The 144,179-nt window shown below is 49.1% G+C and overlaps 2 protein-coding genes across 3 annotated transcripts in view; both read right to left on the reverse strand.

The window, feature by feature from the left end:
* CRCP (CGRP receptor component) overlaps positions 1-4,159 on the reverse strand; it is a 14,992-nt gene extending 10,833 nt beyond the window's left edge. The window contains exon 1 of the mRNA XM_068111910.2: positions 3,969-4,159. Coding sequence (XP_067968011.1) covers positions 3,969-3,976 — 8 coding nt within the window. The 5' untranslated portion in view covers positions 3,977-4,159. The remainder of the gene's footprint in view (positions 1-3,968) is intronic.
* Positions 4,160-52,123: 47,964 nt separating this feature from the next.
* LOC137424447 (heterogeneous nuclear ribonucleoprotein A/B) lies at positions 52,124-119,922 on the reverse strand. Of its 2 annotated transcripts, XR_010983928.2 has the most exons (9): positions 119,382-119,917; positions 100,937-101,105; positions 100,452-100,610; positions 79,310-79,441; positions 75,238-75,370; positions 74,905-75,063; positions 67,569-67,673; positions 54,415-54,489; positions 52,124-53,621 (listed from the first exon to the last, which is right to left on the reverse strand). XR_010983928.2 is itself a non-coding variant. In XM_068111915.2 (8 exons), exons 1-7 carry the CDS (start codon positions 119,675-119,677, stop codon positions 67,600-67,602), a joined length of 1,122 nt encoding a protein of 373 aa, XP_067968016.1. In that variant the 5' UTR covers positions 119,678-119,922; the 3' UTR covers positions 52,124-53,621; positions 67,569-67,599. The 2 variants fall into 2 exon arrangements, 1 of the variants encoding a protein (XP_067968016.1); XM_068111915.2 differs by lacking the exon at positions 54,415-54,489 and having other exon boundaries at positions 119,382-119,922.
* Between the last annotated feature and the right edge of the window lie 24,257 nt (positions 119,923-144,179).

Consider the following 144,179-nt stretch of genomic DNA (forward strand, 5'->3'; position numbering starts at 1 on the left):
TGCCCAGATGGGACAGGCCGTGGATGGCGTCAAAAACCGGGCGCTGCCAACCAGCGGGCACGATGGGGCGAGGCCGGCCGAGGGAGACATCGCACAAGAGGGCAGTGCCCGCGATGTCGAACGGCACCTCGGTGACTCGGAGGCCCGTGACGGTGGTCCGCAAGGCCTGGACGTCGGGGTCGGCGGTCTGGTCCTCCGCCATCCGGGCATTGTCGATCCCGAGGTGGACCGCGTGTGCGACGGACCGGGAAAGGCAATCCGCCACCGGGTTTTCCTTACCCGCGACGTGACGGATGTCCGTCGTGTACTCGGACACGGCAGAGAGGTGACGTTGCTGCCGGGCCGACCATGGCTCGGCGACCTTGGCCATCGCGAAAACAAGGGGCTTGTGATCGACTAAAGCCGTGAACGGGCGGCCCTCGAGCAGATGGCGGAAGTGTCGGACCGCCAAGTGGAGCCCGAGCAGCTCGCGGTCGAAGGTGCTGTAGCTGCGTTCGTGCGGGCGAAGCTGCCGGCTAAAAAACGCCAGCGGCTGCCAAGCACCACTCACCCACTGCTCGTGCACCGCGCCCACCACGTAGTCCGACGCGTCGGTGGTGAGGGCGACTGGTGCATCGGGCGCCGGGTGCGCCAGCATGGTGGCGTTGGCCAAGGCCAGCTATGCGCCCACAAACGCCGCGGCCATCGGCTCCGTCCAGGCGATGTCACCTTTGCCCGGCTTCCCCCGGAGGGCCTCGTGCAGGGGGCGCAGGAGCTGGGCGACGCGGGGCATGAAGCGGTGATAAAAATTCACCATGCCCAGGAATTCCTGGAGCCCCTTGATCGTGCGGGGGCGCGGGAAACTCCTGACCGCCTCCACCTTGGCCGGTAAAGGGATGGCCCCGTGCCTGGTGATGCGGTGCCCCAAGAAGTCGATGGCGGTGACGCTGAAACGGCACTTCGCGGGGTTGATTATCAGGCCATGCTGGCCCAGGCGTTCGAAGAGAGTGCGGAGGTGGAGCAGGTGCTGCTCCCGGGATGCGCTCGCGACTAGGATGTCGTCCAGGTAGACGTAGATGAAAGGTAAGTCACGCAAGACGCTGTCCATGAGCCGCTGGAATGCCTGGGCCGCATTTTTCAACCCAAAAGGCATCCGCAGGAACTCAAAGAGGCCGAAAGGGGTGATGACGGCCGTCTTTGGTACGTCGTCCGGTTGTACGGGGCCCTGGTGGTAGCCCCGGATGAGGTCCACCTTGGAGAAAACGGTAGTGTTTGCCATCCGGGCGGAAAAGTCCTGAATATGCGGGACCGGGTAGCGGTCAGGGGTGGTGGCGTCGTTGAGCCGGCGGTAGTCACCGCACGGCCGCCATCCGCCGCCGGGCTTGGGCACAATGTGCAGAGGAGAGGCCCATGCGCTGTTGGAGCGCCATACGATGCCCAGCCGCTCCAGCGTGGCGAACTCCGTTTTCGCCACGGCGAGCTTCGTGGGGTCGAGGCGGCGCGTCCGGGCGTAGACCGGTGGTCCGACGGTGGGGATATGGTGCTCCACCCCGTGTTTGACGGCCACCGCTGAAAAGGTGGGCCGCGTGAGTGCCGGGAAACTGGCGAGGAGTCGGGTAAACTCGTCCGCTGCCGGAAGTGTACAGACTAACCTCGCCGAGACGGAACATGATAGTAGCACCAGGTTTGCGGTGGTGGCGGCCGCGTCGGCCGTGCCGGCGGTGGTGGCGGTAGTTGGCGGGGCGTAGCAGCGGCCACGAGGGAAGCAGGGGGCGCTGTAGCCTCTGCACCGGGATCCACTACGGCAGCACCGTACACCGACCGCGTGTCGCAGGCCGCGAAAAATTTGTCGGCCTCTCCGGCCAGGGCGCGGGGTTCCGTTAATTGCGAACTGGCCAGCGCGAGCCGCACCTGCACAGGTAGCTGGCGGAGGAAAAGCGCTCGGAACAGGAAATCCGGGCGCTGGTCTCCAAGAAGGGACAGCATAAAATCCATCCGAACGGACGGTCGTGTGTCGCCGAGGGCGGGAAGGTCCACGAGGCGGTCGGCGCGTTCGACCTCCGTGAGCCCGAATGTGGGGAGGAGACGTTTGAGCGCCGCGTACTTGTGGTCGCCCGGCGGGCACCGAAGGATGGACACGACGCGGGCGGCAGTGCCGGGCCCGAGGGCGGCGGCCACGTGGTAGTACATGGTCTCGTCCGCCGTGATGCCCCGGAGCTGGAATTGAGCTTCGGCCTGCAGAAACCAAACGTCGGCTTGCGCTTCCCAGAACTCCGGGAGTTTGACGGCGACAGCGTTGGTAGCCATGGCGCGTTCAGGGGTCAGCTACGGCTGAACCAGTCGGGGTCACCAGTGTGGTGCTGTGCACACACGATTCGTTTGCCAAGAAGGTAGGCCACAACGCGTTGTACAAACTGAAACGCTTTATTAACAGCTCGCACGTAAGCACTGGGTAGGCCTGCGTTGAGGCAGGTAAGTAAGGGTAGGCCTCATTGGGCCGGGAATGCCATGTGGTGGGCCTAGGACAAGTCGAGGAGGCCCGAGGGAGGAGTCGGAGGGAATAGCTGGTAAGCAGCAAACAGCCAATGGGAGCTAAAGGGGAGTGGCCAGCAACGGCGGCCAATGAGAACTAAGGGGAGTAACTGATGAGGGGCGATCACGACATGTGACCCCCGGCGGCCAGTGGAGGCCCGTGGAACATTCAAGTGGGGGCTCCGGGGGGATATAAGATCCGGCCCGGACCCCCGAACTCTCTCTCTGCTGCCCCCCGTTCTCCCTGGCTCTGGTCTCTCTTTTGCCCTCGCTCTCTTGGGATTCAGGCTCTCGCAGGACGATCTCTCTCTCATTGGCCCTGTACTCCGACGATCTCCCTGCCTGGACTCCCTGCACGTGCGCTTTTGCCTCGCTGACTTCGGGACATGCTGCGTGGATTCCCGTTCGTGCACGACTGAGGTCGACGTCCCTGCCGCGAACATCCTCGAGGGGAAACGCCCAACGAGCCGTCCGGGGCGAACTGCACTAAGCGGCCGCGCTTCGTGCGCGTCTTTTTCTTCCTCCCCTTCCCCGAGCAAGTCAGAGGGCCCTTGTCTGGGAAACGTAAGTACGGACTGTTAAGTTTCTCTTCTGTGTCCCTTTTCTCTCACCAGTGTACATTTGTGAATAAACCTGTGCTTGTTTCCAACTTGGCCGTTTTCGTCCCTTCACCATTGGCCTCGCATTGCACGAGATAAAACCGCTCGATCGGGTTCATAGTAATTAACGGCACGAGTTACGCGACACGCAAACCGCTCGGGCGTATCAGACCAGCGTGACTCGTGTGAGGTCCAGCCCCCGTCCTCGCGGCGGCGTGTGTATCGAAGGTACCGGGTTGTGACCGGAAACCCTTCCACGCGCTCGCTGCGGGTTTGGCGGCTGGAATTGCTCAGCAATCCGCCCCCACGAGTGTAGAGTGGGTAGCGGCCTCGTGGACTCGAAGCTCGAGGGGGAGCAGGGCTTAATCCCCCCTCAGTACGTCGACGAGCTCGAGATCCGCAACAATGTGTGTGTGTGTGTGTGTGTGTGTGTGTGTGTGTGTGTGTGTGTGTGTGTGTGTGTGTGTGTGTGTGTGTGTGTGTGAAGTGTGTGTGAAGTGTGTGTGAAGTGTGTGTGAAGTGTTGGGGATGTAGCACAGGCATGACGGGCCAAATGACCTCCTCCTGTGTTCAAGTTCCTCATGTTTGATACATCACAGACGGGCCAAGCGACGACTTGGACATGGTGTCACTTACCTGTTACCAACACTAATCAGTGTTCGCTCATTCCACGGCCGCTTACTCTTAGGAATCGACACCAACGCAGTCAAAGAACGACGGACTTCGGTATTTAAAAGAACATGGGACTCGCATGATGCTCCGTCATTAATTCGACGGACATCGGCACTACTATGTTTACCATATGAAGCAAAAGCAAAATGCGAGAGAATGTCGGAACGGAGAGGAATAAAAACTTACACCTCCATAATCACCGAACGACTTTCGTTTCAGCAGGTACAGGCGAACAGCAGGTAAGTGATTCCGAAACACTGAAACTAAAGCAACTGTACCGGTCGCTCCGTTTCACATCTATCAAAAGTTCTGTCATAATGAATCCATTCCGTATCCGGTAAAACACCTGCACACCCGTTGTGGGGAAAAAGAAAATCAGCTTTGTGGAAATGGCGAATCACTGCCGCTAATTACACCACCGTGGCCAACAAATGCAGTCTAAAATGTGGTCGATCAAAAGCTACGTCATTCCGACAAACCTCAGGGTGTTTGTCCATATTCCGTGAATGTTATATTATTACTGAATGAGGAGCACGTGACTTAAACTATCCAATGGGTAGGTGATCCGATGTTTTTCCCATCCGAGCGATCCGACGTTTTCCCATCCGAGCGATCCGATGTTTTCCCATCCGAGAGATCCGATGTTTTTCCCATCCGAGAGATCCGATGTTTTTCCCATCCGAGAGATCCGACGTTTTCCCATCCGAGAGATCCGACGTTTTCCCATCCGAGCGATCCGACGTTTTCCCATCCGAGAGATCCGATGTTTTCCCATCCGAGAGATCCGATGTTTTCCCATCCGAGAGATCCGATGTTTTTCCCATCCGAGAGATCCTGTGGTGCTATGCACACAGAACTCGTTTGTCAAGAGGGTCGGCCACCACGCATTGAACAAAACCAAACACTTTATTCAATGCTCACACGTCAGCACTGGGCGGGCTCGACTTTCAGGCCCGCGTATATGTCCCTAGGCCACGCCTTGCCCTCGGGCGTGGCCGGTCGGCCGAAAGGCGGGGCATGTATTACAGTTCAACCCTGAGCCTCATGACTCCTTTGCTCCGGGCGTGGCCCGAGCCTTGCTTCCACATCCGGTCGCTCGCGTCACCCACTGGTGCGCGGAATTATGACCCGCTGGCATTGTGTCCGCCACACGCGCCCCCCCAGAATTCCCGCGCACCTGAAGGGTGAGCTTGCGGGGAGGCCGGATGACCCGGCCGAAACGCCCTCTGGCGATGCGTGCAGGTCTGGGGGGTGGCGGGACGGCAGGGGTGGGGGGTGCCGGGGGTCTGCCCGCCGGGGGGCGGCCTCGACACGGAGGCAGAGCTGCTTGCGGGGGGTGGTCCAGATCGAGGTGGGCCGGCATGAGGCGGTCCACGGAGATACAATCCGGAGTACCGCCGATGTCCACGGTGAAATGTTTGTCCCCGGTCTCCAGCACGCGGAAGGGCCCGTCGTACGGGGGCCGTAGCGGTGCCCGGTGGGCGTCGTGCCGGACGAAGATGTACTCCGCCGTACGAAGCTCCGGGGCGACGTGTGAGGACGGGCAACCGTGGTGTGCCATCGGCACCGGGGCGAACCTCCTGGCGGTCTCCTGAAGGGTGGAGCGCTGTTGCGTCGTGGACCAAGGTGCCGTGGATTCGGGGATGAATTCGCCCGGTACCCGCAGCGGTTGTCCGAAGACCAGCTCCGCCGAGGACGCGCGCAGGTCGTCCTTGGGCGCCGTCCTGAGGCCCAGCAGGACCCAGGGGAGCCTGTCGGCCCAGCTGCCGTCGCGGAGGCTGGCCCGGAGCGCGGCCTGCATTGAGTGATGGAAGCGCTCGCACAGGCCGTTGGCCTGGGGGTGGTAGGCAGTGGTGCGGTGCAGCTTGACGCCGAGCCCTTGCGCCACCGCTCCCCAGAGCTCCGAGGTGAACTGGGGGCCGTGGTCGGACGAGATGTCTGAGGGGGCGCCAAACCGGGCAACCCAAGTGGCGATGAAAGCTTGCGCAACGTCAGCCGCAGCCATCGCCGCCAATGGCACGGCCTCCGGCCACCGAGTGGTGCAGTCCACCATGATGAGGAGGTGGGTGAAACACCGCGAGGGGGGCAGAGGTCCCACCAAGTCGACGTGTACATGGTCGAACCGACTTTCGGGTACCATAAATGGGGCCAACGGGGCCTGGTTGTGGCGGTGGACCTTCGCGCGCTGGCACGCGAGGCACGTTCTGGCCCAGTCGCGGACGTTCTTCCGGAGGCAATGCCAGACGAACTTTGCCGCGACAAGCTTCTGGGAGGCCTTCGTGCCCGGGTGGGACAGGCCGTGGATGGCGTCAAAAACCTGGCGCTGCCAGCCAGCGGGCACGATGGGGCGAGGCCGGCCGAGGGAGACGTCGCACAAGAGGGCAGTGCCCGCGACGTCAAACGGTACCTCGGTGACGCGGAGGCCGGTGACGGCGGTCCGAAAGGCCTGGACGTCGGGGTCGGCAGTCTGATCCGCCGCCATCCGGGCATAGTCGATCCCGAGGTGGACCGCGTGTGCGATGGACCGGAAAAGGCAATCCGCCACCGGGTTGTCCTTACCCGCGACGTGTCGGATGTCCGTCGTGTATTCGGACACGGCAGAGAGGTGACGCTGCTGCCGGGCCGACCACGGCTCGGCGACCTTGGCCATCGCTAAAATAAGGGGCTTGTGATCGACGAAGGCCGTGAACAGGCGGCCCTCGAGAAGATGGCGGAAGTGTCGGACCGCCAGGTGGGGCCCGAGAAGCTCGCGGTCGAAGGTGCTGGACCGGCGTTCATGCGGGCGGAGCTGCCGGCTAAAAAAACGCCAGCGGCTGCCAAGCACCATTCACCCACTGTTCGTGCACCGCGCCCACCACGTAGTCCGATGCGTCGGTGGTGAGGGCGATCGGTGCATCGGGCGCTGGGTGCGCCAGCATGGTGCCGTTGGCCAAGGCCAGCTTCGCGCCCGCAAACGCCGCGTGCATCTGCTCCGTCCAGGCGATATCACCTTTGCCCGGCTTCCCCCGGAGGGCCTCGTGCAGGGGGCGCAGGAGCTGGGCGACGCGGGGCACGAAGCGGTGATAAAAATTCACCATGCCCAGGAATTCCTGGAGCCCCTTGATCGTGCGGGGGCGCGGGAAACTCGCGCCCCCGCACGATTTCCTGACCGCCTCCACCTTGGCCGGTAAAGGGATGGCCCCGTGCCTGGTGATGCAGTGCCCCAGGAAGTCAATGGCGGTGACGCCGAACCGGCACTTCGCGGGGTTGATTATCAGGCCATGCTGGCCCAGGCGTTCGAAGAGCGTGCGGAGATGGAGCAGGTGCTCCTCCCGGGACGCGCTCGCGACTAGTATGTCGTCCAGGTAGACGTAGACTAAGGACAAGTCACGCAGGACGCTGTCCATGAGCCGCTGGAACGCCTGGGCGGCATTTTTCAACCCAAAAGGCATCCGCAAGAACTTGAAGAGGCCGAAAGTTGTTATAACGGCCATCTTCGGTACGTCGTCCAGCTTTAAGGGGACCTGGTGGTAGCCCCGGATGAGGTCCACCTTGGAAAAAATGGTCGTTTTCGCCAACCGGGCGGAAAAGTCCTGAATGTGCGGAATCAGGTAGCGGTCGGGGGTGGTGGCGTCGTTGAGCCGGCTGTAGTCACCGCACGGCCGCCATCCGCTGCCGGGCTTGGGCACAATGTGCAGAGGTGAGGCCCATGCGCTGTTGGAGCGCCGGACGATGCCCAGCCGCTCCAGCGTGGCGAACTCCGCTTTCGCAACGGCGAGCTTCGTTGGGTCGAGGCGGCGCGCTCGGGCGTAGACCGGTGGTCCGATGGTGGGAATATGGTGTTCCACCCCGTGTTTGACCACCACCGCTGAAAAGGTGGGCCGCGTGAGTGCCGGGAAACTGGCGAGGAGGCGGGTAAACTTGTCCGCTGCCGGAAGCGTACAGACCAACCTCGCCGGGACGGAACCGCCCAGCAAGCCGCTTGGTAAGCCGCTCGGTGAGCCGCTTAGCGAGCTGCTCAACGAGCCGCTCAGCGAGCAAGCGAGCGAGCTGAAGGTTTCGGCCTGGACGAGGCATCTGCGCTTAACGTCCAGCAACAGCCCATGCGCACAAAGGAAATCCGCCCCGAGCAGGGCCATTGGCACGCTGGCTGTGACGAAAGACCATTGGAAGCGCTGTCCCCCGAACAGCAGCGAGAGACAACGCTTCCCGAATGTGCGGATGGGAGTTCCGTTGGCGGCGAGCAAGGCGGGGCCCCGGCCCGCGGCTTGCTTTTCGGACGCGGAGGCAGGGAGGACGCTTACCTACGCTCCAGTGTCGCACAGAAATCGACGACCAGACGAGGTGTCTGTGATGAAAAGGAGGCTGCCGGCATGGCCGACGCTCATGGCCACAAGTGAGCGCCGGCGTGCTCGTTTCCCGACCCGTCGAAAGAGCACGGCGGGCGGCACGCCCTGGCCTTGCGGCCGAACCTGGCATGATAATAGCACAAGGTTTGCCCCGGTGGTGGCTGCTGCGTCGGTCGTAACGGCGGTGGTGGACGGGGTGTAGCAGCGGCCACGAGGGGATCAGGGGGCGCCGAACCCTCTGCACCGGATTTCATTACGGCAGCGCTATACGTCGGCCGCGTGTCGCAGGCCGCGAAAAATTTGTCCGCCTCTCTGGCCAGGGGGCGGGTTCCGTTATGGCCGAACCGGCCAGCACGAGCCGCACCTGCGCAGGGAGCTGGTGGAGGAAAAGCGCTCGGAAAAGGAAATCCGGGTATTTGTCTCCAAGAAGGGACAACATATAGTCCATCCGAATGGACGGTCGTGTGTCGCCGAGGGCGGGAAGGTCAAGGAGGCAGTCGGTGCGGTCGGCCTCCGTGAGTCCGAACGTGGTGAGGAGAAGTCGTTTGAGCGACGCGTACTTGTGGGCGCCCGGCGGGTGCCGAAGGAAGGACACGACTCGGGCGGCAGTGCCGAGCCCAAGGGCGGCGACCACGTGAAAGTACATGGTGTCGTCCGCTGTGATGCCCCGGAGCTGGAATTGGGCCTCGGCCTGCACAAACCAAATGTCGGCCTGTGCTTCCCAGAACTCCGGGAGTTTGACAGCGACAGCGTTGGTAGCCATGGCGCGTTCAGGGGTCAGCTACGGCTGAACCAGTCGGGGTCACCAGTGTGGTGCTATGCACAAACAAGTCGTTTGTCAAGAAGGTAGGCCACCACGCGTTAAACAAGCCCGCGTATATGTCCCTAGGCCACGCCTTGCCCTAGGGCGTGGCCGGTCGGCCGAAAGGCGGGGCATGTATTACAGTTCAACCCTGAGCCTCACGACTCCTTTGCTCCGGGCATGGCCCGAGCCTTGCTTCCACGTCCGGTCGCTCGCATCACCCACTGGTGCGCCGAATTATGACCCGCTGGCATTGTGTCCGCCACAATCCGATGGTTTTCCCATCCGAGCGATCCGATGTTTTCCCATCCGAGCGATACGACAACCCGTCCGAGCGATCCGACGTTTTCCCGTCCGAGCGATCCGACGTTTTCCCGTTTGAGCGATCCGACGTTTTCCCGTTTGAGCGATCCGACGTTTTCCCGTCCGAGCGATCCGACGTTTTCCCATCCGAGCGATCCGACGTTTTCCCATCCGAGCGATCCTACGTTTTCCCGTCCGAGCGATCCGACGTTTTCCCTGTCCTAGGGATCTGACGTTTTCCCATCTGAGCGATCCGACGTTTTCCCGTCCGAGCGATACAACAACCCGTCCGAGCGATCCGACGTTTTCCCGTCCGAGCGATCCGATGTTTTCCCGTCCGAGCGATCCGACGTTTTCCCGTCCGGGTGATCCGACGTTTTCCCGTCCGAGCGATCCGACGTTTTCCCGTCCGGGCGATCCGACGTTTTCCCGTCCGAGCGATCCGACGTTTTCCCGTCCGAGCGATCCGACGTTTTCCCGTCCGAGCGATCCGACGTTTTCCCGTCTGAGCGATCCGACGTTTTCCCGTCCGAGCGAAACCAAGACGTTTTCCCGTCCGAGCGATCCGACGTTTTCCCGTCCGAGCAATCCGACGTTTTCCCTTCCGAGCGATCCGACGTTTTCCCGTCCGAGCGATCCGACGTTTTCCCGTCCAAGCGATCTTACGTTTTCCCGTCTGAGCGATCCGACGTTTTCCCGTCCGAGCAATCCGACGTTTTCCCGTCCGAGCGATCCGACGTTTTCCCGTCCGAGCGATCCGACGTTTTCCTGTCCGAGCGATCCGACGTTTTCCCCTCCGAGCGATCCGTCGTTTTCCCGTCCGAGCGATCCGACGTTTTCCCGTCCGAGCGATCCGACGTTTTCCCGTCCGAGCGATCCGACGTTTTCCCATCCGACGTTTTCCCGTCCGAGCGATCCGACGTTTTCCCGTCCGAGCGATCAGACATTCTCCCGTCCGAGCGATCCGACGTTCTCCCATCCGAGCGATCCGACGTTTTCCCATCCGAGCGATCCGACGTTTTACCGTCCGAGCGATACGACAACCCGTCCGAGCGATCCGACGTTTTCCCGTCCGAGCGATCCGACGTTTTCCCGTTTGAGCGATCCGACGTTTTCCCGTTTGAGCGATCCGACGTTTTCCCGTCCGAGCGATCCGACGTTTTCCCATCCGAGCGATCCGACGTTTTCCCATCCGAGCGATCCTACGTTTTCCCGTCCGAGCGATCCGACGTTTTCCCTGTCCTAGGGATCTGACGTTTTCCCATCTGAGCGATCCGACGTTTTCCCGTCCGAGCGATACAACAACCCGTCCGAGCGATCCGACGTTTTCCCGTCCGAGCGATCCGACGTTTTCCCGTCCGAGCGATCCGACGTTTTCCCGTCCGGGCGATCCGACGTTTTCCCGTCCGAGCGATCCGACGTTTTCCCGTCCGGGCGATCCGACGTTTTGCCGTCCGAGCGATCCGACGTTTTCCCTTCCGAGCGATCCGACGTTTTCCCGTCCGAGCGATCCGACGTTTTCCCGTCCGAGCGATCCGACGTTTTCCCGTCCGAGCGAAACCAAGACGTTTTCCCGTCCGAGCGATCCGCCGTTTTCCCGTCCGAGCAATCCGACGTTTTCCCTTCCGAGCGATCCGACGTTTTCCCGTCCGAGCGATCCGACATTTTCCCGTCCAAGCGATCTTACGTTTTCCCGTCTGAGCGATCCGACGTTTTCCCATCCGAGCAATCCGACGTTTTCCCGTCCGAGCGATCCGACGTTTTCCCGTCCGAGCGATCCGACGTTTTCCTGTCCGAGCAATCCGACGTTTTCCCCTCCGAGCGATCCGACGTTTTCCCGTCCGAGCGATCCGACGTTTTCCCATCCGACGTTTTCCCGTCCGAGCGATCCGACGTTTTCCCATCCGAGCGATCAGACATTCTCCCGTCCGAGCGATCCGACGTTCTCCCATCCGAGCGATCCGACGTTTTCCCATCCGAGCGATCCGACGTTTTACCGTCCGAGCGATCCGACATTTTCCCGTCCGAGCGATCCGACGTTTTCCCTTCCGAGCGATCCGACGTTTTCCCGTCCGAGCGATCCGACGTTTTCCCGTCCGAGCGATCCCACGTTTTCCCGTCCGAGCGATCCGACGTTTTCCCGTCCGAGAGATCCGACGTTTTCCCGTCCGAGCGATCCGACGTTTTCCCTTCCGAGCGATCCGACGTTTTCCCGTCCGAGCGATCCGACGTTTTCCCGTCCGAGCGATCCGACGTTTTCCCATCCTAGCGATCCGACGTTTTCCCGTCCGAGCGATCCGACGTTTTCCCGTCCGAGCGATCCGACGTTTTCCCATCCGAGCGATCCGACGTTTTCCCCTCCGAGCGATCCGACGTTTTCCCCTCCGAGCGATCCGACGTTTTCCCATCCGAGCGATCCGACGTTTTCCCATCGGAGCGATCCGACGTTTTCCCGTCCGAGCGATCCGACGTTTTCCCGTCCGAAGGATCCGACGTTTTCCCATCTGAGCGATCCGACGTTTTCCCGTCCGAGCGATACGACAACCCGTCCGAGCGATCCGACGTTTTCCCGTCCGAGCGATCCGACGTTTTCCCGTCCGAGCGATCCGACGTTTTCCCGTCCGGGCGATCCGACGTTTTCCCGTCCGAGCGATCCGACGTTTTCCCGTCTGAGCGATCCGACGTTTTCCCGTCCGAGCGATCCGACGTTTTCCCGTCCGAGCGATCCGACGTTTTCCCGTCCGAGCGATCCGACGTTTTCCCGTCCGAGCGATCCGACGTTTTCCTGTCCGAGCGATCCGACGTTTTCCCCTCCGAGCGATCTGACGTTTTCCCGTCCGAGCGATCCGACGTTTTCCCGTCCGAGCGATCCGACGTTTTCCCATCCGACGTTTTCCCGTCCGAGCGATCCGACGTTTTCCCGTCCGAGCGATCCGACATTCTCCCGTCCGAGCGATCCGACGTTCTCCCATCCGAGCGATCCGACGTTCTCCCATCCGAGCGATCCGACGTTTTCCCATCCGAGCGATCCGACGTTTTACCGTCCGAGCGATCCGACGTTTTCCCATCCGAGCGATCCGACGTTTTCCCATCCGAGCGATCCGACGTTTTCCCATCCGAGCGATCCGACGTTTTCCCGTCTGAGCGATCCGACGTTTTCCCGTCCGAGCGATCCGACGTTTTCCCGTCCGAGCGATTCGACGTTTTCCCGTCCGAGCGATCCGACGTTTTCCCGTCCGAGCGATCCGACGTTTTCCCGTCCGAGCGATCCGACGTTCTCCCATCCGAGCGATCCGACGTTCTCCCATCCGAGCGATCCGACGTTCTCCCATCCGAGCGATCCGACGTTTTCCCATCCGAGCGATCCGACGTTTTACCGTCCGAGCGATCCGACGTTTTCCCATCCGAGCGATCCGACGTTTTCCCATCCGAGCGATCCGACGTTTTCCCGTCTGAGCGATCCGACGTTTTCCCGTCCGAGCGATCCGACGTTTTCCCGTCCGAGCGATTCGACGTTTTCCCGTCCGAGCGATCCGACGTTTTCCCGTCCGAGCGATCCGACGTTTTCCCGTCCGAGCGATCCGACGTTTTCCCGTCCGAGCGATCCGACGTTTTCCCGTCCGAGCGATCCGACGTTTTCCCGTCCGAGCGATCCGACGTTTTCCCGTCCGAGCGATCCGACGTTTTCCCGTCCGAGCGATCCGACATTCTCCCGTCCGAGCGATCCGACGTTCTCCCACCCGAGCGATCCGACGTTTTACCGTCCGAGTGATCCGACGTTTTCCCGTCCGAGCGATCCGACGTTTTCCCTTCCGAGCGATCCGACGTTTTCCCGTCCGAGCGATCCGACGTTTTCCCGTCCGAGCGATCCGACGTTTTCCCTTCCGAGCGATCCGACGTTTTCCCGTCCGAGCGATCCGACGTTTTCCCATCCGAGCGATCCGACGTTTTCCCTTCCGAGCGATCCGACGTTTTCCCGTCCGAGCGATCCGACGTTTTCCCATCCGAGCGATCCGACGTTCACAGTTTCGCGTCAATCGCTCAAGCGATCGTGGAAAAAACGAATTAAAAGCGGAATATAGAACGGCACTTGGTGGAGAGCATACCTGCGCCAGGTGAGCAGTTTACGTTTTGTTATCCCACTGATAGGTCGGATCTGGGTTCGAACCTGAACCAATATCGAATCGGCTTGTTGTTGACACCTCACCAACTCCTCCACCAAAGACAGACAGGTGAGAACATTACCTGCATCCACCTTCGAAGGTAAATATTTCGGATGCAAACACGACACAGACAGGATGAGCGAAACGGCCGATTCCTGTTTCCGTCACGGGATCCTTTCTCCGTGTTTGTCGTTACCTGGTTTACACATGTGTACAAGACAGTCGTGATGAAAAACTACAAACCGGCAGGTGTTGGGTCAGGTGGACCACGAAACAACATCGACCCCGTCCTTACAGCCCACAGGTGATCGATCACCAGGGTTCACAGGTTGGCCTGGACTGCATGTGCGCACACTGGACTCTAAACCGTCTAGACCAGGGTTCGAATCCCAACCCAGGTATAAACTACCTTCCTGGTGTTTCACATGCCAAGTGATTCATCAATGTGTACGCCGTCCGTCGGATGGACGTTAAGCCGGGCGTCCCGTCTGCCTGCATTACTTGGTGGACATTAAAGACCCCACGGTGTTCTTCGCGAAGAGTAGGCGAGTTATCACCAGCATCATGAACAAATTACAAATTCTGCCCGAACTACGACCCCAAACCCTCACACCTCCTCAACCCCCCTCAATTCTCCTCCCCCACCCACCTCACACCTCCTCCCCCACCCTCCTGCCCCACCTCCCCCACCCCTCACACCTCATCCGCTTCACACCTTCTCTCCTCACACCTCTTCCCCCACCGCCCCCACCCCTCATCCCGCTTCACACCTTCTCCCCTCACACCTCCTCACACCACCTCCCACCTCACACATTCTCTGCTCACACCTCCTCCCCCAAACTCCTCACACCTCCTCCCCCACCCCTCACACCTCCTCCCCCACTCCTCACACCTCCTCCCCCATCTTCTCACACCTCCTCACACCACCTCCTCCACACGTGGAACATGTCTTTAAATCCTTACAATTCTCACACTCTCACTATCTCTCTCCAAAAGAACCATCGGACATGACATAGAGACCGTAGGGTTGAAGGAAAGGCCAATGGAGTGAAGGAGGGAGGGGTTGTTAAATTGAGGTTTGGTGAAGCGGATTATTCGTTGATTGAGGAGATTAAAAGTGGTAAGTGGGAAAAGATCACACAGGGAATACAAAAACCTACCTCACAATGCATTTCCCTCCCACTCCCCAAACCCTGGACAAAGGGCAAAGGTCGAACGAGCGCATAAATTAACGACAAAACGTCTGGAGAATCCAATGTGTGTGCTCTTCATGGGGTACATTTCCAAAACCGTAACAGTGTGTGTGTGTGTATATGTGTGTGTGTGTGTGTGTGTGTGTGTGTGTGTGTGTGTGTGTGTGTGTGTGTGTGTGTGTGTGTGTGTGTGTGTGTGTGTGTGTATATCTCTGTGCGTGTGTGTGTTTGTGTGTATCTGTGTGTTTGTGTGTGTGTGTGTGTGTGTGTGTGTGTGTGTGTGTGTATGTGTGTGTATCTGTGTGTATCTGTATGTATCTGTATGTGTGTGTATCTGTGTGTTTGTGTGTGTCTGTGTGTTTGTGTGTGTCTGTGTATCTGTGTGTGTTTGTGTTTGTGTGTATCTGTGTGTGTTTGTGTATCTGTGTTTGTGTGTATCTGTGTGCTTGTGTGTATGTGTGTGTGTTTGTGTATCTGTGTGTTTGTGTGTATCTGTGTGTGTTTGTGTATCTGTGTGTTTGCGTGTATCTGTGTATCTGTGTGTTTGTGTGTATCTGTGTGTGTTTGTGTGTATCTGTGTGTGTTTGTGTATCTGTGTGTTTGTGTGTATCTGTGTGTTTGTGTGTATCTGTGTGTGTTTGTGTATCTGTGTGTATCTGTGTATCTGTGTGTTTGTGTGTATCTGTGTGTTTGTGTGTATCTGTGTTTGTGTGTATCTGTGTATCTGTGTGTGTTTGTGTATCTGTGTGTTTGTGTGTATCTGTGTATCTGTGTGTTTGTGTGTATCTGTGTTGTTACGGATTCGTCACTTCCGTTGTTGTGGTTTTCATCCACTGTGATTCCATGTACTATTATTGTTGTCGTTTGAAAGACATAGAGATTACTATTTTCAAAACGTAAAAAAGTTAAGGTTTTAAATGAAACCGGAACCGGGCAACGACGAGGAGGAAGAGGAGGAAGAGAAGGCGGAGCGAGTGAGCCGGACAAGAAGCCGAGCTGCTTTCGAGGTCTGGAGCGAACGATTGGCGATCGAGGGTCACGAGTGAACTTTGGGTTTCCCGGGAAAGGGATTCCTGCGACAGAGTTGTCATCGCTGTGACAGATAAACCTGCGTGACAGGTTTTGCGGTTGATTCCGGAGAGCAGAGTGCCGTTACGCCACGAGTGCCATTACGCCATTTTTACCTCACGCAGGATTTGCGCTTCGCTCAAGGTTTTTCGCCTCGCTTCAACCATTTTCACCGCATTCAGACGTTAATCTGGTGTGTGTGTGCAACGTGGCTTTTGAGTGGGAAATCTGCGGTTCGCCGAGTAGGAGCCGTGGAACGTCCACACCCGAGGGTGTGATTTCCCAGTCGCCTTGAGGGCACCTTTGCGCAGCTTTGGCAGCGTGACTGTGACTGTCATCCGAACGGGATTCTGGTCTCGATTAGACATCGTTCTGACGATTACTGGAGCGGATCGACTTTGGCTTGATGCCAGAATAGAGACAATGGGAATGTTCTTCTTTTCGCTCACTTGGAGCACAGTGAGTTATATTGTACGAACCTCATGGCACCATCATAGGAAATATATATTGGTTGTACAATTGATTACTATTGTTGTTATACTGTTATTCTTGTGTGACCTTAATACAATATTTGTTTGTTGGTAACAATTGGTGTGGTTTCACCATTGATCTTTGACATACAGAATAACACATCTTTTTGCCGTGACTCCTCTCGGGGCTCGGAGGTACACCGTGACCGGGGTTTGGGGAGGAGCACGTAACAGAAATTGGGGGCTCGTCTTTGCTGATAGAATTCCCTAACATCCTCGTCCGGGATAGAATTCCCTAACATTCCCAAAATTCCCAAATTTGAAATTTTTTGTGTGAAGGTTAACAGGTGTTAACTGATAGTCACCATGGTGTTTGATGCAGAAAAGTTTGCGGCGTCCCCCAATGAGGCACAGTTCCAAGCGTTAAAAAGATCGGAACTCTTGATATTGGCCAAATATTTTAACTTGGAGGTCCGAGTTAATATGAAGAAAGCCGAGATGCAGACATTGGTGGTAGAATCTCTGGTGGGACAAGGAACATGGAAAGAGGTAGCCTTGGATTGGTTAAACCGAGGAAAAAGAAAATGTGGAGCTCCGGAAAATGGAGATGCAACTGCAGAGCCAGGAAAGGTTAAAAGCAGAGGAAAGGAAAGCAGAAAAGGAAAGAGCAGAACAGGAACGAGAACTCGAGGAGAGAAGAGGAGAGGAAAGGAGAGCTGAAGAAGAAAGAAGAGCAGAGGAAAGAGCAGAGGAAAGGAGAGCTGAAAAGGAACTCGAGGAAAGAAGAGCAGAATTGGAACGAGAACTCGAGGAGAGAAGAGCAGAGGAAGGAGCAGAGGAAAGTCGAGCCGAAAAGGAGTTAAAGGAACGTGACATGGAGTATCAGAAGGAACTTAAACTCAAGGAGCTGGAATTACTGGGAGAACGGAGAGAAGTAGTATCCATGCCGGCTAGTTCGACAACAAGTCAGAACACTTGGGATGTGGGTAGGCATGTGAGGCTGGTTCCACCCTTCAATGAAAAGGAGGTAGCCAAGTTTTTTTTACACTTTGAGAAAGTTTGACTTTGACAGTTGATTTCAACTGTCATCATGCCAGTTGGCTGGGTGTGGGTACCTCTCTCACCAGCCATGGCTCCTCAGCAAAGGACTTCTGCGACTCACTGGGACTGACACAATCTGTCAATTTCCCGACCCGGATCTCAGTCAACGGAACATCTTCTCTTCTGGACTTGGTTATGACTAACTTCCCTGAAAATGTCTGCTGCTCTTCTTCTGCTCCGATCGGAACATCTGATCATGTCCTTGTTAAAGTGGACATCTCTCTGACCATCCTCAGGGAGCCTGCTCAGCGTCGACGAGTCTGGCATTTCACTCAGGCCAACTGGCACGGTCTTCAAGCAGCCATCAATCATCTGGACTGGTCTCCCATCTCTACCACCTCTGACATCAACTCATCCTGGGAATTCTTCCAAAGTAAATTGCTCTCTCTCATGCACAGATTTATCCCATCTCGTCTTCAGTTGTCATACCGTTCCTCCCGTCCATGGTACACGGAATCTTGTGGTGAGGCTGTTGCCCAGAAACAACTTGCCTTCGTCTCCTGGAAAGCAAATCCAACGGAAGGAAATCTCATTTCCTTTCACAAAGCCCGAAACAAGTGTGTGTCCACCCTCAGGAGAGCCAGGAAACAATATCTCTCCGTTCTCAAGACCGAACTCTCTTATCTGTCTCCCTCTTCCAAATCCTGGTGGCGTCTGGTCAAATCCGTTTCTGGTGTTTGTTCCCCCTCCATCCCCTCCCTTACCTCAAACGGCTACACAGCTGACTCCGCACGTGAAAAAGCTGAATGCCTCAACTCTGTGTTTGCCTCTAAATCTTGTGTCCCAAACCCATCCCTCTCTGTACCCACCATACCCAGTCGTACCCTGCTGCTCCTGGACTCCGTGTCCTTTCCTCCTGACAAGGTGGAAAAGTTTCTGTCAACCCTCGACTCTGATTCTGCAACTGGACCCGACGGCATCAGCCCACGGGTCCTAAAATCCTGCTCTGCTGCTCTATCTCACCCTCTCTCTGTTCTCTTCACCCTCTCTTTTGCTCAAGGTCAACTGCCATCTGCTTGGAAATCAGCCAACATCACCGCTTTGCACAAAAAAGGTGCAAAAACAGATCCTTGCAACTACAGACCAATCAGCCTTCTCCCAATTATCAGCAAAGTCATGGAATCCATCATTGCTTCTGATATGAAATCTTTCCTCTTCTCCAATGGCTTGATCTCTGATCATCAATTTGGTTTCAGACCAGGTCACTCTACTCTGGACATGCTGCTTCTGCTGTCTCAACAATGGATGGAGGTCCTCAATGCCAAACAGGAAATTAGAGCTGTCTCCCTCGACATATCACGTGCCTTCGACACGGTCTGGCACCCCGCTCTGCTCACCAAACTCTCCTCCTTTGGTATCCATGGAAATCTCCACGCATGGCTGGCGGACTTCCTCTCTAGTCGTCGTCAACGTGTGGCCCTGAATGGGTTTCTCTCATCTCCTCTTCCTGTTCAGGCTGGAGTTCCCCAAGGCAGTGTTCTGGGCCCCGTGCTTTTTCTGGTCTTCATCAATGATCTCTCTGACTCTCTCGAAAATCCTCTCTATCTCTTTGCTGATGACTCCACTCTCTGCCGCTCCATTCCTCTTCCCTCAGATCGGCAGTCTGCTGCCTCCTCACTCTCTGAAGACCTGGACAAAATCACAGACTGGTCAAACAAGTGGAACATGTCTTTCAATCCTGACAAATCTCACACTCTTACTATGTCTCTCCGAAAAGATCGACTGGACAACCCTCCCATCTACTTTCTCAACAATCCTCTCCAAGAAGTTCTGTCGCTCAAGATTTTGGGTCTCACTATCTGCCATGATCTTTCTTGGGAAAACCACATTTCCAAGCTGGCCTCCAAAGCCAGTCGCCGACTGGGCATCCTCCGTCGTGCGAAGTCCTTCCTCGGCACACCTGAGCTCCTCACCACATACAAGGCTTTCATCCGCAGCTCAATGGAATACTGTTCTCCCCTCTCCTCTCGAAAATCCTCTCTATCTCTTTGCTGATGACTCCACTCTCTGCCGCTCCATTCCTCTTCCCTCAGATCGGCAGTCTGCTGCCTCCTCACTCTCTGAAGACCTGGACAAAATCACAGACTGGTCAAACAAGTGGAACATGTCTTTCAATCCTGACAAATCTCACACTCTTACTATGTCTCTCCGAAAAGATCGACTGGACAACCCTCCCATCTACTTTCTCAACAATCCTCTCCAAGAAGTTCTGTCGCTCAAGATTTTGGGTCTCACTATCTGCCATGATCTTTCTTGGGAAAACCACATTTCCAAGCTGGCCTCCAAAGCCAGTCGCCGACTGGGCATCCTCCGTCGTGCGAAGTCCTTCCTCGGCACACCTGAGCTCCTCACCACATACAAGGCTTTCATCCGCAGCTCAATGGAATACTGTTCTCCCCTATGGTTCTCCCCTATTTCATCTGGATGAAACCATGTTTGATAGGTGGTGTGACTCTAAGGGGATTGGGAAAGACTTCAACCTGTTGCGACAATTGATCTTGGTGGAGGAATTCAAACAGTGTGTCCACGCGGACATTAAAGTACATCTGGATGAAAAGAAAGTACCAGAGTTGTATGAGGCAGCAACCATGGCAGATGACTATGCCTTGACACACAGGATGGGCCGGTGCTCCTGCCTCACACCTAGCTCGGCTTCACGCTGTTGAAACCAAAGCTTTCAGAATTATTGGAATCTCCCGCGATGAAGCTATCTCTGAGGGCCTTTCACTCACTCACCACAGGCAGGTAGGTGGTCTTTCTGTCTTCTACCGACTCCTCTCCGGCCTTGCACCCCCAGCTCTCTCTGTGCTCTGTCCCCCAAATATTCCTACAGGTCGCACAAGATCTGCCAGCAACCCTCTGATGGTTAAACTGCCGAAATCTCGGCTCTCCGCTCACCTTCACTCTTTCATTCCTCTTTTCTCCCGCCTCTGGAACAAACTCCCTCACTCCCTTCAATCCCACTCCTCCCTCCAGGTCTTTAAAACAGCTGTTCACCACCATCTCTTATCTTCCCCCATCCAAAACCTTGATCTTTTCTACCCCCGCTAATTCACCCCAGATCCACCTTGTTTGAAATTCCAACTTCTTTCCTGGAAGTCCTGGCAGTGTCCATATGTTTTATACCTCTCCCACTGCCCCCTTCCCACGCCCCCCCCCCCCAAAGCCCTCGCCCTCTCTCAGATCTCTCGATGTCTCCATGTGTCTCGGTCCCTGCTCTCAAATGTTGTGTTTGTGTCCTTCCCCCTCTCTCCCCATCTTGTCTACCGCTCCCTATGTTATATGTTTTATGTGTCGGTTTGTCTTTCTGTGTGATTAATGTTCGCTCTTTCACGAGCCTCGATCTTGTATACAAAAAAAAAAAAAAAAAAAAAAAAGTGGCTCAAATGCTAAAATGGCCTGTGGGGTACTGGACTATGTTAGTGCAAAGTGTTCTGGTGGGTAAAGCTCAAGATATCTATTGGCTTTACCGATTGACCAATGTGCAGATTATGAGATAGTGAAGAAAAAACATTCTCCAAGCCTATGAATTGGTCCCGGAAGCTTACCGGCAAAAAATCCGGAATGCCAGGAAGAGGGAGACTGAGACCCATGTGGAGTTTGCCAGAATGAAGGAAACCATGTTTGATAGGTGGTGTGACTCTAAGGGGATTGGGAAAGACTTCAACCTGTTGCGACAATTGATCTTGGTGGAGGAATTCAAACAGTGTGTCCACGCGGACATTAAAGTACATCTGGATGAAAAGAAGTACCAGAGTTGTATGAGGCAGCAACCGTGGCAGTTGACTATGCCTTGACACACAGGATGGGGTTCCACAAACCTAACTTCCCGCCCAGACCTAGCCAGGGGAGTTATGGTAAATCAGGGGCAGAGAACAAATATTCATGGAGGCGGCCAAGAGATGACTATGGGGACAAATCTGATACCGCGAATTTTAGGGATCAGAAGACTACAGTTCCAAGACATACCTATCATCCCGGGGGCCCGAGGCAGACCACGAGTTTTTCCTCCGGGCCTACTTGCGCTTTTTGCAAGAAACCTGGACATTTGATGTCCCAATGTTACGCCCTGAAAAGGAAAAATCAGGAGCGGAGTCAGACTAGTACAACTCCGAATGCATTGGCAAATGCGAGAAATCGTCCTTGGAGGACAGTGCCTTGTGAAGGTTCCCATGCCAAAGGTACGGCATCACAGAACGACCTTGTTCAAGAGGGTTACAAACCTTTTATTTCAGAGGGGTTTGTGTTACTGGATGGAGACTTAACGAACCAGAGACCTGTTAGGGTATTGTGGGATACAGGAGCACATCAATCTTTGATGCTTGAAGGCATTTTGCCATTGTCAGAGAAGACGGCAACTGGTGTTAGTGTTCTTTTACAGGGGGTTGGTGGCTATGTTAAAGCTCCTCTTAATGTCATCCATTTGAAGTCTGATTTGGTGTCAGGACCGGTCACCGTAGGTTTACAAGCCACTCTTCCTGTAGAGGGAATGTCTTTTATTATCGGGAATGATTTGGGCGGTGGTCGAGTTTCTGGTAATCCAATGTTGGTTGAAAAGCCCAGTATGGAAAATAACACAGCACAGTTAGAGCAGGAGATTCCGGGTATCTTTCCATCCTGTGCAGTGACTCGTGCTATGGGTAGGAAGCGCTCTGAAGAGAAGGAGAAGGAAGGCGATGTAGATTTGGGTTCCTTAGAGGTATTGGAGGAAAATTCTCAAAGAGGTAATAGGAAAGGGAGTGACATCAAGGAACTTAAGGAAAACGTGGCATCTGGAATCAAAGAGGAAATGGAGTGTCCGTCGGAGACATCTGGGAGCAACAACAACAACAACATGCATTTTAAGGCCATTTTCCCTGCTAGAGTGGGGGTTAGCCTTGCGGTCCCCATGACAATCTTCTCCATTTTGCCCTATTTTCTGCATCTCTCCTTGTTAACCCCCTTGCCCGCATTTCTTCTTCCACCATCTTTAGCAAAGTCTTTCTCGGTCTTCCCCGTCCTCTACTTCCTTCTACATTCATTTCCATCACTCTTCTCAACCAGTCACTTTCATCCTTCCTCAACACATGACCAAACCATCTCAACCTGTTCCTCTTCACAGCATCGATCACAGGCTCTATTCCCATCATTTTTCGCAATTCATCATTTGTCTTCCTCTCTCTCAACGATACTCCGCACATCCATCGAACCATTCGCATTTCCACCCTTTCCAACCTTCGTTGCTGCTCTACGTTCATTACCCATGTCTCGCTCCCATAAATCATAACACTTCTCACACATGCAGCATACACCTTTCCCTTCAGCTTCAACGACACTCCCCTCCTCATCAGCACGCCACTCAGTTCCTGAAACTTCTTCCATGCACATCTCACTCCAGCAACCGTTGCCGAGTCTGATCCACCTTCTCCATTCAGCATGTCTCCGAGGTAGCAAAATGTTTTCACACCTTCCAGCTTCACGCCGTCTCCAAGATCCAACTCAACATTTCCTCCATCTGCAGCTCCCTCTGTGCACACCTTACATTTGAATGTAGCTGCCGCACTGGTTAATGACCTTCTCAGACCACTACATTTTTGATGAACCCACTCAGCGCACATTGTACATTGAATGGAGTTCACTCCGACACCCTTCCTGCACACAGCACAGGGCCACTTCCCAGTTCTTTCCACCTCACCACATGCTTTACCACTTGCCATCACCTTCGTCTTTCCGATATTCACCTTCAGACCTTTTGTCTCCATACATTCCTTCCACTTGTTCATCTTTTCCTTCAGTCCATCCATACTTTCCGCAAACACCAGATCATCTGCATACAACAACTCCCACGGTAAACCCTCCTTTACGTTCTGAGCCAGCACCTCCATCACAGGGAGCGAGGTTGAGCAAACGGTGCTGGTCCGAAAGAGACTTGTTGAAGAACAACACGGAGATTCGGAGATCCGGAGTTTGATTGATAAAGCCGTTACAGAGGAAGAGGCTATGAAGATACCTGTTGGTTACTTCATGAAAGGGGAAATACTCATTCGAAAATGGAGACCACCAGAGGTGCCAGCAAACGATGAGTGGAAAGTTCATTACCAAATTGTGGTGCCACCGCCGTACCGGAAGGAGATATTGAGTTTGGCGCATGAGACACCTTTGGCCGGGCACCTTGGAGTGAACAAGACCTGTGACAGAATATTGGTACATTTTTTCTGGCCAGGATTGCGACGTGATGTGGCGGAGTTCTGTAAATCTTGCCATTCTTGCCAGCTGGTGGGAAAACCTAATCAGAAAGTCCCATCCGCACCTTTAAAACCAATTCCAGCTTTTGAAGAGCCATTTAGCCATGTCATTATTGACTGTGTAGGCCCTTTACCGAAAACTAAGGCTGGACATCAATATTTGTTGACCATGATGTGCGCTTCCACGAGGTTCCCAGAAGCACTGCCTCTTAGAAAAATTACTGCGGCAGTTATTGCGAAGGCCTTGATTAAATTTTTCACTTTGGTTGGCCTAACTAAGGTCATCCTTAGTTAGGCCAACTAAGGATTGTTGGTGGAAACAGTGATGTGTTTTGATGGAAACAAACAACTAAGGAAACAGTGATGACTCCATCTACATCTCGCTGTCTGATAATATGGACCAACTTCTATCTACCCATCCCAACTCTCTCTTCCTCATATGTGGTGATTTCAACTGTCACCATGCCAGTTGGCTGGGGGTGGGTACCTCTCTCACCAGCCATGGCTCTTCAGCAAAGGACTTCTGTGACTCACTGGGACTGACACAATCTGTCAATTTCCCAACCCGGATCTCAGTCAACGGAGCATCTTCTCTTCTGGACTTGGTTATGACTAACTTCCCTGAAAATGTCTGCTGCTCTTCTTCTGCTCCAATCGGCTCATCTGATCATGAGCTTGTTAAAGTGGACATCTCTCTGACCATTCTCAGAGAGCCTCCTCAGCGTCGACGAGTCTGGCATTTCACTCAGGCCAACTGGCACGGTCTTCAAGCAGCCATCAATCATCTGGACTGGTCTCCCATCTCTACTGCCTCTGACATCAACTCATCCTGGGAATTCTTCCAAAGTAAATTGCTCTCTCTCATGCACAGATTTATCCCATCTCGTCTTCAGTTGTCATACCCTTCCTCCCGTCCATGGTACATGGAATCTTGTGGTGAGGCTGTTGCCCAGAAACAACTTGCTTTTGTCTCCTGGAAAGCAAATCCAACGGAAGGAAATCTTATTTCCTTTCACAAAGCCCGAAACAAGTGTGTGTCCACCCTCAGGAGAGCCAGGAAACAATATCTCTCCGTTCTCAAGACCGAACTCTCTTATCTGTCTCCCTCTTCCAAATCCTGGTGGCGTCTGGTCAAATCTGTTTCTGGTGTTTGTTCCCCCTCCATCCCCTCCCTCACCTCAAATGGCCACACGGCTGACTCCGCACGTGAAAAAGCTGAATGCCTCAACTCTGTGTTTGCCTCTGTGGTTGCCTCTGTGTTTGCCTCTGTGTTTGCCTCTGTGTTTGCCTTGCTTGTTAAAGTGGACATCTCACTGGCCATTCTCAGAGAGCCTCCTCAGCGCCGACGAGTCTGGCATTTCACTCAGGCTGACTGGCACGGTCTGCAAGCAGCCATCAATCAACTGGACTGGTCTCCCATCTCTAATGCCTCTGACATCAATTCTTCCTGGGAATTCTTCCAAAGCAAACTGCTCTCTCTCATGCACAGATTTATCCCATCTCGTCTTCAGTTGTCTTACCCTTCGTCCCGTCCATGGTACACTGAATCTTGTGGTGAGGCAGTTGCCCTGAAACAACTTGCCTTTGCGTCTTGGAAGGCAAATCCAACTGAAGGCAATCTCAGTTCCTTCCACCAAGCTCGAAACAAGTGTGTTTCTACCCTCAGGAGTGCCAGGAAGCACTATATCTCCACACTCAAGATTGAACTCTCAAACCTGTCTCCTTCCTCCAAATCCTGGTGGCGTCTGGTCAAATCCGTTTCTGGTGTTTGTTCCCCCTCCATCCCCTCCCTTACCTCAAATGGCTACACAGTTGACACCGCACGTGACAAAGCCGAATGCCTCAACTCTGTGTTTGCCTCAAAATCTTGTGTCCCAAACCCATCTCTCTCTGTTCCTACCTTTCCCAGTCGAACCCAACTGCTCCTGGACTCTGTGTCCTTCTCTCCTGACAAGGTGGAGAAGTTTTTTTTATCAAACCTCGACTCTGATTCTGCAACTGGACCAGATGGCATCAGCCCTTGGGTCCTAAAATCCTGCTCTGCCGCTCTATCTCACCCTCTCTCTGTTCTTTTCACCCTCTCTTTTGCTCAAGGTCATCTGCCAGCATCTTGGAAATCAGCAAACATTACCGCTTTACACAAAAAAGGTGCAAAAACAGATCCTTGCAACTACAGACCAATCAGCCTGCTCCCAATTATCAGCAAAGTCATGGAATCCATCATTGCTTCAGATATCAAATCCTTCCTCTTCTCCAATGGCTTGATCTCTGATCATCAATTTGGATTCAGACCAGGTCATTCTACTCTGGACATGTTGCTTCTGCTGTCTCAACAATGGATGGAGGTCCTCAATGCCAAACAGGAAATCAGAGCTGTCTCACTTGACATATCACGTGCCTTCGATACGGTCTGGCACCCAGCTCTGCTCACCAAACTCACCTCCTATGGTATTCAGGGAAATCTCCACTCATGGCTTGCGGATTTCCTCTCTGGTCGTAGGCAACGTGTGGCCCTGAATGGATTTCTCTCATCTTCCCTGCCTGTTCTGGCTGGAGTTCCTCAAGGTAGTGTTCTGGGCCCTGTGCTATTTCTGGTCTTCATCAATGATCTCTCCGACTCTCTGGAAAATCCTCTCTATCTCTTTGCTGATGACTCCACTATCTGCCGCTCCATTCCTCATCCCTCAGATCGGCAGTCTGCAGCCTCCTCACTATCTGCAGACCTGGACAAAATCACAGACTGGTCAAACAAATGGAACATGTCTTTCAATCCTGACAAATCTCACACTCTTACTATGTCTCTCCGAAAGGACCGACTGGACAACCCTCCCATCTACTTTCTCAACAATCCTCTCCAAGAAGTTCTGTCGCTCAAGCTTTTGGGTCTCACTATCTGCCATGATCTTTCTTGGGAAAACCACATTTCCAAGCTGGCCTCCAAAGCCAGTCGCCGACTGGGCATCCTCCGTCGTGCGAAGTCCTTTCTTGGCACACATGAGCTCCTCACCACATACAAGGCTTTCATCCGCAGCTCAATGGAATACTATTCCCCCCTCTGGGCTGGTGCTCCTGCCTCACACCTTGTTCGGCTTCACGCTGTTGAGGCCAAAGCTTTCAGAATCATTGGAATCTCCTGCGATGTAGTCAACTCCGAGGGCCTTTCACTCACTCACCGCAGGCAGGTTGGTGGTCTTTCTGTCTTCTACCGACTCCTCTCTGGCCTTGCTTCCCCAGCTCTCTCTGTGCTCTGTCCCCCCAATATTCCTTCAGGTCGCACAAGATCTGCCTGCAACCCTCTTATGGTTAAACTGCCAAAGTCTAGGCTCTCTGCTCACCTTCACTCTTTCATTCCCCTTTTCTCCCGCCTCTGGAACAAACTCCCCCACTCCCTTCAATCCCACTCCTCCCTCCAGGTCTTTAAAACAGCTGTTCACAACCATCTCTTATCTTCCCCCATCGAAAACCTTGATCTTTTCTACCCCCGGTAATTCACCCCAGAGTCCTTGCAGTGTTCATATGTTTTATTCCTCTCCCACCTCCCCCCAAGTCCTCCCGATGTCCCTGCTCTAAAATGTTGTGTTTGTGTCCTTCCCCCTCTCTCCCCATCTTGTCTGCCGCTCCCCTTGTTTTTTGTTTTTTGTGTGTCGGTTTGTCTTTTTGTGTGATTAATGTTCGCTCTTTCACGAGCCTCAATGTTGTATACAAAAAAAAAAAAAAAAAAATCTTGTGTCCCAAACCCATCCCTCTATGTACCCACCGTACCCAGCTGCTCCTGGACTCTGTGTCCTTTCCTCCTGACAAGGTGGAAAAGTTTCTGTCAACCCTCGACTGATTCTGCAACTGGACCTGACGGCATCAGCCCACGGGTCCTAAAATCATGTTCTTCCGCTCTTTCACTCCCTCTCTCTGTTCTCTTCACCCTCTCTTTTGCTCAAGGTCATCTTCCATCTGCTTGGAAATCAGCCAACATCACCGCTTTGCACAAAAAAGGTGCAAAAACAGATCCCAGCAACTACAGACCAATCAGCCTTCTCCCAATTATCAGCAAAGTCATGGAATCCATCATTGCTTCAGATATGAAATCTTTCCTCTTCTCCAATGGCTTGATCTCTGATCATCAATTTGGTTTCAGACCTGGACACTCTACTCTGGACATGCTGCTTCTGCTTTCTCAACAATGGATGGAGGTCCTCAATGCCAAACAGGAAATTAGAGCAGTCTCCCTTGACATATCACGTGCCTTCGATACGGTCTGGCACCCCGCTCTGCTCACCAAACTCTCCTCTTTTGGTATCCATGGAAATCTCCACGCATGGCTGGCGGACTTCCTCTCTGGTCGTAGTCAACGTGTGGCCCTGAATGGGTTTCTCTCATTTCCTCTTCCTGTTCAGGCTGGAGTTCCCCAAGGCAGTGTTCTGGGCCCTGTGCTTTTTCTGGTCTTCATCAATGATCTCTCTGACTCTCTTGAAAATCCTCTCTATCTCTTTGCTGACGACTCTACTCTCTGTCGCTCCATTCTTCATCCCTCAGATCGGCAGTCTGCAGCCTCCTCACTCTCTGCAGACCTTGACAAAATCACAGACTGGGCAAACAAGTGGAACATGTCTTTCAATCCTGACAAATCTCACACTCTTACGATGTCTCTCCGAAAAGACCGACTGGACAACCCTCCCATCCACTTTCTGAATAATCCTCTCCACGAAGTTCTGTCACTCAAGCTTTTGGGTCTCACTATCTGCCATGATCTTTCCTGGGAAAACCACATTTCAAATCTGGCCTCCAAAGCCAGTCGCCGACTGGGCATCCTCCGTCGTGCGAAGTCCTTTCTTGGCACACATGAGCTCCTCACCACATACAAGGCTTTCATCCGCAGCTCAATGGAATACTATTCCCCCCTCTGGGCTGGTGCTCCTGCCTCACACCTTGCTCGGCTTCATGCTGTTGAGGCCAAAGCTTTCAGAATCATTGGAATCTCCTGCGATGTAGTCAACTCCGAGGGCCTTTCACTCACTCACCGCAGGCAGGTTGGTGGTCTTTCTGTCTTCTACCGACTCCTCTCCGGCCTTGCTCCCCCAGCTCTCTCTGTGCTCTGTCCCCCCAATATTCCTTCAGGTCGCACAAGATCTGCCTGCAACCCTCTTATGGTTAAACTGCCAAAGTCTAGGCTCTCTGCTCACCTTCACTCTTTCATTCCCCTTTTCTCCCGCCTCTGGAACAAACTCCCTCACTCCCTTCAATCCCACTCCTCCCTCCAGGTCTTTAAAACAGCTGTTCACCACCATCTCTTATCTTCCCCCATCCAAAACCTTGATCTTTTCTACCCCCGCTAATTCACCCCAGATCCACCTTGTTTGAAATTCCAACTTCTTTCCTGGAAGTCCTGGCAGTGTCCATATGTTTTATACCTCTCCCACTGCCCCCTTCCCACGCCCCCCCCCCCCCCCCAAAGCCCTCGCCCTCTCTCAGATCTCTCGATGTCTCCATGTCTCTCGGTCCCTGCTCTCAAATGTTGTGTTTGTGTCCTTCCCCCTCTCTCCCCATCTTGTCTACCGCTCCCTATGTTATATGTTTTATATGTCGGTTTGTCTTTCTGTGTGATTAATGTTCGCTCTTTCACGAGCCTCGATATTGTATACAAAAAAAAAAAAAAAAAAAAAAAAAAAAAAAAGTGGCTCAAATGCTAAAATGGCCTGTGGGGTACTGGACTATGTTAGTGCAAAGTGTTCTGGTGGGTAAAGCTCAAGATATCTATTGGCTTTACCGATTGACCAATGTGCAGATTATGAGATAGTGAAGAAAAAACATTCTCCAAGCCTATGAATTGGTCCCGGAAGCTTACCGGCAAAAAATCCGGAATGCCAGGAAGAGGGAGACTGAGACCCATGTGGAGTTTGCCAGAATGAAGGAAACCATGTTTGATAGGTGGTGTGACTCTAAGGGGATTGGGAAAGACTTCAACCTGTTGCGACAATTGATCTTGGTGGAGGAATTCAAACAGTGTGTCCACGCGGACATTAAAGTACATCTGGATGAAAAGAAAGTACCAGAGTTGTATGAGGCAGCAACCATGGCAGATGACTATGCCTTGACACACAGGATGGGGTTCCACAAACCTAACTTCCCGCCCAGACCTAGCCAGGGGAGTTATGGTAAATCAGGGGCAGAGAACAAATATTCATGGAGGCGGCCAAGAGATGACTATGGGGACAAATCTGATACCGCGAATTTTAGGGATCAGAAGACTGCAGTTCCAAGACATACCTATCATCCCGGGGGCCCGAGGCAGACCACGAGTTTTTCCTCCGGGCCTACTTGCGCTTTTTGCAAGAAACCTGGACATTTGATGTCCCAATGTTACGCCCTGAAAAGGAAAAATCAGGAGCGGAGTCAGACTAGTACAACTCCGAATGCATTGGCAAATGCGAGAAATCGTCCTTGGAGGACAGTGCCTTGTGAAAGTTCCCATGCCAAAGGTACGGCATCACAGAACGACCTTGTTCAAGAGGGTTACAAACCTTTTATTTCAGAGGGGTTTGTGTTACTGGATGGAGACTTAACGAACCAGAGACCTGTTAGGGTATTGTGGGATACAGGAGTACATCAATCTTTGATGCTTGAAGGCATTTTGCCATTGTCAGAGAAGACGGCAACTGGTGTTAGTGTTCTTTTACAGGGGGTTGGTGGCTATGTTAAAGCTCCTCTTAATGTCATCCATTTGAAGTCTGATTTGGTGTCAGGACCGGTCACCGTAGGTTTACAAGCCACTCTTCCTGTAGAGGGAATGTCTTTTATTATCGGGAATGATTTGGGCGGTGGTCGAGTTTCTGGTAATCCAATGTTGGTTGAAAAGCCCAGTATGGAAAATAACACAGCACAGTTAGAGCAGGAGATTCCGGGTATCTTTCCATCCTGTGCAGTGACTCGTGCTATGGGTAGGAAGCGCTCTGAAGAGAAGGAGAAGGAAGGCGATGTAGATTTGGGTTCCTTAGAGGTATTGGAGGAAAATTCTCAAAGAGGTAATAGGAAAGGGAGTGACATCAAGGAACTTAAGGAAAACGTGGCATCTGGAATCAAAGAGGAAATGGAGTGTCCGTCGGAGACATCTGGGAGCAACAACAACAACAACATGCATTTTAAGGCCATTTTCCCTGCTAGAGTGGGGGTTAGCCTTGCGGTCCCCATGACAATCTTCTCCATTTTGCCCTATTTTCTGCATCTCTCCTTGTTAACCCCCTTGCCCGCATTTCTTCTTCCACCATCTTTAGCAAAGTCTTTCTCGGTCTTCCCCGTCCTCTACTTCCTTCTACATTCATTTCCATCACTCTTCTCAACCAGTCACTTTCATCCTTCCTCAACACATGACCAAACCATCTCAACCTGTTCCTCTTCACAGCATCGATCACAGGCTCTATTCCCATCATTTTTCGCAATTCATCATTTGTCTTCCTCTCTCTCAACGATACTCCGCACATCCATCGAACCATTCGCATTTCCACCCTTTCCAACCTTCGTTGTTGCTCTACGTTCATTACCCATGTCTCGCTCCCATAAATCATAACACTTCTCACACATGCAGCATACACCTTTCCCTTCAGCTTCAACGACACTCCCCTCCTCATCAGCACGCCACTCAGTTCCTGAAACTTCTTCCATGCACATCTCACTCCAGCAACCGTTGCCGAGTCTGATCCACCTTCTCCATTCAGCATGTCTCCGAGGTAGCAAAATGTTTTCACACCTTCCAGCTTCACGCCGTCTCCAAGATCCAACTCAACATTTCCTCCATCTGCAGCTCCCTCTGTGCACACCTTACATTTGAATGTAGCTGCCGCACTGGTTAATGACCTTCTCAGACCACTACATTTTTGATGAACCCACTCAGCGCACATTGTACATTGAATGGAGTTCACTCCGACACCCTTCCTGCACACAGCACAGGGCCACTTCCCAGTTCTTTCCACCTCACCACATGCTTTACCACTTGCCATCACCTTCGTCTTTCCGATATTCACCTTCAGACCTTTTGTCTCCATACATTCCTTCCACTTGTTCATCTTTTCCTTCAGTCCATCCATACTTTCCGCAAACACCAGATCATCTGCATACAACAACTCCCACGGTAAACCCTCCTTTACGTTCTGAGCCAGCACCTCCATCACAGGGAGCGAGGTTGAGCAAACGGTGCTGGTCCGAAAGAGACTTGTTGAAGAACAACACGGAGATTCGGAGATCCGGAGTTTGATTGATAAAGCCGTTACAGAGGAAGAGGCTATGAAGATACCTGTTGGTTACTTCATGAAAGGGGAAATACTCATTCGAAAATGGAGACCACCAGAGGTGCCAGCAAACGATGAGTGGAAAGTTCATTACCAAATTGTGGTGCCACCGCCGTACCGGAAGGAGATATTGAGTTTGGCGCATGAGACACCTTTGGCCGGGCACCTTGGAGTGAACAAGACCTGTGACAGAATATTGGTACATTTTTTCTGGCCAGGATTGCGACGTGATGTGGCGGAGTTCTGTAAATCTTGCCATTCTTGCCAGCTGGTGGGAAAACCTAATCAGAAAGTCCCATCCGCACCTTTAAAACCAATTCCAGCTTTTGAAGAGCCATTTAGCCATGTCATTATTGACTGTGTAGGCCCTTTACCGAAAACTAAGGCTGGACATCAATATTTGTTGACCATGATGTGCGCTTCCACGAGGTTCCCAGAAGCACTGCCTCTTAGAAAAATTACTGCGGCAGTTATTGCGAAGGCCTTGATTAAATTTTTCACTTTGGTTGGCCTAACTAAGGTCATCCTTAGTTAGGCCAACTAAGGATTGTTGGTGGAAACAGTGATGTGTTTTGATGGAAACAAACAACTAAGGAAACAGTGATGACTCCATCTACATCTCGCTGTCTGATAATATGGACCAACTTCTATCTACCCATCCCAACTCTCTCTTCCTCATATGTGGTGATTTCAACTGTCACCATGCCAGTTGGCTGGGGGTGGGTACCTCTCTCACCAGCCATGGCTCTTCAGCAAAGGACTTCTGTGACTCACTGGGACTGACACAATCTGTCAATTTCCCAACCCGGATCTCAGTCAACGGAGCATCTTCTCTTCTGGACTTGGTTATGACTAACTTCCCTGAAAATGTCTGCTGCTCTTCTTCTGCTCCAATCGGCTCATCTGATCATGAGCTTGTTAAAGTGGACATCTCTCTGACCATTCTCAGAGAGCCTCCTCAGCGCCGACGAGTCTGGCATTTCACTCAGGCTGACTGGCACGGTCTGCAAGCAGCCATCAATCAACTGGACTGGTCTCCCATCTCTAATGCCTCTGACATCAATTCTTCCTGGGAATTCTTCCAAAGCAAACTGCTCTCTCTCATGCACAGATTTATCCCATCTCGTCTTCAGTTGTCTTACCCTTCGTCCCGTCCATGGTACACTGAATCTTGTGGTGAGGCAGTTGCCCTGAAACAACTTGCCTTTGCGTCTTGGAAGGCAAATCCAACTGAAGGCAATCTCAGTTCCTTCCACCAAGCTCGAAACAAGTGTGTTTCTACCCTCAGGAGTGCCAGGAAGCACTATATCTCCACACTCAAGATTGAACTCTCAAACCTGTCTCCTTCCTCCAAATCCTGGTGGCGTCTGGTCAAATCCGTTTCTGGTGTTTGTTCCCCCTCCATCCCCTCCCTTACCTCAAATGGCTACACAGTTGACACCGCACGTGACAAAGCCGAATGCCTCAACTCTGTGTTTGCCTCAAAATCTTGTGTCCCAAACCCATCTCTCTCTGTTCCTACCTTTCCCAGTCGAACCCAACTGCTCCTGGACTCTGTGTCCTTCTCTCCTGACAAGGTGGAGAAGTTTTTTTTATCAAACCTCGACTCTGATTCTGCAACTGGACCAGATGGCATCAGCCCTTGGGTCCTAAAATCCTGCTCTGCCGCTCTATCTCACCCTCTCTCTGTTCTTTTCACCCTCTCTTTTGCTCAAGGTCATCTGCCAGCATCTTGGAAATCAGCAAACATTACCGCTTTACACAAAAAAGGTGCAAAAACAGATCCTTGCAACTACAGACCAATCAGCCTGCTCCCAATTATCAGCAAAGTCATGGAATCCATCATTGCTTCAGATATCAAATCCTTCCACTTCTCCAATGGCTTGATCTCTGATCATCAATTTGGATTCAGACCAGGTCATTCTACTCTGGACATGTTGCTTCTGCTGTCTCAACAATGGATGGAGGTCCTCAATGCCAAACAGGAAATCAGAGCTGTCTCACTTGACATATCACGTGCCTTCGATACGGTCTGGCACCCAGCTCTGCTCACCAAACTCACCTCCTATGGTATTCAGGGAAATCTCCACTCATGGCTTGCGGATTTCCTCTCTGGTCGTAGGCAACGTGTGGCCCTGAATGGATTTCTCTCATCTTCCCTGCCTGTTCTGGCTGGAGTTCCTCAAGGTAGTGTTCTGGGCCCTGTGCTATTTCTGGTCTTCATCAATGATCTCTCCGACTCTCTGGAAAATCCTCTCTATCTCTTTGCTGATGACTCCACTATCTGCCGCTCCATTCCTCATCCCTCAGATCGGCAGTCTGCAGCCTCCTCACTATCTGCAGACCTGGACAAAATCACAGACTGGTCAAACAAGTGGAACATGTCTTTCAATCCTGACAAATCTCACACTCTTACTATGTCTCTCCGAAAGGACCGACTGGACAACCCTCCCATCTACTTTCTCAACAATCCTCTCCAAGAAGTTCTGTCGCTCAAGCTTTTGGGTCTCACTATCTGCCATGATCTTTCTTGGGAAAACCACATTTCCAAGCTGGCCTCCAAAGCCAGTCGCCGACTGGGCATCCTCCGTCGTGCGAAGTCCTTTCTTGGCACACATGAGCTCCTCACCACATACAAGGCTTTCATCCGCAGCTCAATGGAATACTATTCCCCCCTCTGGGCTGGTGCTCCTGCCTCACACCTTGTTCGGCTTCACGCTGTTGAGGCCAAAGCTTTCAGAATCATTGGAATCTCCTGCGATGTAGTCAACTCCGAGGGCCTTTCACTCACTCACCGCAGGCAGGTTGGTGGTCTTTCTGTCTTCTACCGACTCCTCTCTGGCCTTGCTTCCCCAGCTCTCTCTGTGCTCTGTCCCCCCAATATTCCTTCAGGTCGCACAAGATCTGCCTGCAACCCTCTTATGGTTAAACTGCCAAAGTCTAGGCTCTCTGCTCACCTTCACTCTTTCATTCCCCTTTTCTCCCGCCTCTGGAACAAACTCCCCCACTCCCTTCAATCCCACTCCTCCCTCCAGGTCTTTAAAACAGCTGTTCACAACCATCTCTTATCTTCCCCCATCGAAAACCTTGATCTTTTCTACCCCCGGTAATTCACCCCAGAGTCCTTGCAGTGTTCATATGTTTTATTCCTCTCCCACCTCCCCCCAAGTCCTCCCGATGTCCCTGCTCTAAAATGTTGTGTTTGTGTCCTTCCCCCTCTCTCCCCATCTTGTCTGCCGCTCCCCTTGTTTTTTGTTTTTTGTGTGTCGGTTTGTCTTTTTGTGTGATTAATGTTCGCTCTTTCACGAGCCTCAATGTTGTATACAAAAAAAAAAAAAAAAAAAATCTTGTGTCCCAATCCCATCCCTCTATGTACCCACCGTACCCAGCTGCTCCTGGACTCTGTGTCCTTTCCTCCTGACAAGGTGGAAAAGTTTCTGTCAACCCTCGACTGATTCTGCAACTGGACCTGACGGCATCAGCCCACGGGTCCTAAAATCATGTTCTTCCGCTCTTTCACTCCCTCTCTCTGTTCTCTTCACCCTCTCTTTTGCTCAAGGTCATCTTCCATCTGCTTGGAAATCAGCCAACATCACCGCTTTGCACAAAAAAGGTGCAAAAACAGATCCCAGCAACTACAGACCAATCAGCCTTCTCCCAATTATCAGCAAAGTCATGGAATCCATCATTGCTTCAGATATGAAATCTTTCCTCTTCTCCAATGGCTTGATCTCTGATCATCAATTTGGTTTCAGACCTGGACACTCTACTCTGGACATGCTGCTTCTGCTTTCTCAACAATGGATGGAGGTCCTCAATGCCAAACAGGAAATTACAGCAGTCTCCCTTGACATATCACGTGCCTTCGATACGGTCTGGCACCCCGCTCTGCTCACCAAACTCTCCTCTTTTGGTATCCATGGAAATCTCCACGCATGGCTGGCGGACTTCCTCTCTGGTCGTAGTCAACGTGTGGCCCTGAATGGGTTTCTCTCATTTCCTCTTCCTGTTCAGGCTGGAGTTCCCCAAGGCAGTGTTCTGGGCCCTGTGCTTTTTCTGGTCTTCATCAATGATCTCTCTGACTCTCTTGAAAATCCTCTCTATCTCTTTGCTGACGACTCTACTCTCTGTCGCTCCATTCTTCATCCCTCAGATCGGCAGTCTGCAGCCTCCTCACTCTCTGCAGACCTTGACAAAATCACAGACTGGGCAAACAAGTGGAACATGTCTTTCAATCCTGACAAATCTCACACTCTTACGATGTCTCTCCGAAAAGACCGACTGGACAACCCTCCCATCCACTTTCTGAATAATCCTCTCCACGAAGTTCTGTCACTCAAGCTTTTGGGTCTCACTATCTGCCATGATCTTTCCTGGGAAAACCACATTTCAAATCTGGCCTCCAAAGCCAGTCGCCGACTGGGCATCCTCCGTCGTGCGAAGTCCTTTCTTGGCACACATGAGCTCCTCACCACATACAAGGCTTTCATCCGCAGCTCAATGGAATACTATTCCCCCCTCTGGGCTGGTGCTCCTGCCTCACACATTGCTCGGCTTCATGCTGTTGAGGCCAAAGCTTTCAGAATCATTGGAATCTCCTGCGATGTAGTCAACTCCGAGGGCCTTTCACTCACTCACCGCAGGCAGGTTGGTGGTCTTTCTGTCTTCTACCGACTCCTCTCCGGCCTTGCTCCCCCAGCTCTCTCTGTGCTCTGTCCCCCCAATATTCCTTCAGGTCGCACAAGATCTGCCTGCAACCCTCTTATGGTTAAACTGCCAAAGTCTAGGCTCTCTGCTCACCTTCACTCTTTCATTCCCCTTTTCTCCCGCCTCTGGAACAAACTCCCCCACTCCCTTCAATCCCACTCCTCCCTCCAGGTCTTTAAAACAGCTGTTCACAACCATCTCTTATCTTCCCCCATCGAAAACCTTGATCTTTTCTACCCCCGGTAATTCACCCCAGAGTCCTTGCAGTGTTCATATGTTTTATTCCTCTCCCACCTCCCCCCAAGTCCTCCCGATGTCCCTGCTCTCAAATGTTGTGTTTGTGTCCTTCCCCCTCTCTCCCCATCTTGTCTGCCGCTCCCCTTGTTTTTTGTGTTTTGTGTGTCGGTTTGTCTTTTTGTGTGATTAATGTTCGCTCTTTCACGAGCCTCAATGTTGTATACAAAAAAAAAAAAAAAAAATCTTGTGTCCAAAACCCATCCCTCTCTGTACCCACCGTACCCAGCTGCTCCTGGACTCTGTGTCCTTTCCTCCTTACAAGGTGGAAAAGTTTCTGTCAACCCTCGACTGATTCTGTAACTGGACCTGACGGCATCAGCCCACGGGTGCTAAAATCATGTTCTTCCGCTCTTTCACTCCCTCTCTCTGTTCTCTTCACCCTCTCTTTTGCTCAAGGTCATCTTCCATCTGCTTGGAAATCAGCCAACATCACCGCTTTGCACAAAAAAGGTGCAAAAACAGATCCCAGCAACGACAGACCAATCAGCCTTCTCCCAATTATCAGCAAAGTCACACCTAGCTCGCCTTCACGCTGTTGAAACCAAAGCATTCAGAATCATTGGAATCTCCCGCGATGAAGCTAACTCCAAGGGCCTCTCACTCACTCACCACAGGCAGGTTGGTGGTCTTTCCGTCTTTACCGACTCCTCTCTGGCCTTCCCCCCCCCCCCCCCCCCAGCTCTCTCTGGGCTCTGTCCCGCAAATATTCCTACAGGTCGCACAAGATCTGCCTGCAACCCTCTTATGGTTAAACTGCCAAAATCAAGACTCTCTGCTCACCTTCACTCCTTCATTCCTCTTTTCTCCTGCCTCTGGAACAAACTCCCTCACTCTCTTCAATCCCACTCCACCCTCCAGGTCTTTAAAACAGCTGTTCACCACCATCTCTTATCTTCCCCCATCCAAAACCTTGATCTTTTCTACCCCCGCTAATTTCACCCCAATTCCACTTTTTTGAAATAGCAACTTCTGTCCAGGAAGTCCTTGGTGTCCTTGTGTTTTATACTTCTCCCTCCCCCCCCCCCTTCCCATGCCTCCTCCCCCCGGGCCCTCTCCCTTCCACACATCTCCCTGCTCTCGGATGTTGTGTTTGTGTGCTTCCCCTTCTCTCCCCATCTTGTCTTCCGCTCCCTCTTTTTGGGTATTTTGTTTGTCTGGTTGATTTGTTTGTGAAGTAAATGTTAGCTCTTTCACGAGCCTCGATTCAGTATACAAAAAAAAAACCTAAAGGATAAGGGGACCCGGATAAAGGAAGGGGATGGGTATATAAATATTTCAAAGGCCTTGAATATCCCTTGGAGCACAGTCAAAGCAATTATTAAGTAGTGGAAGGTGTATGGTACCACCAATACCCTGCCTAGATCAGGCCGTCCCTCCAAACTGGACGACCAAGCAAGGAGGAGACTAATCAGAGCGGTCACCAAGAGGCCAATGGCAACTTTGAAACAGCTACCGGCCTCTATAGCAAAGACTGGTCACCGACAACAATATCCCAAGCACTCCACAAGTCTGGCCTGTACCATAGGGTGGCAAGATGGAAGCCATTAATCAAAAAAACCCACCTGGAGTCCCGTTTGAGGTATGCAAAAAAACACTGGAGATCCTGAAGCCATGTGGTAAAAAGTTTCGTGGTCTGACGAAACAAAGATGGAATTTTTCGGCCTAAATGCAAAACGTTACATTTGGCGCAAACCCAACACAGCACATCACTCAAAGAACACCATCCCTACTGTGAAGCATGGTGGTGGCAGCATCATGTTATGGGGATGTTTCTCATCAGCAGGGACTGGGGCACTTGTCAGGATAGAAGGGAAAATGTATTGAACAAAATACGGAAAAATCCTAGAGGAAAACCTGCTGCCCTCTATGATAAAGCTGAATTTGGGACAGGAGTTCACCTTTCAGCATGACACCTACCCGAAGCACACCGCCAAACCTACACTGGAGTTGCTGAGGAACAAAAAGATAAATGTCCTTGATTGGCCCAGTCAGAGCCCCGACCTAAATCCAAATGAAAATCTGTGGCATTATTTGAAGATTGCTGTCCATCAACGCTTCCCACGCAACTTGACTGAGCGTGAACAGTTTTGTACAGAAGAATGGAGAAATATTGCCCAATCAAGGTGTGCAAAGTTGGTGGAGACCTGTCCCAACAGACTCGCAGCTGTAATTGCTGTCAAATGTGCTTCCACCAAGTATTAACTCGGGGGGGGGGGGGGGGGGGGTGGGGGGAGGATGGGAGGGGAGGAAGGGTGGGGGGAGGGGGGGGGGGTTATGGACACTTATCCAAACAAGATATTCTAGTTTTATATTTTTAATTAACTTTTTGAAATTTGTACAATTTGTTTTTCACTTGGAAGTTGTGGGTTACGATGTCTAAATCAAGGTGGAAACGTCTGATTTAATGCATTTTAATTCCAGGTTATAAGGTAACAAAAGGTGAAAATTTTGAAAGGGGGGTGTATACTTTCCATAGGACCTGTATGTGTAGAGACGAACATCCTCGTATTTAAATATCTGATGAGAATGTACAAATGTATCTCACTGCTGCCATGAGCATGACCTGTGTCTGTGATGGATCATTGCCCTGAGACCAGGAGTCCCAGAGGCGTCACAACTCGGACCTCCTGAATAAACACCTGTCCATGCAGCAGACAACCCCCGAACAAACGAGACGTCACACGGTGACCTTGACGCGACCCCAAGTACACAAACGACCCCTTGGTCGGTGAATCTATTTTGTGCGCGACCCCGGGGTGCGCTGCTATTTCGCGCGTCCTGCACTCTCAGCACTTTGGGGACTCCGTGAAAGTCCCGCGAGACCTGATTGGCGCCAAATGACAGGCGGCGTCCGATACCTCTGCGTGACGTCATCAGGACGTCACGCCCCGGGGGAGAAGACCACGTGTCGTGTTTCTCCGGCGCTGTGATCGTCACGGAGCATCCTCGGTTCGTCCTCATCCTCCCAAAGACATCCTGACTCCTCTGTCCCTCCATTGTGTGCGTTTCCTGCTCCGGTGCACCTCGGCACGTGACCCCGCTACCTCCCTTCTGATGAAATGGCCTCCGTTTAGCATTCTCTCGTTCATCCGCCACACATGTTGTAAAAACGGTTTTATTCAATGTTTTGCTGACTCTGCATTATTAACCCATCGCGGGTTCTCAATAACGAAGTGTTCACTTATTCTTACTTCATTGTCGGTGTGAGGTTCCAATTTTCAGTTTATTTCAGCAACAACCGACGAATCATTAAAAATGTGAAATTTTGTATCTCTCGCTGTTGTGGAATGAAGGGTCTCACGTTCGAATTTTCTGTTAAAAAAAAAACAAACCCAAAAAACAGTAAAACAAGACCGGATCTGCTGAATGGAAAATCTGCTTTCCCCCCGTCATGTGACCTGATCCTCAGATCTGATTGGTGGACGTTTGTGAGGAGCATCTCTTTATTATAATAGAGCAGCAAACGTATGTGGTTCTGTCGTTGTGTTTAAATTCGACGAAAACGTCTTCTTCTTCAAATAAAATTAACACCCTCTTAATTGCGTTAAGACTGCTGAGACCCCTCAGACATATGACGACCCTTTAATTCCCCCCAAGACCCTTCAGACCACCAAGACCCCAAAGACCTTTCAAGGCCCTGGGGCTCAAAAATACCCTGAATACCCAAAAGACCCAAAATACCCTTAAAGGCCCAGATGATCCAAAATACCCTGAAGACCTAAATGGTGCCGAAGACCTAGAAGACCCAAAATACCCCAAAGACACAAAATACCCTTAAAGGCCCAGATGATCCAAAATACCCTGAAGACCCAAATGGTGCCGAAGACCTAGAAGACACAAAATACCCCAAAGACCAAAAATACCCTTAAAGGCCCAGATGATCCAAAATACCCTGAAGACCCAAATGGTGCCGAAGACCTAGAAGACACAAAATACCCCAAAGACCAAAAATACCCTTAAAGGCCCAGATGATCCAAAATACCCTGAAGACCCAAATGGTGCCGAAGACCTAGAAGACCCAAAATACCCCAAAGACCAAAAAGACCCCAAAACACCAAAAAACACCCCAAGACCCAAAATACCCCGAAGACCCAAAACACCCCAAATACCCAAAACACCCCAAAGACCCAAAACACCCCAAAGGCCCAAAAGATCCTGAAGACCCCAAACACCCAAAATACCCTTAAAGGCCCAGATGATCCAAAATACCCTGAAGACCCAAATGGTGCCGAAGACCCAAAACACCCCAATGGACCCCGAATACCCAAAATGACCCAAAACACCCCAAAGACCCAAAACACCCCATAGACCCAAAACGACCCAAAATACCCTTAAAGGCCCAGATGATCCAAAATACCCTGAAGACCCAAATGGTGCCGAAGACCTAAAAGACCCAAAATACCCCAAAGACCCAAAATCCCCTGAAGACACCAAAGACCAAAAAGACCCAAAAGACACATAGACCCAAATACCCCGAAGACCCAAAACACCCCGAAGACCCAAAACACCCCGAAGACCCTGAAAGCCCCAGATGATCCAAAATACCCTGAAGACCCCAATAGTGCCAAAGACCTAGAAGACCCAAAATACCCCCAAAATCCCCTGAAGACCCCAAAGACACCAAATATCCCGAAGACCCAAAACACCCCAAAGACCCCAAATACCCTGGAGAGCCACAAGACCCTGAAGACCCTTAAAGACCATTTAGACCCAAAATACCCTTAAATACCCCAAAGAACCAAAATACCCCAAAGACTTAAATACCCAGAAGAAAACAAAAGACCCTTAAGACACAAAGGCCCCTGAAGACACCAAAGACCCAAAACACCCCAAATACCCTTAAAGGCCCAGAGGATCCAAAAGACCCTGAAGACCCAAAACACCATGAAGACACAAAAGACACTGAAATGGTCAAAGAAGCCTATTCCTCTGAAACGACTTGTGGTGAGGTGCTTGGACGGAGCCGAGGTACGCTAGTACATACAAATGTTGTTCCAGACGATATTGCCATCCGGGCTATGCCGTAAAAATATGGCTGCCGAACCATGTGCCGATGACGTCATCAATTTTTTTTTTTTTCGCGACCAATTTATCCCGAGACCACGCTCAAAAAATTTCATACTGATCAGATAAAGCGCTACCTGTTGATTTATGACGTCATAATGAAGGCACGTATGACATCATCATTAACATATGTTATTCCCAATGGAGAGTTATTTACAATGAGCCATGTCTCAATTTTTTTTTCTACGCAGCACTTTCAGATTTCAAGGTGCAAAGGTTTTCGGGTTTTTCAAGATGGCGCCAGTACCACGTGACCCATGACGTCATAATTATCTTTAAAAATCTACAGGAGCAGCTATGGTGAAAATTTCCTGTCAATCGGACCAACGGTTGGAGAAAATCATATTTATTCTGTGCGGACAAACAGACAGACAAATGAAAAATTACTCATCGAGCGACACTTGGCAAAAGAGAACAAAGCAGAATGGCACTCAGTAGAGCATCCTTTTGACCTCAAAAATAATTGGTGGTTGAATTCAGTTCACTATGTATATCCTATTCAAATTTCAAGTCAATCGAATGAAAATTGAGGCTTTTAGAAATTTGAAAAAGTGGTTGACCTTTGGCCGATCTCAAAAATAGTTGTTGGTTGAATTCAGTTTGCTGATATGTAAATCCCATTCAAATTTCAAGTGAATTGAATGAAAATTGAGGATTTTAGGAATTCAAAAAAGTGGTTGGCCTTTGGGCTATGTTGACCTTTTGACCGAAGCTGATCTCAGAAATAGTTGTTGGTTGAATTCAGTTCGCCGATATGTAAATCCTATTCAAATTCCAAGTCAATCGGATGAAAAGAGGATTTTAGAAATTTGAAAAAAGTGGTTGACCCCAACCTATGCTGACCTTTTGGCCTATGCTGGTCTCAAAAATAGTTGGTGGTTGAATTCAGTTAGCAGATATGTAAATCCTATTCAAATTCCAAGTCAATCGGATTAAAATTGAGGATTTTAGAAATTCGATAAAAGTGGCTGACCTTTTGACCTCAAAAAACGTATAGGATTTTGTCGGACCCCAAACTCTACCATTTGGTGAAGTTTCGTGAAGATCGGTTTCAAATTGTGACCTGCAGGCAAGTATAAGTGAGCGGACAGACAAACACAAACTGGAGTGATAAACATACTTGCAAATAACAAACGGACTCAAATGTAATCAATACCCTCTCTTCTGGTGGTTATGGTACTCGGTAGCGAGCACACCTCCGACAGGTTGAGCAGTTTACATTTTGCTTCCCACTGATAGGTCAGATCTAGATTCGGACCTGAACCACAATCTAATCATGTTCTTATTTGCCATGGCGACATCAAATTTTCCTTTTCATGAAGATTAAAATTGACGATCTAAATCTTTCACCTACCTCATTCTCATCCACCCTCTCTGAAAAAATGTCCACTTCTCCCTTCGTTGACCTCCACACCCCTTCTGACCTCACTGACTACTACAACCACACTCTCTCCTCCTGCCTTGACCAGTTTGTGCCCGTGAAAACCAAAACAGTTTCTTTCACCCATTCTGCTCCCTGGTTTACCCCTGAACTCCGCCTGATGAAAACTCGTGCTCGCCAACTTGAAAGACTCCGCAATAAAACAGGTCTCACAATTCACTCCCAAGCCTACAAGGACCACCTACAACACTACAAAGATGCCCTCTCCCGCGCCCGCTCCGCCTACTACTCTCAAATTATCCACTCTGGCTCTGGAAACCCAAAAGCACTCTTCTCTACAATAAACAAACTCCTCAGCCCCCTCGACACCACCACCCAGTCATTCACAGTAGACAACTGCATCTCCTTCCTTTCATTCTTCCAAAGCAAAATTGACAACATCTACAGCAGCTTAACCACCACCACACCCGCTCCCCCTCAAACCACCTGCCCCCCCTTATCCTGCCAACCCCTGTCTCAGTTCTCCCCAGTCTCCCCTACTGACCTCTCTGAACTCCTCATAGGAATGAAAACTGCCACCTGCACTCTTGACCCCATCCCCTCCAGCTTTGTCAAGGCCTCCCTTCCTGCTCTCTCGCCACTTATCATTGCAACAATAAACTCCTCCCTGTCTACAGGCATCGTCCCACCATCCCTCAAAATTGCTGCTGTTACCCCCATTCTGAAAAAATCTGGACTCAACCCTGACACCCGAAACAACTTCAGACCCATCTCCAACCTACCCTTTCTGTCAAAAGTTTTGGAACGCGCTGTAGCCACTCAACGTAAACATCACCTCTCTGCCAATAACCTGTATGAAACATTCCAATCCGGATTCCGCTCCAACCACAGTACTGAAACTGCTCTCCTCAAAATCACCAACAACCTTCTCCTCTCCTCTGACGCTGGCAACCTCAACATTCTCATCCTCCTCGACCTCAGCGCTGCCTTTGACACCATCGATCACACCATCCTCCTCACCCGACTTGAAACCACCATTAACATTACCGGTACTGCCCTCTCTTGGATCAAATCATACCTCTCTGACAGACGCCAGTTCATCTCCATCAATAACTGCAAATCCCCCACTGCTCCCCTCCCCCAAGGTGTCCCCCAAGGTTCAGTTCTTGGCCCCCTCCTCTTCATCCTGTACCTGTCCCCCCTTGGTCACTTAATCCGCCGTCATGGTCTCCAATTCCACTGCTTCGCCGATGACATCCAGCTTTTCATCTCCACCAAGTCCGTCTCCACCGACACCCACTCTATCCTGACAAACTGCATCACTGAAATAAAATCCTGGCTTCAAATCAACTTCCTCAAACTTAACTATGATAAATCTGAAATAATCATCATTGGCCCAAAAACGCTCACCAAATCCACCCATAACTTTGCCCTCAACATGGACGGTTTCCCATTATCCACCTCCCCTCACATCCGGAATCTTGGCATCATCTTTGACCAAACCCTCTCCTTCGACAAATACACTAAACAGATCACAAAGACAGCCTTCTTTCACCTGAAAAACATCGCCCGTCTCCGTCCATCCCTCCCCTCCACGGCTGCAGAAACCCTCATCCACGCCTTCATCACCTCCCGTCTGGACTACTGCAACAGCCTCCTCTATGGTTCACCCTCAATAATCACCAATAAACTCCAATACATTCAGAACTCCGCTGCCCGTCTACTCACCCATTCCCAGACCCGTGACCACATCACCCCCATCCTTTACAAGCTTCACTGGCCCCCCATCCCCCAGAGAATCCAGTACAAAATCCTCCTCTTGACCTACAAAGCCCTCCATAACCTGGCCCCATCCTGCCTGACTGACCTCTCCAGACACACTCCCACCCGCAACCTCCTGACCCCCCTCCCCCCCCCATGCGGACCAAATTTAGATCCTGGGGGGACAGGGCCTTCTCCATCGCTGCTCCCACCCTCTGGAACTCGCTACCTCACGCCATCAGAGACTCCTCCTCACTCACCACATTCAAAGCATCACTCAAGACCCACCTGTTCAACACTGCATTCAACATTTAACCCACAGCATTTAACCCCTGACTATCTCTTCTCCTTCCTTTTGCTTTGATTATTTACCTGTTGATTTTTGTCTTTTTGCACTTGTTTTTTTGTACTCTGTCAAAGCGCCTTTGGGCTTCTTGAAAAGCGCTATATAAAATTAATGTATCTATATAATAATAGCGTAAGGACTCGACTTTGTTATCCCTTTTACGCCGCACCCAGTGACCCGATGCCTATGGCACTAATGGATTTACGATCTATGAACCGCGCTCTTTGTTTATCACGTACAGACATACTCGAAAAATCTGAATTAGCCGACATTGGGGCCCAAAAGCATCCGATTAACTGCCGATACGACGCCATCGTATTGGCGTCTGCTGGGCGAAGGCGAAGCAAGCCGTCCGCTGATTGGACAGGCGAAGGCGAAAGCAAGCCGTCCACTGAGTGGACAATCCAGAGCATGCATTTGTGCCGGTGTCGGCGATCGTTGTTCATATACGCACTCTTCATTCTCATCTTTCTTCCTAACTCTTACTCGGACAAGCAAATCCCCTATGCCATCCATAATGGCACACTCTATCCATACACCACATCCTCCCTTCCGTGGATGTTCCACGGGTTTCGGCTAGTTATTATAAATCATGGCTCAGGTCAAGAGGATGAAAATTGATGATTTTAGAAGTTTGGCCTTTGACCTCAAAAATAGTTTGTTTCCCAATTCAATGATGGACCTTGCAATTGTAAAAAATTTCAAGTTAATAGGATGAAAACGGACTATTTTTCAGATGAAAATGGATGATTTTAAAAGTTTCACCTTGAATTGACCTTTTGACCTCAAAACTAGTTGCTTTCCCACTTCATTCATACATTCAAATTAATAGCATGAAAATTGACGATTTTAGGAATTTGACCTCAAGATGACCTTTCACCTCAAAATCAATTGCCTTATATTGACTACCTCCACACCTTGGTGACACACATTGCCTTTTATTGGCCACCTTCAAGGAACGTAATAGGAAAGACTACCTGATTCGTCAACATGGGGATGCGGTGTATAAATGCGTACCCATATGCTCATGGTGGTAAATCGCTAAAGGTGCAAAGGAAACACACTGACCACTTAGTGAGAGGGATTGGGGGTGTCTGAATCTGGCAAGCAAGCAAGCCATCTTAACTAAGGAATCTAAGCAAGCCATCTTAACTGCAAAGCCAACACCAGATCTCCCAGTTCCCCATAACATCTCTGCAATCTCCCAGCACCCCATAATGTCTCTGCAATCTCCCAGCACCTCATAACATCTCTGCAATCTCCCAGCCCCCCATAACATCTCTGCAATCTCCCAGCACCTCATAATGTCTCTGTAATCTCCCAGCCCCCCATAACATCTCTGCAATCTCCCAGCACCTCATAATGTCTCTGCAATCTCCCAGCCCCCCATAACACATCTGCAATCTCCCAGCATCTCATAATATCTCTGCAATCTCCCAGCCCCCCATAACATCTCTGCAATCTCCCAGCACCTCAATGTCTCTGCAATCTCCCAGCCCCCCATAACATCTCTGCAATCTCCCAGCACCTCATAATGTCTCTGCAATCTCCCAGCACCTCATAATATCTCTGCAATCTCCCAGCCCCCCATAACATCTCTGCAATCTCCCAGCCCCCCATAACATCTCTGCAATCTCCCAGCACCTCATAATATCTCTGCAATCTCCCAGCCCCCCATAACATCTCTGCAATCTCCCAGCCCCCCATAACATCTCTGCAATCTCCCAGCCCCCCATAACATCTCTGCAATCTCCCAGCCCCCCATAACATCTCTGCAATCTCCCAGCACCTCATAATATCTCTGCAATCTCCCAGCCCCCCATAACATCTCTGCAATCTCCCAGCCCCCCATAACATCTCTGCAATCTCCCAGCCCCCCATAACATCTCTGCAATCTCCCAGCCCCCCATAACATCTCTGCAATCTCAGCCCCCCATAATATCTCTGCAATCTCCCAGCCCCCCATAACATCTCTGCAATCTCCCAGCCCCCCATAATATCTCTGCAATCTCCCAGCCCCCCATAACATCTCTTCAATCTCCCAGCCCCCCATAATATCTCTTCAATCTCCCAGCCCCCCCATAATATCTCTTCAATCTCCCAGCCCCCCATAACATCTCAGCAATCTCCCAGCCCCTCCCCCTCTATCACCCCCGTTTTTCAAGAAGGGCATTCTTACATCATTGATTAATTACTGGTCCCATTGATTGTCCCATTACTGGAATACCTCCTATAACGCTGTGGATACGACCGTCGTTCCTGTAAACAGCTCTATCGGAGGTACCGGAATTTTCACACTTTCTAATGGAGAAGTGTTCACAATATCGACATTTTTCATGCATGAGCGAGGTCTTCATTCGGATAATATCACCAATACTCGGTACACATGAAAAATGTATTAAAGTATTTTAAAATGCAGAGTTAGTCTGATAACGAAATAAAAATCCTCCAATATGGCAGCGGTATGTCAATGGGAGCGGTACTCCCAGGAGCCAGCTTGTGGCATCTTTAGGAACTGCGGCCTTGTTCCCGAAGAGGACATCGAGAGTGGACCGGCTTGCCCCTTGTAATTCCAAAGCATTTCCTGGGAGCACGGCTCTCTTGACAGCGCTGCTGTGTTCCAGTCCGGATTATTGTCGGATCTCAGCGATGCCCTCTGACAACATGGCGGTCGTCAAATGGCTTTTCACCAGTACTAAATGCATGTTTAGCAAGAAAGCATCTACTCTTATTCTTGGACGACACCATTAACCTTTCTGCTTTCCAGAAAAATGATCTGTTCCGTTTTGCCGACCTTTGGAGTTGCTTGCATTCATGCAAGGTATTTGTGGTGCAACCTCTCAATGGTTGGGAAAGTCAAGGAACATTGAGGATTCAGCTCTGCAGGAGTTAGGACAATGCGAGCATAGAAATTTGAAGCATCCTTGAAATTGAATTCAAACTCCATAAACGCCAGACAATTGATCTCCAAGTATGATTCGATTATCTGATGCTCTTTGTCAGATGAAATGAATGGCAATTCCAGGATCGTTGGAGGATCACTTACCAATACCGTTTTACAATACAAGCGACACTTCCTCGGAATATGAAAACCAGCAATACACCAAACAAAAGCAAGAAAATGTGAATTTCCAGAAGCAGCAAAGCAGAATTTGTTGCCTTTTGGTAATTTTAGAAGGTTGCAAAAAAGATAGATATTGGGCATCCGGACTTAGTGGTGCAATGGTTATATAGCATCCGCTCCCGTTCTGCGAAGTCGGCGGTTCAAACCCCAGCCGAGTCATACAAAAGCCTTCAAAAATGGTACATGCTGCTTCCTTGCTTGCGATTCAGCACGAACATAGGGAGGAGGAAATAACCCACCGAGTCTGGTGAGAAAGGCAGTGCCATTGGTATGGCATCCCTGATATCCACAATGCCACCGGAAGTGACTGCACATCCCAAAGCTCAGTGGCCAAGTCTTGGGTTGTGTCTTGTGTATTCATCTGTATGTCCATGTGTATTGCAGCTCCACTCCAAGCCTTCGATCAGGTAAAATAAATAATTAAAAACCCTGCAGATATATCCACCAGAGGGGTGATGGGATGGAATGGCACTGGAAGCGAAGAGAGGGTCGAACAACAATCCCAATCAGTAGGGCCTGAAGCACTACAAACCCGAATACAAGGCCTCTTTGTCAAAAGTCGATTTTTGGACCAATGCAAATGTAAGAAAAGGTTGGACAGTAGGATGGAATGCAGTAAAGCACATACCGCCGCCAGGCTGAATACTCTACGTTTTGTATCCCACTGATCTGCATCCGGACCTCAACCAACATCTCATGAGGTTATTGGCACCGATCCAATTCATCCATCAAATTTCGGCCAAATCCGTCCAAAAGTGTTGTAGATCGTTTTTGGCCCCATCTCTAAATAGCAAAGAATTTTAAAATTCTTGGATCCACATCTTCACCAAAATCTAATCAATTCGTCCTTGTCACACGCTCAAGCTGGCCACCAAATTTCGGCTGAACCCGTAAGCGATCTTTTGAGATATCCTGCTCACAAACAGGTGAAAACATAAACTTCCACGGCATACAACATGCATTTTAAGGCCATTTTCCCTGCGAGAGCGGGGGTTAGCCTTGCGGTCCCCATGACAATCTTCTCCATCTTGCCCTATTTTCTGAATCTCTCCTTGTTAACCCCCTTGCCCGCATTTCTTCTTCCACCATCTTTAGCCAAGTCTTTCTTGGTCTTCCCCATCCTCTACTTCCTTCTACATTCATTTCCATCACTCTTCTCAACCAGTCACTTTCATCCTTCCTCAACACATGACCAAACCATCTCAACCTGTTCCTCTTCACAGCATCAATCACAGGCTCTATTCCCATCATTTTTCGCAATTCATCATTTGTCTTCCTCCCTCTCAACGATACTCCGCACATCCATCGAACCATTCGCATTTCCACCCTTCGTTGCTGCTCTACGTTCATTACCCATGTCTCGCTCCCATAAATCATAACACTTCTCACACATGCAACATACACCTTTCCCTTCAGCTTCAACGACACTCCCGTCCTCATGAGCACGCCACTCAGTTCCCGAAACTTCTTCCATGCACATCTCACTCTAGCAACCGTTGCCGAGTCTGATCCACCTTGTCCATTCAGCATGTCTCCGAGGTAGCAAAATGTTTTCACACCTTCCAGCTTCACGCCGTCTCCAAGATCCAACTCAACATTTCCTCCATGTGCAGCTCCCTCTGTGCACACCTTACATTTGAATGTAGCTGCCACACTGGTTAATGACCGTCAGACCACTACATTTTTGATGAACCCACTCAGCGCACATTGTACATTGAATTCACTCCGACACCCTTCCTACACACAGAACAGGGCCACTTCCCAGTCTTTCCACCTCACCACATGCTTTACCACTTGCCATCACCTTCGTCTTTCCGATATTCACCTTCAGACCTTTTGTCTCCATACATTCCTTCCACTTGTTCATCTTTTCCTTCAGTCCATCCATACTTTCCGCAATCAACACCAGATCATCTACATACAACTCCCACGGTAAACCCTCCTTTACGTTCTGAGCCAGCACCTCCATCACAGCTACAAATAGTAGTGGACTTAGTACCGACCCCTGATGCACTCCCACCTTCACCTCAAACTCACCACTGTTCCCGTCCTTCATCCTTACAGCTGTGTGCGCTCTTTTGTACATTGCCATCACAACTCTGATCAACCATTCCTGCACTCCTAACTTCCGCATTGCCCGTCAATACTTTGCGTGGAACCCGATCGAATGCTTTCTCCAGATCAACAAACCCAAGAAACAACTTCTTCCTCTTCTCCAGCAACTGCCTCACAATAAAAAGCACGTCTGTCGTTCCTCTTCCTGGCATAAATCCAAACTGCATTTCGTCGATCTTCACTTTCTTCCTTATCCTCCTCTCCAACACCTTCATTCCATGCTCCAATAACTTTATCGCTCGGTACGAGCCACACTCCAGAGGGTCACCTTTCCCCTTGTATAGAGGGAGGGTACTCAGTTCCCAATCCACTGGAATGCGGCCTTCTTTCACCGCCAGATTACAGATCTCTGTCATTCTCTTCACACCCCAACTCCCGTCGGCCCTCCCGCTTTTCTACTCTTCATTGCTTTTATGGCTTCAACTCCCTTCTCTGCCGGTCCTAAAACTGGGTTACTCTCTATGTTGCCATCCCATTCATTCTCTGTATTCAACAGCATTTCCATATATCTTTTCCATCTTCCTTTAATTCCATCTGGGTCCACAACGATTTGTCCCACTTCATCCTTCAAGCAACTCACCCCCATCACATCAAACCTCTCTTTCGCTATCTGCTTTGCAATCCTGAATACTGCTCTCTGACCCTCGTCCAAATCCAAGCGTTCTCCGAACATTTTCCGACATGCCACCTTCTTGGCTGCCTTATAACTTTCATGCTCTGCTGTTTCTGCTCCCGTACCCTTCGCCTTCTGCCACTCCTTGAACTTCTTCCTCTTCTCGCCAATCCTCTTTCCAGCTTCATCATACCACCACCATGTTTCCGAGTGCCTCGGTGGTCTTTTTGCCCATCCATATACCTCACCAACGGCTCCCAACAGACTAGCTTTCATTGACATCCAGCCACTTTCAAGCTCAACCACATCATCCTCTACCCGACTCAGCCTCTCTTATAATGTCTCCCTTACTGTCACCTCTTTCAACCTCCACACCTTCATTCTCGGTTGGTAGTTCACCCGCCGAGCTCTCCTCGCACCTTTCACCCTTATGTCGCAGACAACCAAGTGGTGCTGTGAAACAGCCTCCTCCCCCAGGATCACCTTTGTGTCCCGGAGGTGCCCCCTATCTCACCGACGCAACATCAGGTAATCAACGGTTGTCGTTGACCCACCTGACGTGGATGTAACAAGCTTATTATCCTCTATCTGGAACTGAGTATTACAAATCAGCAAACTCCAAAATCCTTTCACCTTCTCCATTTCTCACACCATATCCGTAACCCCCATGAACTCCCTCAAAACCATCCATACTCTTTCCCACATGTCCATTTAGGTCTCCTCCTACCACAAGGTAATAGGTAATAAATCTACATGCCATAAAAATAATCGTAGCTTGATTATCCCTATGATGTTTGGCAAGGATGGGCAGTGGTGAATGGGAGGCCAGAACCCCAACCCGAACCTGCCACGACCACCATATTATTTATATGTATAAAACATCCCCAAACAGGTGTTGCAGTATTAAATGACCAAACCTAGTATCATCACCGGTCTAAATGCAGATTTACAACAACAACAACAAAATAAAGTCTTCATGAGTCTCTCCTGAATTAAAAAGCCAAACACATTGAACCCCTTTTTAATCACTGGTGTGGAATTTTCTAAAACAGGAAGATTCAATTAACAACAACAAAAAAAAAAGCCATGAAAAATATTGGTGAGCATTCACCAAAAGCTTTACCAGTACAGAACACACCGGTGCATAAATGTCAAATCAAAAAAAGAAATGTCCAGTTAAGGATCATCAAAATGAAGCATTCAAAGGGGCTCACGCTACAAGTGGGAAGATGTACGTGTTCAACTCAGCCAAATACTGAGAAGCCACTAAAAAAAAAAAAAAAAGTCCTCAGCAAACTACAAAAACACTTTGGAAATTTTTTTTTTATATAAAAAAAGGATCATCGAAGGAAGTGGTTCTAAAAAAAAAAAAGAAAGCGGTGAATTTGCGAATGCAATTCTCTCAAAACGTTTTACTTTGTTACGGGTTAATCTGGCATGGATGGAGCCGTGTGCAGGCCGCGGTGGGAGCAATTTGTTAAAAAGAATTGACTGGTCGGAGCCCATTTTGACATTGCAGCAAATGTGCAAATGTTTTCCGAACCCCCATGTTACTACATTTTGGGGCTGCAGTTTTATCCACATCATTATTTTTTTTACAATTACTAACCAAAGCACACCAGGTAATGCACAGAAAATGTACAAACGTCGCAACAGAGTGCACACTTCACTCACACTAGAACTGGGGTGGACCAGCTGGAGGACTGAGCCAGGAGTGAGCAATTCATTAATTATCGGTGTACTTCGCCACGACAAGTGGTATTTTCCTTCCCAAGATTTGGATTCTCGTGTGGACAACACCTTCCAATGAATCTGCTTAATGGGAAAACAAAAACACCAACCGAGTAATGCAGGATGTACACCAACTGGGTAGAGCATGGGTTCACCTCTTGGTGAACACATCAGATCTACACAAGCAAGTCACCTCGTCACATTTCCAAAATAAATGGAAGTACAACCAATATTGGAGGGAAATATTTAAAAAAAACAAAAAACTCTGATACACAACTGATGGCTCCACTACTATAGTAAGATTAAACTACAATATATATGCTTGTAAGAAATTTGTTGAAACAGTCTCCCCCTTTCCTCCTCCATCTCCCACAAAAAGTGCACCGTTAGCTAACATGTAGATGAATACATTAAAGAGCATTGGTATGAAGGCATTTTAAAATGTCATCACACAAAACAAAGCTAACTAAGCAGTTCGGGCTTCAAAGCAGAGATAGAAAAAAGAAAAAAAAAACCAAGCATCTCTCGTGCTTTTATTGAACAATAAAGCAGGAGCAACAATAAAAAAAAAACAGATCAATCTTCCATGCACAAAAATGAAAAGCAAGGAATGAAGAGAAACTCTACAGCCTGCATAATTAGAGGCCCAAGGGGTCATTAAAGGGGAGAGAATAAAACTGTAGGGAGCAATAGAAACCATGGCAGTTCAATCAAGTCTTTTAATTCTTTCTGGATCCAAATGCCTTTCCGTCACCATCGAAGATGAAGAGGCCTGTTAAATGGGGAGGGAGGAGATGGCAGAGGTAGAGGAGTAGGAGGATGTGCCGAGAAGAAGATGGAGGATGTGGAGGAGAAGATTGGAAAGAGAAGATTGCAAGGGTAAAGCGGAGGAGGAGGAAGAGGAGAAGGGAAGGAGAATCCCATAAGGCAGAGAGGAGGGAAGGAAGAGGGGAAGAGGAGGAGGAGGGAAGGAGGGAGATAGTTAGTTCAACTGTTCACATTGAATAATTTAAAAAAAAATGGAAAGAACGATGGCTGCAGTCTTAGCAAGCTCTTCAGACCCTTTTAAGCCTTTACCTTTAACCTGGAAAGAAAACTTGGGAATTATCATTACCGTTAGCAAACACAGAATGTAAACCAAGCAGAAAGATGGTTTATTAACCTTTTTATCCAGGTGAGAAATCTGGCTGTAAGCCAGTGTACCTGTATGTTGAAGGCATCTCCAACAGAAAGATAAGTTGACCCTGAAAAGGCTTTGGACCCAAGCATTGTGTTGTGCCGTTCTCCAGAACGTGGTGAAGTGTACGTGTGAGTGAACAATGAGGGCAGGGCACCAACATGGAAAGGGTTTGATTTGAATGGGCGCAAAGGGGACTCGTTTACCATTAGGATTAGCAGCTCCAACTCACACCTTTATCACAAAAAAAAAAAGAAATCAAGCTGGGCTCATTAGTGTTAAAACCAGTTACTTTAGTTCATTACAACCACTGAGGGAGTGGGAAAAGGGGCAGAAAGGGAGGGAAACGTTAAAGGTCATACCCCACCACGCATTCACCCATGCTCGCCTGGCATCCGCTGCCTGGACTGAGACCTTGGCCTGGGTCGCAACCTTTGGCCCAAAGATGCCCTCTTGGGAAAGGCTCGAGGATAAGGGAGAAGTTGGAGGGGGTGGGGGTCACATGAGGTCACAGGATCAAATGTTGCCACAGCTATGAAGTTAACTGCTGTCAAATTTAGCAATACAGCTAATTAGTTAATACAATTTCAGCAACATTTTTCTTTAAGCCAGGCAAGTTTACACTTTCTGAAACTTTATGAACAAGAACATGGCACTTACAAAAATGTTAGCAATTCTTACTTTCGTAAACTAGTGGCAATATTTTTGCCTTGCTACAAAATGCGTAGAGATTTTAAAAACAGGCCTGCAAAATTCATCAAAAAAACACTCAAGCAAAATACCTCCGAGACTGCCTCTGACTGTCAAACAGAGAAAAACAGACAACGATAAAGCTGGGAACCATAGGTAGTATCAAACAGAAGATTGTGACGTGAAGGATGAAACAGCATTTAAAATACCCTAACCAAAAGGCAAAATGTACTTCACATGCAGCCGTTACCGTTTCTGGAGTAGGTCAATGAAATTGCACTTCGAAGGAATTAGCTTTCATTCAAACCACCCCTACCCCACAACCACGAGAAGAGCGACTTGAGAAAGCAAAGACAAACAAAAATCTAAGTATACTTGACCTGGTTCTTTGGCTTTGTTCTTCAACATGGATGTCGGTGGAGCAAGAACTTTCAATTTCAAAACCAAAAAGAATCATCCAAGCAAGAAGTGTCCAAACAGCCAAAACGAAAATGGTTGGAAAGTATGGTTTGTCATACACCGAGTGATAGACGTTTGTGTGTTTGAGTGTGTACATGCGTAGTTCGTACTCGCTGACCGGTTTTAGGCAGTGAGACAGTAAATTGATCGTTCTGGAGGATCAGGGTGGGGAGAGGACCCCATTTATTTCTATGTAATTGTGTATCGTAGGGCCAGACGCTGGGGCAACCTCACAAATATTTAATGGTGGCATATCACAAAAACCATGCGAAGTCTTGCGATTTCCTTCATGGACAAATCCAAACTCAAAACCACCATGAAGGCCTTCATCCGCAGCTCGATGGAGTACTGCTCCCGCCTTTGGGATGGCGCCCCTGCCTCACAGTTTGCACTTTGCAACGCCATGGAGACAAAGGCTCTCAAAATAATTGGAATAAGGGGGCTAACTTTGTCAACACCAGACTGTGAAGTGGACCGGATGGCACCAGTGCACGTGACCTCAAAACCCTGCTCTTGCACACCTTTTTCTGCTGTGTTCGCCCTTTCATTTGCCGGGCGGTGCCATCATCTTCCATCTCCTTCGAAGTCAGCCAACATCACCGCATTAAATAACCACAGTACAAAAACAATATCCTTACAGATCTAAAAGCTAACTTACAATCGTCAGCAAGGCCACATTTCATCATTACAGTGGATATGAAATCTTTCTTTTTCTCCAATGGTCTCATCTACGACCATCACTTCAGATTCAGACGAGGTCCCTAAACGTAGCAAGCGCCGGACAGACAAATGAGCAAGCGACGGACAGAGACGAACGAGCGAGCGACGGACAGAGAAACGAGCGAGCAACGGACAGACAAACGAGCGAGCAACGGACAGACAAACGAGCGAGCAACGGACAGACAAACGAGCGAGCAACGGACAGAGACAAACAAGCGAGCGACGGAGAGACAAACAAGCGAGCAACGGACAGAGAAGCGATAGACGGGTGATGGACAGAGATGGGCAACGTACAGATGGACGAACGATCGATATTTGCATAAACATATTAAAACTAAATCGATTATTGCGTAATCCAAAAGAGATTGCAATCAATGAAAAATGTGAATACATTTTCTGGAGCAGACTGGAGTTCTGATAATAAACTACTTCACAATACTGCCCCTTAAAATAAAGCTCGTCATATTCAGAAGCACGTCCAAGGCACGAACGTTCCACCTAAACTATTATAGGTACAGGCAGTCGGGTTAAGCAAGCTCAACATACATAAACTCGACTTTACGCAAGCGCCCATTAAAATAAAATAAAAATCGAAATTCGTCAATTCTTTACGTCTTTATGTTTATTTACGTACGCCACATTTTGCCACTAATTGTCACGTATCTTTACCAAGACCGTGGACGATGTGGCCCAAAAGGTAGTCGACTTGGTGCATCAACTGCACCTGGAGGCAGAGGTCGACTATGTTGAGATGTTACTCCAGAGCCACACGGAGGAGCTCTTGAATAATGAGCTCATGGAGTGGAACCTCAGAAGGCTGCCGAGGAGGCTCCAAAGAGATTTGCAAGGAAGGACTTTGAGGCTTTCAAGCATTTGGATGCAAGACTGGGTGTTCTCGAGAGGATGGACCCGAACGCTGAATGCTTCGCCAATGCCAGTAGAATCATCCAAGATGGCCTCCCGTGCTACAAAATCATGTATGCCAAGACAATGGGCAGCCGTTCAGTCCACCTTCGACCTCTTCATTAAGAAGGTTCGTAAACCATCTGCAGAGTCCCCAATTCCTGAGCCTTCAACCTCCACCGCTCCAACTCCTTTTACATCTTCAACCTGTAAGTCCCCCCTCACATGAGCAAGTCAACACTAGGAATTAAGGTATGTGCTAGTACTGTACATGTAAATGTTCAATTAATCATCTAATCCTTTTATTTTTTTTCAGCTTCTACTCAATGAAATTAAACTTGCACAAAAATGATTAACAGATCGTGTACAATGATGATAAAACATTCTAATGCAAGATTAGGAAAATAAAGATCGAGAAGAAATTAGGGACAAAGATCAATATTATCAGAACAAGCAAGAGACCCAAGACGAGAATGGCACTCCTCAACGTCGCAATGTCAACCGATATGCCTCGACCCACATTATTACATCATAATTATATACTGTACAATCGTACATATTTGTACCAAGTTTGATTTGAATCCCTTCAGCTATTCTCAGCACATTGTCAACTGACATGACCTCTGACCTTTGATGCTGAAAACAAATCAGTTCATCTTTTCATCATAATATATACTTATACCAAGTTTGGTCAAAATCCCATCACTACCTCACAAGTGAGCACGGCCATACTTGTGTGATACCGAGTTACCACTGAGATATAAATACCAAGTTTGGTTGGAATCTCTTTAGTGATTCAAGTTATCACAGAAAAAGATTTTCAATTGAATGCCTCCAAAATCTAATCGGTTCATCTTTGTATTAGTCTATACTTGGGGCATGTTTGTTTGAAATCCCTCACATGTTTCACAAGTTACCCTGGTAACAAAAAAAAGGCCAAAACAGATGGACAGGCAACCCAAAAACATCATACCTCCGTTTCTTAGGCTGCGGACGCATAAAGATTCCTCGACGAAAAATAATTAATTATAGCACAGAATAAACTCTCAGCTTAATTTAAAAACAAAGAATGTTGAAGTCGGCTAGATTAAATAGGGAAAAAATACGAGGACCTAAGAAAATAAAATCTGAATGCAAAAAAATTTAGAAAAAAAAAAAAATGCCTTAGAACAACAAACTGAAGCTAAGACAAAAAATGTGTTTAGATCAGTTTGTGGCATCACTGAAAAATGCAAGAGTCGACGCAATGTCGCTCTTGGGAAACAAGGTAAGGTCTTCACAGAATCTAAAGATATACTCAACTGTTGGAAATAATAATGTGAAGAACTTTACAGATGGAAAAGAATAGAGTAAAAGATATATATAAAAGGAATCAGATTTTAGAGTAAAAGGTTTCGGGCTGAAACCACGTGTTGGCCCTTAACCCTCTAATGCACGACTCGGGTCCAAAAGCCCTCAAGCCATTCATTCTAGCGTCAAATAGCTATTTATATTATTTAAACAGCACTCGAATCAGATATTCTTTGTGAAGTTTCTGAATAGTCAGGTTCACTATGTTTTTTCGTTCAAAATCATGGTAGATTAGCAAACCTATACATTTTTGGAAACGTTATTACATGGAAAATATGAAAATCAATGTTTACATTTGCCAATTCCGACCAATTCGATTCGACCAATTCGACCATTCAACCATTCGCTTCGATCGACCATTCGACCAATTCGATCGATTCGATTCGATCGACCATTCGACCAATTCGATTTGCCAATCAATTTGACCGACCTTTGCTTGTGTGGAACGGACTGTGAAACCGATGCGGACTATATTGTCGGATACGACACACAGGACAGTGATGACGAACTCTGAATGGCATATTCTGTAATCGTGTATGTTTGATGCCATTGACTGCCTGTGTATATTTTGTCATTGACTGCCTGTGTAGATGTGAAGTTATACTGACTGCATGTGTATATATGATTTTGCTGACTGCCTGTGTATGTTTGGTGATATGAATTATTGTGACACATTTTGATGTTATTAACTGCCTGTACAAAATGATAACATGTATTTGATTATGCAACTTATCGCGAATATAAAGACAGTATTTTGCAATTCAAAACCTTTGATTCGTGTCTTACCATTCCCCATAGCACTAATTTGATACTTTCATTGGATTCCTTGTCCCTGAAAATATAGGTTTAGTATATTTTAAAAAGTTTTTAGGGTAATTAGAGGCAGAAATAGAACAAAATATGTATTTTACAGTGGCCATTTTGAAAATCCAAAATGGCCGCCATACAGGTATCTCTCCAAATGTAAACATTGATTTTTAGTTTCCTTATGCTATAACCTTTCCAAAAATGTATAGGTTTGCTAATCTACCATGATTTTGAACGAAATATAATTTATTGACATAGTGAACCTGACTAGAAGCAATCAAGCCCATGAAAAACTAGAATGGCACTCGTTTGAGCGTGGTCTCGCCTCGCACGCTCATTCTGAACAAAAATACACCAATACACAAACTTTCACCCTTCTGGTGAAACTACCTAAATCCAGGATCACTGCTCACCTCTAATCAGTTGTTCCACTTTTTCCCACCGGTGGAATAAACTTCCACATTCTCTTCAATCTCATACTTCCATCCAGGTCTTCAAGACAACTGTTAACCACCAACCCCCCAATCCTAAACCATTATCTTTTCTACCCTTGTTAACCACCCTTCCCTCCCCCCCTCTTCCAAATCAATTCTCCCTCCTTGGAGTTTCCTTCTCTATCCATCTTGTCCACCCCAAACATGCGTGTTTCGCTTCCTGTTTTTGTTTGTTATGTCCCGATCCGTTCAGTGTACTAGCTCTTCCACAAACCTTGACTATGTTGACAAAAAAAACAAAAACTATTGTTAACAGAACACCACCAATATGGCCCATCCATGCACCCTATTATGTCACATACATGGCTATTATCCATAGCTTTATCGATTATTAGGATATTTAACAATCACTTTTGTACACAAAGGCTAAATTGCGTCAATGAAGATCAATTTGAATAAATAAATAAAACTTTCCAAAGACATTCCCCATGGCTTGTTGATCATATGTATGAAGATGCGCATAGATTTGTTAAGTGGTTCTGGAGAAGATGATTTTTTATGTTTCTATTTTCAATCCAATATGGCCACTGGACCACCTGAACGATGATATAAATTTCATTCTTCACTCAAATCAGGATTGAACTTCCGGTTCCTCGGGCAAGTGAGGCGTGCTGCGAGCTCTCCACGGCATCGAAGTTTGAGTGTTTTCCCATTCTTGTCTTTGTCAAATTTCCACTGGTTATTTTGCTGTGTACGTGTTATTGTGCGTTTCTAGTTGGTGTTGGTTTATGGTTCGTGCAAACTTGTGTATAATTAATCGTTTTCTGAGTCGTACCTCGTGCGCGGCCTGGTGACTTGGGGCTTCCCTCCCCCCGTCGGTGTTTTGTCGGTTTGGGTTATTTCCTTCGCTGTATTGCTTGTTTCTTTTATTTTGTTTTCTCCCCCTCACCTCACCTCCCTAGACAAAGAATTCTATATTGATTCTTTCTCTCCTCCCGGACACGTGCTTCTTCGCTCTCCTCCTCGTCTCGGCTTGTGCCCCGCCCCCTGTATCTCGTTTTTCTTCCACATCTGCCCCTTCTTTCTCAAATCCACGTTCTCGCTTGGAGACTTTTCCCGGATTGTTTTTCATGGTTTTCATGGTTCTGTTTGGATATTGTTGGAATACGTTTAAACCGCAGCCGTGATGCTGACGCCACCCCCCCCCCCCCCCCAGAATTTCCATGTTTTAAATGTTTCCCAGTGCGTACCCTGGTCAGAATAGGTACACCGTATCCCTGCGTGTCGTAAGAGACGACTAAGAGGGTTGGTGTCAGGAAGGGCATCCGGCCATAAAAACATTGCCTCAAAAAGAGAACCATGACAATTACAAGTACATATGGGCAGGGTGCAGCCTGAAGTGGAGATCGGTTTCTGAGGTTTGGGACATGGAATGTAGGGACAATGACAGGGAGATCAGGAGAAGTGGTGGAAGTATTGGTCAGAAGAAGAGTGGACATATGTTGTGTGCAAGAGACGAGATGGAAGGGAAGTGGTGTGAGAATGGTGAAGGGTAGGCAGGGACAGAAATACAAGTTTGTGTGGCAAGGGTGCCCAGAGGGCGTGAATGGTGTTGGTGTCCTGTTTTCTGAGGAGTTTGTAGACAGTGTGGTGAGTGTGACTAGAGTGAGTGATAGGTTGATGATGGTGAAAATGATGATTGGAAAGCTCTTGGTGAACGTCATCTCGGGATATGCTCCGCAGGTTGGTCGAAGCGATGAAGAGAAGGACAAGTTCTGGTGTGCGATAGAGAAGCTGATGGAAAACGTGAAAGATGAGGAAGTTGTTGTGGTGGGAGGAGACCTGAATGGACATGTGGGAAGGAGTATGGATTGTTTTGAGGGAGTTCATGGGGGGTTACGGATATGGTGAGAAATGGAGAAGGTGAAAGGATTTTGGAGTTTGCTGATGGAGCTGATTTGTTGATTTGTAATACTCAGTTCCAGAAAGAGGATAATAAGCTTGTTACATACACGTCAGGTGGGGCAACGACAACCGTTGACTACCTGATGGTGCGTAGGCGAGATAGGGGGCACCTCCGGGACACAAAGGTGATCCTGGGGGAGGAGGCTGTTTCACAGCACCACTTGGTTGTCTGCGACATAAGGGTGAAAGGTGCGAGGAGAGCTCGGCGGGTGAAGTACCAACCGAGAATGAAGGTGTGGAGGTTGAAAGAGGTGACAGTAAGGGAGGCATTAAAAGAGAAGCTGAGTAGGGTAGAGGATGATGTGGTTGAGCTTGAAAGTGGTTGGATGTCAATGAAAGCTCGTCTGTTGGGAGCCGTTGGTGAGGTATGTGGATGGACAAAAGGACCACCGAGGCACTCGGAAACATGGTGGTGGGATGTTGAAGTTGGAAAGAGGATTCACGAGAAGAGGAAGAAGTTCAAGGAGTGGCAGAAGGCGAAGGGTACGGGAGCAGAAACAGCAGAGCATGAAAGTTATAAGGCAGCCAGGAAGGCTGCAAAGAAAGAGGTAGCAAAGGCGCAGGAGGCATGTCGGAAAATGTTCGGAGAACGCTTGGATTCGGAAGAGGGTCAGAAAGCAGTATTCAGGATTGCAAAGCACATAGCGAAAGAGAGGTGTGATGTGATGGGGGTGAGTTGCTTGAAGGATGAAGAGGGACAAATCGTTGTCGACCCAGATGGAATTAAAGGAAGATGGAAAAGATATATGGAAATGCTGTTGAATACAGAGAATGAATGGGATGGCAACATCGAGAGTAACCCAGTTTTAGGACCGGCAGAGAAGATAACTGAGAAGGAAGTTGAGGAAGCGATAAAAGCAATGAAGAGTGGAAAAGCGGGAGGGCCGACGGGAGTTGTGGGAGATATGTTGAAGGCAGCAGGAAGTTGGGGTGTGAAGAGAATGACAGAGATCTGTAATCTGGTGGTGAAAGAAGGCCGCATTCCAGTGGATTGGGAACTGAGTACCCTCGTCCCTCTATACAAGGGGAAAGGTGACCCCCTGGAGTGTGGCCCGTACCGAGCGATAAAGTTATTGGAGCATGGAATGAAGGTATTGGAAAGGGTGTTGGAGAGGAGGATAAGGAAGAAAGTGAAGATCGACGAAATGCAGTTTGGATTTATGCCAGGAAGAGGAACGACAGATGCGCTTTTCATTGTGAGGCAGTTGCAGGAGAAGTACATGGATAAGAGGAAGAAGTTGTTTTTTGGGTTTGTTGATCTGGAGAAAGCATTCGATAGGGTTCCACGCAAAGTATTGACATGGGCATTGAGGAAGTTAGGAGTGGAGGAATGGTTGATCAGAGTAGTGATGGCAATGTACAAAAGAGCGCGCACAGCTGTAAGGATGAAGGACGGGAACAGTGGTGAGTTTGAGGTGAAGGTGGGAGTGCATCAGGGGTCGGTACTAAGTCCACTACTATTTGTAGCTGTGATGGAGGTGCTGGCTCAGAACGTAAAGGAGGGTTTACCGTGGGAGTTGTTGTATGCAGATGATCTGGTGTTGATTGCGGAAAGTATGGATGGACTGAAGGAAAAGATGAACAAGTGGAAGGAATGTATGGAGACAAAAGGTCTGAAGGTGAATATCGGAAAGACGAAGGTGATGGCAAGTGGTGAAGCATGTGGTGAGGTGGAAAGAACTGGGAAGTGGCCGTGTGCTGTGTGCAGGAAGGGTGTCGGAGTGAACTCCATTCAATGTGCAATGTGCACTGAGTGGGTTCATCAAAAATGTAGTGGTCTGAGAGGGTCATTTACCAGTGTGGCAGCTACATTCAAATGTAGGGTGTGCACAGAGGGAGCTGCAGATGGAGGAAATGTTGAGTTGGATCTTGGAAACGGCGTGAAGCTGGAAGGTGTGAAAACATTTTGCTACCTCGGAGACATGCTGAATGGAGAAGGTGGATCACTCGGCAACGGTTGCTCGAGTGAGATGTGCATGGAAGAAGTTTCGGGAACTGAGTGGCGTGCTGATGAGGAGGAGAGTGTCGCTGAAGCTGAAGGGAAAGGTGTATGCTGCATGTGTGAGAAGTGTTATGATTTACGGGAGCGAGACATGGGTAATGAACGTAGAGCAGCAACGAAGGCTGGAAAGGGTGGAAATGCGAATGGTTCGATGGATGTGCGGAGTATCGTTGAGAGAGAGGAAGACAAATGATGAATTGCGAAAGATGATGGGAATATTGCCTGTGATTGAGGCTGTGAAGAGGAACAGGTTGAGATGGTTTGGTCATGTGTTGAGGAAGGATGAAAGTGACTGGTTGAGAAGAGTGATGGAAGTTAATGTAGAAGGAAGTAGAGGACGGGGAAGACCGAGAAAGACTTGGCTTAAGATGGTGGAAGAAGAAATGCGGGCAAGGGGGTTAACAAGGAGAGATGCAGAAAATAGGGCAAAATGGAGAAGATTGTCATGGGGACCGCAAGGCTGTCCCCCGCTCTAGCAGGGAAAATGGCCTTAAAATGCATGTTGTTGTTGTTGTACTCAAATCAGGCCATAGATCAGACATGGTTTCAGATATGGATTTCGATTCAACCAATTATGGCTAGAGTACCACTTCACCGATGTCATTGTTATAACCCTACATACCCCATGGGGACTTGACATGAGGCAAGGTTTCAATTTTTTTTTTTCATTGAGCAGTTTCGGAGCTGTCCAACTTTTTCCCCTGTAATCCAATATGGCTGCCATACCATGTGACCTATAACGCAGAATTATCAATAAATATTCTACATGGGAAGTCCCTCCAATTTTTTTAATTTCGCAGCAATCGGAGAAGCAGTTGCAAATAATTTTTTTAGAGTGAAAATATATCGATGTGGACACCCAGACAGCCAAACATACAAGGGCATTGCAATAGTCCCGCAACCACTTCGGGGCGAGACTGATGAATCTGGAATTGACAATGCAGCAGGAGAGTGAATAAACGTTGCTGGAGAATCTAGCATCCTACCAATACACAAACTTTGCAAATCTGGGAAACTAGACAGTGACCATCTGAATGGCAAGAATCCATCTACAGCCCATTGCTGAAAAAAGGCAAGCATGTGAAAACAATAGAACCATCACTTGTATTATATCTACTGAAAGATTCCTCTTCAAAATTCTTCAAGGACGGCTCTGATCCAACGCAGAAAGAGAACTGCAGTCAAACAAGCTGGATTCAGAAGAGGACGTGGCACTCGAGAATTGGACTAGCTTCAATTGGTCGGTCGGAAGATCAATATCAGAAATGCGGAAGACACAACTCTGCTCACAGAGTCTGTTGTTGAAATGAAGATTTCTCAAGAAAAATCAATGAATAAAGAAAAATAGAAAGCTTGTACATCAATCAATACCAGCAAGACTAAAGTAATGATATAATAGGTGAAGAAAAGCCAACTATGGACGTAGCTGGTGAATCTTCAGAAAAAAATAGAGAGCGCTAACCTTTAAGGAGCTTTTGTCACCAATGATGAGTTGTGAAAAGGAAATTAAATGGCATATCAGAATGGGAAGAACAGCAATGAGTAACTTCAACAAGATCTGGTCTCGTGGTATCATCAGCAAACTCACCAAACACTGCCTTCTCAAAGCTTTTACATTTCCCATCATAACATTTATTTAAAAGCTGAAATATGACCAAGAGATGAGCAGCTGAGAGTTAGTGGTGGAGTGGAGTGCTGAGGGCATTTGGCACAGAAGAAAAGCACCGGTGTGAATGAAGAACTTCGCATTAACAACAATTTCCTTAGCAGTGTCCAAATGTATTCATCCTCGTAATTTGACCACATTTGTTGAAGAGATGGTGAGAATTTGAAACGTGTGCATGTTGAGAAAATAGACAGCAAAAGAAGAAAGGGCCGTCATCGAGGAAGATGGTTAAATGAAATCCAGGAAATGGCTGAAAATCTTAATTTTCAAAAAAATGTGAGTGAAGAAAATCATTTCAAAATGGAAATAATCATCATCATCATCATCATCAACATCATCAACATCATCATCATCATCATCATCATCATCATCATCTATAGCCAGGACAGGTAACTGAGAAGCATGTTCGTTTTCCTTTTTTTCTCTTTAAGACATGGACAGTTAGTCAGAGGCAATACGTGACTTTCCAAATGACGTAGGCTTTCTAAATGAGGTCTTTGGCACACACTCCATTTCGACAGTGACTCGGTTCGGCTCGCCGGGCACTTTCAACCAGGCATTGCTGGCGGCAGGTTAACAGTTGCTGAATCTGTAATTCAAAGTCTTTTAAGCAATTTTCAGCATTCAGACGAAACGGTGGAAATTTCGGGATGGTTAACCATAATTGTTCCGTTCATGAAGGCAAATTAGATGCATGAGAAAATCGGGCCACGAGAAATATCTACGAGCCTTCGGCCTTTAAATGCTCATATCGTCGGTAGTTTTTGCAATAAAATAACCAATTACTGCAACATATCAACTTTTGGGACGAGTTGATCAGGAAGTTCTCCAACTGTTTCATTGTGCAGAGGCACACCCCTTTCTAGCAGGTAATGCTTAAAAGTACTTTCTGCTTCTTCAAATGTTTTTTTTGAGTCGTTTCATTCGACAATCCTTATCTGGGAGGCAGGATATCTCAAAGCCCTCCAATTTACTTCGTTACCAGGGGTTTCTGCACATGTGCACTGAGCAATCTCGGGCTGATAAAGCCATTTCGAAAGTACAGTTTTGGCAATAGTTTTGAACAAATGATCATTCAGAATTATTTCAGCCAATCGTTGCACATTTAGACAGATTGTAAACTATGCCGAAGATTCACTTGTGCTGTTTCGGTGGAACATGGTTTGATGGTTTAGATTTAGCACAATGCAGGAAAAAATGATCCTGAAAACCGTCAAAAAGCCGTTCTCAATGTGTGTATTAATGGTCCAGAACCTGGTTCTGCATGACGTCAAGCTATTGTGGAAGCTGCTGCACATTTATGGCAGAGCTGAAAAGACAAATCTAAGGAAGCACACAACACAATCTCTTGTTTGGGGTGGGAAACCATAGTTATTTGTTGAAAACGTACTTTGGGAGAACAATGAATTTCGAATTTTTTTCCCAAGATGAAAATAACTGGTGTTTAAGCTCCCTCAAGCATTTGCCCTCCGATCACTGCACTCGTCGATAAAAGTCAGGTGCCACCTTTTCCAAACTAACTGTGTACTCAAATACTTTACGAGAACACCGACTGCAACTCTATTCTCATCTTTATTCAATTTTGTGCTTCAACACATAAATGCTCATTGCTTTCTACCAAATTAAACATGGAAACAAGAAAGGGCATATTTATATAAACAACTAGAAAGAGCAATCAGAAATTGCAGACCCTTGCCAGGACGCGTTTTCAGTGGGGTTTAAGGCTTTTGTGTTGAAACAAATATGGCGGTCAAACCACGTGACCGATGACATCTTTTTTTTCTTTACCCCCACCAATTTATCCCGAGATGATGCTCAATAAATTTCATCTTAATCAGATGAAGTTTGTACTTGTTGAATTATGACGTCATAATGGAGGCACCTATGACATCATCAACATATTATATTCACCATTGTGAGTTATTTACAATGAGCCATGCCTCAATTTTTTATATGCAGCGCTTTTGGAGATGAAGCGGCATAAGTTTTTAGGTTTTAGCTCATTTTTTTACCATAAGCAACACAGCTGAATGAAAAGGCAAGTTTTACCACCCCACAGTATACCCTTCAAAAAGATGACAATGAGCTGTGGCCAACCAACGCATATTGAATGAGGTGTGGGATGAGGTCTTCAGTTCCAACCTGCCTGTTCGATTCAAATTGTACTTTTCACAGCGAGTAAAAACACAAGTTTCAGTGGGAGAAAATAAATATTTACATATTCACACTGAAAAAGTCAACTGAAAAATCAAGCTTGTACTGTGAAGTTTACGTAACACGAGCAAAACGGCAGGTCTGATTAGTAGAAGCAACTCGGCCAAAATTTGATCAACAACATTATCATCTATATTGTCCAAACGCTTGGTCAGGAAGTCGATGTTGTAAGCCATTTTGTGCACTTTTACAGACGCACTTGCAAGCGGGGCACTTTAGATCCTACAAGTGAGAATTTCGAATCGTAAAGAAGTGGAGGGTGTGTGGGGCCGGGGGTTGGGGGCGGGGGGAGTCGGGCGAGGGCTGGGGAGTGATAGGGATGAATCTCATACCATTTTAAATGAGGTGACGTTGGCGTAGAACTTAGTAGGGTCGATATCCACTATGAGCTGCACCGCGGCGAGGAACCTTGCCATAACCACCATCTTGCTGTGTTGCTGCATGATGTCAGAAAAGGTGTGGAGAGGAGAGAAAAAGAAAAACAGAAAGAAGATGAGAGGGAGGAATAAAATAAACGAAACAAAGTAAAGAAATAATTGAATTCAGCAACCTTAACTGCCCATTTCCACCCACTCGAAAAAATGTTTTTTTCGCAATATTTATAATAATACTGAAATAAAAACTTCAGATTCCTCACAAGTCTCAAGCTTAAAGTGAAAAATCTTCAGCTACAGGTGGTGTCCAACAAAAAATAAAACTACAAAGTGAAATGGTTTAGCCAAACTAATCTTCTGCAGTCAGTCTGCAGTCTGTTCTGTTCCGCTAAGTTCCGCTAAGAGCGTCTTAGTCAAAACTAGAAACGCCAGGTGAACGGTTTACGTTTTGTATCCCAGAGCAGACCAGAAAAATCACATTAAATAAAAATCATCCATCCATAACTTTTACTTGTTTGAGATATCCTGCTATATTTATAAGTCTATTATATATAGAAGCTATATATATATATATATATATATATATATACAGGGTGTCCCAACACCTTGCCCCCCCTTCCCCCCCCCCCCCCACCCAGCTCTACTGGATCGCCACTGTACAATGGCGGGCATATAGCGGGAAGGATCATTCATTTGACATCTCAAATACCAAATTTCATAATGATCTAATGAGCCTTTCTTGTTCTGTTGCAGATTTTGTGAAGTGATGTCGTGGTCGGGTGATTCCGAGAAGAAAAGGTGGATGTGCCGCATCATGGCTATCGCGTTCCGAGTCGCCAGGGATCAGACGCCGGGAACCATATCCCTTTCCTGGGTTGCCAAGTACCTGAACAGGTCTGAGGACTTCGTCAAACGCAATTGGGAACCGTGATCCCTTCGATTGCGAGATGGACAGCTGGCCCGAACAGACAGCACAATGTTTGTCTCAGGAAAGCAGGGATATCATCGAGTCGCTTGCCAAGGAGAAAAAAAGCATTCGAGGGCTCCAAAAGGAGATTGAACGGGTTCGAGGGAAGAAGAAGAGCTTATCAAGTATCCGCAGGTTCCTTCAGTCCATTGGCGCAAAGGCTTTTCACCAAATTCCAGCACCGAAGCTGACGGAGAAGAACGTCGAGGATCGAATGTGGTTTTGTGAGTTTTTGAGTGAGTGGACCTCTGATGATTTTCTTTTCCTGGCCCCTTCTGATGATTTTTTCATTTATGAGGCTCGACGTCCCAACTTCCAGAACGACAGAATTTGGGCTCTTCACAATGATGACATTCCACAAGAACTCAAGATTCGAGAGAAATCGAAGACAGCACGGTGCGTTGGCGCCTTCTTGATGTTCACAGCGAAAAGGCTGATGTGGGTCATCAAAGAGCAAGGACAATGATGGGACGGCAAATACCTCCGAGACGTTGTGCTGACCCGCCATGTTATTCCGTTCTCACGGAACCCAGAAAATGTCCTCAGCATCAAGGAGACCACGTTTCTGCACGACCGAGCCCCGTGCATGAGCGCACTGGCGACCCAGAATCTTCTGAAGGCGAACAAGGTCGATTTTTTTCGGAAACGATGAGTGGCCAGGAGCATCGCCTGACCTCAACGCCTGTAAACATTTGGGGGCGATACTCAAGGACAGAGTTGAACAACGCCTCCAGAAAACCAGGGAAGAGCTTCTCACTGCTTTGACTAACGTCCTCGAAGAAATGGAGTTCGATCGTGACTTGTTTGTGTCTCTCTTGGAATCTTACCCAGCGCGTTTGGAGGCAGTTCGGTCGGCGGGCGGCGGGCACACCAAATATTGAAACAAAGCTTTGAAACTGTGCACATGAGATGTCGAATAATAAAGCTTTTTTTCCCCTATTCGTGGTTTCTCCCTACCTCTCCTACGTTGGGCTGGGCAGGGTGGGGGCAGGGGGGCTAAGGTGTTGGGACACTGTATATATATATATTGTATATGTATATACTGTATATATATATTACTGTATGTATATACTGCATGTATATATATATTTGAGGTATCCTGCCATACCTCGCAATGGTGAAGAATCACTTAAAAAAAATTATACTTGTCGGATCCAGATCTTCACCAAAATTAAATCGATTCTTCCTTGTCACACCCAACCGGTCCACCTTTTGTCATCCAAATCCGGCCACAACCTTTCGATATATCCTGCTATGTATCGTGTTTGGCCCCATCTCGCAATGGCGAAGAATCACTTAAAAAATTCTAGTAGCTGAATCCGGATCTTCACCAAAATCTAATCATTTCGTCCTAGTCACACACGCTACCTCTCTGCCAAATTTCGTCCGAATCCGTCCACAACTGAGATATTTTGTTCACAAACAAACAAACAAACGGCAGAGACAGGGAAGGGTGAAATCCACCTTTGGTGGCACAGGTAACTAAAGGAAAACTTAAAAATGCACCATCAAGCAGTAACTATTGCATTCCACCATATGTTTAGGCAGGCAGCAATATATTGCCCTTTGTGGTTCACTGATTGAGTGGGGGACCAGGTGATTTTTTTTTTACTTCCAGTCAGAACAATGACTGGAAGACCACAAAAATACTTCACGCGTTTTTTGCATCGTGTGACGGGAAGGTGACTGAGGTCGCGGCTGCATGGAGCTGTCCAGGTATGTCCCGGAACGAAGTTTTTCTGACCGGTGCATGGTGGACTGGGCTTCACCCTGCGACGGCATCGCTCGATACGTGGCTCCTAGTGTTTGGATTGGTCCGGCGGCAGTTCTGTGGGCAGTGGATGTGGTGGTAAGTTGTTCGGGCGGTGGAAGACATCCGGCTGCCACCCATCCGATGGCTTTCAGGTTTGCCGGTCAGCAAATGTGAACGAAGACCCAAAGCTGGTTTGGTTTCTGGTGTTGTCATCACTCCATGGTGTTGAAGCTGCCATGTATTTTAATATAATTCATACTTTTTCACTCTGCAGATTATGTATTTTAGCTTTGTATTTCCATTTGATTTTATGCAAAAATCAATTGAGAAAGTGAAGGTAAAGCACTTGGAAACGCTTGCATTGTTACGTATTTTGTTTAATATAAGGGGTAAATGAAGAATAGATTAGAATAGTTATTTCAGAGTGCATGTTTCGCATGGGTGTGATGTAATTGCTGTAATTAATGAGAATCTCAAGTAGGGTTCAAAAGCTATTGTCTTCCTGCCCAAATGTCTGTTTCTCAAGGGCCATACCACCTCCCTCCCCCTCACACTGTGCAACGTTCTTCAATGGTAATCAGTCCTCCTGTACATTTTTCGCAAACACCTGGACAAACTGCCCAGCGTATCAAAGTGGTCCCACCCACCTCACGGGACCGAATCACAACAGAGACACTACGCTGGTTTAGGACTGATCAGCAACACCCCATGGTAACCTAACATGAAGTTTCATCACCTGATTGGTTCCTCTGTGCTGTTCTTCGTAGTCCCTGCCTGTTTGTCTGCGCTTGTCTTGTGGGAGTGCTGCTAGCCAGAGTTCTTATCCTTTGTGGTTCGTGCCTGTCACACTGCGTTTCCTACCCGGGCCTGCATAGTTTGGTGGTGCACAGAGAGAGTGCTTGGACAGACATCGCAGGGTGCCACAAAGAACGCCGAACAAAGTCTCACCACACATGGAGTCGGTTCTTCTCTTCTGTCTCGTCTTTCGATCCCTGTCCATTTCATCACTCCAAATGAGCAAGTACATTTTAAAGAATTAAGCCATCTGATTCCGTGGGCACGTTGGGCACAGTATACCCTTTTTAAGCGGGTTTGGCTAACGCAGTTTCGACTTCACACAGATTTTTCTGTATGCCGATCTATTTTTAGCAAGGCCCAGTCTTCGTTGTACGTGGTATTCTTCTTCCTCTGTCATGCGTCGCGTGCACTTCGTGGTGCTGTTGTGGAGGTGGTGGTAACTGAGGCACGCAGTGCATACATGTCCTGCATCCACCTCTCTCCACGTAACACTACACATCGTGGAATCCCAATCAATTGTGACAAAGAACTCCAATCAAGTGTAGTTAATTGGGCAAATAATCCCACAAGCAGGGATATTTGGGAACAATGCTTTTAAGGTGCAATTTACGAACCACCTGTGCGTAGTCCAACCTGCTGACAGTTATAAGCTGAGCGGAGTTTTGTCGGCGGCTTTTAAACCACTGACCTGCACGCACGCAAATTAAGGGTGGAGACCTCTCGTCCTCTGCCCACCTGGTGGCCCGTTGGTGGTGGTTAGACACGTCTTCCACCTTCCTGCAGTCAATCAACACGGGCCACATGACACACGGGAGCTTGGCAGGCAATGCGGACATGCGTGGCGATGACGTCATGACGTTCGCTCATTAGGTTGGAGCACCAAATTACAGATACTCATTAGTTACTCCCAACCACATCCAGGTTGACTCCATATACTGAGTGGATACCAGAGATAGTTACTGTGTGGCAGGCGGTGCTTATCGCTCCCAGTAAGGTGCAGCAGCAGCTGTATGGGACACCTTACTGGCGGTTCCCCACTGATGGTATGAAGTCGCATCATGACTGATTGTTGCAGTCACTACAAAGGGATTAGTGTTATGATTAGATTTACTATAATAATGTTACATTATAATTACGAGAATTATATTATTTAAAATTTAAAAAACCGAGGTGAATTCCTTACTTCCGCTTTTACACCGCTTCAGTCCATCAACTTTCCATTCACGACGTTGGGATTAAAGTGTTATGGTTATATTTACTATAATATTATTATTATGACTGAATATTATTATTATTATTATTATTATGTACACCACCTGAAGAGAATTCCAGGCTTAGTTCCAACAACGTTGTTGTTGTTGTGTTGTCGTATTATTATTACTACTGAAGCGATACCACTGTATGAAGAAACCTGGGTTTAATTTGTCCGAATCGGACGGTGAGTCATAACGCCTAAGGCCTATATGCACGGTATTGTTGGAAGAGACGTTGGAAGAGACGTAACGCTGATGCGTTCAATTAATTTATGATCATTTTAACAATCGGTTTGTTTGTGTTTCACACTGAATGAAAAGCGTAAAGGTAAAAAAGCATGGCGATTGTGATATATGACAGGTTCGACAATATGTTCGGCATTAACGGCATATAAATCAAAATGGCAGAGTGTGGAGAGTCACCCTGTCATGTGACCATATTCTCAGCTCTGATTGGTATACGTTTGAGGGGACATACATACATACATACAAACACTGTTCGAGACGTCTCTGCCCAATGGTGGGCTACGCCGTAAAAAATATTTCAGTAAAGAAGCATAAAGGGGCAAAAAGGCTTTCAATATGCAACCTGCCCTCAGAATTTGAAAAAAAACAACATCCTTTATCTTCTCATGATATTTGATACAAACCTTAAGAGAATGTTAGATCTCAGAACTTAATTGCAAGGGTAGCAACAAAGTAAAGGTGAAATAACATTTGAAACACGTTTCTTGTACAAGTCTATCATCATTCATGGAGGTTTGGCAGCAAATTTGTAACTGGTCAAGGTAGCAACTGCAAGGAGATACTTAAAACACCAATAAAACATAAAAACAAGCATTTCTCTTTAAAAAAAAACAAAAACAAATCCAGCATGGGCTGGTGTCCAGGTACAACGTCTATCTCTCTCGGATTATGTGGCATCTAAAGCTCAAATTAACATCAACCGACACCATGGAGATCCTCATCTTTTCACTGATTACCATCCTCTGACACATCACCCATCCTGAAGTTTGGCAGCAGCAAAATCGTCCCTCTCTGTAGACCTTAATGGAATCAGGACATGGCCCAACAATTGGAAGTCTTGCAAACCTGACAAATCTCGTGCAGTCGTTCTCTCCGAATGGACTGTCTGTCAAACATTCCCGATTTTTGCTCCACTGCAGATTTATCTGTGGCTTCCCCTTCCTTTAACGCTCTTCTTGATGCGTTTAAGCTTGGTCCCCCCTTTGTCCGACTTCCTTCTCACTCCCATCCTTCCTCAAAATGACCATGCTGTTGGTATGTAAAATGTATGCAAGCCTCGATTATCCAATCCACTTCTCTGGACAGCCAATGGAAGTAGTGCAGTCCCTGGAACCGATATTGGCCTCATTATCTGCCATAACCTTTTGTGGGGCGATCATATCACCAAACAGGCAAAGACCCATCACCATCTGGATATTATTTGTACAACTAAGGAATTCCTGAGCTGCATCAAGCTCAAACTGTTCAGAGGCAGACCGTCACTCGACCACCGGTGGAAAGTTGGTGGACTCTATTTTATACAGGCCTTCATCTCGCCTTGCTCTTGTTGCCCTCAGAGCCACTATTGGTCATATGTGTGCGTCCATAAAAACTCATCTGCTTACCCTCCCAAAGACCAGGCTGGATGCCCACTTGCATTCATTGGTCCCCCTTATTCTCCCAATTGTAGAATTGTCACCATGTGTATGCTTTCTCGTCTTCCTCACTTCAATCTTTGAAATACGCTGGCAATCACTTCCTCATGTGCTCACACAAAACGATTCTTTCCCATTCCTCTCCTCCATTATTCTGACTTTCCTCATTGTATGTCCATAGCACTCCCCCACCCCCCCCCCCCCCCCCATATCGTTTGTGAACCTGCTGCTCTTTGTCATTCAGCTCCTCCAAGCAGCTTCAATCCTTGTATAAACCAAATCCTGTAACGAAGCCAAAGCACAAGGTGTGTTGTGCTCTCATCGCAGGCAAACAGGTGGCACCTGTTTTTCACAGCCTAACTTTCTACGCTCTCAACCCTCCTACACTTCCAAGCTCCTCCAAGACACACATTCATTTTACAGTAAACCCATCCGAGCTAAATTTCCGAATTCCAGGCTTAGTTCCTATTTCCGCCCATTTGTGAAACAACTTCAGAGAGATTATCCCTTGAAGGCAAAGTGCAATTGAATTGAGCAAACAGTGCACCACCATTCCACCCCAAACATCTTTTCGGCCAAAAAAACCCAACCATATTCAACATAATCCTCTTTGCAGGTTATTGGGCTTTGTCCCTATTCGTTCATTCCCTCACTTGTGTCAAACCGTCCCCACGGTCAATACTTTGCCCACCTACCCAACGTCCTCGCTTTTCCACGATCAGAGATTTTGCATCGGAAAAATGCAAATTAAAAAAAATGAAAAAGGCTCTGCTTTGTTTTGACCAAGTCAGTTACAAAATGTGCAAATAAACTCAATTATCGACACAATTACACCAGGTCTGAACAGAAATCCTCAACATACCACTATAGTCTGGGTAATTTGGGTAGTTCCCGTAGCCGTAGTACGAGTAGTCATATGGAGTACTAGCGTACCCCCCATAGCTGCCGTAGCCTCCTCCATAGTTGCCATAGCCACTGTAACCCTGGTTGTAGTAACCAGAATTCCAACCTTGCGGTGTAGCTGGAACACAACAGAACAAATGTGGATTGTAAGCAAAGACAAAAAACAACAAAATGAATTTTAAAAAAGGCCAAACATGTAAAAATTGGGAGGGGTAAAAGAAGAGTGATGTAATAAAGAGATCAACACGTACATCTGAAAACCACAACAAAAAGGGAAATGAGAACCACTTACTTTCACCACCTCCAACACTTCCACTACCTCCTCCTCTGCCTCTTCCTCTTCCCCCTCCCCCTCCTCCTCCTCCTCCTCGTCCCCATGTCTGGTTCTGATACACTTCTTTGGGCTGGGCAAGTTTTATCTCGCACTGCAGGCACATGCAAATAAACACAGTACTGCAAACACAAAGTCCGTACAAGGGTGAATGAATATAAAAATCAAATGTTTCAGAATCGACCACCTTCAATTAAGAGTGGACACCACCTCCAAGGTATCATAAGGCCAACCGAAAACCACGTGGTGGACCGTTTATGCCAGCCAGCAAAAACCCAGGAGCGAGCAGGATAGTCCAGATGTGTAAGCACGCTCGCCTCTAAGCTATCTAGCCTTGGTTAGAGAATACCGATCCAGCCATAAACTGCCATCCTGATGTTTTGCAATCACGGGATATATCAATGTGTGTGCCCATCCCATGGATGGACAACTGGGCATCATATCTACCAGCATTAATTAGTGGGTGTTAAAGATCCCACAGTACCCTCAAAAAGTCAGTGAGCTATGCTGAACAAATTACAGGTTCCTGCTCCAACCTACAGGTTTTAATTGCACCACCACCTGTATTGTACACCACCTGTATTGTACATCAATTGGACTACCACCTGTTGGTTATGGATATGGTTCAATTGTACTCCACCCTGCAGGTCTTCAAACAAGCAGGTTACCACCGTCTCATGTCATTCCCCCACATCCCGACCAACCAATCTTTTCCACCCCCATTCACATAAACGAACTTAACCCCTTTACTTTCAGATTTTCATGTTCCCTCTCCCTCAACTATTGAACTATTTTCTTGTTCATTAATTCTATCCATCTGTGGCCACACTATCCCACTCTCATTCCATGTATTTGTTCACCCCTTCACCTCTCTTTCATGACCAATCTTTGTGTGTGTGTGTGCATGTGCGTGTGTGCATGCGCGCGTGCGCGTATGTATATAATCAGTTATTATGTGATTTCATACCATCAGTGGTGAACCGCCAACCCGGTGTGTACCCCGGTTTAGAATAGGTACACCGTATCCCTGCGTGTCGTAAGAGGCGACTAAAAGGGTTGGCGTCAGAAAGGGCATCCGGCCATAAAAACATTGCCTCAAAAAGAGAACCATGACAATTACAACTACAGATGGGCAGGGTACAACCCGAAGTACCCCATGGGGGAGCCCACTCCCTCTCGTCAAAATTCAAGGTGGGGAACCCGATCAAAGCAACGGTGGAAATCACTCCATTTATGATGATGAAACGTCTGATGCCCGATGTGGAGATCGGTTTCTGAGGTTTGGGACATGGAATGTAGGGACAATGACAGGGAGATCAGAAGTGGTGGAAGTATTGGTCAGAAGAGTGGACATATGTTGTGTGCAAGAGACGAGATGGAAGGGAAGTGGTGTGAGAATGGTGAAGGGTAGGCAGGGACAGAAATACAAGTTTGTGTGGCAAGGGTGCCCAGAGGGCGTGAATGGTGTTGGTGTCCTGTTTTCTGAGGAGTGTGTAGACAGTGTGGTGAGTGTGACCAGAGTGAGTGAAAGGTTGATGATGGTGAAAATGATGATTGGAAAGCTCTTGGCGAACGTCATCTCGAGATATGCTCCGCAGGTTGGTCGGAGCGATGAAGAGAAGGACAAGTTCTGGTGTGCGATGGAGAAGCTGATGGAAAACGTGAAAGATGAGGAAGTTGTTGTGGAAGAGGAGACCTAAATGGACATGTGGGAAGGAGTATGGACGGTTTTGAGGGAGTTCATGGGGGTTACGGATATGGTGTGAGAAATGGAGAAGGTGAAAGGATTTTGGAGTTTGCTGATTTGTTATACTCAGTTCCAGATAGAGGATAATAAGCTTGTTACATACACGACAGGTGGGTCGACGACAACCGTTGACTACCTGCTCAGGCCTGCGGATTTCACGGAAACGATCGTTACCGGTAGCGTGTCGGTAACGTGATAGCAAAAACACAGAACCAAAAGTACGTTTCCCATCGCAGAAATGCAGTGTAAGGCAAAAAGATGTAGTATTTACCTTCACGTGTTATTTTCAGCTCACTATTTTAGAAGTTGAGTTTTATTTCCAACAAAATTAGGCCGGCAAAGCAGATAGCATGTAGTTTCCCACATTCAGGTTCGCGATATGACTTCCGCTTTGACGGACATGCACATCGTTCTAAATCAGACTTCCTTTTCAAAATGGCATCCATTGCCAAGTGAAAATCCCCCGAAAATGTCGCCTTAAAACATTACAAAAATGGTCATTCAGCGACGATTTTGAAGCGGCTTGCGATGGGGAAGGCTTGGTCACATTGCTTCACTGCAAAGTATGTGCCACTCATTACACAGACAGCGTGTCGGTAACGTGAGAGCAAAAACACGGAACCTAAAGTACGCTTCCCATCGGTTCCCATAAACCTAAATCACGGGACCGAAAAACGGTTCCCGATGAGATCTGAAATCCCCAGGCCTGCTACCGGTGCGTAGGCGAGATAGGGGGCACCTCTGGGACACAAAGGTGATCCCGGGGGAGGAGGCTGTTTCACAGCACCACTTGGTTGTCTGCGACATAAGGGTGAAAGGTGCGAGCTGAGCGACGAGGGTGAAGTACCAACCGAGAATGAAGGTGTGGAGGTTGAAAGAGGTGACAGTAAGGGATGCATTAAAAAGAGAGGCTGAGTAGGGTCGAGGATGATGTGGTTGAGCTTGAAAGTGGTTGGATGTCAATGAAAGATAGTCTGTTGGGAGCCGTTGGTGAGGTATGTGGATGGACAAAAGGACCACTGAGGCACTCGGAAACATGGTGGTGGGATGATGAAGTTGGAAAGAGGATTGAGGAGAAGAGGAAGTTCAAGGAGTGGCAGAAGGTGAAGGGTACGGGAGCAGAAACAGCAGAGCATGGAAGTTATAAGGCAGCCAGGAAAGAGGTAGTAAAGGCGCAGGAGGCATGTAGGAAAATGTTCGGAGAACGCTTGGATTCAGAAGAGGGTCAGAAAGCAGTATTCAGGATTGCAAAGCAGAAAGCGAAAGAGAGGTGTGATGTGATGGGGGTGAGTTGCTTGAAGGATGAAGTGGGACAAATCGTTGTCGACCCAGATGGAATTAAAGGAAGATGGAAAAGATATATGGAAATGCTGTTGAATACAGAGTATGAATGGGATGGCAGCATAGAGAGTAACCCAGTTTTCGGACCGGCAGAGAAGATAACTGTAAAGGAAGTTGAGGAAGCGATAAAAGCAATGAAGAGTAGAAAAGCCAGAGGGCCGACGGGAGTTGTGGGAGATATGTTGAAGGCAGCGGGAAATTGGGGTGTGAAGAGAATGACAGAGATCTGTAATCTGGTGGTGAAAGAAGGCCGCATTACAGTGGATTGGTAACTGAGTACCCTCGTCCCTCTATACAAGGGGAAAGGTGACCCTCTAGACTCTAGAGTGTGGCTCGTATCGAGTGATAAAGTTATTGGAGCATGGAATGAAGGTATTGGAAAGGGTGTTGGAGTCAGGAAGGGCATCCGGCCATAAAAACATTGCCCCAAAAAGGGAACCATGAGGTCATGGGGCCCGCAAGGCTAACCCACGCTCTAGCGGGGAAAATGGCCTTAAAACGATCATTCATTCATTCATTCATTCACAGCTGTACTCTGGTGTGTGTAGTTGCTCTCATTGAAGAGTACAATCGTCTCCCGACAAGGGGTGAACTGCAAACCCAGTATCTGCTTCAAGTTGTGACAGAACATCGCAAAAGGTTTCCTGATTGCAGGAAATCGACGCTTATCGGGCAACAATGAGTGGCTGGCAACCATGAGTCACTGTGCAACTCCGAAAACTTGATGTATTCAAAACATATTTCACAAGCAGAAGTTTTACCCAATACCAAAAGAAATTAAAGGTTGGAAGTAAGGCAATTCAAATTTATTTTTTTGGCCTTATGTCACTAAGAACCATATGAAGTAGTCAAAGTAAAGAGCATTTGATGCAGTTTTGGAAAGGATTGCTACAACGGTCAGTCGCCACTATTTGGAGCACTCCACCTCTTCGACAAAGCACGTACCTTGCTGCCAGCTATCTCATGAAATTTCCTCTCCATGGCGCTCCTCACAGCTGCCTCTTCCTGGAAGGTGACGAAGCAAAAACCACGACGCTTGGTCGACTTTGTATCCACTGGCAGTTCAATTGCCTCCACCTACAAAAAATAAAGGCATAATAATTATGACAAACCGACATTTTCAATTTGATATTCATAATAAAATACTATCAAGGGTAACTTGATTTGCTGGAGTTTGATCTTGCAAGCACACATGACTGCTGGCAGCATTACGGCTCAGGAGTGTGACTGTGCTGCCAATACAGAACCCCCTCTAAGCGAGAGAAAGTAGTTCGAGAATTTTCCCAGGGTGAGAGCGATAACGAGGATACTCTTCATTGAAAGACACCATGGGATATCTTTTTCATGTCTACCAACTAATACAAGCAGATAAGGTTTCCCAGCTTACCACCCAACTGAGGGATGGTTCATCTGGTGATGAAACGCACCGATCAGACAGCTTTCAGTCAGGCCGAGAATCAAACAACTAAAAACTAAGTGTTCTCCCTCTGCAACATCCTTTCAGGAGAGTCGTTGGAGTACATACATTTTACTCAAGTGGATCTTTCAATGAAAATTTGAAATTAAACTCGGCTCTTGCTCATCACATTCAGGATACACAGGAAGGACCTATTCAGCTTAAAGAAGGAGTATTGTGGGTATTTACAAGGATAAGTGAAGAATCTGTCCTTCCAGACAGGATACTTCCCCCGTTCCAACAGAAATGGCATATTTCAGGACTTGTAATACGACCCCCTCTCAGTGGGAGCGAGCTATGCCATACATATTTACATACAATTGGGGTCATGCCCCTACTGTAAAACCTCAGGGAGAATGATGTTTATTTGACCAGGTAAAACTTTTGAATGCACACCGACCTCATACTATTCCCAAGCTGGTGTATGTCAACAAGGAACACCCACACCCTTAGGGAGCAGCGGGTGGGGCGCATTATTGGGCCAAAAGGTAGTAATAACCCCTCCCTCCGGCAGGTCAGTAAACCACAATCACGAGTGAAAAATCGCAAATCAACCCATCCTCATGGGGAGGATTACTATAAAGTACTTATCCTTCATGTGGAAATAACTCGTGCTTTTCGCCATCGATTAATTTTGACTAAAGTCAAGTCTAGGGACTAAATATTCCTGGTTGGACTCGTGAAAACACAAACAGTAATAGCATTTCACGAGCGGAGGAACTTGCACACCAGGAAACAATTTCAAAACAAAAACCGCAAAAGATAATTTACCGCAAACAATAAGTACTTTACAGTATTCTGTGCCCGTGACCAAACAATTTGTACCCCAAGCAAGTATGCAAAATTTGATTTGGCCAAGCCGTTCAAGTCGACAAGGGAACAGATGACAAACACAGATATGCTTTGTTTTAATACACGTAAATCCTGCCACTTCTGCTGCGTATGTCATATTGTAAATGAGCATACATCGACATCGTAATCAAAATTAATTTGGTTTAAAATGCGATGTCCCATTAACCCAGTTTTCACAATATAACACGACCTGTTTTATTTGTCCTCAATTCACTGTTTATTTATTACTATTATTGTTTGTTTATTCTTTATTTACTGTATACAAGCCGTTTCATTTACAATTTAAATTTACTCTTATCCGCGTTTGTGTCACCCTGATGGCAAAATACACCGCCCAGGGATGCCATGGTGGATTGTCGGTGCGGAGACTTGAGGAAATTGCATTTGGGACTTCCAAATAGAATCTACTTTGACTGGGCTCTCCAGAGATTGTTAAACGGTTGTATTCAGTGCCAGCAACAGAGATTGAGATTTTATTTTTAGCGAGTAATTATTCATGATTATTAGTAATTATTTTTTAGCTCTCATGGAAGAGCTAAAACAGAACGGACCAGGAAGCAACATAACAAAAGGACCAGCAGAAAGGAGGGAAATTCCGGCAGTAGGGCCGAGGAAAACGGAGACGGGCCAATCAGGTGGAAAGGGGGTCGTGCGTTAGACCATTACAACTTTCAACAATGCAGCAAAAAAAGGTTTCTGCCCAATCCACCACTTCGTCAACGAAAACAGTTAACTCGTTCAAGGAGCAGTTTGATGAACAAGGTTAGGCTGGACTCGATGGATTTTATCACCGCGGGTTGCACAGCATTCGTTTCAGTGGCGACGCTGCGTGCGCGACGACCAGACAGCCCTTGAATTCCCTGAGCTGTTTAGCACCTGTGTTACAGTATTTCTTAAATATGTTTACCATCTGTATTATTGGCACAATTGGACACCTCCATAAAAAGCCCCAAACAAATACCCCAAAAAGAGAGGGTTTGCATTCGATATAACTTTGTCTTTTCTTGTGACAACGATTATTATTCAAAGAAAGATGTGGGGATGGTTTCACATGATCATTTCTTGTGATCATCCCTCCCTTGTTTACATACTTTTTGAAGTAACATCCAAAACTACCTTTGTTTCCATACCCACCCCTCTGATCACTTGCTATTCATTACACCGTGCTCGCGAAGCGAAAAGCGGGGTTAAGCATTCAGTTACGTACATACGTGCGTGTGTGTCTGCATTTTAAAAATTCATTTTCTCGACAACCGTTGGTCCGATTGACACGAAATTTTACCAGAGGAGCGCCTCCGCCTGTAGAATTTTGTATTCATAATTATGACGTCATAGGTCAAGTGGTACAGGCACCATCTTTGAAAAATCGAAAAAAAGTTGCACCTCAATATCTCCGAAACCGCTTCAAGGAAAAAAAATTGAAACATGGCTCATTGTCAAGTACTCCGCTTGGGGAATAAGATATGTTAATGATGTCATCGGCACATTAATTATGACGTCATAATTCGATAAACACAACTCTCGATTCAATCAGTATGAATTTTTTTTCTCTGCAATTCTTGGTCTGATTGACACGAAATTTTCACCATAGGAGGGCCTCCTGTATATTTTTTATTATGACGTCATAGGTCGTGGTACAGGCACCATCTTGGAAAAACCAAACGCCTCCATATCTCTGAAATCACTCAATGGAAAAAATTGCGACCTGGCTCATTGTCAACGACTCCCCATGGGGAATAAGATAGGTTAATGGTGTCATAACTCAACATATGCATTATGTTTGCCACTCTGTCAAAGCGCCTTTGGGCTTCTGGAAAAGCGCTATACAAAATAAATGAATTATTATTATTATTAATAAAACACTGATCCATCCGATCATTATGATTATTATTATTATTTTTCAGCAACTGTTGGTCTGATGCACATTTTCACCATAAGAGAGCCTCCTCCTTTAGAATATTTTAATGATAATCATGACGTCAAAGGTCATGTGTTACAGACGCCATCTTGGAGAAAAACGTTACACCTCTATCTCCAAAACCACTCTGGAAAAAATTGAAACGTGGCTCATTGTAAATCCTATTTTAAAGAACTCCATATGGGGAATAGGTGTTAACGATGACGTCATTGGTGCCATAATTATGACGTCATAATTCGACAGACAACGCTTAGTCTGATCTGTTTGAAATTTATTGAGCATGATCTTTGCAACAATTATATTAGAGAATATAAATTTATGATGTCATCACTCAAGTGGTCTCGCAGCCATATTGGATCAAAGAAAAAAAATATGTTCAAAAACAGAAGAGTTGGCTCACACCAAGTTGACTGCGCAGGGATATATTCTATGAATAACATCTAGTTTCCAAAAGAAATGCAGCTTTACATACTTTTCATGGAATCCTTTAAAGCTATTAAAATTACAACAGCAAAGGATGCTGCACCAAGTACAACTCTGTCAGATGGTTTCAGTCATTGCCAATGAGAGGCAGCTTGGAAATATGCCGTCTGGAGATAATCATTAGTTTATCTGGAATTGCAATTCCAGATAAGGTATTGCCATTGTGTCTGTCCTTCCATCAACTATTTCGACTTCTCCGGCCAAACCGGCTGAAATTTGGCAGCAAGGTTCCGCTCCTTACTCGTAACGGGGATTGCAAAGCTCGTTGCTGTCATGGGAGAAAATCATGCGAGTGGGGAGAAAATCATGCGAGTGGGGAGAAAAAGGAAGGGGAGAAAATGGGCGGAAGCTTATGTCAGTGTTCTCTTTCTCTCCTCACCCCGAGCCCCTTCTATCTGAAACCCGCCGCCCAACACTCCCCGCCTAGATCCACCCACCCCCTTCGCTCTCGACAGAAACATCGTGGGAGACACAAAGCACGGAAAGAGCAGAGGGTGCAAGGACCACAAAGGAGGCGGAAGACATCGACTGCGATTGCGAAGTGAAAGACCCATCGACCAGGGTGTCAACAAGTCACCTAAGCCCAGTCTCAAGTGTTTGAAGTTTTATTTCAACAACACAAAGGACAAACTGGGAAGAAGTTGAACACTTGCTCATTGTGTCGTGACGATTTTGCACACTTGTCCACATTGAGACAAAATTTGTGAAGAATCAGCACAAGCGTTGTAAGGATTTTGTGGTTAACAGCATCAAGTCAAAAGGATCAAATGGAGGTGAATACATCAAGTTGTGGGAGGACCCCGTTCCACCTGCTGAAACCTGCGAATAAACATAACAACCAACGGGGAAAGCCGTACAAGTGTTCCGTGTGTTCTAAGGTTTTTAGTCGTCCATCATCCTTAAATATACACAAACTAATTCACTCGGGAGAGAAACCGTACAGGTGTGCTGTGTGTTCTGAAGATTTTCGTCATTCATCAAATTTAAATACACACAAACGAATTCACATGGGAGAGAAGCCGTACAGGTGTTCCGTGTGTTCTGAAGATTTTTGTCATTTATCAAATTTAAATACACACAAACGAATTCACACGGGAGAGAAACCGAACAGGTGTGCTGTGTGTTCTCAGGATTTTCGTCATTCATCAAATTTAAATATACACAAACGAATTCGCACGGGAGAGAAACCGTACAGGTGTGCTGTGTGTTCTAAGGTTTTTAATCAGTTATCAAATTTAAATAGACACAAACGAATTCACACGGGGGAGAATCCGTACAAGTGTGCTGTGTGTTCTGAAGATTTTCGACATTTATCAAATTTAAATGAACACAAACGAATTCACATGGGAGAAACCGTACAGGTGTGCTGTGTGTTCTGAAGATTTTCATCGTTCATCAATTAAAAAAACAATGGGGGAAGATACCCCAGTGTGTACCCTGGATAAGAATAGGTACGCCGTATCCCTGCGTGTCGTAAGAGACGACTAAGAGGGTTGGCGTCAGGAAGGGCATCCGGCCATAAAAACATTGCCTCAAAAAGAGAACCATGACAATTACAACTACATGTGGGCAGGGTACAGCCCGAAGTGGAGATCGGTTTCTGAGGTTTAGGACATGGAATGTAGGGAAAATGACAGGGAGATCAGGAGAAGTGGTGGAAGTATTGGTCAGAAGAAGAGTGGACATATGTTATGTGCAAGAGACGAGATGGAAGGGAAGTGGTGTGAGAATGGTGAAGGGTAGGCAGGGACAGAAATACAAGTTTGTGTGGCAAGGGTGCCTGGAGGGCGTGAATGGTGTTGGTGTCCTGTTTTCTGAGGAGTTTGTAGACAGTGTGGTGAGTGCGACTAGAGTGAGTGATAGGTTGATGATGGTGAAAATGATGATTGGAAAGCTCTTGGTGAACGTCATCTCGGGATATGCTCCGCAGGTTGGTCGAAGCGATGAAGAGAAGGACAAGTTCTGGTGTGCGATAGAGAAGCTGGAGGAAAACGTGAAAGATGAGGAAGTTGTTGTGGTAGGAGGAGACCTAAATGGACATGTGGGAAGGAGTATGGATGGTTTTGACGGAGTTCATGGGGGTTACGGATATGGTGTGAGAAATGGAGAAGGTGAAAGGATTTTGGAGTTTGCTGATGGAGCTGATTTGTAATACTCAGTTCCAGAAAGAGGATAATAAGCTTGTTACATACACGTCAGGTGGGTCGACGACAACCGTTGACTACCTGATGGTGCGTAGGCGAGATAGGGGGCACCTCCGGGACACAAAGGTGATCCCGGGGGAGGAGGCTGTTTCACAGCACCACTTGGTTGTCTGCAACGTAAGGGTGAAAGGTGTGAGGAGAGCTCGGCGGGTGAAGTACCAACCGAGAATGAAGGTGTGGAGGTTGAAAGAGGTGACAGTAAGGGAGGCATTAAAAGAGAGGCTGAGTAGGGTCGAGGATGATGTGGTTGAGCTTGAAAGTGGTTGGATGTCAATGAAAGCTACTCTGTTGGGAGCCGTTGGTGAGGTATGTGGATGGACAAAAGTACCACCGAGGCACTCGGAAACATGATGGTTGGATGATTAAGTTGGAAAGAGGATTGACGAGAAGAGGAAGAAGTTCAAGGAGTGGCCAGAACGCGAAGGGTATGGGAGCAGAAACAGCAGAGCATGAAGGTTATAAGGCAGCAAGGAAGGCTGCAAAGAAAGAGGTAGCAAAGGCGCAGGAGGCATGTAGGAAAATGTTCGGAGAACGCTTGGATTCGGAAGAGGGTCAGAAAGCAGTATTCAGGATTGCAAAGCAGATAGCGAAAGAGAGGTGTGACGTGATGGGGGTGAGTTGCTTGAAGGATGAAGTGGGACAAATCATTGTCGACCCAGATGGAATTAAAGGAAAATGGAAAAGATATATGGAAATGCTGTTGAATACAGAGAATGAATGGGATGGCAACATAGAGAGTAACCCAGTTTTAGGACCGACAGAGAAGATAACTGAGAAGGAAGTTGAGGAAGCGATAAAAGCAATGAAGGGTAGAAAAGCGGTAGGGCCGACGGGAGTTGTGGGAGATATGTTGAAGGCAGCAGGAAGTTGGGGTGTGAAGAGAATGACAGAGATCTGTAATCTGGTGGTGAAAGAAGGCCGCATTCCAGTGGATTGGGAACTGAGTACCCTCGTCCGTCTATACAAGGGGAAAGGTGACCCTCTGGAGTGTGGCTCGTACCGAGCGATAAAGTTATTGGAGCATGGAATGAAGGTATTGGAAAGGGTGTTGGAGAGGAGGATAAGGAAGAAAGTGAAGATTGACGAAATGCAGTTTGGATTCATGCCAGGAAGAGGAACGACAGACATGCTTTTCATTGTGAGGCAGTTGCAGGAGAAGTACATGGAGAAGAGGAAGAAGTTGTTTCTTGGGTTTGTTGATCTGGAGAAAGCATTCGATCGGGTTCCACGCAAAGTATTGACATGGGCATTGAGGAAGTTAGGAGTGGAGGAATGGTTGATCAGAGTAGTGATGGCAATGTACAAAAGAGCGCGCACAGCTGTAAGGACGAAGGACGGGAACAGTGGTGAGTTTGAGGTGAAGGTGCGAGTGCATCAGGGGTTGGTACTAAGTCCACTACTATTTGTAGCTGTGATGGAGGTGCTGGCTCAGAACGTAAAGGAGGGTTTACCGTGGGAGTTGTTGTATGCAGATGATCTGGTGTTGATTGCGGAAAGTATGGATGGACTGAAGGAAAAGATGAACACGTGGAAGGAATGTATGGAGACAAAAGGTCTGAAGGTGAATATCGGAAAGACGAAGGTGATGGCAAGTGGAAAAGCATGTGGTGAAGTGGAAAGAACTGGGAAGTGGCCCTGTGCTGTGTGTAGGAAGGGTGTCGGAGTGAACTCCATTCAGTGTACAATGTGCGCTGAATGGGTTCATCAAAAATGTCGTGGTCTGAGAGGGTCATTAACCAGTGTGGCAGCTACATTCAAATGTAAGGTGTGCACAGAGGGAGCTGTGCAGATGGAGGAAATGTTGAGTTGGATCTTGGAGACGGCGTTAAGCTGGAAGGTGTGAAAACATTTTGCTACCTCAGAGACATGCTCAATGGAGAAGGTGGATCAGACTCGGCAACGGTTGCTCGAGTGAGATGTGCATGGAAGAAGTTTCGGGAACTGAGTGGCGTGCTGATGAGGAGGGGAGTGTCGTTGAAGCTGAAGGGAAAGGTGTATGCTGCATGTGTGAGAGGTGTTATGATTTATGGGAGCGAGACATGGGTAATGAACGTAGAGCAGCAACGAAGGTTGGAAAGGGTGGAAATGCGAATGGTTCGATGGATGTGCGGAGTATCGTTGAGAGAGAGGAAGACAAATGATGAATTGCGAAAGATGATGGGAATAGAGCCTGTGATTGATGCTGTGAAGAGGAACAGGTTGAGATGGTTTGGTCATGTGTTGAGGAAGGATGAAAGTGACTGGTTGAGAAGTGATGGCAATGAATGTAGAAGGAAGTAGAAGACGGGGAAGACCGAGAAAGACTTGGCTAAAGATGGTGGAAGAAGAAATGCGGGCAAGGGGGTTAACAAGGAGAGATGCAGAAAATAGGGCAAAATGGAGAAGATTGTCATGGGGACCGCAAGGCTAACCCCCGCTCTAGCAGGGAAAATGGCCTTTAAAATGCATGTTGTTGTTGCGGTCATGTGACTTCAAGTAGGTCAACATGGCGGACTTGGTAAATTCCTTCAAAAAGCTTCTTCCCCAAACCCAAAAGTCAGAATGCTACCAACTTTGGGTTTACAACATTATGCCAGTGTAAGGATGTTACATTCCGGAGGTCATGCTGATCACGTGACTGGAAGTGTTAAAATGCCCGACTGTCAATTTTTGGGAAAATTGTGTAAATTCCTTCAAAAATCTTCTCCAGACTCACCAGTCAGAATGCTACCAAATTTGGGTTACAACTGTAGGCCATGGCCCAAATAAGCTGCAGGTCCAGTGGCCCTATTTTTCCTTTTCTTTTTTATCAACGAGAAGACTTCCTGGTTTTGACAGAACTCGGTTTTTTGCTTTTGCTAAGGTCTGGCGTACTGAAAAGTGATCCCTGCCTAAACAATCAAATCAAATCAGATGAACAGAAAAGGTAGGCTCTCATCTGCAGCAGAAGCAACTTTTTGGAGAAGATACTCCAACTTTAGTTTTGCATGCAGCAGAGGGGACTGACTTCTTTTTTTCCACACCATCCCTACATTGAAAAGGGTCAGTGCACTCTCTGATTAACAGCAACACAACTCGATTCATCATGTTTGTGCCAGATCTGTCTTTACGCTCGGGCATCTTTGGAGTGATAGCTCTGGCAGGGAAAGCCTAGCCTTTTGGAAAATGAACCTCGGTCATGTCAAAATATTTAAATGACATGCAATACCACAACAATCCTTTCAAGTATCTGCAGTCTACCACCATGCCTTTCACAAGTCTCGTGCATCCACTCTTCATTATTTGACTCTGACCCACAAGTAAAACACGATAGACGATTTAAAATATCTTAAAACCTTTCCTACCCTCATAAGCAGCAATATTTGGACATATATATTGTTACGGTTTTTAGAACCTTCTCTTTGTAAATTTTGGTAAATGTTCCCTTATAAATAATCCCCAGTAAATATCCCCATTATTTGGCTAATATTAAAGATCGCACCCGAGTTAGTCCATGTACAACACGTAGAACACCATAGGACCTCTCTGTAGTTATCTCATTATTATGTGTTTTAGTTAAGGATCTGTTCCCAATAGTTGAATCGACGTTGCATTAATCAAATAGCCTCGGCCCCCTTGCAACCACATTCATTTTGCGGCAATAGCCGCCCTCCAACTAAGTGCGCGCCTCTGCGAGCCGCAGCCGCCTTAGCGCCCACAAGGCGCCATTGAACACGTGGTAATCTGGAGGAAAAATGGGAGTGGGTTCGAGCGCCAGGAACGAGGCTTGGCCTGTCAATGTCTCCTCAAGAGGTGGAGCCAGCAAGCCCTCGCCGGCCAACCAGGGCCGAGGTGAGACGACTGGTAGGCGTGTCCTCGGAGCCGGCGGCTGGATACAGGAACGCCCAATAAAAGCGGCTGGGGAGGGACTGCTTCACGAGATGAGTGCGAAGGTCCGAGATACAAGGTACCAGATGAGGATACAGCTAAATCATAAGGCAGGAGAGTGGGTCTGTTGACGGCGACAATACTGCAATATATTCGCATTGTCCGACCGCGTAAAACCGATACGTGCAGCTGCCGCCGGCTTTCGCCTCAAGCCCGGAGCGTGACCTGGAGCGGATCTCGACGCTGTGCCATCTGCCCGGACCTTCCTGCCCTGCCATCTGCTTGGACCTTCTCCCCCTTCCAGCCATTCCTTCCTGCCATTCCCTATTCGTGTGAGTCTGTTTGTTCTGTCTGGGCGTATGATAATATAAGACTGTTTTTAAGGTTGCCCTATGTCCTTTTATTTCCTCTCCTTGTATATTCCCTTCTTTCGTTTCCTCTTGTAGATAGTGAATAAACCTGTGTTCTTTCTTACCCTTTTGGTTTCTTCTTCCCCCGATTGCTTTAGTCCTTTCCCAATTGAGTACCTGTGGCACGATTCGGCCAACGCTCGGAGTCGGGTTTAGTCTTTTGTTAACGGCCCGAGTTGCAGCGCGCTTCGCTCGGCGCATCCATTCACGCTGCGGCCCGGGTGGGAGTGCCTCCTCGCTTACGGCCGGTGGTAGTAATTGGGTAGTAAGACGGATTGGGCTTACAACCCTACTTATCACCGACCGGAAGTGACGTCATACTTCCAGGACCGGCAGACGGCCAGCTTAACAGGACAAGGGGATTAACCCCCCCCTTGCTAACGGGAGTGCCGTCCCCCGGATCCGTAACAATTGGTGTCGAGGAGTGGGATTTGGACCCGAACCAAATTTTTAAAACATCTGAGAAATTGTCAAAATTTTGAGCGGCCGAAATTTTATTAACACCACCAAATTTAAATTGTGCCATGGCTGATCAAGGCGATCGGGTGCCGGAAGGGGAGAATGAGGAGGTAGAGGCGACCCAGGACCCCAGGGAGGCAGTGGGAGTAATGGAAGAGGGGGTTGAAGAAGGTGTAACAGTGGGGGTTGCAGGCGCACAAGATGGCGGCGCCTCGCACGTGATGCCAGGGTACATGCAAGCCTTCATGGCGCAATTCATGAAGGAAGTAAGGGAAGTAAAAAACGAAACCCGGGAAATGAAAGAAATAATGGGCGCCCAAAAGAATGACACAAATAAAATAAATGGGAGGATGGATGCAATGTGTACTGGATGGATGCAATAATGCCCAGTGTGTACCCTGGATTAGAATAGGTACACCATATCCCTGCGTGTTGTAAGAGACGACTAAGAGGGTTGGCATCAGGAAGGGCATCCGGCCATAAAAACATTGCCTCAAAAAGAGAACCATGACAATTACAACTACATATGGGCAGGATACAGCCCAAAGTGGAGATCGGTTTCTGAGGTTTGGGACATGGACTGCAGGGACAATGACAGGGAGATCAGGAGAAGTGGTGGAAGTATTGGTCAGAAGAAGAGTGGACATATGTTGTGTGCAAGAGACAAGATGAAAGGGAAGTGGTGTGAGAATGGTGAAGGGTAGGCAGGGACAGAAATACAAGTTTGTGTGGCAAGGGTGCCTGGAGGGCGTGAATGGTGTTGGTGTCCTGTTTTCTGAGGAGTTTGTAGACAGTGTGGTGAGTGTGACGAGAGCGAGTGATAGGTTGATGATGGTGAAAATGATGATTGGAAAGCCTTTGGTGAACGTCATCTCGGGATATGATCCGCAGGTTGGTCGGAGCGATGAAGAGAAGGACAAGTTCTGGTGTGCGATAGAGAAGCTGATGGAAAACGTGAAAGATGAGGAAGTTGTTGTGGTAGGAGGAGACCTAAATGGACATGTGGGAAGAAGTATGGATGGTTTTGAGGGAGTTCATGGGGGTTACGGATATGGTGTGAGAAATGAAGGTGAAAGGATTTTGGAGTTTGCTGATGGAGCCGATTTGTTGATTTGTAATACTCAGTTCCAGAAAGAGGATAATAAGCTTGTTACATACACGTCAGGTGGGTCGACGACAACCGTTGACTACCTGATGGTGCGTAGGCGAGATAGGGGGCACCTCTGGGACACAAAGGTGATCCCGGGGGAGGAGGCTGTTTCACAGAAGCACTTGGTTGTCTGCGACATAAGGGTGAAAGGTGCGAGGAGAGCTCGGCGGGTGAAGTTCCAACCGAGAATGAAGGTGTGGAGGTTGAAAGAGGTGACAGTAAGGGAGGCATTAAAAGAGAGGCTGAGTAGGGTAGAGGATGATGTGGTTGAGCTTGAAAGTGGTTGAATGTCAATGAAAGCTAGTCTGTTGGGAGCCGTTGGTGAGGTATGTGGATGGACAAAAGGACCACCGAGGCACTCGGAAACATAGTGGTGGGATGATGAAGTTGGAAAGAGGATTGACGAGAAGAGGAAGAAGTTCAAGGAGTGGCAGAAGGCGAAGGGTACGGGAGCAGAAACAGCAGAGCATGAAAGTTATAAGGCAGCCAAGAAGGCTGCAAAGAAAGAGGTAGCAAAGGCGCAGGAGGCATGTAGGAAAATGTTCGGAGAACGCTTGGATTCGGAAGAGGATCAGAGAGCAGTATTCAGGATTGCAAAGCAGATAGCGAAAGAGGTGTGATGTGATGGGGGTGAGTTGCTTGAAGGATAAACCACCTTTAGAGGCCATTTTCCCCGCAAAGCGGGGGTTGGCCTTTTTCGGGAACCATGGTTGTTGTTGTTTTTTGGTCCCCTTTTTGAAGCAATGTTTTACGGCCGGATGCCCTTCCTGACGCCAACCCTTTTTGCCGCCTTTAACGACAAACAGGGAATTACCAGTGAACTGGTACTCAATTAGCCGACCTCGGAAGGATGACAGGCTGAGTCAACCCCCCTGGCGTTAATTCAGCGATCGACCGGGATTCGAACCCAGGATCCTAGGATCCTAAGCCGGCACCCTAGCCGCTAGCCCAACACCAGGGTTCCACCAGGCTTGAAGGATGAAGTGGGACAAATCGTTGTGGACCCAGATGGAATTAAAGGAAGATGGAAAAGATATATGGAAATGCTGTTGAATACAGAGAATGAATGGGATGGCAACATAAGAGATTAGAGAGTAACCCAGTTTTAGGACCGGCAGAGAAGATAACTGAGAAGGAAGTTGAGGAAGTGATAAAAGCAATGAAGAGTAGAAAAGCGGGAAGGCCGACGGTAGTTGTGGGAGATATGTTGAAGGCAGCAGGAAGTTGGGGTGTGAAGAGAATGACAGAGATCTGTAATGTGGTGGTGAAAGAAGGCCGCATTCCAGTGGATTGGGAACTGAGTACCCTCGTCCCTCTATACAAAGGGAAAGGTGACCCTCGAGAGTGTGGGTCGTATCGAGCGATAAAGTTATTGGAGCATGGAATGAAGGTATTGGAAAGGGTGTTGGAGAGGAGGATAAGGAAGAAAGTGAAGATCGACAAAATGCAGTTTGGATTTATGCCAGGAAGAGGAACGACAGACGTGCTTTTTATTGTGAGGCAGTTGCAGGAGAAGTACCGTACATGGAGAAGAGGAAGAAGTTGTTTCTTGGGTTTGTTGATCTGAAGAAAGCATTCGATCGGGTTCCACGCAAAGTATTGACATGGGCAATGAGGAAGTTAGGAGTGGAGGAATGGTTTATCAGAGTAGTGATGGCAATGTACAAAAGAGCTGTAAGCACGAAGGACGGGAACAGTGGTGAGTTTGAGGTGAAGGTGGGCGTGCAGCAGGGGTCGGTACTAAGTCCACTACTATTTGTAGCTGTGATGGAGGTGCTGGCTCAGAACGTAAAGGAGGGTTTACCGTGGGAGTTGTTGTATGCAGATGATCTGGTGTTGATTGCGGAAAGTATGGATGGACTGAAGGAAAAGATAAACAAGTGGAAGGAATGTATGGAGACAAAAGGTCTGAGGGTGAATATCGGAAAGACGAAGGTGATGGCAAGTGGTAAAGCATGTGGTGAGGTGGAAAGAACTGGGAAGTAGCCCTGTGCTGTGTGCAGGAAGGGTGTCGGAGTGAACTCCATTCAATGTACAATGTACGCTGAGTGGGTTCATCAAAAATGTAGTGGTCTGAGAGGGTCATTAACCAGTGTGGCAGGTGCATTCAAATGTAAGGTGTGCACAGAGGGAGCTGCAGATGGAGGAAATGTTGAGTTGGATCTTGGAAACGGCATGAAGCTGGAAGGTGTGAAAACATTTTGCTACCTCGGAGACATGCTGAATGGAGAAGGTGGATCAGACTCGGCAACGGTTGCTCGAGTGAGATGTGCATGGAAGAAGTTTCGGGAACTGAGTGGCGTGCTGATGAGGAGGGGAGTGTCGTTGAAGCTGAAGGGAAAGGTGTATGCTGCATGTGTGAGAAGTGTTATGATTTATGGGAGCGAGACATGGGTAATGAACGTGGAGCAGCAACAAAGGTTGGAAAGGGTGGAAATGCGAATGTTCGATGGATGTGCGTATCGCTGAGAGAGGAAGACAAATGATGAATTGTGAAAAATGATGGGAATAGAGCCTGTGATTGATGCTGTGAAGAGGAACAGGTTGAGATGGTTTGGTCATGTGTTGAGGAAGGATGAAAGTGACTGGTTGAGAAGTGATGGAAATGAATGTAGAAGGAAGTAGAGGACGGGGAAGACCGAGAAAGACTTGGCCAAAGATGGTGGAAGAAGAAATGCGGGCAAGGGGGTTGACAAGGAGAGATGCAGACAATAGGGCAATATGGAGAAGATTGTCATGGGGACCGCAAGGCTAACCCCCGCTCGAGCAGGGAAAATGGCCTTAAAATGCATGTTGTTGTTGTATGGATGCAATGGGCGGTCGATTGGAAGAATGAGGGGACAAATTTGAGGGATTAGAAAACCAAATTGGGGAATTGAGAAATGATACGGGAAGCCAAATTGGGGGAGTAAGGAAAGAGATGGGAGAAATGAGGGCTGATAGTGAGGGAATGGAAAGTAGAATGGGGGAGCGATTAGAAAGCCGAATTGGGGGGCTAGAAGGCAAATTAGGGGGCCAATTGGAGGACGTGGGTAACCAAATTGGGGAAATGAAGGATGGGTTAACGGGGTTGAAAAATAGAATGGCCGCCCAGGAGAACCAGATGGAAGGGGTGAAGAATGGGTTAACGGGGCTAGAAGACAAAATGGGAGGCAAATTGAGGGAGATGGGGGAGCAATCCGCCCGGGAAATTAAACAGATGGGGGATCAGATAGAGGAGGTAAAAAACGGGTTGGAAAGTAAATTGGATGCCCAAAGGAATGATTTGGAGCAGATGAGGGCGGCATCTACCAAAGAGATGGGGTAGATGGGGGAGGATATAAGGCGCGGAGTGAGTGAAGAGGTCGCGGGGGTACACGAGGAGGTGAAGCAGTGCGAGGAGCGCATGGAGAGGGAGATGAGGAAGAGTACGGCGAGGTTACAAGGGGGTATAGAGGAGTTGACGCAGGGAGTAGGGCAGCTGACAGTGGGACAGAAGGAGCTTGGGGAGCAGGTGGAAAAGAACACGGCGGTGATAGGAGGGTTGAAAGCGACCCAGAAGGAAATAAAGAAAGAATTAATAGCGACGAAGAAAGATTGTCAGATGGTACAGGAGGAGTTGACAAAGAGGTTGGACGAGGTGACAGACGTTGGAGACAAGAGAGAGAAGTTAGGACGCACATAGAAACGACCAAGGTGGCCTTAGAGGGAGAAATTGAAGGGGCGCACCGGGAAATAAAGGAGGTGAAACAGAAGTTAGAGGAGGTGGAAGAGGGGGTGAGTGAAATTAAAAAGAGACGGAGGGAAACTAGGAAGGAGCTGAAGGAGGAAGTGATGGAATATATGAAAGGTCTGTGCTCACAGTGTGATGATGTGCTTACTGACCAAATGAAGAGTTTGCAGGTGGCGGAGGAGGAGCGAAGAGGAAGAGGCGCCGAGGTGAGTGGCGATATGCTCGGAAATGTCTATGGTGTGAGGGGAGGTTCAGCGAGCTTGGGTGTTGGTATGGACCAGGGCGTTCGTGAAAGGCCAAGGGTAAGGTGTGCGACTGGTCCGGAGTGTATGGAAAGAGAGCGTGTGCAAGGATGTCCGACTATGGGGAGTGCGAAAGGTATTGGTGAGCCAGGGTGTGCGGTGGTGATTGGGTGTGTGCAAGAATGCACCCCCATGAGTGGTACGGAGTATGTATCGGGAGAGGGTGCGCAAGAAAGGTGTATAACGGAGGGGTGTGTGAGGAAAAAGTGTGCGCCGAGGAGTGAGTGTGCTGTCGAGAGTGAGAGTGAATGCACGACAGAGTGTGGTGGTGAGAGTGACACGGAGTGCGAGTTGGTTGTGGCGAGTGAGAAAGAATGCACACCTGGAATGGTCGAGCGTGTGCGGGAATGCACACCTGAGTTGGTGGTGAAAGTTGGTGGTGGCGTGATTGGGTGTGCAAAAGAGTGCACACCCATGGTTGTCACAGAGGATGTGACCGAGGAGTGGGCACGAGGTGTGTTGATGAAGTGTGCGAACGACGAGTGTGCGCCAAGGTGTGCGGTGGTCAGGTGTGCAACGAAGTCTGTGAGCGGAATGAGTGTACCTGGGTGGTGTGTAAGAGAAAGTGCAATAACAGAGTGCATGGGATGTACGGAAGGCGTTGGCGCGCGAGAATGTGCGAGTATGGGAAGAGTCGCGTGTGGATGTGAGCATGCGAGTAAGGCAACGACGTTGACCGGGGCAGCGGTTAGGCCGACGCGAGCTCTCGGTCCGTGCCGGGCTTTGTGTACTGCGGGAACCGGCGAGGGTCGTAATCACGGTGGTTTCAAAAGAATCGCCGTGCGCGATCCGCCCCAGGCCCCGCCCTGCACGGTCGGTTCCGCGCTTTGCCAGGCAAAGCGGGCGGCCCAGTTCGAGGGGAGGTAGGAGGGGTTGGAATGGCGCCCCCTTGTGGTTGCGGCGTTCCGGCCAGGCAAAATTGGGCCATCGGGCAGGAGACCGAAAGGCTCCGCGCCGAGGTGGACCTCGGAATCTCGGCCCCACGAAACCTCCCCTGCATCGAGTGCCGGACGGACCCAACCGCAGTAGACAAACCACCCGCATTCATTGCTCGGCATTGCGAAGCCGAGCTTCGAAAATGTAACGATGCACCGAGGCTCAGTTTAATGGACTGGATAGCGATGGTAGTAGTGATAGTGATGGCGAATGGTAGTTTTACCATTCACCTCACATCACCACAGGGCACATGAGCATTCGTTTTTGGGGTGGCTGTGCAAACTAGCCCGGGAGGGTTAGGATAAAATGATAGGGATTTAGAGATGACTTTAGGAGACTTGAGATTTAAGTAGTGACATTGTACAGGGAGTAGGGGACGTAGGTAGATTAGCTGGTTGATAACGACGGGGGAGTGCTTAGTATAAGGGAAGACGGGGAGCAGAAATTGCAGAAGGGAGTAGTCAGATTAGATGATGCAGTGTATGATTGAGTAATTGTGAAAGTGTGTGATTGGCATTGTATTGAAGTGAATGGTCCTGGGAGGAAAGGAGGGTGCAGGTGGCACCAGGTGTGTGGGCACAGGTGTGCAAATACAGGTGAGAATGGTTGTGGGGAATAAATGGTCTGGAATGAATGGAGTATAGAATGGATGGTGTGGAGTGAGAGTGTGAAAAATGTGGAGTGGGAGTGCATGGTGCGAATGTGTGAATGGGGGAAAGGTGGACCCCTTTCATGAGTACCCGGAGAGAGTAGTTTAAGAGTAGGTAGAGGGTATAGGTAAATTATGGTGGATATTGACGTCTGTGGTGCGTGTGTAGAATGGTGTTTGGATGGGTGCATTAGTAGCGTAAATTGGCTGGGCGCGTGGCCTGTTAGTGGGTATGGTTGAATGGGCACTCCGCCACTGCTAGTCTGTCGGCCAGATGAGGCCGCAGGTAGGCTCTGGGAGCCAGTCGTGTTCAGTGGGGCCCGAGGATCCAGGGACGGACCCGGGTAGCCCGACGCCAGAGAGGGCGGTAGTGGGGAGAGAGCCAGAGGGCCTTCCCCAAGATAGGTTAGGGTAAGGAGCAGGTAAGCTCGGGAGGCAACTACGGTGGCGGAGGTGTGCAGGCCTGCTGGGAGCGCCACACGACCCAGCCGTGAAATTGTGCGAGAGCACCGGGAGTTGAATCGGGGGAGTGAGGCCCCAAATTGGTGAGCGCCACAGATGGTCAGTGGGAATTGGTTTTTCGAACCGCATAGAGTAAAGTGGCCAATAGTTTGGCAGGGAAAGACCCCGGATAAATAACCACCTTTAGAGGCCATTTTTCCCCGCAAAGCGGGGGTTGGCCTTTTTCGGGAACCGTGGTTGTTGTTTTTTTGGTCCCCTTTTTGAAGCAATGTTTTACGGCCGGATGCCCTTCCTGACGCCAACCCTTTTTGCCGCCTTTAACGACAAACAGGGAATTACCAGTGAACGGGTACTCAATTTGCCGACCTCGGAAGGATGACAGGCTGAGTCAACCCCCCTGGCGTTAATTCAGCGATCGACCGGGATTCGAACCCAGGATCCTAAGCCGGCACCCTAGCCGCTAGCCCAACAGCAGAAAGACCCCGGATAGTGTAAAGAATGGTAATGTCATTTAGAAGATAGGGAGAATGAAATCCCTTCGCACCATATGCAGCCACTCGCCAAGGTGAGATAGACTCCACACCATGATGTTGTATTCGTAAATGTTTGGTTGGATTGGAAGACGCATCATGACGTAAGTGTGACATTGTGCTATAATTCCATGGATTGATGAGGAATTGGAATTGGGGGCAAATTTGGATTAGAGGGATTGGTAACCAATTTGGATTAGGGGAGATATGGGGAAGACGAGACAGAAGTGACGAATTTGTAAATGTGTAGAATTTTGCAAATACGGGGTAAGGGCAAGGGTAGGGTAGGTGACGGGGGGGGGGGGGGGGGGGGGGGGGGGGGGGGGTGACGTGCAGTAGGGACAAGCTTTCTCCGCTCGCTCCCATGCACACCTCACCTTGCATTACCTTGTATTAATGTGTACCCTTGCGACCTTGCCCCGATACTTGCTGTGTCCTTCCTTCCCCACTCACGGCTTGTTCTTTTGGGTCCGGGAGGAGTGCGCAGGTAGCCGCAGTTGTGTGCCCGAACCGCCGCTGCCTGCCTGCCTGGACGGGTACACCACTTTATGGACCACACGTTTTGTGGCCGCCCACCTTATGGACCACGGTTCTGTGGCCAAGCACCACACTGATGGACCCCACGTGTTGGGGCCTGACCCCTCTGCTGGGACCGGCCAGGATGGCCAGAGAACGTCTTCGCTTGCGGACCTCGGTGATGTGGCACTAAGCCATGCAGGTGGACCACCTTAAGTTGGCCCCTGCTGGCCACAATTTAAAAAAAGTGGACGCGTTTTGTGCCCTTTTTATTACCACCAAATCGGCCGCAAGTAAAGAAGAGGAAAGATCAAGGAAGAAACATCAAGAAACATCGGCCAGCAGAGCAGGAGAAACAAGAACAAGGTCATCAGTTTGTTTTTATTGTGACGACTGTGGTGCTTTATTGTACTTATTGGTGCTTTGGTGCACTTTTTGGTGAATTGTAATGCTCTTGTTCTCGGGGGTGCACTGCAATATCAATTGTGCATCCCCGGGCATGTGGGTATGGTGTATCGGTACAGTGCAGTGCATGCTCCTTCCTCTTTCAAAACATCTTTTTGTCTCCCAAAAGGCAGGTCCTGGGTTTGCATGTACATAATTAGTGTCTTGTAAATAATGCTCCCCACCGGCTTTATGTGTAGTTTGGAAATAATTCCGTGATTCGGTTATTCTGTGGGCGTGAATCTGTTAGGTAGGATGCAACGCAGCAGGGGGACATACTTAATTGTTTTAAAACTGTCGCACTCAGGATGAGGTTAATAGTAGAGGGTTACTACACCTGAGTGTCACATTAAGTTAAAGTTCTTTCCGGCCGGGACGGCCCTGGAGGAGAGACGGGTGCTGTGTTACGGTTTTTAGAACCTTCACTTTGTAAATTTTGGTAAATGTTCCCTTATAAATAATCCCCTGTAAATATCCCCATTATTTGGCTAATATTAAAGATCGCACCCTAGTTAGTCCATGTACAACACGTAGAACACCATAGGACCTCTCTGTAGTTATCTCATTATTATGTGTTTTAGTTACGGATCTGTTCCCAATAGTTGAATCGAAGTTGCATTAATCAAATAACCTAGGCCCCCTTGCAACCACATTCATTTTGCGTCAATAGCCGCCCTCCAACTAAGTGCGCGCCTCTGCCAGCCGCAACCGCCTTAGCGCTCGCCCACAAGGCGCCATTGAACACGCAGTAATCTGGAGGAAAAAGGGGAGGAGTGGGTTCGAGCGCTAGGAACGAGGCGTGGCCTGTCAATGTCTCCTCAAGAGGTGGAACCAGCGAGCCCTCGCCGGCCAACCAGGGCCGAGGTGAGCCGACCGGTAGGCGTGTCCTAGGAGCCAGCGGCTGGATACAGGAACACCCAATAAAAGCGGCTGGGTGAGACTGCTTCACGAGACGAGTGCGAAGGTCCGAGATACGAGGTACCAGATGAGCATACAGCTGAATCGTAAGGCAGGAGAGGGAGGGCAGAGGAGAGTGGGTCCGTTGACGGCGACAATACTGCAATATATTTGCATTGTCCGACCGCGTGAAACTGATATGTGCAGCTGCCGCCGGGTTTCGCCTCAAGCCCAGAGCGTGGACCGGAGCGGACCTCGACGCTGTGCCATCTGCCCGGACCTTCCTGCCCTGCCATCTGCTTGGACCTTCTCCCCCCCTTCCAGCCATTCCCTATTCGTGTGTCTGTTTGTTCTGTCTGGGCGTATGATAATATAAGACTGTTTTTAAGGTTGCCCTATGTCCTTTTATTTCTTCTCCTTGTATATTCCCTTCTTTCGTTTCCTCTTGTCGATAGTGAATAAACCTGTGTTCTTTCTTACCCTTTTGGTTTCTTCTTACCCCAATCGCTTTAGTCCTTTCCCAATTGAGTACCTGTGGCACGATTCGGCCAACGCTCGGAGTCGGGTTTAGTCTTTTCTTAACGGCCCGAGTCGCAGCTCGCTTCGCTCGGCGCAACCATTCACGCTGCGGCCCGGGTGGGAGTGTCTCCTCGCTTACGGCCGGTGGTAGTAATTAGGTAGTAAGACGGATTGGGCTTACAACCCTACTTACCACCGACCGGAAGTGACGGCATACTTCCAGGACCCGCGGACAGCCAGCTTAACAGGACAAGGGGGATTAACCCCCCCTTGCTAACGGGAGTGCCATCCCCCGGATCCGTAACAATATATATTTATTTATTTTTAACTCGCATAGCATACCTCTCCAAAAGTGGCAAAGTACTCCCTAATTGTATTCTCCTCTGTGTCAGGGCTTACACCTCCCACAAATATCTTCTTTGCCGCTTCCTTCTTCATGGCCTTGGCACGCTTTGGATCAATCACCCGTCCATCAAGATGATGGTTTTTCTGGGCTAGCACCTATCGAACACAGAAACAGAGGAAAGAAAAAGAGTATGTAATAAAAAAGAAAAAAAACGTATATCCTCTACACATATACTTTTAGTCCAAAAACGTTTCACAATGTTTTGGAGTAGTCCGTTTTGGAGTAGTCCAAAAACACAAAAGTTTGAATTGTCATTCTCCACAAGGCTGGCCCTTCCATATTACAACAGAAGTCTGCACACATCTTTATGACATCGATGTCCTCTCATTGATGCCCACCATGGTATTTCGCATGTAAAAACGAACCATAAAGCTAAAAAGGATGCAACTTCAAAGCACAGGACAACATAAATTACACATACCTCTTCCACCGCTGCAGCAGTGCGAAAGAGGATGAATCCAAACCCCCGAGATCGACCAGTGACTGGATCCACTTTGATGGTGCAGTCGACAACCTCTCCAAAATTAGAAAAGTATTCTCGTAGGTCTTTCTTGGAGGTTTCCCAGCTGAGACCACCAACAAACATCTTTCTGTAGGGTAAAAGGAAGGTTTTAAGGGTGATAAAGTTCACAATTATAAATATTTCACACCAGTGGTAAGCCCCACCCTCTACAAATAGATTGTAATTACAAGCTTGATCTACAAGACATTCCTTGTTAACACGAGGCAGTTCAATCAATATCTGGAAGGAACCAGAGATACCCTGTACTTTCTTTGGATTATCAATCCCGTATAATCAATGGATTGATTAATCCAATGCAAGAGGTGCCATGGAACCTGCCCCAGAGCTACACACACAAGTTCTCCTATTAGTGGTGGCACTTGGCAGCAAAAACTCTGTTCAGATCCGGCTCGGAAATTTTGGGAGAAATTTGCTACGCGAACCCGGATAAATCCAATTAACTAAATAAATAAACACGATTGAGGGTCACGGAAGAGCTACATTCAAGGTTATGTAAAACGATCACATGGGGTACACGGCAACAAAACCAACACCAACACACACCCACACACACACACCGAGAAGGGCACTCGGAAAAGCGCAATACCTCTGCCCGGCTGAACAGTTTACATTTTGTATCCCACTGATGGGTCGGATTTGGATTTGGACCTGAACTGAAATCGAATGAGCTTGTTCTTGTTACTTACCCAACTCATCCACCAAATTTTGTCATAACGTGTCCATATATTTTTGAGATTTCATCCTATACTGTATATCCTTTCTGGCCCAAATCACTCAATGGTGAAGAGTCACTTATAAATTCTCTTTTGCTGTAAGCTTGATGATTAGCAAGCCTGGTAGCCCAGAGGATCCGTCCACCACTTGAAGTGACTCTTAGTGTGGTATGAGGTGTCATGAAAAACAGCTCCCGTGCGATTTGCGTGCTAAAATTGATTTTTTTGCTTTGTTGGATTTATTTTAGGTCAATTTATTCGAAAATAATGGGGTTCAAATTTTCCGACCCCTGGACCCCCTTTTAAGGGGTGTTTTGTTTCCAGTGACCCCCGGGACTGACCATGCGACTTTCTCCCCTAACAACTGAGAGATTTTATCGATCTCGGGGTCGTCAGAGAGGTTTTCGATGACGCTAAATCCATTTATGATACTTTCGAAGCGACTGGAAGTGGCGATCCCAGATTTCCGTTCACCAAAGATGCTAAGGTCAAGGTCATTTCAATTGTAGCAATAAACTTAGGCATGTAATACCTCTTTTTTATGGTTTTCAGGCACAGGAAGACGTTTGGTGCAGTTATTTTTGCGATCTAGATGCCCTGTCATGAGATAAGGACAAAAAAATATTGGTAAAATGCTCAAGGCTTTTTTTTTTTCAGAAAGAAGGCTGACAGAAACTAGTACAAAACCATCTAAAGGTCATGTCTGAGAAAAACAGCGTGTGCATCATCTGCAATGAGGGAGCTACATCAAAGCAGAGACTGATAAACAATCCTGATATGATTGGCGAACTTATTTATTGTGCTAACGAGCGACTGTCTTTGGGTCAGGGTGATATTAAGCGACTTACAGATCGGTTAGCTAGCTTAGGTGAATCTGAACGGAAATCAGTATGGTATCATAGCGAATGTCGAAAACCCATCGTCAACACAAGCATGATTGAACGGCTAAGGGTTAAACGAGTCCGGTTTGATTCTCCTGCATGCCCTGCGCGTGGGCCTGGACGACCTTCCAGTGTGGTTGACTCTACCCGACCTAAAAGAACAAAAACCATTCCGAAGGAAAAGGTGTGTCTGTTCTCGTCATGTAGCTTTTGTTCTAACTAGGGCATGCCCGTACGTGGGTGCCCATTCCTTGCCAAAAAAAAAAAAAAACGCTACCAGAACGCTCTACCCCGCCCGTACGCCCGTAAACAAAAAAAACAACGCTCTTCGCTTCCGCCCTTCGCTCTGACTGAATTGGGAGAAATAATGCGCATAAGAAATCGAGAAATTATTATTTTCTCCGGAAGAAATCGAATTACGAACCGTAATGGCGCACGCGCTCGGCTCGGCTCGCTCTCACATCGGCCACGCCTACGCAACAACGCGTTCTGTGATTGGCTGCCGGAAGTGCAGTCTTCACTGTCCGGAAGGTCGCAAATCGCAGTTACGATGAATCGCAAATTAGTTTTAATTAGTTTTAAAACATAGTTTAACGGCAACATAGTTTTCCAACGTGAAATAAATGAATACGCTCTCAAATGTGCCGTCCGAGGCAGAGTCTGTTCGCCACGTTCGGCACACGTGATAGCTCGCTGCTCTCTGATTGGTTGAATCGTTTTTTGGACATAGCTCGGTAACTACTTCTCCGATTAATATGAAACCTTGAAAAGGCACATCCTCGGGTCCCCAGCAATATACCTGGCAAGTTTCAAGTATATCGGACCCGTGGTTGTCGAGAAACAGCGGTCACAGACATACAGACATACAAACATACACACAGAGATTACTGGAATTATAGATAGATAACATATCAGAACCTCTCCATCGCGTTTACTCTGACAAGATGGGTGAAAACTTCCTCGAGATAAAGCTCAAGACTCAGGATGACCGCATCAGAACTTGCGTGTCCGAGTTAGAAGACGCTGGGGATGCCTCTGCTCTTGAAAAATACTATCATAGGTAGTGCTGTTAGCTAGATTCAAAATCCCGTCTCGGAACCGTCTCGATAAATTTTCAATTTTCATAACGGGATCTCGGATCGGCTCGGTTCCCGGCAAAGTAAAAAAAATAAAAATAATAATAAATAAATAAATATTAAGGCTTCAAAAATAATGGAATTTCATTACAATATATTGTTGCGGATATGGGATTTGCATCCATCCATATCCGCTTGTAAATATTCCCCTATTTCCTCAATACTTCCCAACTATCCCCAATCCCCCATTCCCTAGTCCCATTTTCTGTAAACAACACTCTGTAGACCCGACCTCCCCCTATTTCCCCCATTAAATGTCGTGCCCAGGTTCACCGCATCTCATGTAAGACAACTATAGGACATCTTGCTAGTTATTCTTAGTCTATGTCAGTTAAGGACTCGTTTCCATTAATTCTGACCCTTCGTTGCACCAGAATGTGATTGTATGGCACCGTTAGGAAGTTTAGGACCTCCCAATACCTCCCCGCAGCTCTTCCTCACGGTTCAGCAACAACAACAACAACAGCAACGGCGGCGGCGTGCACAGGGAGTGCGCGTCCTCACTCCGGCTTGGTTGGTAGGGGGTGTTGGGAGGGCATGAGGCCTTCCCAGCGAGCCGCCATCGAACATGTGCTCGACGGGGTTACCAAATAGGGGCTCCCTGTCAGCTCCTCGTCAAGGGCGGAGCCCGGTAACCCCCGCACCCAATGGGAGCGGCGGACCGGTCCCATCTGGGGTGGAGCCAACCAGCCGAGGGCGTGTCACTCCCCGCTGAGCATGCGCAGGAAGAGGGAGGTGACGTCAGATGCGCGCTGAGCTTGGAGAAAGAAAGACGCCACCTCCGAGCGCTGTGAGGCCTCCCTGCATCTCTTGGACCGTGCTTGATCCTGTCCCCGAGCCAAGGTGCACCTTGTGCTATCGAACTACCTGTCCTTCCCTGCCATCAATCCCTGTGTAAGTCAGCCTTGTTCCGTTTGTCTGTGGTCTGTCTGGGATAAGATAACACTGTAACTAAGTGCCTATCTCTTCTGTGCCTTTACCTCACTACCTTGTAATCTACCCCTTTTCTCCACCACTAATTATACCCTCCTCCGGAGGTCTTGAGAACTGTACCCCTTGCGTCGTTTCATTTATCCCAGTCGTTGTGTCCTTTTCCATCATTGATTTAGCATAGCGCGATTTGGTCAACGTTTGGGTGGAATCGGGGTCAAGTCGGGGAATAACTGTTAGGTCGCGGTAATACACCACCGCTCGGTCGAAATAACATCTAACCGCGATCCGTAACAATTGGTGTCGAGGAGTGAGATACGAGGCCCGAAGCGCGCTTAACGCGCTCAAAATTACAAGCAGTTGGAAATTGTTTTGTTTTACAAAAAACCCGAATTTTGAAAGTCGCGCTATGGCAGATCAAGACGGCTGGGTTCCGGTAGAGGAGAGTGAGGCAGGGTCGATCCAGGACCAAATTGAGGGACAGGAGGAGAGCGAAGCAGTGAGGGCGGCAGGTTCGCAAAATGGCGTCCTCGCGCACGAGGTTGCGGGCGCGCAAAATGGCGCCTCGCACATGGCTACGGCGGCCGCACCCACTGCACAAGTGGGAGGGATGGCCCAAATGCAGGCCCTCATGGAGCAATTTATGGTACAAATGCAGGCGTCCCTCAACCTGCAGAAGGACGAGATGAGGGCTAATAGTCAGCAATTGGGGAATCGGATGGATGCTCAGAGTGAGCAAATGAGGGCTGATAGTGAGCAAATGAGGGCTGATAGTGAGCGATTGGGGGGCAGAATGGGGGGCAAAATGGGAGAAATGGGGGAACGGTTAGAACAAAGGATGGGGGCCCAGATCGGAGGGTTAGGGAGTAGAATAGAGGGATTAGACAATAGATTAGGGGAAATACAGGAGGGGTTAACGGGGGTAGCAAACAGAATGGCCGCTCAAGAGAATCAAATGGAAGGGATGAAAAAGGGGTTAGAGGGGTTAGAAAACAGTATGGAAGGCAAATTGAGGGACATGAGGGACCAAGCGGAAAGGGAAGTTAAACAAATGGGGCAGCAGATAGAGGGGGTCAGAATGGGGGTAGAAACTAAATTGGATGCTCACAGGGAGGAAATGGAGCAGATGAGGGTGGCATCTGGGCAGGAGATGCAAGTGATGGGAGAGGAGATCAGAAGAGGTGTGAGTGAGGAGGTCGGAGGAGTGCGCGAGGAGGTGAGGCACTGTAAGGAGCGCATGGAGAAGGAGGTGAGAAAGGGGACTGTAAAATTGCAAGGTGGTATAGAGGAGTTGACGCTGGGAGTAGAACAACTGACAGTGGGACAAAAGGAGTTGGGGGGCCAGGTAAAGAAGAACACAGCGGTAATAGAGGGTTTAAAATCGACACAGAAGGAGATGAAAAAGGACGTAGGGGTAATTAAAAAAGAGTGTCAGACGGTACATGAGGACCTGACGAGGAAAATGAACAAGGTGGTAGAGGTGATGGAGGTTAAAGAGCGGGAGGTGCGGGAGCACATAGAAAAAAATAAGGTGGAGTTAGAGGAAGAACTTAAGGGGGCGCATGAGGAGATGAAGGAGGTGAAGCAGAAATTAGAAGAAGTGGAAGAAGGGGTGAGCGAAATTAAGAAGCGACGGAGAGAGGATAAGAAAGAGATAAAGGAGGAAGTAAAAGAATTGGTCCAAAGTCTGTGTTCGGATCGTGATGATGTGCTCATTAACCGGATGAGGGATTCGCAGGTGATGGAGGAGAAGCGAAGAGAAAGAGGACCCGGTGTAAGTGGTGACCAATATGGTCGTGCGTATGATGCGCCAGGTGATTTAATAAGCTTGGGGGTCGAGATGGACCCGGATGTTCGTGAGAGGCCAAGAGTGTGGTGTATGGCTGGTCCGGAGGGTATGGAACGAGGGTGCGAGCGAGAGGGTCCGGTGATGGGAGAGGTGCGAGGTGTGAGTGAGCAAGGTTGTGGTGGTATGGAATGGGTAGCGGGTTGCGGAAGTGTGACCCATGCATCGACACCAACAGGGGTAGTTTTTAGAGGGACAGGGGAGGCACGGGAGCCCCTTGGGGGTAATGTACTGTGGGGGCCCGGCCGGTTCGGCCCCGCGCTGACCCCGCAAGGGGCGACGCACGGGGTCCGGCAGGCGGGCAACGACTCGCATACGAGGTGGTCCCACAAGGTCCCACTCGCGCCGTATGACGGCAAGAGTGATCTACGCGCGTACCTGGCGCAGTTTGACTGTGTGTGTAAGGGCAACGGTTGGGGTGAGGACGAAGGTGGAGTACACCTGGTGGCCGCATTGCGCGGCGCGGCGGCGGAGGTGCTGACGGCATTACCACCGGGTGCTCTCACCCTGCCAGCCCTCCGCGACGCCCTAATTAATCGATTCGGCATTGAACAGCAGAGCGAGCTTGTTAAAGCTCAGCTCGCGCTGCGAAAACGCAAGCCCCAGGAAACCATCGGGGAACTTGCCCACGACATTCGCCGCACAGTGGGGATCGCACATGCTAACATGGCAGCGGATTCCCGGGAAAGCCGGGCGCTGGACCATTTTATCCAGGCCCTCCCGGATATTGAGCTCCGGCAACAGCTCGCCATGTGGCGCCCGCAGACTCTGAGCCAGGCGGCTGACGCTGCAGCCCGTTGGGAAGCAGCGAGGCCCCTGGCCCGGGGGAGCGAGCGTCACGCAATGGCGGTCCGCCAGGTGGGACCCCCGATGGAGGGCGGACCCCTTAGGGGGCCTGCCCCCGACGTGAGTCCTGACCTGGCGGGCATGGTCCGGAGGCTGGTGGACCAGCGCCTGGCGGGACCTGGACCATGGCAGGCGGCCCCGGAGGTGGCCCGCGGTGGACCACGAGCGGGTAATCCAATTCGGACCCCCGGGAAATTTGGAATTCCGGAGACAAGCACCTTATCAGGTGAGGTGCTATACTTGCAACCGTCTGGGTCACCTGGCACGGCACTGTCGAGCCACGCGCCGGGATGATCCCCGGTGGTTGAGGTCCTTAACTCCGCCCAGGGGGGAGCGGGTTAGCCGACCCCAGACACCCCCCCGCCAGACCCCGGGAAACTAGAAGGGCTTACACCGGCGAGCAGGCGCCCCCGTGGATTGCCTCGGCTTTAGATGCCGAGGCGGGACCCAGTACCTCTGAATAAGGGGGGCTTATTAGTGCCAGAGGACTGGGGGATTGATGAGCGATGGGCCCGGTGGGTAAGGGTGGCATCCCTGCCACCCTTCCCATGAACGGGGGCAAAGGAGCACTAGTTTATGGGGTGTATGGCAGCGAAAACTAGCCCGGGTGGGTTAGGATATTGTGTGTAGGGATCTAGCGAAGATGACATTAGGTAACGTTAAGGTTAGTTAGTGACAAGGATACCTGTAGTGGGGACGCAGGTAGATTAGAGTGGATGATAATGACGAGGGAGTGCAATAGTTTAAAGGGACGACTGGGAAGCGCAAGTTTCAGAGGGGAGTAGTTAGATGAGATGATGCTGTGTGAGAACTGGACAGGTGTGTGGAGCAGTGTATGAGTAGTGAGTGTTGTGGATCAGCGCGAATGCGCTTGGGGGAGAGAAGGGTGCAGGCGGCACCAAGTATGAGAGCACAGGTGTGCAAGTACAGGTGTGTGGAATACATGGAGTAAGTGGTACGGAGTGGTGTGCATGGTGCGAAGGTGCGGATGGGGGAAGAGTGGACCCCTTTTCACGAGTACCCGGGGAGGGTAGTTTAAAGAATAGTTAGAAGGTATAGGTAAATTGTGGTTGGATATTGGCATTTGTGGTGCGGTTGAAGAATGGTATTGTGGATGGGTGCATTGGTGTGGTGAAATTGGCTGGTCGTGTGGCCTGTTAGTATGAGTGCGAATGGTTGGGCACTCCGCCACTGTTAGATGTCGGCCAGGTGAGGCCGCAGGTGGGCTCTGGGAGCCGTTAGTGTCAGTGGGTGCCTGAGGATCCCGGGTGTGGATCGGGCAGCCCGTGCCAGAGAGGGCACTGAGGGGTGAGAGTGCGAGAGGGCCTTCCCCAGTTAGTTAGGTTAGGGTGAGGAGCAGGTGAGCTCGGTAGGCAACAACAGTGGTGGAGGTGTGCAGGTGGGCGGACCAGCTGGGAGCGTCACACGACCCAGCCACCGAAATTGTGCGGGGGCACCGAGTGATGAATCGGGGGAGTGAGACCCCAACTTGAGAAGCACCACAGTTTGGTCAATGGGAATTGGTTTTTAGAACCCATAGTGTAAGTTGGCCAATGGATTGGCAGGGAAAGACCCCGGGTAATGTAAAGTTGTTAAAGTCATTTAGGAAATAGTTAGGATTGATGAACCTGTCGCACCATACGCAGCCACTTACCTGAGGTGATGATGATGACTCCACACCTGTGTTCCTTTGTTCTGTGTTGCAGGAAAGGAGAATTGCTGTGTGGATTTGTGAGACGCATCACGACGTGGATGAGACATTGGGGTGATTCCATCTCTCCCTCCTTAGGAGGGACTGATGATGAATTGGTGATGGCAAATTTTGATGAGAGTTGGAAATGGCAAATTTGATTGGTTAGGAGGGAGAGAAGACGAATTTGGTTTATGGGAGGAACGGGGAAGACAGTAGGGACGTTTGTTGATGTGTAAAGTAGATGTTTATGGGTAGTGTTGTGTTTTGTGGATACAGTAAGGGGTAAGGGAGGGGCAATGTAGGTTACCTGGTGGGGGGGGGGGGGGGGGGGGCGTACGGTAGGAACGTACCTGTCTCACCTGGTTCCCATGTGCCCCCAGTGTGCATTACCTTGAATTGCGTGCACTTTTGCGCCCTTACCACCTTACTCACTTGTCTTCTTTTGTCTCCCACCTCCGAGGATCTGGCTTTGGGGCAGAGAGGAGAGAGAGGTGCTGGCTCCGCAGTTGTGGGCCTGTACTTCCGCTGCTTGCTGCCTGGATCGATACACCATATGGACCGCAATTTTTGTGGCCGCCCACAATGGACCGCAGTTCTTTTGCGGTCAAGCACCACCCGTGGATGGACCGCTGGGTCAACGTGGCACCTATGCCATACAGGTGAACCACTTTTAGTTGGCCCCCCTGACGGCCACAATTTAGAAATGGACGCGGTTGGCGCCTTTCTTTATTTCTAAAGAAGCCAGAAGGCCAAGTGCACTCCAAGAAGGCAAGACCAGCGGCAGAACATCGGCCGGCTGCGACACCACCGGTGACCATGGACACTTGATTGTGCATTTATTATTGAACACTTTATTGGTGCACCGGATGGTGCTGACTGTGCATAATGGGGTGGTGCTTTTGGTGCTTGGACGGGGTGCTCTGCACATTATTAAAGGCCGTAGGGCCACAGGGCACTCGTGGGTTGGTGTATCGATGCTGGCATGCGTGCTCTCTCTATGCATAACATCTGCATGTGTTCCTCAAAGAACAGGTCCTGGATCGTAGTGTAAATATCAGTGTTGTATAAATGATGCTCCCTACCGGCTGTATGTTTAGTTTGAGGATGCTTTCCGCGATTCGGTTATCCTGTGGGTGTGTTTCTGTTAGGAGAAGGGTGCAACGTCGCAGGGGGACATATTTACTCATTTGTGAACATCTGTAAAACTGTCGCACTCAGGGTTGAGTTAATAGTAGAGGGAACTACATCTGAGTGCCACACTAACGTAGGTAAAAATTTATCGGGTCGGGCCGCCCCGAGGTAGAGAAGGGTGCAATGTTGCGGATATGGGATTTGCATCCATCCATATCCGCTTGTAAATATTCCCCTATTTCCTCAATACTTCCCAACTATCCCCAATCCCCCATTCCCTAGTCCCATTTTCTGTAAACAACACTCTGTAGACCCGACCTCCCCCTATTTCCCCCATTAAATGTCGTGCCCAGGTTCACCGCATCTCATGTAAGACAACTATAGGACATCTTGCTAGTTATTCTTAGTCTATGTCAGTTAAGGACTCGTTTCCATTAATTCTGACCCTTCGTTGCACCAGAATGTGATTGTATGGCACCGTTAGGAAGTTTAGGACCTCCCAATACCTCCCCGCAGCTCTTCCTCACGGTTCAGCAACAACAACAACAACAACGGCGGCGGCGTGCACAGGGAGTGCGCGTCCTCACTCCGGCTTGGTTGGTAGGGGGTGTTGGGAGGGCATGAGGCCTTCCCAGCGAGCCGCCATCGAACATGTGCTCGACGGGGTTACCAAATAGGGGCTCCCTGTCAGCTCCTCGTCAAGGGCGGGGCCCGGTAACCCCCGCACCCAATGGGAGCGGCGGACCGGTCCCATCTGGGGCGGAGCCAACCAGCCGAGGGCGTGTCACTCCCCGCTGAGCATGCGCAGGAAGAGGGAGGTGACGTCAGATGCGCGCTGAGCTTGGAGAAAGAAAGACGCCACCTCCGAGCGCTGTGAGGCCTCCCTGCATCTCTTGGACCGTGCTTGATCCTGTCCCCGAGCCAAGGTGCACCTTGTGCTATCGAACTACCTGTCCTTCCCTGCCATCAATCCCTGTGTAAGTCGGCCTTGTTCCGTTTGTCTGTGGTCTGTCTGGGTTAAGATAAGACTGTAATTAAGTGCCCATCTCTTCTGTGCTTTTACCTCACTCTACCTTGTAATCTACCCCTTTTCTCCACCACTAATTATACCCTCCTCCGGAGGTCTTGAGAACTGTACCCCTTGCGTCGTTTCATTTATTCCAGTCGTTGTGTCCTTTTCCATCATTGATTTAGCATAGCGCGATTTGGTCAACGTTTGGGTGGAATCGGGGTCTAGTCGGGGAATAACTGTTAGGTCGCGGTAATACACCACCGCTCGGTCGAAATAACATCTAACCGCGATCCGTAACAATATAAACAACAATGAAAAAAATTCATTTCTGATGTCGAGTACTTAAATTCCGACTTAGCTTCCATTTACCGGGATGAAATAAAATACACCGCCTACATGCAGATGATCGGCCACCGACGGGACCGGGTTATCTCATTACAGTTTGTATTGTCGTGTAATTTCTTGCTCAGAATGTCAGAGAGGGAGAAAATGTTTCTGCCCAGGCATATTCGAGTCCCGGTTGGAGTTTCATTATCATTTTGTGAGTTGTGATCGCCAAGGGGCTCGCTCCCCCCCCCCCCCCGTTCCCCTCCCCCGCCCGGCAATGCCGGGTACTTCTGCTAGTAAATTATAAAGCAGGCGGTGTAGTGATCACTCCCCCCCCCCCCCTCCTTATTTTGACTCTGTGACTAAAGTAAACGTAATCAACTTATCAGGCCTAAAGTGGAGATAAGATAACCAAAATACTTTCACATTCAAACCGTCAAACCAAACCCCGAGGGATTCTTACAATTTATAGATTTAGCGTTGCAATTAAACATAAACGTTCATCAAAAACTCATTTCATAAAACTACATAATGTATTGTACTTGTATTAATACATCGTGTGTTGAATAATCCGTTATAAACGTGTTTTTAATCTAAATAAACATCGTCCCTCCAATCACGGGGCTCGAGCGAGTCCCTCGATATTAATGTGCAAAAGACCATAGCAACCACATTCCGTAACTCGTCTCCAAGGACGGACACGTGACCGCAGCGTAAAGCGGAGCGAGGCGGAGTGATACAGCGGAAGGATTCAACGGTTTAAATGAAGCCGCGATGCGGCGGATTTTCATTGTGACCTTTATCCTGATTTCGTTACCTCCGCCACCAAAGGTAGATGGAGATTATGTTTTCACTCCTGTCTGTTTGTCCGTTTGTTTGTGAACACAATATCTCAAAAAGTTGTGGACGGATTCGGACGAAATTTTGTGGAGATGCAGCGTGTGTGACAAGGACGACATGATTAGATGTTGGTGAAGATCCGGATTCGGAATTCGGATTCGTTTGCAGTGCATTGTTTGTTGAGAAGGGGAAAATCCTGGAACAGTGAGTTTACTTTATCTATCATCGTTTGTGTCAGTTCAGCTGCACTTGCAAAAAATGATGCTTGTGCAGAAGCAGAGTAATGAAAGCAAGGCTCAATAAATGCCTCTATTATGGAAAATATCTGCAAGAAGTTGGAATTTTAACCGGGATTTTTTTACCGAGAAATTGCGTCAATCAATTTATCTCGGGACCGTCCCGAAACCGCCGGGATTTCATCCCGGTCTCGGCTCGGTTGACAGCCCTAATCATAGGAAATGTTTACGATACGCGCAGCGCACTTTAACGCGAAAAGATCGTAGTAATACCCAGCTTATTGGCTCTCTATGTGATGAACAGTTGCTTCTCTCCGTCCAAAATACTCTTACTGCGGACGATCTTACTCTGAACATGGCTGAAGTGAATGGTGCATATTTGTCCATTTTGAAGAGGTATAATGTAGAGATCAATCAGACAACCAACGACCGCAAGCATTTGAAAAAGCTCATTACTGAACGGCTTCCGAATATCCAGTTTGTCCAATCACTACGCAAAAATGAGCCCGACAACCTCGTTCTTTCACTGGCGGTTAGGAAGGCCATGCAACTGAGGTCTGCACAGCTGGATAACGACGACACAGTTGGCAACTTGAAGAACATGGCAAACATTCTAAGGGAAGAGATAATGCAGCATCGAAGCTGGTCGTTCAGGGGAATGTTTGAAGACTTTGCGAATCCTCCACTTCTCCAGTTCTTCCTCACTCATCTCCTATTTGGCCGTCATGTTCTCAAAGTTTCTGAAATGCGCAATGCACAAGTGAACAAAACTGTTGATGTTGCTTGCCAGTTTCTCGTCCAGAATACTCGAACCGATCGCCAGGTAAAGCATCAGCCAAAACAAAACGAAATCTTTCAGCAAACTGCCCAGACGCCCCTCTCAATAGGCTTGCCGCTCACCATTCATTCCAGAGTTCGTGACAAAAACCTCGTCAATAACCTATCAGAAGTTTACATTGGGAGCGACTACCAGAGGCTCCTTGATCTCGAAAAGCGCATAGAGCAAGGCGTTCTTCAGCGAATGAAGGAGGCTGGTGGATTTTGTCTGCCTGATTTCATCAAGAAGGGATTGAACATCTGGTTCGCTGTTGATAACATCGACCTCTTAGAAGACACACCGACTGGACAGAACACATTCCATGGCACAGTGATTGTGATCAACCAGCGAGCAGAAGATGGCGAGCCCATCAACCAACCACTTGTCATCCCAGAGAAACTTCTCGCACCGGCACCACTCGCGTTCGGTCAAGTACCTGCAAGAGCCAATCATTAAACCTAAACCAATTCGATTTGAGGTCTACCATCTAGAAAAGCGGAGGAGTAAGATTTCCAAAGACTTCACTCACACCTGGGCGCTTGCCAACTACTACGGTACTGATGACAGAGGTGGTGAAAAGCTAAATGACCAACGTGTGGAGAATATAGAGCAGCAAGAGACTGAAGAACTGCAAGGTCAGACCGCAGGTCAAAACCCCAGATATTCCGACGATCCTATTCTTTCAGTGACAAAACGAATCCTTAAAGGTAAGGAGTTAGCAAAGGAAGAGGTTATGCCAACATGGGGTGCTACTAAATCTCTTCTGTTATCACGCTCCTGTCAGAGTCTGAGCCCGACTAACACAGAAGTGATCGCTCCGCTATTCAGGACTTCTCCAACGGATTACTCGACCCTCTATACTGTTCTGATGTTGACTCAGGGCATATCTGCTTTTGTGGTTGGTCCTGAGAGAAGAACCCTCATAACGCTCGATCTAGATCTTTACAGCCGCGCCCTCAAGATTCAGCAGTCAGTGAATAACACCAACTGGATTCTCCGAGCGGGCGTTCTGCATATTGCGTTTGCTGCCCTGCACGCTCTTGGCAAAACAATCGACGGAAGTGGCATTGACACGTGTGCGATTGAAAGCGGCACATACACTTCTGCAGGTCTTCGTGGGGTCTATGGTGGCAAGGCATACAAGCGAGGAGTTGAGTACCACATCACGACTAGCCTGGCGATCATGATGATGAAGTTTGACGCCATTTTCTCCGATCATCCACCTGAACCACTTCGTGACCAATGCGTTGCTCTCAAGAAAGCTCTCCACGACCGTAGCCAAGACATGGTTGATATCTACAACGACATCCGGTCCTCGTACTCAGAAAATCCCCATGAGAAAGAAGATGACAACATCGGCAAGCTCGCTCAATTTCTCAACCAGTACCTCGAGCAAGTGGAAAGTCTTTTGCATCTCATAGGTGCCTGCCGTTCAGCTGACTGGGAAGGTTACTTGGCTGCCTTAGAGAACCTCATCAAGTATTTCTTCGCGCGCGCGATCTCCTGAATTATGCTCGCCTAATGCCAGTCCATCTTGCACAAATGAATGCTCTGGAAGAGGATGATCCAGTTACATGGGAGGCCCTGAAATCAGGAGACTTCGTTGTGGCAAAATCAGAAGTTCCCTTCACTCATCTTTTCACCGGCCAGGCCCCGGAGCAAGAGATCAAAGGGTTGAAGCGTCATGGCGGGATGGTTGGATTGAGCCAAGACGAAGCTGCCCTAGACCGACTTCTTACTACCACACCTCACCTCGCTCGTATAGTGAAGCAGTATCTCAACAGTTTCCCTCAAGCCTCTAAATCTACTGAGCGAAGTGAACATTACCAGATTTCGGGACAAGTTGCAGCGAGATCGAGAGAAAACGCTCTGAAGATCCATCACTCCATCGAGTTGCATTGCGCGGGCAATCCGTTTACAGTAAAGCCTGCTTTGAAGAGCCTGGTGTCTTCAGCCCTTGTTCCAGAAGATGCGAAAGACATATGGGCATTTACGAAATGTAAATGTAAATCAAGCTGCAAAGGCAGATGCAGTTGTTGGAAGAACGGTCTTCCATGCACTCCTCTATGTAAATGTTATGTCGATAACTGTGTAAATTTGGTCAGAAATGATATACATAGCGAAGACGTTGACGAATAATCCGTCCAGTAGTTTAGTTAGCATGATTCTCGGATGTGTTATCTTGAGAATTTAGAGGAATTGTGTTCCATTTCTTAACTACTTGTCGATAATTGTGTACATTTGGTAAGAAATGATATAGTTCGCGAAGATTTTGACGAATAATCCGTCCAGTAATTTTCGTTTAAAAGCTATTTAATTATCAAAATTATCTTGCACTAGGGCATGCCCGTACGTGGGTGCCCGTTCCTTGCCAAAAAAAAAAAAAAACGCTACCCGTACGCTCTACCCCGCCCGTACGCCCGTAAACAAAAAAAACAACGCTCTTCGCTTCCGCCCTTCGCTCTGACTGAATTGGGAGAAATAATGCGCATAAGAAATCGAGAAATTATTATTTTCTCCGGAAGAAATCGAATTACGAACCGTAATGGCGCACGCGCTCGCCTCGGCTCGCTCTCACATCGGCCACGCCTACGCAACGCGTTCTGTGATTGGCTGCCGGAAGTGCAGTCTTCACTGTCCGGAAGGTCGCAAATCGCAGTTACGATGAATCGCAAATTAGTTTTAATTAGTTTTAAAACATAGTTTAACGGCAACATAGTTTTCCAACGTGAAATAAATGAATACGCTCTCAAATGTGCCGTCCGAGGCAGAGTCTGTTCGCCACGTTCGGCACACGTGATAGCTCGCTGCTCTCTGATTGGTTGAATCGTTTTTTGGACATAGCTCGGTAACTACTTGTCCGATTAATATGAAACCTTGAAAAGGCACATCCTCGGGTCCCCAGCAATATACCTGGCAAGTTTAAAGTATATCGGACCCGTGGTTGTCGAGAAACAGCGGTCACAGACATACATACATATACATACATACATACATACATACATACATACATACATACACACAGAGATTACTGGAATTATAGATAGATGATTCTCGGATGTGTTATCTTGAGAATTTAGAGGACTTGTGTTACATTATTACATACTTGTGTAAACAAAAACATTTTGTGACATTAAACAAGCTAAACACACATAGTTCTGTATTTATATCATTTGTAAGACTTTTGCTATTTCGGTAAATATTTTCTAAATTTGACTAAGAATGGCTTTAAAACGTAGATTTATTTGTGACTGGCCAGTCTGATCGCAAAAATAACTGCTTCAGCCGTCTTCTCGTGCATGAAAACCCTCAGAGAGTGGTACTATATGACCAGGTTTTATCGCTACCTTCGAAATGACCTTGACCTTGGCATGGAACCTAACCAGAAGTCGGGGATCGCCACTTCCGGTCGCTTCGAAAGTATCATAAATGGATTTAGCGTCATCGAAAACCTCTCTAACGACCCCGAGATCGATAAAATCTCTCAGTTGTTAGGGGAGAAAGTCGCATGGTCAGTCCTGGGGGTCACTGGAAACAAAACACCCCTTAAACGGGGATCCAGGGGTCGGAAAATTTGAACCCCATTATTTTCGAATAAATTGACCTAAAATAAATCCAACAAAGCAAAAAAATCAATTTTAGCACGCAAATCGCACGGGAGCTGGTTTTCATGACACCTCATACCACACTAATAGTCACTTCAAGTGGCGGACGGATCCTCTGGGCTACCAGGCTTGCTAATCATCAAGCTTGCAGTGTTATATGCTTCTTAAAAAGGGTGGGGCTCTTGAAAAGATGAACCAGCACATCTAGGACGTTTGGGAGTGTCATGATACAAAAATATATATCTACCATATAAAACACAATGTGTGTGTGCGTGGACCCAGAATACCCCAAAAAATCCATGGACCCCAAACACCCAAAATACCCTGCAGACTGTTAAAGACACAAAATACCATGAAGACCCAGAAGACCCCAAGGACCCAGAAGACCCAAAAGACTGAAAAGACCAAAGAAATTGAAAAGACCCTGAAGTCCCAATGGACCCCAAAAACCCAAAAGACCATGAGGACCCAAAAGACCATGAGGATCCAAAAGACCCAAACAACCCCAAGGACCCAAAAGGCCCCAAGGACTCTGAAGACCCAATGGACCCCAAACACCTAAAAGACTGTTAAAGACCCAAAAGACCCTGAGGACCCCAACAATCCAAAAGACCCTGAAGACCAAATGTCTTCCAAAGACCCAAAATATCCCAAAGACCATGAAGACCCAATGGACCAGAAGACCAGACTGAAGAATAAATCCTGTTAACCACAAATTATAAATGCTGTTGTTAACCACCACCAATTATAAATCCTGTTAACCACCACAAATTATAAATCTGTTGTTAACCACCACCAATTATAAATCCTGTTGTGAACCACCACTAATTATAAATCCTGTTGTTAACCACCACTAATTATAAATCCTGTCAACCACCACAAATTATAAATCCTGTCAACCACCACAAATTATAAATCCTGTCAACCACCACAAATTATAAATCCTGTCAACCACCACAAATTATAAATCCTGTCAACCACCACAAATTATAAATCCTGTTAACCACCACCAATTATAAATCCTGTTAACCACCAGATTACAAATCCTGTTGTTAACCACAACTAATTATAAATCCTGTTAACCACCACCAATTATAAATCCTGTTAACCACCACCAATTATAAATCCTGTTAACCACCACAGATTATAAATCCTGTTGTTAACCACAACTAATGATAAATCCTGTTAACCACCACTAATTATAAATCCTGTTGTTAACCACCACTAATTATAAATCCTGTTGTGAACCACCACTAATTATAAATCCTGTTGTTAACGACCACTAATTATAAATCCTACTAACCACCACTAATCATAAATCCTGCTAACCACCACCAATTATAAATCCAGTTAACCACCACTAATTATAAATCCTGTTAACCACCACTAATAAATCCTGTTAACCACCACTAATAAATCCTGTTAACCACCACTAATTATAAATCCTGCTGTTAACCACCATTATAAATCCTGCTGTTAACCACCATTATAAATCCTGCTGTTAACCACCACCAATTATAAATCCAGTTAACCACCACTAATTATAAATCCTGTTAACCACCACTAATTATAAATCCTGTTAACCACCACTAATTATAAATCCTGTTAACCACCACTAATTATAAATCCTGTTGTTCACCACCAATTATAAATCCTGTTAACCACCACCAATTATAAATCCTGTTGTTAACCACCACCAATTATAAATCCTGTTGTTAACCACCACTAATTATAAATCCTGTTAACCACCACTAATTATAAATCCTGTTAACCACCACCAATTATAAATCCTGTTAACCACCACTAATTATAAATCCTGTTGTTCACCACCAATTATAAATCCTGTTAACCACCACCAATTATAAATCCTGTTGTTAACCACCACCAATTATAAATCCTGTTGTTAACCACCACTAATTATAAATCCTGTTGTTCACCACCAATTATAAATCCTGTTAACCACCACCAATTATAAATCCTGTTGTTAACCACCAATTATAAATCCTGTTGTTAACCACCACCAATTATAAATCCTGTTGTTAACCACCACCAATTATAAATCCTGTTGTTAACCACCACTAATTATAAATCCTGTTGTTAACCACCACCAATTATAAATCCTGTTGTTAACCACCACTATTAAAGGTAAGGACGGTGTCGGTTTCTTGTTATCGTGAACATTAACAGTTAACACATTAACCCTCCGCTTCCCCAAGACCATAAAGAAGATCCTTCCTTTGTCGAACAAGGCCGTGTTCACAAAAACCGCACGGACGGCCATTTATGTACATTCTGTGCAACCACACAAACACTTGCACCTCGTCTCTTACCCGTCATCATCCTCGCCCCTGCTCGCGTTGATCTTCGATCCGTCCAGAGCATCTTGCCCGCTCGGTTCTCCCGCGTTTTCGGATCCAGGCGCGGGCCCTCTCGGCACCATTCCGCCCTGACCAGGCCCGGCCGCAGGCGCCTGAGGTAAAGTACACGAGGCCTCAGATTGTTCGCTCAACTGATAATCTTCGGTGCTCATCTCGGTAAAGTCAAGGTGAGCAGCATGTCCCGACACCGCTCCACCATCTTGCGCCGCTCCGTAGGCGCCATTGCCTGCATAGCCGTATTCCGCCATTTTCCCACGTTCTTCTCTTCCCTTGTTCAAGGAGCTTTCTTGTTTCTATCTAAACCAACGAGGTTCTTAGCATCAAAAAGAAAAATTATATTAGCGAAACGTTTAACTCTAGACTTCCAAAATATTCTCTAAAACCACCGTGAAGCAAACGCCACGTGCTCAGACACGTTGCCAAAGAAGAGGGAAAAATCTTCTTCGTAATAATCTACTTCCGTTGACTGGACAGCCTCTTCTTCCTCTAACGCGCGATTTGTATTCCACTCCTGCACCACTTAATATTTCCCCCTTTTTCGTTTATCTGCATTTAATAACTTTGCAGACTTCAATACAAGTAATGACAACAACAGAGAAATGAAATTATGAAAAGGACGAAGGGAGCTATTTAATAAAGCATGACAAAATTCCACATACCTTGCCGCGAACGCCAATGCCATGGCCGATAAACACCACACATAGCAAAATATCGGATCAATCATCAATACAACGGGAAAGGCTTACAAAAGGCATCGGGCGACTTCTACAGAATGTCTCTCTCCTCGTTCAAGACACATCACTCGACTAGCCACCTGAGTCATTTATCCCCGGTTCGGATTGAGCAGCAGAAGGCCTACATGGATGCTTCCCATTGGCGCGTCAGCCCTGTGAGTGTGAAGTACTTCACGATCAGTGACTTGCCCGACCTCGACCCAATGCGTCGTCAATACATTTTGGAATTTTATTCAGGATACCAGAGGTCGCATTGTCAAACAACATTCGGAGCACTTTTTCATTCACATTGCCACTACACAACTACAAACTGGGCACTTGTAGGGGTTACCCCATTGGGACGTATTATCCACAGGCACGGGACCAGTGGGGCTATTGAATATTGATTGTATGGGCGTGGCGTGCGCTCGGCTGTCGGAGCCACGCCCCCTGAAGAGTGAGTTGAGTTGTGATATAAAAGACGAGCAAGGATACCCGTCTACGACGGGTGCAAATTGGAAAGATTCTTAAAATGCATTAATTAAAGGTGAACGCTCTGACTATATCCTACAATGCCTAAGATTGGGGGTATTGATATCAGACATTTTTCAGTAGTACTCGGGCACCTCGTGGTATTTGAGCGTCTTGGCAAAATCGTCATGATTGCAGAGGTCGAAGACAAGAAGGCAGTCAGCGTAGTGGCTGGTGGTGGACGCTCTGCCCTCTGTACGGCATTGTCCATATGGAAGTCGACTCGCTGGCCATTCTCGAGGTGGACAGCTAGGCCAATGACTGGAGGGAAATGCTCGGAAATTGGGTGCTCTAGAATCCTCCACCATGATGTGGTAGCTGTAGTACTGCAGCTGTGTGAGTTTTTGTCCATCTTTTCCAGTAGCAGTCCTGGCCACCAGGTGGATAGTGTAGCCATCCGTTCCATATGGGAACACTATGGGGTACTGTAGTGCATCATAAGATGCATGCAGCTCACTTATCCTTTTGAGTGCCCCATCGCGAAGTTTAAGGACAATATCTCTGGGTTCTGTTGGCTCATTGTCCATTAAGATGGCGATGTCTGGTGCAGACTGGGCGTTGTAGCGGCGTGCATGCTCACCACGTGGTCGCTTGTTTTCGCGGATGATTATCTGGCGCTCTTCCGAGTTATCTCCTTCTGCAAGCATATCTCTTGCAGTCTTCAGCTCACGGACCAGATGGTTATTCTCGTGGAACCACTTTGTGAGCATTTCAATGATGTGTGGTTTGAGGCCGCTGTGGTTCCTGGCAGTCAGCTCTTTGGCATGCGAGTCCAGGAAGTAGACCTATAAGAACTTTGGCTGACCTTCTTCAGGCGGGAGCAAGCTGCCAATGCGGTGGAACACTTGACCTTGGATACAGAAGCTCGGGTTCCAGCCCTGTACTTGAGCTTCCTTATGCCCGAAGCTCATCATCGCAAAACTGCCATTATACGTTCGAATGTTGTCAAGGAAGTGAGTTGAGGAGGAGAGCTGAGGAGACCTTCGCCAGAGAGAAGTTCCTTCAGGAAGGGAGGAAGGGCAGGGAAAGGCTCAAGGACGACTTTCCCATTGTTGCAGCACACACCTTTGGTCTCTCCTTCGAACTTGTAAGCAGAGCAGTGAGTGCAGACTTGGTCCATTCGGCCGATGTCTGCGTGAGTTGTTGGGTCAGCCGGGTCATGCGTGAATGCCTCCCTTTTGTTACTTGGTGTCCGGGCCCGAGCTCGTGCTTCTGCAGTGCGGTTGAAGGAGCTGGGGCTCCCACGTCGATCGGAAGAATGGACGCGACAAAAAGCTGGAATTCATCCGAGTTGCTTTAATCAAACCAAACACTCAGGCACTCTGAAAAGCCCGTTTATCGGGCAGCAATATATATACATATTGTTGCGGATATGGGATTTGCATCCATCCATATCCGCTTGTAAATATTCCCCTATTTCCTCAATACTTCCCAACTATCCCCAATCCCCCATTCCCTAGTCCCATTTTCTGTAAACAACACTCTGTAGACCCGACCTCCCCCTATTTCCCCCCATTAAATGTCGCATCCAGGTCCACCGCATCTCACGTAGACAACTATAGGACATCTTGCTAGTTATTCTTAGTCTATGTCAGTTAAGGATTCGTTTCCATTAATTCTGACCCTTCGTTGCACCAGAATGTGATTGTATGGCACCGTTAGGAAGTTTAGGACCTCCCAATACCTCCCCGCAGCTCTTCCTCACGGTTCAGCAACAACAACAACAACAACAGCAACGGCGGCGGCGTGCACAGGGAGTGCGCGTCCTCACTCCGGCTTGGTTGGTAGGGGGTGTTGGGAGGGCATGAGGCCTTCCCAGCGAGCCGCCATCGAACATGTGCTCGACGGGGTTACCAAATAGGGGCTCCCTGTCAGCTCCTCGTCAAGGGCGGAGCCCGGTAACCCCCGCACCCAATGGGAGCGGCGGACCGGTCCCATCTGGGGCGGAGCCAACCAGCCGAGGGCGTGTCACTCCCCGCTGAGCATGCGCAGGAAGAGGGAGGTGACGTCAGATGCGCGCTGAGCTTGGAGAAAGAAAGACGCCACCTCCGAGCGCTGTGAGGCCTCCCTGCATCTCTTGGACCGTGCTTGATCCTGTCCGCGAGCCAAGGTGCACCTTGTGCTATCGAACTACCTGTCCTTCCCTGCCATCAATCCCTGTGTAAGTCGGCCTTGTGCCGTTTGTCTGTGGTCTGTCTGGGATAAGATAAGACTGTAACTAAGTGCCTATCTCTTCTGTGCCTTTACCTCACTACCTTGTAATCTACCCCTTTTCTCCCCCACTGTAATTATATCCTCCTCCGGAGGTCTTGAGAACTGTACCCCTTGCGTCGTTTCATCTATCCCAGTCGTTGTGTCCTTTCCAATCATTGATTTAGCGTAGCGCGATTTGGCCAACGTTCGGGTGGAATCGGGTGAGTTGGGGAAGAGTCGGGGAATAACTGTTAGGTCACGGTAATACACCACCGCTCGGTCGAAATAACATCTAACCGCGATCAGTAACAATATTATCCCGGAGCGTTTGCCCAGGAAAGGCGAGAGGGGGCGTGGCCCAGCGTCCTGGCTGCGGCCTGGCAAGTTGAGGGCGAGCCTGCCCGGGCGTCCTGGACGAGCCCGGCATGGTGATCGCTCCGCGTCCTTGATAGGTGCAAGGCGATTGTGAAAACCCAGCGGTAGCCGCTACACACGTCCCCCCAGAATCGACTTGCACCGGCAGGGTCAATTTGAGGAGGGTCCTGATGACCCGGCCGAAGCGACCCCTGGCAGGTCGTGGGAGGGGGTCCGGTGTGGTGGTGGGCGGTCGAGTGGGGGGCACCGTGGACGGGGGGCGGCCTCGCCGCGGCGGAAGGGCCACCCGTGGTGGGTGGTCGACGTCCACGTGCGCCGGCTTGAGGCGGTCCACCGCAATCCGGTCCGACCTGCCGCCGATGTCGATGACGAACGACTTGTCGTCCCGTCGCAGCACCCGGAAGGGCCCGTCGTACGGCGGCCGGAGTGGCCCCCGATGTGCGTCGTGACGCACAAAAACATACTCCGCTGTGCGAAGTGCTGGGGGGACGTAGGACTGGGGGTCACCGTGGTGGGATGTTGGCACGGGGGCAAACCGTCGGGCGGCCTCCTGGAGGTCCGAGCGCTGGTGAGCTGCGGACCAGGGACTGGTAGCGTCGGGCACGAATTCGCCCGGGACGCGTAGCGCCTGGCCAGAGACAAGCTCGGCGGTGGATGCCTGGAGGTCCTCCTTGGGGGCCGTGCGGAGGCCCAAAAGGACCCACGGCAGCCGGTCGGCCCAACCGCCGTCTTGAAGGCCGGCCATGAGCGCGGCCTTCATGGAGCGGTGGAATCGCTCGCACAACCCGTTTGCTTGGGGGTGGTAGGCCGTAGTACGGTGGAGCTTGACCCCCAGGTTGCGGGCGACCGCGCCCCACAGCTCGGAGGTGAACTGTGGTCCGCGGTCTGACGAGATGTCCGCCAGTGCGCCGAAGCGGGCGACCCAGGTGGCGATGAAAGCCTGCGCCACGTCGGCGGTGGTGGTGGAGACGAGGGGAACGGCCTCCGGCCACCTGGTGGTCCTGTCCACCATGGTGAGCAGGTGTGTGAACCCCCGTGACGGGGGGAGGGGGCCCACCAGATCCACGTTGACGTGGTCGAAACGTCGTTCGGGCACGGTGAAAGGTGCCAGCGGGGCCTGGGTGTGTCGGTGGACCTTGGCCCGTTGGCAGGCCGTGCAGGTGCTGGTCCAATCGCGGACGTCCCGACGAAGGCCGTGCCAGAAGAATCGCGCCGACACCAGCTTCTGGGAAGCTTTCCGGCCCGGGTGGGAAAGGCCGTGGAGGGAGGCGAAGATGCGGCGTTGCCAGGTGACGGGCACGATGGGGCGAGGCTGGCCTTGGGAGACGTCGCAGAGCAGGACAGTGTCCGCGAAGGGGATGTCGGCCAGGCGGAGGCCCGTGTCCGCCGCCCGGAGGGCTTGCACCGTGGTGTCGGTGGTTTGGTCCGCCGCCATAAGCGCAAAGTCCACGCCCAGGTGGACCGCGTTCGCGCTGGCCCGGGAAAGACAGTCGGCCACGGCGTTGTTTTTGCCGGCGACGTGCCGGATGTCCGTGGTAAACTCCGACACGGCGGAGAGGTGGCGCTGTTGGCGGGCCGACCACGGCTCCGTGACCTTGGCCATGGCGTAAACCAACGGCTTGTGGTCGACGAACGCCGTGAAAGGTCGGCCCTCCAGGAGGTGGCGGAAATGGCGGACGGCCAGGTGTAGACCGAGGAGCTCCCGGTCAAACGTGCTGTATTTGAGCTCGTTCGGCCGGAGCTGCCGGCTGAAAAAAGCGAGTGGCTGCCAAACCCCGTTCACCCATTGCTCATGTACGGCGCCCACCGCGTAGTCGGAGGCATCCGTGGTGAGGGCGATGGGAGCGTTGAGCATCGGGTGAGCGAGCAGTGTTGCGTCGGCGAGGGCCCGCTTTGAGCTTTGGAAGGCCGCATCCATTGCTGCGGACCAGGCGATGTCGTGCTTGGCCGGCTTGCCCCAGAGGGCTTCGTAGAGGGGCCGCATGAGTTGAGCAGCGCGGTGCACGAAGCGGTGATAAAAATTCACCATTCCCAGGAATTCCTGCAGGGCCTTTATGGTGCGGGGACGCGGGAACGTGGTGATGGCCTCGACCTTGGTTGGCAGCGGCACGGCCCCGTTCTTGGTGATGTGGTGGCCCAAAAAATCAACGGCCGTCGTGCCGAAGTGGCATTTGGCCGGGTTCACGATGAGGCCGTGCTCGCTGAGGCGCCCGAACAGTGTTCGGAGGTGGAGGAGGTGCTCGGCCCGGGACATGCTGGCGACGAGGATGTCGTCCAGGTAAACGAAAAGGAACGGCAGGTCACGCAGCACGCCGTCCATCAAGCGCTGGAACGCCTGAGCCGCGTTCTTGAGACCAAACGGCATCCGCAAGAATTCGAATAAGCCGAACGGCGTGATGACTGCCGTTTTAGGGACGTCGGCCGCCCTGACAGGTACCTGGTGATATCCCCGTATGAGATCAATTTTCGAAAAAATGACCCGTCCCGCCAGATGGGCGGAGAAGTCTTGGATATGCGGGATCTGGTACCTGTTGGGGGTGGTAGCGTCATTGAGACGGCGGTAGTCACCACACGGGCGCCATCCACCCCCCGGCTTTGGCACGATGTGCAGTGGCGAGGCCCACGCGCTATCGGAGCGCCGCACGATGCCGAGGTGCTCCAACGCGTCGAATTCGGCCTTCGCCACGGCGAGCTTGGCTGGGTCGAGGCGGCGGGCCCTGGCGTAGACCGGCGGGCCCGTGGTTGGTATGTGGTGCTCGATCCCATGCCGTACTGCGACGGCCGAAAATGTCGGCCGCGTGAGGGCCGGGAACTCCGTGAGCAGGCGAGCAAACTCGTTCGCCACCGGGACGGCGCATGCCAGCTCGGTCGGCGCGGAGCTGCTCAATGTGCATACCAGGGAGCTGAAGGTTTCGGCGTTGATTAAACGACGCCGTTGGACGTCCACCAGCAGTCCGTGTGCGCAGAGGAAGTCGGCGCCTAGCAGAGCCATGGGCACGTTTGCGGTTACAAACGTCCAAGCAAAGCGTTGGCCGCCGAAGCAGAGGGTGACGTTGCGTGGGCCGAAGGTGCGGATGGTCGATCCGTTGGCCGCAACCAAGGAGGGGCCGCAAACCGCGGATTGCCTGTCCTGGTCAGAGGCGGGTATGACGCTCAGTTGGGCGCCGGTGTCGCACAGGAAGCGCCGTCCGGACGCTTTATCCGTGATGAACAGTAAGTTGCCCGTGTGGCCGGCGCTCATGGCTGGTGATGAACGCCGGCCCGGCCGTTTCCCGGCCTGCCGAAGGTGCACGGGGGTCGGCATGTCCGGGCCTTCTGTCCGAACCTGGCATGATAGTAACACCACGCTTGGTCAGGTGGAGGCCCCGGTCGTCGTGCTGGAGGTGGTCGGCTCGGTGTAGCGGCCGCCAATTGCGTCGGCAGTTCGGTCGTCGACCGTGCCGGGTGCTCGGGCGCCATGGGTGTTGCGTCGGACGGCGGTGGGTCCCATGTCGCCGCTGCGATGCGCTGTCCTGCGGCGGAGATCTTGTCGGCTTCTCTGGCAAGGGCCCAGGGATCTGTGATCGTCGTGCTTGCCAGGGCGAGGCGTACCGGGTTAGGCAGCTGACGGAGGAACAGCTCCCGGAACAGGAATGCCGGAGAGTGCTCGCCGAGCAGTGAAAGCATGTAGTCCATTCGCTCGGAAGGGCGCGTGTCGCCGAGCTCGGGCAGGTCGAGCAGGCGCCGTGCGCGTTCCGCCGATGGGAGGGCGAAAGCGTCGAGGAGAAGCTTCTTAATCGCGCCGTATTTGTCAGCGGCTGGCGGGCTCTCGAGGAGGCTCAGGGCGCGGGCCGCGGTGGCCGAACCGAGCGCTGTTACCACATGGTGGAAGCGGGTGTCGTCGGCCGTGATGCCTCGCAGGGCGAACAGGGAATCCGCCTGTGCGAACCAAACCGCCGCATGAGCCTCCCAGAAGGTAGGCAGTTTAAGGTCGACTGCCGTGTCCATGTCGGTAGGTCACCAATGAAGGAGCTGGGGCTCCCACGTCGATCGGAAGAATGGACGCGACAAAAAGCTGGAATTCATCCGAGTTGCTTTAATCAAACCAAACACTCAGGCACTCTGAAAAGCCCGTTTATCGGGCAGCAATATATATACATATTATCCCGGAGCGTTTGCCCAGGAAAGGCGAGAGGGGGCGTGGCCCAGCGTCCTGGCTGCGGCCTGGCAAGTTGAGGGCGAGCCTGCCCGGGCATGCCCGGGCGTCCCGACCGAGGCCTGGCAAGTTGAGCGCGGGCCTGCCCGGGCGTCCTGGACGAGCCCGGCATGGTGATCGCTCCGCGTCCTTGATAGGTGCAAGGCGATTGTGAAAACCCAGCGGTAGCCGCTACACGGTGATGGTTTGCCTCGTGTCTTGCATCACACTCTTCCTCAGTCGCGTTTACTCGCAGTTGTTGTTGCCGATGAGCCTGCTCATTGAGCCTGGTTGTTCGCTCCTCTTCGGTCACCTGTTGTCTCTCAGTCTGTTTTCGCTTAGCTGCAGCTGTCGTCGGACGAATGCAGCTCTTCCTTTTTTGGGGCATTTCGGAGATTTTGATCAGAAACTGCGTTGAATTAGGCCTGGGTCATCTAAAAGCAGAAAATCGAAAATCCTCATGAAAAAGAGGAAAATAGAAAATCATGATGTGGAATTTAATTGAGAAACTGCGTCATGTAAAATCAAAGAATCCAGAATCAGAAAAAGCGATCAGAAACTGCGTGGAAGTCGGAAGTCGGAAGTCGGAAGTCATTGTCATCAATTGAATGTCGCATTTATTTTTTATTCCCTGTCAAATGGCATTGGTCCCGCATTCCAAACCTGGAAGTCAGAAGTCATTGTCGTCAAATAAATGTAGCATGTGTTTCACTCTCTGTCACATGCCGTTGGTCCCATGTCAATCGGATGAAGTTGAAAAATTAACGTTATGAAATACGCTGATGACGTCATAATTTTAAAACCCGAAGGTTTTTTTTTAACATTTAAGGTGTGCTGTAGTTTCTCTGGGACGTACTGATTCCGAATATGAAGTTGAAAAATTAACGTTCCGAAATTCGCTGATGACGTCATAATTTTAAAACCCGACGTTTTTTAAAATTTTAAGGTGTGCTGTAGTTGCTCTGAGACGTACTGATTCCGAATATGCCTTTGGTTTTGCTCTGCGATGAGTAGTTCTCGAGTTATAATAGGACAAACAAACAAACATACTTTACTGCTTTATATATATAGATGCGTGAGTTCCGGTATGTGTTAGTTCTGTTGGAATAAAGGAGCTTTGATCAAGCTACAAAGCGGCTCGCCCTCTCGTTATCCGACACTCCTACATTGGTGACCCCGTCTTGCTCCCAAACGTTTTCGGGGCTTCAAACGAACATGGCGACAAGCGCAGTTTCGATCAAACTGCCGGAGTTTTGGGAACGACAAGCGGCCGTTTGGTTCGCACAAGCTGAGGCCCAGTTCGCCATTCGGAGCATTTCTGTGGACGACACGAAGTATTATTATGTCGTGTCTGCGCTCAGCTCCTCCACTGCGACCAGAGTGGGGAGCCTTCTCCGGGATCCTCCGAAGGGACGCAAGTACGAGATGCTAAAGGCGCTGCTGCTCGTAACCTTCGAGCTCACTGAGGCCGAGCGCGCCCACGAACTACTTTCTCTACCCGGGCTGGGCGACTCCAAGCCATCGGAGCTAATGGACCACATGTTGTCTCTACTGGGCAGCCACCGACCATGTTTCCTCTTCAAAGAACTGTTCCTGCAACAGCTGCCAGGTCAGGTACAGACAGCCCTGGCCAACTCGTCTGTTAAGGATTTCCGCGTCCTGGACAGGGAAGCAGACAAGTATTTCTCCACCAGCCAGCAATGTAGTGCGACCGCATGGGACCCCGGCCCCATCGATCCTGCACCGCTGGCGGACACCGGTGCGGCCGCCATTACGGCCCAGAGGTGGAAGGCCCCAGGCTTGTGCTTTTACCACGCAAGGTTTGGGCCCAAGGCCGAGGCATGCCAACCACCCTGCACCTTCAGCGAGTTGGGAAACGGGATGGCTGGCGCTCGTTAACTGCCATGAGCGTCGGCCATTTGGGCAGTTTGTTGTTCATTTCGGACACCGACTCCGGACGTCGTTTCCTCTGCGACACAGGGGCCCAGGTGAGCGTTCTATCTGTCGGCGTTGGACCGGGAGGCCGGGAGTCACGGCCCTGCCCTGGAAGCCGTCAACGGCAGTGCTATTCAGACTTTTGGCAAACGCACCATGGCACTGTGCTTGGGCGGGCAGCGGTTTACATGGGATTTTGTCACGGCGAAGGTGTCCACCCCCTTGCTGGGCGCTGATTTCCTCTCGCCAACGGCCTATTCGTGGATGTTAAAAATCGGCGGCTCATTAATGCAGAGACATTCAGTTCTCTTCTATGCTCGCTGAGCGGCTCTGCCGTGACGAGGCTGGCATGCACCCTCTCGACCTCTGATGAGTTTGCCCGCCTCCTCGCCGAGTTCCCGGCCCTTACACGGCCCACCTTTTCAGCCGTTGCCGTCAAGCACGGGGTGGAGCATCACATTCTGACCACCGGCCCGCCTGTCTACACCCGGGATTGACGCCTCGATCCGGGGAAACTCGCTATCGCAAAGGCGGAGTTCGACACGTTGGAGCGTCTTGGCATCTTGCGACGGTCCGACAGCCCGTGGGCCTCTCCTCTCCACATTGCGCAGAAGCCGGGTGGCGGATGGCGCCTGTGCGGGGATTATCGCCGCCTCAACGACGCCACTACCCTGACCATTACCCAATCCCGCACATCCAGGATTTTTCTGCCCGCTTGGCCAGTAAAGTTTTTTTTTCTTCTAAGGTTGACCTCGTTCGTGGTTACCACCAGGTCCCCGTCTGGCCGCAGGACGTTCCTAAGACCGTGGTGATTACACCGTTCGGGCTTTTTGAATTCCTCCGTATGCCTTTTGGGCTCAAGAACGCGGCCAGGGCTTTCCAGCACCTGATGGACAGCATGTTGCAGGATTTGCTGTTTCTGTTTGTCTACCTGGACGATATCCTCATCGCCAGCGCTTCCAGGACGGAGCACATGCTTCACCACCGAGCGCTCTTTGAACGCCTCAGTCAGCATGGCCTGATCATTAACCCGGCCAAGTGCTTGTTCGGGGTGGCTTCAATTGACTTTCTCCGGCCACCACTTCACGAATGAGGGGGCCATCCCACTGCCGTCTAAAGTGGAGGCTGTGAAAGGTTTTCCGTGCCCCCTCACCGTCAAGGCCCTGCAGGAGTTTTTGGGCATGGTGAACTTTTACCATCGTTTCGTGCCCCGTGCGGCCCAGCTGATGCGGCCCCTTTATGAGGCCCTCAAGGGCAAGCCTACCAAACACGCCATTGACTGGACCGAGGAGATGGCCAAGGCTTTCACGGATGCTAAACTGGCCCTCGCCAGCGCAACCATGCTGGCGCATGCGTCGCCCAATGCACCGATGGCTCTCACCATGGACGCTTCGGACTACGCGGTTGGCGCCGTGCACGAGCAGTGGGTCAACGGGGCGTGGCAGCCGCTTGCTTTTTTTAGCCGGCAGCTCCGCCCTAACGAACGAAAGTACAGTACCTTCGATCGTGAGCTCCTCGGCCTCTACCTAGCTGTCCGACACTTCCGTTACCTGTTGGAAGCCCACCCGTTCACGGCGTTTGTGGACCACAAGCCCCTGGTTTTTGCCATGGCCAAGGTCTCGGAGCCATGGTCTGCCCGTCAACAACGCCAGCTCTTCTTCATTTCCGAGTTCACGACGGACATCTAACATGTTGCTGGGAAGGATAATACGGTTGCCGATTGTCTCTCCGGGTCCATAGTCGGCGCGGTCCACCTTGGCATCGACTACGCCCGCATGGTGGCTGATCAGATCGCCGACCGGAGGTGGGTCAGCCTCGCCCCGTCGTACCCACCAGCTGGAGATGGCTAGTGTTCGATGCCATCCACGGTCTTTCTCACCCGGGCAGGAAGGCATCGCAAAAGTTGGTGGCGGCAAAGTTCGTTTGGCACGGACTCAGGAAGGATGTGCGCGACTGGGCCAACACCTGCGTCGAGTGTCAATGCTCGAAGGTGCATCGCCCCGAACGACGGTTTGACCAGGTTAACGTGGCCCTGGTGCCTTACGACGGGCCTTTCCGTGTTCTGGAGACCGGGGACAAGTCCTTCGTGGTCGACATTGGCGGCGAACCGGACCACCTTTCGGTGGACCGCCTCAAGCCGGCTCATTTGGACCTAGACCAGCCCCCTTGGTTGGCTCAACCCCCAAATACGGACATTGCCCGTGCGAGTGAATTCTGGGGGGCGCTCGTAGGGGTTACCCCATTAGGACATAATCCACAGGCACGGGACCAGTGGGGCTATTGATTGTATCGGCATGGCGTGCGCTCGGTTGTTGGAGCCATGCCCCTTGAAGAGTGAGTTGCGTTATAAAAGATGCGTGAGTTCCGGTATGTTTTAGTTCTGTTGGAATAAAGGAGCAAAAGTGGTTTCCTGCACCAACACAAGTGCGAAAAGTGGTTTTTCAACACTAACACAAGTGCGAAAAGTGGTTTTGTGGAAAAGTGGAACTACAAAGTGGAAAAGTGGAAAAGCTACAAAGCGTCTCGCCCTCTCGTTATCTGCAACTCCTACACACTCTTAGAAGTTGTAAAAAGAAAAAGAAAAAAGGAATCACTTGAAGTTAGAAACAAGAACACGTTAAACTTTGCTGATGCAGAGACCAGGAACTACAGGAAACTTATACTACTTCATATCTCGCACCATGATGATTATGAATGACTCGTATAAAGCCCGTCAAAAATGAAGGGTTGTAGTTCTATTTATTAAAGCAAGTGGCTATTACAGATACAGTATTACAAATTTGGGTCTTCTGGGCCTTTGGATCCTCGGGGTCTTTTGCGTCTTTAAGGTCTTGGGGTCTTTTTAGTATTTTGAGTCTTCGGTGTCTTGAAGGATCTTTGGGGTATTTTAGGTCTTTGGGTATTTTCAGTATTTGGGGTCTTTTGGGTCTTTGGGTATTTTCAGTATTTTGGGTCTTTAAGGGTCTTTGGGGTATTTTGGATCTTCAGGGTCTTTGTGTTTTTAAGGGTCTTGGGTTCTCTTGGGTCCTTTCGGTATTTTGTGTCTTTTGGGTTATTTTGGCTCTTTGTGGTCCATTGGGTCTTTCGGTTATTTTCAGTCTGGGTCTTCGTGGTATTTAAGGGTCTTTGGGGTATTTTGGGTCTTTGGGATATTTGGGTCTTTGTGGTATTTACGGATTTTTTCAGTCCTTGGGGTATTTTGGGTTTTCACGGTCTTTTGTGTCTTCTGGTTCCTCAGGGTATTTTGGGTCATTTCAGTCTTTTCGGTCTTTTAGGTCTTCTGGGTCTTTGGGGCATTTGGGGTCCTTTGGGTCCTCAGGCTCATTTGAGTCCTCTGGGTCGTTTTGGTCCTCAGGATCGTTTTGGTCCTCAGAGTTGTTCTGGTATTTTGGATCCTCAGGGTCTTTGGGGTCTTCTGGGTCCTTGGGGTCTTCTGAGTCCTTGGAGTATTTTTGGGTCCTCGGAGTCTTTTAGGTATTTTAACCGGTGGACAACATAGTCGTGTTTGAAGATTGCTCCTTAAAACCCCACTCAAATCCCTCCTAAAGCGCTACTCAAAGTCTTTAAAACCTACCCTTATCAAGGGGGACAGACATACAAATACACAAACACACATTGTGCTTTATATGGTAGATGATAACAAGGAACTTTGGCGCAGGAGGAGGTCATTCGACCCATCATGCCTGTGCCACACCAACACTACATTAAATAAATCCAGTACGTATATATAGAGTCTGGCCATATTATTGTTCTGCTCATCTATCTATAATTCCAGTAATCTCTGTGTGTGTGTGTGTGTCTGTGTGTGTGTGTGTGTGTGTGTGTGTGTGTGTGTGTTTGTCTGTGACCGCTGTTTCTCGACAACCACGGGTCCGATATACTTGAAACTTGCCAGGTATATTGCTGGGGACCTGAGGATGTGCCTTTTCAAGGTTTCATATTAATCGGAGAAGTAGTTACCGAGCTATGGCGATTTATTTACCAACCGTTCGCTTTGGCTTTGCGAATGGACCAAACCATTTCATGTAAATAGAGGGGGGGGGGGGGGTTCTACCGTACTCGCAAGCCGTTCGCTTTGGCTTTGCGAATGGACCAAACCATTTCATGTAAATAGAGGGGGGGGTTCTGTGGCCAGCCAATCACAGAACACGTTGTTGCGTAGGCGTGGCCGATGTGAATTCGAGGCGTAGCGGGCGCCATTTGGAGGAGCTGGGAGGACTCAGTCGTGATAGAGTGAGCCTGAGTGAGTATATCAAGACAAGAACAAGATCTAGAAGGAGGTATGTACGGTGCGATTCATATAATATATTGTTTAGTTATCGTCGATGAGGAATTTGGGGTCGGAATGGGTGATCGGCCTGGGTGACTGGGTCTCGACTAGATGCTGGGCCGCACCAAGGAACGGGCACCCACGTACGGGCACGTCCTAGTCTATCTATAATTCCAGTAATCTCTGTGTGTATGTGTGTGTGTATGTGTGTATGTGTGTGTGTCTGTGACCGCTGTTTCTCGACAACCACGGGTCCGATATACTTTAAACTTGCCAGGTATATTGCTGGGGACCCGAGGATGTGCCTTTTCAAGGTTTCATATTAATCGGAGAAGTAGTTACCGAGCTATGGCGATTTATTTACCAAACTCCGCAAGCCGTTCGCTTTGGACCAAACCATTTCATGTAAATAGAGGGGGGGGGATTGTCACCGTACTCGCAAGCCGTTCGCTTTGGCTTTGCGAATGGACCAAACCATTTCATGTAAATAGAGGGGGGGGATTGTCACCGTACTCGCAAGCCGTTCGCTTTGGCTTTGCGAATGGACCAAACCATTTCATGTAAATAGAGGGGGGGGATTGTCACCGTACTCGCAAGCCGTTCGCTTTGGCTTTGCGAATGGACCAAACCATTTCATGTAAATAGAGGGGGGGGATATAATTTTAGATATATATATAGTACGGGCATGCCCTAGTACAAATAAATCCAGCTGTGTGATTTGTCAATCCGCAGCACGTGGACTCTATGCAGCCATTTTGCCTACCAAGGAGGTTACCTCCGGGTTCGCGTTTGTACAGAAGTGGCGTTTTATACAGGGTTTTGCTCAATTTTGGTGGAATTCTGGTATGATGTGTGACATGGGGCTGCTCTGTTCGACCAGGGCAAGGCCGAACAATGCCCAGGTTCTGTCATGACAAGGCCAAGTGTGCGATTTGGACTGCCAATCTACGCAAAGTTGTATGGTTCCCCTATGCTTACTTGTTAGTTCTCCGTGGGTCGAAGTCGGCGCCTACCTCGCACTACTAGCACGCACTCACTGCTCACGCTCGCCTGGTAGGCAAGATGGCGCCTGCTAGCAAGTTGGCCAGACTCTCTCTATAATACAACACTGGGTTGAGTAATATAGTCGAACTGAAAATATCTGGTAGAATTAGAAATGTTGGCCATTTATTCTGGCCCAGAGCCTCCTTCTTGCTTCATTTAACGATCAAATCTTTCAACTGGTTTGACTTTTCTGCCAGAAAGTTTTATGTTCGACATATTTCTCAGAGCTCTCCGTTCCAATATTAGTTGGAGTGTAATCGATGAGATCCTCAGGAATGCCTTCTAGAAGTGATCAGTCACTTTCTGTTCCCACAGACGAGATGGAAGGGGAGTTGGGATAAGGATTAAGGGCTCTCGCTTTTGAGCAAGCCGGTTCTTGATACAATGATCATTTATCCTGACATAGTCCTTGATGTCCTCACTCATACCAGACCACAAAACGCAATCATTGGCTCTTGGCGTCAAACCTCCACACTCCTTGATGTCAATCATCATTAATTATTTGAAGCATCTCCGTCATGTCGGTTGCTATGACAATTCCAGTTATACAATAACAGTCCTTCATAGACAAACAAATGCCCATGGTTTTCCCAAAACGGATCAAGTTTATCCGGAAGGCCATCCCTATACTGAAGCCAACTATGGATAGTGTCATGATTTACATGTTGCAAAATAGGATCCAGTCTGGATGCATCCTTGATGACATCTTACTTTCCCTTGGATGCTGGAAAACCTGTCTCAACTCCATGAACAGGATCCAGTCATGGAGTTGAGAGTATTTGGGGTCTTTTGGGTTGAGCAGCAGTAGGCCTACAAGTGCCCACTCCCTTTGACAACTCGTTGTATGAGGCATGTGCTGGGAGTGGACTACGAGACAATGCATCGGCAACAACCATGGACTTGCCTGGCATGTTCTGCCACCACATTAAACCACATAAGATGTATGAGAAGACCTTGTCGTCTGAAAGGCACTTGATACATGTCCTTGTTGTTGATCAGTGGCACAAAAGGCTTGTGGTCAGTCAGAAACCATATGGTATTACTCCCCACATGGAGTGAGAATTTTTTCACATTCCCAGACTGAAACAAGGCGTTCTTTTTCAATCTGTGCCTACCTGCTTTCTGCAGGACTTAAAGTGCAAGATGCGAAAGAGACAGGTCTCGATTCCCTATAGGACTGTTACTGTAGTATGACAGCTCCGATGCTGTAGCTGCTAGCATCTGCACTCAAGATTGTCTCCTTCTTTATATCAAAGAATGCTAAGGCCCTTGAAAAGGATAACAGTTCTTTTACTGCCTTGTTGAATTTGGTTTTGAACCCAAATCCATGAAGCGTTGTATCGAAATAATAGATCATTGAATGGCTTAATCACCGACTATAGGTGTCTGACATACAGTCACATGAAAAAGTAAGTACACCCCATGTAAAGTTTTGACTTTTTCAACATATTTCAACATACAGATATTTGATCTTCATTTCAACAATATTGAAAGATAAAGGTGATATAATACAACAAATATCATGAAACATTTACATTTTGTAGTCCATTGTATAATTTAAATAAACATAAATGCAAATTTTGCATGTGGAAAAAGTAAGTACACCCTTGGCTCTAATAGGTGGTATTGCCCCCTTTGGCAGAAACAACCTCAAGTAGGCGTTTCTTATAACTGTCTACCAGTCTCTGACATCGACTGGGAGAAATTTTTGCCCACTCCTCCATGCAGAATTCTTTCAGCTGTGCGATTTTTGAGGGGTTTCTTGCATGCACAGCTCGTTTCAAATCACCCCACAACATCTCGATGGGTTTAGATCCGGGCTTTGACTTGGCCTCCCCAGAACCCTCCATTTCTTTCTTTTCAGCCATTCCTTGGTGGATTTACTGGTATGTTTATGGTCATTGTCATGTTGCAAGGTCCACCTTCGGTTGACCTTCAACTTTCCGACAGATGGCCTCACATTATCCTCAAGTACCCTCTGGTACAATGAAGAATTCATAGTGGATTCTATGATGGTGAACTGCCCAGGCCCTGATGCAGCAAAGCTGCCCCAAACAATAATATTTCCACCACCATGCTTTACAGTTGGTATCAGGTTCTTGTGGTCAAATGCTGTCTTTGGTTTTCGCCAAACATGTCTTCTGGTACTGTGGCCAAATAGCTCTACCTTTGACTCATCTGTCCAGAGCACATTGTTCCAGAAGTGCTGGTCTTTGCCGAGGTGTTCATTGGCAAATTTTAGTCTTGCCCTGATGTTCTTTCTGGACAGCAAAGGTTTCCTCCTGGCACACCTCCCATGTAGATCAAATTTGTGCAGCCTCTTTCTAATGGTAGACTCGTGCACTTTGACATCAACAGTGGCAAGAGCTACCTGTCGGTCCCGTGATGACATTCTGGGGTGCATAGAGACTTCTTTCAGGATTTTGCGGTCTGCTCTCAGGCTGAACTTGCTGGGGCGGCCTGGCCTGAACAAGTTGGCAGTTGTTTGGAATCTTCTCCACTTGTAGATGATCTTCTGGACAGTCGAATGATTGATTTCAAATTGTTTGGAGATCTTTTTAAATCCCCTCCCAGACTCGTAGGCATCTATAACCTTCTTTCTGAAGGCCTCAGAGAGCTCTTTTGATCTAGGCATGGTGACGCCGCACACTTCAACAACAAAGAGCAAACCAATCTAAATGTCTGAGGTTTAAGTAAGACAGGTTCCTCCAAGATCCTCTCTAACAATGTTCTAATCATTTGCACCTGAGCTGGTGCACCTGATTCTAATTTTAGGTATTTGAAGTAGTGATAAATGTAGGGGTGTACTTACTTTTTCCACATGCGAAATTTGCATTTATGTTTATTTAAATTATACAATGGACTACAAAATGTAAATGTTTCATGATATTTGTTACATTATATCACCTTGATCTATCAATATTGTTGAAATGAAGATCAAATAGCTGTATGTTGAAATATGTTGAAAAAGTCAAAACTTTACATGGGGTGTACTTACTTTTTCACATGACTGTTGGCCTGGATGATTAATCCTACCCAGGACACTGTGTTGCTCTGTTTTGTTTTCAGTTGGCTGCATTTCCACAATCGCCTGAGGTTTAGCTCGGGAAGCTCTGGCATCATCACGGTCGATCACGTGACCCATAAATTTGACTTGGTACTTTTAAAATCCACACTTTTTCTGGTTCAGTTTGAGACAGGATTTATTGAGAGTTGGAAAAGTTTTTCGGCGGCTTAAACTTCGCCATAACTTCTCGTCCCAAGTGCACATGCACACAGAGGAGTAAGGTAGTTGTTTAGGTCTGTCTAGCTGGTAGTCAAGAAAAACCACTCCTCTCACGTCTTCAGACACATAAGACTGCTGAGGCAGTTTTTCATTGGCTTGGGGGGAACCACTCCGACGCAGTCAAACAAAATTGGAAATCACTCCAAACAGGAAACTTACTCTTTCTAGGTACTCATAAAGGACACAAACAATAAGCACGAATATATAATTTAACATGTTAAATAAGGTGATGTAAAAGATGGTGCATCAACGGCAGTGAACATTCAAAAAAGGTTTTATGTTTTTTCTTGAAACTTTTTAAAACATTTATTTTATTTCAATTAAATTATACACTTGAACACTGTAGAATACAAATTGCCTTTTTGTCACTTTCAAAGATCTCCAGTTTTGCAGTGGCCAACTTGGACAAAATATTACGCCATTTTATGCCATCTCGACGAATTAAATTTCTCCGTTCGCGCTCTCAGCTTTGGGGAATATCGAGATTCAGACAAAATGGCGGCTTGTAGGAAATACAGATTGTGCTCGGAAATGCAAAGCAAGAGTTTAAAAGACCTTCCCATGTCGTTTTTCACAAGACTGCGTGGGATAACGGGTTCTGTGAACTCTCTAGTGTAATCTGCGGTGGCTCTGTTAGCAAGTAGCTTGGTATTGCTTCTCAGCCAAGTCTGTTGTGAAAATCAACTGTTGTGGAAAACCAATCAGGTCCACACAACTTTAGTCCAATGGTTGGTTTAATTGCATTTAGATCATCACATCATTCCTGTAAAGTAGAAATACACAATAAGTATACGATGCGACATCTCATGGGTCCATTCATATCTTCAATGCAAGCAAGCTAGATATTCTATACAGGCGTACCGTTAGCGAGGCTACCGATGTAACATGTCACAAGGGAGAAGTCTCGGAGCACCGTCGCAGCAGCGGGTCTTATAGTCACGCCCCTAGCGGTGACAACGAGCAGCGAGCATCACCCCGGGTTCAGTACGAATACGATTTCACTACATTCTCCCCCTGTCAGAATTATACGGCCGCGTGGCTAAAAGCGAGTGAGCGTCAGCACGAATAGGGTGCGGAGTATCAGTCGACCCAACCGTATCGGGCCGGGCGGCGAATTTCTCTGCCAGCACGCGTCCGAAATTCCCCGGGTACGGCATCACGTATCCCTGTGTCCCCGGCGTCAGAGGCGCCAACAGGGTCGGGTGACGAAGGGGGTAACTCCAAGTCGTCGGGCCCGGGTAGTCTCGACGAGGGGAGGGTCGGTGGACTGTCGGCGATGGGAGCGTCGGGAGAGGCCATAGTCTCATAGATGGGTTCGATCGGTTCGTCCGATTCCCTACTAAGGTCGTCGACCCCGCAAGGGGCAAGGTGACGAACGGAGACAGTAGTCTCACGGCCATCAGACGTCATCACACGAGCATGCTCAGGATTAGCCTGGAGAATCTGCACTTTGTCCACTAGGGGGTCGTACTTACTCGCGCGAACCGCCCGTTTAAGGTAGGCCGGCCCGGGCCCAGCGAGCCAACTGGGCAAAGACCGTATACACCCCGAGCTCCTGGGGTGGTGGAAAAGTCGCTCGTGGGGAGTTTGGTTGGTTGCCGTACTCAGGAGAGCCCTGATCGAGTTCAACGCCGCAGGTAGCGACCAAGCCCATTTATCGAGGCCCCGGCCGAGGGTCCGGAGGTGGAGCATGACGGCCCTCCAGATAATCCCGTTGAAGCGTTCGATCTGCCCATTAGCCTGAGGTCTGTACGGCGTGGTGTAACTAGACGCAATGTTATTTTGGAGCAGATAGCCGCGCACCTCCTGAGACAAGAAGACCGCACCCCGGTCGGTATGGACATAGGCCGGGTAACCGAACATTGAGAACAAGTTCTGTAAGCATCGCATCACCGTGGCAGCAGTCATGTCCGCGCACGTATAAGCAAAGGGGAATCGCGAGTACTCATCAACGATAGTGAGCAGATAGCGAGAGCCGCTCGACACCGGCAATGGGCCCTTGAAATCCATCGCCAAGCGTTCCCACGGGCGTGTAGCCTTCACCAGAGTCCCCATGGGAGGGTTATAGAAACGCGGTTTGATTTCCGCGCAGATAGCGCAGTCGCGACAGATACGGCGGATATCGTCAATCGAGTAAGGGAGATTCCCACTCCGCGCGAAACGCGTTACGCCGGGATGGCCCGCAGTGGCATGCAGCACCCGTAGGCCCTCCAAAGAGGTGATACCAGCACATGTAGCCGGTCGTGATAAAGCATCGGCGGCCTGGTTATCCTTCCCCGGGCGATATTTGATGGTGTAACAGAAGTCGGCGAGTTCGATACGCCAGCGAGTGATTTTCTCGTTCTTAATGCGCTGGGCGTGTAAGGTGTCGTACATGAACGCAACGCTTTGCTGGTCCGTGATGATTTGGAAGCTCCGCCCGAGTAGGTACGGGCGCCATCGCCGAATAGACTCGACGATCGCATACGCTTCCTTTTCAACGGACGAGTGCCTCCGCTCAGCGGTGGTAAGAGTCCGTGAAAAGAAAGCCACGGGACGCCCCCCTTGGGAGAGGGTCGCCGCGATGGCCTGATCCGAGGCGTCACTTTCGAGGACGAACGAGCCGCTCTCGTCGATGGTCGCCACGGCGGCTCGGGCGATGTCGGTCTTAAGGCCTTCAAAGGCCGTCAATGCGGCCGAACTCAGGGGAAAGGTGTCGCAGGCCACAAGGGGGCGAAGTTTCGCGGAGAAACTTTGCACCCATTTGGAGTAATGGGCGAACAGCCCAAGGTCGCGCTTCAGGGACGCCCGATCGCAGGGAGGGGCCATGTCGAGCAAAGGTCGCAGACGCTCCTTATCCGGAGCAACAGAGCCATGGGTCACGGTGTACCCCAGAAGATCTATCGTGCGGAGGGAGTATCGGCACTTATCCTCGTTCATAGTTAAGTGATACCGCTGCGCGACCTCAAGGAAGCGCTTCAGATTAGCATCATGGTGCCCTTGGTCATATCCACAAATCGTAAGATTATCGAGGTAGACGAAAACATCGGTTAAGTGCTCCCGCGCAACGAGGTCATCCATGGCTCTCTGGAAACAAGCGACCCCGTTCGTTACCCCAAAAGGCAATCGCGTAAATTGGTACAACCGCTGCCCCGACTCGAAAGCGGTATAGATACGATCCGCCCTAGAGATAGGGATCTGGTGGTACGCACTACGGAGATCGAGAGTGCTATAGACCGAATACTGGGACACCTGTTGCACTAGCGCGTCCATCCCCGGAAGGGGGTAGGCATCCAGCTGTGTAAAGCGGTTAATCGTTTGGGAATAGTCGATTACCATGCGTCTGCGATGGGCCTCGCTGCGCACCACCAAGACCTGGGCGCGCCACGGCGACCTACTAGGCTCTATGATGCCGTCTTTCAAGAGCTGAGCCGTTTCGTCCGCAATGAATTGCATGTCAGCGCGAGAGTAGCGTCGTGATTTTACCGCGACAGGGGTGCAGTCGGAGGTTAGATTGGGGAACAGCGAAAGCAGCTGGACGTCCATTTGCGCTAGGGCGCACACCGCTAGCGCGTCGTCCGCCCCCACAACAAGAGTGTCAGGCCCACCAAACTCCATTACCAGACGTCCATGCAGCTTAAGAAAATCGTGTCCTAACAGAATATCAGCACATAATGCGGGTAAAACCATAAGGTGTACATCAGGGAAAACCCGTCCCTTTAGCACGAGTTTTAATCGGCATTCCCCCTTCGTGCTGAGCCGAAGCCCCTGGGAAGCCATGAAGATCCGTCTCGTAGACCGCCAGATCCGCCATCCATGCCTGAGCACAAGTCGCTGGTCGATAAAACTATCCGTAGATCCTGTATCCACCAAGGCCCGAACACAATGGCCTTCAACCATAAGGGGAATAAGGGCTTGAGCCAGGCCAGACGAGGCTGCTGGGAGCGGGACTGAGCCCCCCGAATGGGTCGGACCAGCCTCGCGGGTGGATCCTACGCCAGCAGCAGTTTTGCGGTCATGGCCAGAGTCTGCGTTGACCATGGGGAATCCATTATCGTCATCAGAGGGCTTTCCCCAGCATTCCGGTGTTTCGCGATTCAAAATCTGACAATTCTGACGAGAAAAGGCCTCCGTAGTATTTGACATCGCCTTTTGACACTTTTGGCAGAAAAAGGCTTCCGTAGTATCCAAAATCGCCTTTTGACATTTTTGACAGGAAAAGGCTTCCGTAGTATTCGAAATCGCCTTTTGACATTTATGGCCGCTTTGACAAAAGGCTTCCGTAGTATTCGAAATCGCCTTTTGACATTTTTGGCCGCTTTGACAAAAGGCCTCCGTAGTATTTGAAAGCTCCCTTAACTCCTTTTTCGGGGCGTGGGCGCTGTTAGCTCGTGGACGACTCGAGGAGTACGAGGGGCTTGGCGAGGTTTCAAAGCCCCTTGCGTGGCCCGGAGTTTGGCCAAGGACACGGCCTTTGTGCCCGATGGAGAAGGAGACGGTGGTGGCTGTCCGGTGACGCCCGCCAAGGATGTCTGAGCGCCCAGGGGGCAGCAGAGAGGGGCCCTCCCCTTCGAAGTCGGGTAAGGCGCCGGGTGTCGGGCTTGGCTGGCGGGCTCCGCTATGAGCCCATTCAAGGTCGCTGCGCCTGCGCGACCGCGACTGCGCGACCGCGACTGCGCGAGTCAACGTGCCGCGAGCCGCGTGCCGTTTTCCTGCACACTTTCGCGTAATGTCCCTTTAGCGAGCACAAATGGCATATAGCGTCACGTGCCGGACACACGACCCGGGCATGACGAGGCCCTCCACAGAAAAAGCATGCGGCCCCGCGCAAGGCCTTGGGTCTGCTGGTCATAACGGCAGCCGTCAGGGCTGGGTCATCCTCCGGAGCATCCCGGAGTTCAGCGAGCGGATCCGCGTCCTCGGCGGTAGCACTTTCCGGGCGGGCGTGTAGTGTGGTGCCCGCCAAAAGGCGCGTGCGGTCGTAGGTGTGCGATTGCATCCGCGCTTCGGTGTATACTGTCGCTTGCTCGAGTGCCGCAGCGAAGGTCAGGTCGGTCTTCTCCAAGAGTTTGAGCCTTAGTTCCTGGGAGGAGACCCCAGCAATGAAGGCATCTAAAAGACGATCATCCTGAGCCTGCGCGGGAGTCCGTGGCTCCCTGACGCTGTCCAGCAAAAGCTGCCGGAGCTCTTGGGCATAGTGATCCATCGCCTCGTTGGGTTGCTGACGTCGCGTTTGCAACAAATAGCGTGCGTACACCGGGCTCTTTTCCTTTATGTATAGCCGTTTAAGCTCGGCGATGGAGAGGTCGTACGTCGCGCATTGAGCGATAGCGTTGTACACCCGGTAGTCGATTTTTGCGTGGAGAGTGGCTAGCTTCGCGGCAGCCGTCGGTGCAGTCTCAGGCTCATCAAAAAGATTCTGCAGTTGACGGAGCCAGTGCTTCAGCTGCAAGCCTCCATCCGCGGCTTGAGGGTCGGCGCTGAAGATGGACACCGTCAGCGTCTTGTTGCCAGCCATGGATCTTAAACGCAATTAAGTGTTGTGGAAAACCAATCAGGTCCACACAACTTTAGTCCAATGGTTGGTTTAATTGCATTTAGATCATCACATCATTCCTGTAAAGTAGAAATACACAATAAGTATACGATGCGACATCTCATGGGTCCATTCATATCTTCAATGCAAGCAAGCTAGATATTCTATACAGGCATACCGTTAGCGAGGCTACCGATGTAACATGTCACAAGGGAGAAGTCTCGGAGCACCGTCGCAGCAGCGGGTCTTATAGTCACGCCCCTAGCGGTGACAACGAGCAGCGAGCATCACCCCGGGTTCAGTACGAATACGATTTCACTACATCAACCAAATCCACAACTCGTCCCATAGATAGGTTTAATTTCAATTAGATCGTAACATCATCCTGTAAAATACACCATGCAACATATATGTCAGGATCAAGGCATCATATGAGAAAGATTGGATATATCAGTCAATGCAAGCAAGCCTAGAATATAAGTGGGTACGTACCATTCAATTCTACATGTCATTGTATAAAGTCGCAGGAGTGGCCTCGAGTCGCGGACGTCCCGAGGTCTTATAGACACCGCCCAGTGGTTTAAGTGAGCGTCACACCTGGGTTCAACTTACATTTTCACCACATTCTCCCCGCCGTTAGAACTATGCTGCCACTAGGCAGGAAGCGAGCGCGCGTCAGCATTAATAGGTAGAGGAAGTCATTAAATCATTATT

This window comes from Myxine glutinosa, chromosome 4, assembly GCF_964187855.1.
Source record: "Myxine glutinosa chromosome 4, kmMyxGlut1.1, whole genome shotgun sequence".
Classification (NCBI taxonomy): Eukaryota; Metazoa; Chordata; class Myxini; order Myxiniformes; family Myxinidae; genus Myxine; species Myxine glutinosa.

Excerpts from the sequence above, each read along its gene's own strand:
- LOC137424447 (XM_068111915.2), bottom strand. The coding sequence starts at position 119,677 with ATGGCGGAATACGGCTATGCAGGCAATGGCGCCTACGGAGCGGCGCAA. Across the intron at positions 101,106-119,381 it reads AGGGGCGAGGATGATGACGG|AAAGATGTTTGTTGGTGGTC; the intron begins GTAAGAGACGAG and ends TTTACCCTACAG. Across the intron at positions 75,371-79,309 it reads ATGAGATAGCTGGCAGCAAG|TGCGAGATAAAACTTGCCCA; the intron begins GTACGTGCTTTG and ends ATGTGCCTGCAG.